Source organism: Alosa pseudoharengus, unplaced genomic scaffold (genome assembly GCF_046254945.1).
Source record: "Alosa pseudoharengus isolate Yale_2024_CS ecotype anadromous, Long Island Sound unplaced genomic scaffold, YU_APseudo_1.1 YU_APseudo_1.1_scf_18, whole genome shotgun sequence".
Taxonomy (NCBI): Eukaryota; Metazoa; Chordata; class Actinopteri; order Clupeiformes; family Clupeidae; genus Alosa; species Alosa pseudoharengus.
Window position 1 is genome coordinate 36,216,318 of NW_027468650.1, and position 121,896 is coordinate 36,338,213.

Below are 121,896 nucleotides of genomic sequence, written 5' to 3' on the forward strand. Positions count from 1 at the left end.
TGCAGCTGCCACGACCACCGAGCTGCGGCTGACTTGCGAGCTGCCATGCTAGCATCTACCGGTGCCTGGAGTCTGGATTGAGTGCTAAGAAACTCTGATGACAGCGTCAACCATGAAACAACAATCGGTCACTGTCTAGGACCACCGAGCTGACAATCAGCAGGGTCGCCCATCACAAATTCGAACTGTCTTGTCCTCCCAGTGCTCTCCAGACTGCCAGTGAATTCTCCGGGTTGGTCAGTTATAAAGAACTTTGTTGGGGTTGCATCGTGAAGACACAGCTGTGCGCAGTTTTCACGCGGGTCATCTTTGCCCTTGGACATTTTCAGCCGGTTGGAAATTGGACTAATTTTATTTTTATTTTATTTTATTTATTAATTTGTTTGTTGTATGTCTTGTATGTCTTGGTGTCACGGGTACGCTGGCGACTACGCCGCTCCGTCCGGCATCTTTTGTGTTTGTTATTTCTTAAATGTATGTCTTGGTGTCACGGGTACGCTGGCGACTACGCCGCTCCGTCCGGCATCTATTGTCTTTGTTAGTCTGTGTCAATGACAATGTCTTATATGTGGAGCGCTTTGGGTTGCACTCTGTGCATGTTAAATGCGCTATACAAATAAATCTGACTTGACTTGACTTGACTTAAAGCCTGAGGCTGCAGGTGGCCTGAACACCTGCCATAGGATTCTAATTGCTTAACGGCCGTATTATGATGTCACAATCGGCAATGTTAAGTCTATGGGGATTTTTAAAAAGTTTTTCTTTAATAGTTTAAAAAGTATAAAAGTTTCAAAGTTGAAAAGACATAGCAGCTTGGTCCGTTTGAATACCTACGTTACAAAGTTTGAATTAAGTTTCTAAGTTAAACTGTTCAAGAGAAATAGCGTACGGAAAAAGTGGTAAGCGGAATAATAATAATAAGTTGTTGATGTTGCCTTGGAAGAACAGTACAGTGCATTTTCATGCACTGTAATTATTATAACGACAGGACAATGCTGTAACTGTCAGGTTAACATCACGGTATAGGCCTATGGTGAAAAAAAATAGACCCGAATAATTAAACAGTTACGTTTTCCAAATGAGAAAACAACGTCCATTGAGTGAACATTGCATGCGGTTGTTGAAACGGGATCTGTGGATCACAGAAAATGAGTGAGTTATATCCGTGGTCGCATCACGGAATGAAATCTGTAGCCTACTCTGTCATTGAAACGGGCATCCGTGTGTGGACCACAGAAGATTAGTGTCGTTGACTTGCGTTGGAGTTATATCCGTGGTCGCATCACAGAAGTTTGGGTGATTCCGTGATGTTTACACAGATTTTGAGTTAAGGGCCCGTGGACATTTCACGGATTTCTGTGAGAGCAGGTTGGCTTCACTTAATTTTCCTTTAGGCTATGAAACTAAACAATGTAGGAAAGCAATGTGCAGCACTCTCTCTCTCCCCCCACGTTTCCTTCTGTTCACTGGCTGACAAGAAAGCATAAATATGGGACCAATTTTCTCACATCTGTGTGCAATTGAATAGGTATGATTATTCATCCAAATAATGGAATGACAGCTTTTATAAGTGTATGACTGCAAGTCATCAGAGACTGGTAACCTCATATTCCAGGACTAGTCTCTATTCTCATTCTTAGGTGTTGTTTTTCTCTTTATTCCAATACCAGGCAGCTAGACAAGCTGGAATCTGACACATGAGAGACTAAAGAGAGGTTTCTTTCCTTTCTTAGCATCAAACATAATGGAAACCAAATGTTGGGTTCCTATCTTTTCCTCCCATCTGTTCAACAATTACAGTAGGTGTTGGGTCTAAAAGTCAATATCCTGACTGGTAGCAGTGGTGGTTCTGAGTCGCAGGAATGCACTTGATATGTCACTGAACTAGGAGTGTAGGGATATATAGAATGGCATATAACATTCACAGGATCAGAAATAGGTGACTTCTCCTTTTACCTCTTGTTCTCATCACTGTATCATATTATGTCACATTTTATGGCTGATAAATTAGTTATAAATGTAGTTATTATAAACAGGAAAAGATGTTTAATTCCTTGTGCTATTGGGTAGGGACTTCCCACAGCAGTCAAACTTCAATGTCACATGCAAGTTCATACCTAACACCTTTATATATTCTCCTCTCTTCCCACATCTGTTCCCCCTTTCTCCTTGGCTGGCTTCAGACAGATGGATACCCGTAACTTTAAGCCGAGGTTTATACATTGATTTTGCTACATTTCTTCAGCTATGAGGTTAACACGTTGGGGCAGTTAATATGGTATTAATATGTTTTTTGTTTTTTTTTACTTGCATAAAACACTGTCCTGCAGTTTATATACAATGCGGCTACACAGGAAACTACTGTATCGCTTTATTGAGCTGGGTTCTGCTTAAGTTTTCTTCCTGTTAAAAGGAACGGGCCACTGTTGCTTACATACTAATTTGGCTCTGTAAAGCACTTTGAGACAATATTGTTTGTTAATGGTGCTATACAACTGAATTGAATGGCCAAACCTTGGGAAACATTTTTTATGCAATTAACTCATTGAGTGCCAAAAACGTAATATTACGTTTTTCCTTCCCATGCGTTGAGTGCCAAAAACGTAATATTACGTTTTTAGCTTTTTTTTTTTAATTACGAAACTAGACACTCTAACACACCTTATATGTGATTTTGGGAACTCTGTGATGTATGGAAATGAAATATATGATGATTGAATACTCATGAAAACGCACAATCTGGACATTTTATCTGGACATTTAATCATAACTCGGTTGCCGCTTTGGGTCGAATCAGTGACGCATGCACGTCATCTCAAAACCAGGCCATTTCCGTGGGTCTATCACTAGGTGGCAGTCTCGCCAGGTCTCGTTGATCACTTCCCGGAAAGTTTACAGGCAACACTTCATATTTCATGAAAGACGTTATATCTCCATTTCTAGAAAAAAACGATTTTGATGAAAACTAGCCACTGTTTAGCTTGGGATTTCTCAGGAACAGAGGCGTGTAGAAATACACGGTTTGCACCCACTGAGAGCTGAAAGTCTCACTTTTTAAATGAGCCATTGTATGTGTTCATAGCTATAACACAGAATATGCTGTGGCTGTACATAAATCATCAACAATGGTCTAGATTGCTGGCACTCTAGGACAAAGCTTCCGAAAACAGCTTGGCATTCAATGAGTTAAGGAATATATAGATCTCGAGTCTCTTTCTTTCGAATCTTTTTATAGACAGGGACATTCAACAGAATTAAGTTTCTAATTCTATGCAGGTTGGTGTTCAAAACACATTTAGAGGAAACAAAAGTGTGTTAAAAGAAGGCACTGGAGATGATGACAAGCATGATCTCTGAACAAGATGATCTTTGCCAACTTTGTAGGGATAAAAGGTTGCATGCAATATTCCACATACTTCTACCCATAAGGTTTACAAACATCAGCTACAGTGCACTCAGGGTTTTGCAACAAAAAGCAGCTGTGGAAATTCCTGTCAAGTGGCGGGTGAAGTTTTGGGCTATAAAGCCTTAAGAGAGCTGCAGCGGATCTTGAGAAAGTCATACATGCTTTTATTACTTCCAGACTGGACTATTGCAATGCCCTTTATACTAGAATCAATTAATCATCTCTTGCAAGATTACAGTTAGTACAAAACGCAGCTGCTAGACTTCTTACTGGGAAAATGAAACAAGAACATATCACTCCAGTACTGGTGGCCTTGCATTGGCTTTCTGTTAAATTTAGAATCCAGTTTAAAGTGGCATTGACTGTTTTTGAATCATTAAATGGGCAGTTTACACTCCATTACGACCACTAAGATTTGCATTCCACGCTCACCTGGGCACTCCCCGTTCTTGCACACAGAAAGGTGACCGTGCTTTCAGTATTCATGCACCACGCCTCTGGAACAGTCTACCACAGGACCTCAAATCAGCATAATCTGTGACTGTTTATAAATCGCTGCTAAAAACCCATCTTTTCAGACTTGCTTTTAATAGCCACTGAGCCTGTGGAACTATGGATTGATGTCACTTGTATTTTGTTTACATGTTTTATGTCTGTCTCCTTTGTTTTGGTTGTATTGGAGGTGCCAGCTGTAGTTATCACCTCACCGCGGTCTCATAGGCAACAACAGTCTTTCGCTTAGTTATTCACTTTCTCTATTGACTGACAAGGGGTTACAATCGAAAACATAGCTTGAAAAAAGCAACACTTACTCCAATAATATTCTAATGAGTGAATAAAAATCCTAAGCACATCCACACAGACCAGTCGTGTTGCTTGAGACTCATTGCTGTCTTACCAGTTGTTACATTTTGTGACAATGCACCCTTTAGATAGCTGTATTGCATGCGCCTTTCACTTTAGACCAGGTTTTTCTTGGTCAATGGCGTTATCATTTTTAGTGACCTTAAATATGTGGGTGTGCATTATTCATTTGACAACTAGGTGGTAAAATCATTACTGCGTTCATGCTTGGTGCCATGGTGTGTACAGTAGGTGTAAGATAGGGCCCAGAATTTGAGTGGTTCTGAGATTGCCCATTCGTAAATTGCATGTATCAAACCTGTTTGATATTAATGACACAGTTTTTAAACCATTGGGTTGCATTTGAATTATGCTTGTAAAACACTTTTATAAGATCTTGACATAAATGACAGTGTTCGCGTTTACAGAATGTTATGTCTTGGTTACAGGTTGTGAGTTTTCATTCTCAATACATAGTGACCATTATCAAAATGTGATACCACTGCTTGGTTGAATTTCCCATTGTCATGCATTCTTTAAAACGTGAGATAACCGTAGGTAATTTGCACACCTGTGAAGTGTGAAGTAGCTCCAGTATTTTTGGCTGTATCACACTTACTGTATATATATTGTATATCAATTTGCCAAACTCGTTGTGAAGTTTAAATGAACTGTCACGTTGCATCAGAGTTGTAAAATACAGACATTTAGAACATAGGAACATTGTAGCATATGACGGAGGTGGCTTTTAGCTAGTTGCATGGCAGTAGGCTAAGTAGCCTATATTAGTGATGTTTCAAAGCTGAGATTCATCAGAATCCTGGGATATGCCCGCTTGACAACAGGAGAGATGGAACTAACGACTGGCCTTTGGCCATAGCAACCATCCATTTAAAATTAATAAAGGCAGTTTGTCCTGCAAGTTGAGAAATGAGTAAGATGTAGTTCTACAAACAAGACAGTTTTAGCAATGAAAACATTTAAATTATAACAATAATGAACATAACGCAAGTGGCAACAGTGGTATAAGCAGGATAATGGACTTCACGGCGTTGGGTTCACTTACGAGGTGTAATGGCCCTCCGCTGGCGCGTTGGGGCCATTTTACCACCTCAAATGTGCATTTATTTCTGTGTGAACCGAACACCGTGTCGTCCATTATCCCTTACTTATAGGACAGTAGCAGCAGTGATGTCAGTGGACAATTATATTGCTCAGTTGATCAAATACATTTTATTATATTAATGAATCCAGTCATCAAGAACACTGTCCCAGTCCACAGGGAAGAAGTGGAATCAATAGGAAGCAGTCAGGCATGCTCATAGGAATATTGCTGGGCAGGTGCAGAGGGGGAGAGCTTGGGGTGAAGTTACAACACATGAGAAGAAACAGAAAGTAACCAAATTTGTTTGTAAAGAAGAGGAAGCTAAACAATCAGCAGTGGTATCAAGCAAAGTGTTATGGAGAGGAGGAAGATCAGCTGGATAGAACTATGGGCCATGGATGTGAACTGCATTAAATTAATTGTAGGAGTCATTTATTATATTCTTCCTACTCCACAAAATCTCAGTCAATGGGTTGAAATGGGGACGAAAGCTGCAAGCAATGTATGTGGCATGGCTCTCTAAAGTAATCAGTAAACTGACCAGGCTGGCTATGGTGTGTATGTACTGTAGCTACTCAGGGTTGCTGCACAATTATGTTTGCTTGAGAACAAGAGAGTTGAGTTTAACTCTTTTACAGTTTGTAACGGGGACAGTAGAATCTCTTTTGTGCGAGAGGGATAGAAATGTGAACATGAGGCAAATACAAGCAATACAGGAAGATGGGGCAAAGCACAGGACTGGTGGATATCAGAAGGCAACTTGTGATTCTTTTGAAACCAGACACGGTATATGCTGAGGGTGAGTGCATTACCTACTTTATTGAGCTAACTTTTGTCTTTGAGGATGCAATGGAAGGAACTATTTAAAGGAAGGAGTTAAAGCTATCTATGGCTTTTTGTCTTTCCAGTAGTGATGAGTCTGTAATGATATCAGACTGTTTTAGCCTTCATTAGACTGTAGACTAAAGTCAGTCTCCCTTTTCTTTCTCTGCACTACGCACAAATATGTCACATAAAAAAGAACAAAGAAAGTGCAAAACAGATGCACCGTTTATTGTGTTTGCAATAGCAATCGGCTGTGCACATCTCTGAATCAAATAATAATTGCAGCATTACCTTTGAGACAGCAGCTTCTTCATAAAGAATCTCCTGTCTTGAGGTTATGGTTTTATAGGAGGGAACTTTATAATCTGGCTTCACATACTCATCAACTATAGAAAACCCCCACCTTTGACAAAACTCTGCGTAGCATACTGGGTTAAAGAACATTGCAAGAGCTTTATCCTAGACCGAATGTTTGCGTTTAAAATTATTTAATATTAAACATGTAGAATTTCCTTAAGTTTTATGTTACAAAGTCTGCATTCAAAATATTTCCACACCCGACTTTTTTTTTTTTTTTCGACAGTCATGTGACTTTTTTTTCTGATTGCTTCCCATGATTCCATGCATTGGATAACCGAATTGGGATATTAATATTTGAGTAATTCATTTTCGAACAGTTAACCTGTTCTTTGACTCTGTGTTAAGTTCACCCCTCTAACCTTAAGGACAACAAGTGTAATACCTTTCCTGTTTATGTTTTTAAAAAAAAAATATTTTGTATTTTATAGTGCATTGTCAGTGAAAACTGTATTAATAATTATTTGCTAAAATGTGGAAAGAATGAGAATTGCCATGGACTAAACTATTCCATTGCATCCTATTAGGATATAATTTAACAACTCCATGTAAGTAGAGTAGATTGGCATGGATAACTGCTCATTGTTCCAACTGCAGAAACTAAAGCTGTCTCTATGATGTCAGAACCCCATTTGAAAACTTAGAAGTTTAATGCAGTGTGAGGGTATCCTGATCTTATGTGTTCCTGTGCCTGCTTGTTGGCAGCACTTTCCTGCAGGAGGTGTGTTAGCAGTCTGGAGAGGCGTTGCCTAATGGCTCGTCCATACTCTATGTCCAGGCCTCCTTCAGTCTCAGCACACTCCTGCACTGCACTCTGTAGTTCCACCTGCAGTGGGAGTCCTGCCTTGGAACCGAGGACCGTGGGAGAAAACCAAGGTCTGAAGATCTTCTCACAGATCACCTATCAAAAGCAGAGAAAGGAATAAAGAAGGATGAGGTATGACCAGACATGGAGGGTGACAGACTGAGAGCCCCATGAAGGGAGAGGAAAATTACCCCCTGGGTCAGTTATTTCAAGCATAACCTTCATTTCATTATCAGCAATGCCATCATCAGCCATATTCCCATTACCCATTTGTTTGAAGGATGGCAGGATGCTTGACCTCTCAGCCACAGCACAAAGCCTCTTTTGTTCTAAAAGGCAGACAGCATAATGGAGTGGAAAGGGTCAGTGGACTCATGAACTGAACTGAATCATGAACTGTGAGTGCTTTTCTGTCTGCTTCACTGGGGCTCTATGCACACATTTTATACGTAGACTTTGGTTCATCCAACCAACAATGAATTAGTTAGGCATTGTTAAGTAAATATGAAAATGATGCTAAATTTTGTGTATGCTAATTTCTCTTCCTGTACCTGGTTGAATTTCATTTGTAAAATTATTAGAAGAGTGATTGAGTCACTCTTCAACTATGCGAGTTTACCGTAGCTCTGAAGAACTAACATCTTAATCATTTTAAGATTTATTAAGTTTCCCCTCAGCTAATATGAATATACAATGATGGCAATGATGTTTTGTAATGAAGTAGTAGCACACCACTCTTGCCTAATGTTAGATGGTAAACCAAGAATTAATGTTTCTAAGTTCAACCAGTCTCCAATGTGGAGAGCACAGAGAAACACACAACCTATATACTTAAACATTTCGGCAATCCTAGTAATCCTTTTAATCTACTCAATCAGTTGACATTTAGTATGTTGAAAAGTTGCTGAGAACCCATACCCAGTTTGTTCCTATTTGGCTTTCTTGGCCAAGTTAATGTAGCTGACACTACAAAATAAAAACATATCTTTCTTGAAATGTGAACTGTAATGCATTTGCTTTGAAGGCCACCCCCAAAACACCTAACCATAAATCTGTCTATGTTTTGTTTTGTTTTGTGTTATATTTGTGTATATTACTGGGTCCACATCTGAATAATATGCAATTATAGCTTACCTGCAGGTTGCTGTTTTTGCGTTTTGAGTCACATTTTCTTTTGTGTGTGTCACACTTGGAGACACAGTCAAAGAAGTTACAGTCTCTGTCACTGGTGCAGTTCTGCTCTAATATATCCTGCATTTTTGGCTCAAAGAAAGCCATGTCCACATCTATAGCCACCACCTTCAAAAGAACACAGTTATAGAGGGTTTGTAAACAATAAAGAGCATTTGGGCCTGTGTCCACCAATCACGTTATTTGCGCTGAGAGCGCCTTCAACTTCATTTTCAGAGCGCTTCGGTCAAGTGTTTGTTGTTGCTAGATTATGGTTGTCGAGAGAGAAGTGACGTTGACTGACCCAGCGCTGTTCTAAAGGTTGACCAGATTTAAACTTTCAGCACTCTGAGTTCTGCGGAAAGAAATGGGCAGCACCGAGGGATTTTTTCCGCCGAGGGTGCTGAGCCCTGTGAATGCTGCACTTCATAGGATTTGTATAGCAAGTAGCCGCCGTCGGCGCAAAAAACGTGATTGGTGGACACAGGCACTCAAGGAGTTTTTCATCCAAAATTAGTAAGATAATAATAATAATAATAATAATAATAATAATAATAATATGTTTTATTTAAATAGCACCTTTCTCAGACTCAAGGTCACTTTACAAAGTCAACACAAACAGAGCACACACAGAGCAAGACAACATAAAAGTAAACAAACAAACAAACAAAAAGATATCATGCAAAAACCCTGAAGACACCCTTAGATGGTGTTTTTTGGTGATACTGTGGCTATGTAAATTTTGTGGGGTGTTCCGGCCTTGAGCACAGAACTACAGTAACCTACAGAGTGCATATCTTAGATGGTTTGCAGGAACAACACGTGTTTATCTGTCTTCCACTTTAACAAAACTTGCCTATAAAAACATACTAGATACGGAAAATTGTTGCAGTTTAAAGTTTACATTTTTTAAACAGACTTGTTGTACCCATACAGAAAAAATAAAGTGAAATATGAAGTTGTTGGTTCCAAGAGTTTGGTTCCAAAACGCTATATCTCCGTTTTTGAAAACATTAAAAAGTCAGCATATTTAATTGTGTAGTTCAGGTAATATCAATCAAATTGCAGTTGTGTTGTTTTGATTGAGTAAAGATACTTGGAAAACAAAATGTAAAAAAATATTTATGAAAATTAATTAAAATGGTGTATATAGCGTTTTGGAACCAAACTCTTCATATATAGTGGGCCAATATTTACATATATTTCAAAATATATTGTGAAAATATAATTAAAATATATTTTGTGTATGGGTACAAACATCAGAATGTATGTAAATATATGTGAATAAACTATATGTGGATAAATGTATGTTATTGCATTCTGAATGTTTAATTATAGGTACATTGTTGTCAAAAAAATGCTTTCATCGCCTGAATGTAACTCAACACCTTCTTCCTCATTTTGTGAATTGGGATCTTCTAGCACAGTGACCAAACAAATTGTGCCTGTTTGTAGAATATCTTCAAAATGTACCCTTGGCCTCTCTGAAAACAGAAGGATGCCCTGTGGTTAAAAATAATTCTCTCTCTCTCTAACAAACATTGTTTTATGGACCAAACTGGACATAACACTAACCGTTTTGAAATTAGGTGAATGTTTAATCCAAGACAGTAATTCAAGAAAATTGTTGAATGATATTATTGTCTGTAATAAGTCTGCAACTGTCTTTTGAGCCTAACTCTCCCTAAACACTGTCTGTCATTTTATCCAGCTAAACTGATGTCATGTTCTTCTGCTCTGTCTCAATACTCTGAGTGTGACCATTCGTAAAATCAGAATGCTGTTGGATTGTTCTTCGTTTATTCAAAGTGCCAGAGTAGGCTATGCTTGGAGTGGTCATGGTATATTTTTGAGGTCCACATCCACTAAATGTTGACCTACCTGGGCACACTGTACTCACACTGGCACACTGTACTCACATGAAGTCAAAATGACAAATGTGAAAGAGATGAGAGATGCAAAGAACAGACAGACATACAGACAAATATCCCTTGCTTTATAGATAGACTACTGCAGTGCGTTAATCAAAATTGACATGCATAACATTAACAGCTGTGTTGAAATTAGGTTTATGTTTAATTCAAGAGTTTTGATGACCGTGAAGATAATAAAACCCACGTAGCAGATTGTTGAATGATTAATGTATGTAATTTGCTGATAAGTCTGCCTTACTGCCTAACTCTCCCAAAACACCCTCAACTCTCCCAAAACACCCTCTGTCATTTTATCCACCAGCTGCTGTCATTGTCAAAACAATGTCATAGGTGACACTGCATTCATTGGGCTCTATCTTGGTGATTTAAAACGCATGGTCACTAGCGAAAAACTTAAAGGGACACCAGGCAAGCCTGATGCTTTTTCTCTACGAAACTCCCCCTCGCTCGGTCTGAAGCTCTTTTCCTTTTCTTTGCGTCTTCCGTCAAGGGTTTTCGCTGCTTCTTCGCCGGCTCTGCCATTATACACACGTTTGCAACAATCTGTAGTGTTTAGTTAGCCTGCCTCTGTGCTGTAAACTGATCCTGCTTCGGTCGGCGGGTAGGATACACTGAACTTGCAAGTGGGATATTCTTCCTACAGGCAGTAGGGGCGGGCGAGAGAGCCTTCATTCGCCCCGTAATGAGTCATTTAACCATATACCGACTTACGAAGATGATTAATTAACACGAAAATGTTGCCTGGTGTCCCTTTAAATACATTTAAGGGTGTGTCCAGTCCACATTCGCTTGGCGCAAAAAGGAGGTTCTTATGTTTCTTAGTCATGTTTTGGATGTAACATCCGACATCTGTCATTCCCTTTAACAGCAAGCAGCACTTCAAACGGGACTTTGGTATTTTGATAGTCAGCGCAGTGTTTCCCACAGAATTGGATTCAATTTGTGGCGGTAGCTGACTTTGACAAGGGGAGGGTATTAAGATCGTCTTGGTAGTGTATAGGTCTAATTGAGTGCTTGTCACTTTTTAAGATGTTTGAGGGAACCCTTGCAATTGTAACACAGTTGAAAGGCTGCTGATGTGTGTGGATGCAATTCATAACGTTTTCTACATAGTTAAAATAAAGGTTCGTACTTCTCCTTGGGACAAGCACTTTTGAATTTTGGAAAACACTTTTCCATTTACATCGGGATTTTGCAAACATTCAGTGTCAGAGTCAATAAAATGAGCCCTTCAACGAAATTGACAAGCAGCTGTAAGTAGGCTAAGCATGCTAAATTCGACATCCAAACAGTATTCTAACGTTAGCTTTGAGATACTGCTTGATTTCATAACTTAACTTAGTTTAGTCTCTTCAATGTAGCCTACTATGTTGCACAGCATGGTCACGATGCTAAGCGGATTTAATAGCAATTTAGCCAGACGTCTTCTATGCAATGCTTCTATGTGGCAACAACAATCCTTCAACAATCGTGAATATTTTGTTAAATGTATGCAGAGGAGTGGCAGCGGGCTACGAGAGAGAGCGGGGCCGGGCAAGGAAAGGCTGCGTGCGTAAAAAGCGCAGCTCAATGGCAATGCAAGGATTTGACCTTATATTTAATTTAAATTAAATTAAACATAGACTATTAATCTGTGGCGGCCGATTTTTATTTCGTGGCGCCCCGCCACAGATTAGTCAATGTATGGGAAACACTGCAGCTGCATATTGAATGAATCTGCTTGCACCTGAGACCGTATGGAAGAGTTATTCTACTAAACCATGCTTAACCAAAACCTGTTTGTGACTAGCAGAGTATAGGCTACACACGTTTGCACTCATCTATTATTTGAACTCATAGGCAAAGTGAAACTAATTTCACCATGATGTCATAGTCAAGGACAAAACAGTTATACACAGTTAATTACTTTCACTATTGACTGACAAGGGTTACCATCGAAAACATGTGAAAACACCTGAAAAAAGCAACACATACCCCAATAATGTTTGAATGACTGAATAAAAAACCTAAGAACATTTATCAGCTGTGCTTCATATGCGCCTTTCACTATACAGTAGACCAGGTTTTTCTTGGTCAGTGGCGTAATGCTCTTTAGATGGTGTAAGAAAGCGATTTTTTAGATCACGGGCCAGACCACACCTTATGTCGTTAATTGCCACACCCCTGAGTGCATTGTTTAATAAAAGTGAAGCGCATGCTGAAAAATTTGAGTGTAAGATAGGAAAAAGCTTTGCGGTGGGATAACAATAAACTTTGCACCGGGTTTCTGATCGTCAAAACAGGGCCCATTCGCCTTATTCACCCGGCGGCAGATGGTGGTGGTAATGCACTCCGTTTGCAAACTGCCAAAAAAAAGCTCACAGAAAAAGAAGGGTTCATTGGCCTGTTCTTCTTCAGTGAGTTTTTTTTTTAGCAGTTTGCAAACGGAATGCATTACCACCACCATCTGCTGGACTGAGATGTAATGGCAAGTGTACCCTTTAGCCCCGTAATGGCTGCCGAGTGAATAAGGCGAATTGTGTCCTTAGTATACCTACCAAGTGTGAAGTTAGTCAGACGAACAGTTGCACAGGTGCAATGAACAGACAGACATATGCGAAGAACAGTCAGAGAAACAGGCAGACGTACAGATAGAAGTTCCTTGAATTATAGATAGTTTATAAATAGATGAGTATGCTTATCTGTATCTGGTGCTATCCCTGCTTGCCTGCAACTGGAGCTGACTGGCTCACTCATGCTCTACTTCTATCTTTCCATTTATTCATTTGGCAGAAACTTTCACCCAAAGTGACTTTCATATGTCAATTCTATTAGAAGGGATTACATTGTCCCTGGAGCAACTTGGGGTTAAAGCAACACCAAAGAGTTTTTTGTACCCTAAAATAATGTTTCCCAAATCGTTTCAGTGGTTCATCAACTCGTAACAGGGTGAACGGCACTTCTGCAATTGCTTCGCGACCCTCTATCGGCTATGACCGCACTATGCAAGTTTGCCAGATCGGGTAGCAGACCTGTAGTTCGATGGAATGAGACATAAGAAACTACAAATTTGACTTGCTTCTGATGTCACAATACATCATACTTTCATAAAATCATGCAATTATTCTACCTTGTCTGTGGACATCGTTATTTCCAAAGCCGTGCTGGATAAACAAATAGCTTGCATGCGACAGAGGAACAGTGCTTTGGTGTTGCTTTAAGTGCCTTGCTCAAGGGCACAATGGTGGAAGCTGGGAATTGAACCCACAACTTTTTAGGCTACCACTATGCTACCACATCCCTCTCTCTATGCCTTTATTAAATATATTTTACACTTTTAAATGTTTTACTTGATGTTACATTTCACATTTTAAATATTTTGTTTTGCATGCATGTATGTCCTTCAGGAAATGCAAATCTAGTGATTTCAATATATATTATTTTTTCCAGATTGGCCTCTACACTAATTGGTTACAGTAAACTAGTGAGTGCACTGGTCATTCCAGACTAATATCTCTCCAAAGGTGCCCTTGCTCAACTGTTTCGTTGTTTCCCTGCTCTGCATACTGACTAAGCCTGTAAGAAGTAGTCTTGGTTAGCTAGGTTAGATAACACATTAGATGAATCGGCCGATCTGAACTTGTTCTTCTGTGTATGTGTATGTGTATGTCTGTGTGCATGCAGTACTCAACTGTAAGATCTTTCCTGATGGCAAAGTTTTCAGGCTTGATGTCACAAAGGTGAAGATGGTGGGAAAAGTCCTCCTCAAAATGTTCAACCATGTCTAAGAAGCTAAGTGCAATGCGATGTATCCTGTCCCTGTCTACCCCTGGTTTTCTATACCCATTCCAAGAGGTTTGATCCAAGCCAGACGAATCGTCTACAGAGAAGATATTTTGATCCCAGGCATGTCCGGCCACAAGATACTCCACAGCATAAAAATGTCCACATGAGCCCACCACCTTGGCTACATGGTGGCTAATGTCCTGAAGCACCCTGAGGAAGGTGTACTCCTCCTGCTGAAGCAGTGCCCAGAGGGATGCCAGCTCTGCCTGGCTGTAAACCCATCCCTGTTCCCTCACATGCTGTCCCCATAGCTGAGGCAGTGACATGTTGACGTTCATCTCCAGACCCAGAGAATTCTTTATCTCAAGGGTGGCATAAAGGACCACGTCCAAGGGTGTGAGGTCTTCTTGAACCCCGGTGTTACCTGGTGTGTCTAGGTAGTCCAGGAAGCCAAAGGGCTCATAAGAAGAGAAGTTTTCCAGTTTAGATTTGAGCACCACTGGTATGCCACGCCAGTCAGCCACCATCACCTTTTTGCCGTTCTCATAGTAGAGACAGCGCTTGTATTCAACATTACCACCAATACACAGGTCTTCACACAGGTCACCAGTTAGAACACCTTGCTGGTACTCCTCACACTGAAAGACACACAAAAAACGTTCACAATCACAAATATGTTTATCAGTTGTCACCCTCGGCTCAGCACATTCACCAGGCAGAGGAGTACAGTATGTTTAGTGGCAGACTGCTGTCACTGTCCTACTCAACAGACATACTTGTCTGTAGGGCCAGAGCGGTAGAGGAAAGTGGTGACACTTCCATAGGACACCATGGAAAAAAATGGCGGTGCTTTGCCCTGCCATTTTCTGGGTTATGGAGACGAGAATAGTTCCAAAAACTGGCATTCATGGCAAAGAACTGTTCATTTCCATTGCTTGCCAGCATGTTCAACCAGAGACTTTCTAATGAGGAGACACAGCACTGAAAGAATCTCCCATAGAAATGTATGGGGTTAGTTCGTAATGCAAACATGGCAGTCGTCTACACATATTCCACCTCTTCTGCCGCCAAAAGTTGACATGTGAATACATCGTGCCAATCATGTGTTGAGTTCTCCCAGCTGGAGCGAGGTTGGTGTGTCGTGATTTGTGAAGAATTGCACACGTGCAGTTCTACCCGAAATAGATGCCCGATAAGTGCCCAAAAAGCGTTGCAATATGGCCGTCGAGTGGAGGGACTTGCTTTGGTTCAATCTTAAAGGTATACTATGCGGTTTCAGGTATTTTGGGCGACTCTGGAGCTCCCCCTAGAGTAGTGATAAATGTATGTTTTACTTTGCGGTTGTAAATAGGCTACTTCTCATGGCTTTTCCCCCCTGTACACAATGGACATGGCTTTGTTGTGGAGGCGAAAGGCTAACAGGCAAAAAGCAATATCTACTGACAAGGTAATGTTTCACGATTCTCGCGATAATGCAATTATTGAAGTTTCATTGCTGGTGGTCTTGGTAGCAACCCGCTACAGCTATGCTCTATGGCTATGCTAAGTGAACAATTCCCCTAGTACACGTTTGTTTACCATCAAATTGGCTTCGTAGAGGTTATATTAAGGTAAAAATCTTGCATAGTGTACCTTTAACTTGATGTAATGACACATGGGACATTAACTCATTGAGTGCCAAAACTAGACACTCTAACACACCTTATATGTGATTTTGGGAACTCTGTGAGGAATGGAAATTAAATATATGACGATCGAAAACTCATGAAAACGCATCTGGACATTTTATCTGGACATTTTATCATAGTTCGTTTGCCGCTTTGGGTCGAATCAGTGACGCATCCATGTCAGGTCAAAACCAGGCCATTTTCGTGGGTCTATCACTAGGTGGCAGTCTCGCCAGGTCTCGCTGATCACTTCCCGGAAAGTTTACAGGCAACACTTCATATTTCATGAAAGACGTTATATCTCCATTTCTAGATAAAAACTGCGATTTTGATGAAAACTAGCCACTGTTTAGCTTGGGATTTCTCAGGAACAGAGGTGTGTAGAAATACACGGTTTGTACCCACTGAGAGCTTAAAATCTCACCTTTTAAATGAGCCATTGTATGTGTTCATAGCTATAACACAGAATATGCTGTGGCTGTACAAAAATCAACAATGGTCTAGATTGCTGGCACTCTAGGACAAACCTCCCGAAAACAGCTTGGCATTCAATGAGTTAAACTCTTACCAAATCATTTCATACATGTAGCAATCTTGTAAACAAAGGTTTTAAATGCAGTTGTTTACTTAAGTTCAAAGAAATATATGCCCATGCCGGATTAGCGATTGTATTTGTGTGCCCGTGTTTTAGGAACATTCAGTGGCCTCTTGGACAGACAGACCTGCAGAGCAAATCCCAAATTTGCCAAAAGTTTGTATGAGTGTTCCCAGGCTAGACACATAACCCATCAGAGGGAGAATTCTCTGTAGAAATTCTGGTGAACAAACCAGATCATTGTACAGTTGAACTTCTTGAGTGTTTTTTTTCTGTTTTCTTTATTATTACAGTGCATGAAAATGCACTGTACTGTTCTTCCTAGGCAACTTCAACAACTTCTTCTTCTTATTATTCCGCTTACCACTTTTTCCGTACGCAATTTCTCTTGAACAGTTTAACTTAGAAACTTCGTTCAAACTTTGTAACGTAGGTCTTCAAACGGACCAAGCTGCTATGTCTTTTCAACTTTTATACTTTTTAAACTATTAAAGAAAAACTTTTTAAAAATCCCCATAGACTTAACATTGCCGATTGTGACATCATAATACGGCCGTTAAGCAATTAGAATCCTATGGCAGGTGTTCAGGCCACCTGCAGCCTCAGGCTTTAAAGGTGCGATTTGTAGGATTGTTTACGAACGTTCTGTAGGCCAAAATCAAAACACTGGTGAACGTTCTCAAGACTACCAGACGCGAGCCTCTTCTGGGTTGCCAGATGTAATGAAGACTTAGCTAACGGTAGTTGACCTGCAGCTGCTTTAACGTTTCTCCAGCCATGACCCAGCTACACATTACGGAAACAGTGAAAACAAAAAATACCTCTCTAACCAACGTAACATATTTAGCTGAAGTTAGCGATGCAGATGAAGTTTAGCATAGGCTACCTGTTGTGGAGAAATATGGCCAGCTCTGCGTCAGACTTGATATTCTTAGTTTGACGAAGACGTCACTATCTCAGGAAGCTCCTCCGATGTCCACTTAATTTGTTTCTTGTTTTAATTTTGGAAATTTGCCTGCCTCTTGTAGGCGTTCATGACTACAACTGACAGCTGTTGACAGTTGGCCTTTGCTAATTTGGCAACCCAAATAGGAGGACGCGCCAGCCCATTATTAATACGCTATTCTAGAATTAATCGTTCAAAACATAAACGAAAATTCCAAGAGATTCCGCCCCGTAACTGATTTTTTTTCATGGGTTTTACGGGGTTTCACGGGTTAGAGTAATGTTGTCAAATAAGCCATTACTTCAATTCATCGTGTTTCCTCACTCTCTGACAACATATGGTGATCATTTTTGGAATGGTTACAGTTTATTTTCCATTATTTCCTACATACTGGACCTTTAAGCATACAATCTGGGTCAATTAAGACTACACATCCTATTCAACTGTTTCCTCTGCCCAAAACTGTTTCAAAATAAAAGTCCTCACTACAATAATCCACTGTTAAACAATGTAACCTATTAAACTACTGAACTTTTTACATTCAACTTTTAAACGGTCTACTTTTAAACTATCATTAAACTATCTATCTATTAAACTAGCTGTCTATCAACAACTTTTAAACTATCTACATTCAACTTTTAAACTTTGAAACTATATAGATTCAACTTTTAAACAGTCTACTTTTAAACTATTATTAAACTATCTATTAAACTACCTGTCTATCAACAACTTTTAACTTGTCATCAACTATGTCAACACTTGTCATCAACTATGACTCCTACCCACTGTAGCTAGTTAGCATGGTTAGCATGTTAGCATCGCTAACATTGTTAGCATTTTTAGCAAAACTGCTAAAAATGATTAGCTAGGTTAGCTAAGTCACATGTTTAGCATGCTAGTTAGCATAGTTAGCATAACTACTAATCATCATTGCCCTTGGACATTTTCAGCTGGTTTGGAAATTGGACTAATTTTAACATCACTTTTTCCCCTTTTAAAATATATTTTCTTTTTATTTGTTTATTTGTTTTGTTGTCTGTCTTGTATGCCTTGGTGTCACGGGTACGCTGGCGACTACGCCGCTCCGTCCGGCATTTTTTGTATTTGTTATTTTTTTAAATGTATTTGTCTTGTCTTGATGTCATGGGTAGGCTGGCGACTACGCCGCTCCATCCGGCATCTTTTGTCTTGTTGTTATGTGTCGTGTTTGTGGAGCGCTTTGGATTGCACTATGTACATGTTAAATGCGCTTTATAAATAAATCTGACTTGACTTGACTTGACTAAAAATGATTAGCTAGGTTAGCTAAGTCACATGGTTAACATAGTTAGCATGTTAGCATGCTAGTTAGCATAGTTAGCATAACTACTAAACATGATTAGCTAGGTTAGCTAAGTCACATGGTTAGCATAGTTAGCATGTTAACATTGTTAGCATGCTAATTAGCATAACTATTAAAAATGATAAGCTATGTTAGCTAAGTCACATGGTTAACATAGTTAGCATGTTAGCATTGCTAACATAGTTAGCATGTTAGCATTGCTAACATAGTTAGCATGTTTAGCAAAACTGCTAGAAAACTTTAGCAAAGTTAGCTAAGTAACATGGTTAGCATGTTAGCATTGCTAGCACTACTATAAAACATTAGCTAAGTAGCATGGTTAGCATAGTTAAAAATCTTAGCATAACTGCTAGCAAACAGAGCCATTCCAACTTTCAGTTATCGTCAAATATCTACCTATACACAGCCATTAAACTATTTGAATATCAACATTCATTAAACTTCCAGTCTGTCAACAACTTTTAAACTATTTACCTTCAACTTTTAAATGGTCTACTTTAAAACTATCTATTAAACTAGCTGTCTATCAACAACTTTTAAACTATCTACTGTCTATCAACAACTTTTAAACTATCTACATTTAGTTTTTAAACAGTCTACTTTTAAACTATCAACTTTTATTAAGCTATGCAACCACCATGTCTATCCTAGCATCACCGTAGTAACCATCTCTGTATTATCTGTTTTAACTATACATGATATTTTACATCACAACTTTAGCATTTTCATGCACAGGTAATTCCTTGGAATTGTATGTCTAGTTATTATTATTACAGTGCATGAAAATGCACTGTACTGTTCTTCCTAGGCAGCAACTTCTTCTTATTATTCTGCTTACCACTTTTTCCGTACGCAATTTCTCTTGAACAGTTTAACCTAGAAACTTCATTCAAACTTTGTAACGTAGGTATTCAAACGGACCAAGCTGCTATGTCTTTTCAACTTTGAAACTTTTATACTTTTTAAACTATTAAAGAAAAACTTTTTAAAAATCCCCATAGACTTAACATTGCCGATTGTGACATCATAATACGGCCATTAAGCAATTAGAATCCTATGCCAGGTGTTCAGGCCACCTGCAGCCTTAGGCTTTAAGCATACAATCTTACAATTAAGACTACACATCCTATTTAACTGTTTCCTCTGCCCAAAACGGTTTCAAAATAAAAGTCCTCACTACAATAATCCACTGTTAAACAATTTAACCCATTAAACTACTGAACTTTTTACATTCAACTTTTAAACGGTCTACTTTTAAACTATCTATCTATTAAACTAGCTGTCTATCAACAACTTTTAAACTATCTACATTCAACTTTTAAACTTTTAAACTATATACATTCAACTTTTAAATAGTCTACTTTTAAACTATCATTAAACTATCAATCTATTAAACTAGCTGTCCATCAACAACCTTTAACTTGTCATCAACTATGTCAACACTTGTCATTAACTATGACTCCTACCCAGTGATGCCAGTAACGCGTTACTTAGTAACGCGTTAGTCTATTTTTACCACTTTTTTCAGTAACGAGTAATCTAACGCGCTACTATTTACAAACCAGTAATCAGATTAAAGTTACTTATCTAGGTTACTGTGCGTTACTATTTTTGTCATTTTCCTTAATAAAAAGATATATTCTTTGCTTTCTTCTTGTCTTGGGGATTAATGTCATGTAGGCTATGCTCACGTTTTCAGCATGAGGACAATTCACGTGCAGCGACACAAACGAAAACAACAATGGAGGGAGAGAGAGAGATGCACATTTCATCAGTCATTACTTTGAGTTTGTGTCAGCCAAACATGACAACATAAAGGTACATTGTACATTCTGTGCTGGCGACAAAGTGCTGTCTAGCTAGACATCCCAAGTCTCCCGAAGTTTTGGGAGTCTCCCACATATTGATAGCGGCTTCCTGACGCCCGCAAATTACATAAAATCTCCCGGAACCTAGAGCGAACAAGAGCACGCAAGCCAGACCGGACTTCAAATCAAAGATTCTAGAATCTTTGCTTCAAATCGCGTGTGCATAGCTTAATGCGCACATCGGAGAGGGAGAGAGAGAGGTGGTGCGTTTGTGCCTGAAGCGCATCCAAGACAGAGAGCATCCTGGTCTGTTTTGCTAAATCAACCAATCCGTTTTCAGTGTAAGTGCTTATATCTCTTTTCTCCCAAACATAATTAATCAGTTCAGTCAGTGTATCTAGGAACAGAAGGGTCATGGCAGCGTCAGTGCCCCTCAAAAAGGAAGATTTAAGACCCATTTCACATCAGACTACACAAAAGTGTACCCAATTGTCTAAAAAGATTAAAACATAATGATAATCTTGCACACTGCACTGTTTGTAACAGCAACTTTAGCATTGCTCACGGCGGGTTAAATGATTGCAAAATACTTGTTGAGGTGAGTTTAACAAGTGTAATTTCATTTGCATATTACTCAGGCCTATAGGCTACAAGATGGCTAGTTGCCAAGGCTACATGAAAAAAAATCTACATATTTTACTATAACAATTTCTATCAATAGGCCTTCCTTATTTGGTGTACTTAGACATTATTGAACAAAAATCTGAATTTCAGTATCTAAGTAGGTTAGGTTGGGATGTCTGCTATACATTGCTGTTAAAATGCACTTCCAGTATAGTGAGTATTGGAAAAACCGTTATCATTTTTATGTTGAGGCGTTGGGGGTGTTGTCGGCAGCTGCTGAAAGTAACTAATAAAGTAACTTGTAATCTAACATAGTTACTTTTAAAATCAAGTAATCAGTAAAGTAACTAAGTTACTTTTTAAAGGAGTAATCAGTAATCAGTAATCAGATTACTTTTTCAAGGTAACTGTGGCAACACTGCTCCTACCCACTGTAGCTAAGTTAGCTAAGTAGCATGGTTAGCATGTTAGCATTGCTAACATAGTTAGCATGTTTAGCAAAACTACTAGAAAACATTAGCTAAGTTAGCTAAGTAGCATGGTTAGCATGTTATCATTGCTAACATAATTAGCATGTTTAGCAAAACTGTTAGAAAACATTAGCTAAGTAGCATGGTTCGCATAGTTAGCATGTAAATGTAAATTAACTATTTACATTCAGTCTACTCTTAAACTATCATTAAACTATCTATCTATTAAACTAGCTGTTTATCAACAACTTTTAAACTATCTACAATCAACTTTTATTAAGCTATGCAACCACCATGTCTATCCTAGCATCACCGTAACCATCTCTGTATTATCTATTTTAACTATACATGATATTTTACATCACAACTTTTGCATTTTCATGCACTGGTAATTCCTTGGAATTGCATTTCTAGTTATTATTATTATTTTTATTATTATTTTTATTATTATCATCATCATCATTACTACTACAACTACTACTACTTTGAGTAATTTGCCTATGTATCATCTATCTATGTTGATAAATATGTGACACTAGTAGAGTTGGCTATGTGGGAAAGTTTATGGAGGATTAAACTGAAAATCCTCTAACACATTCCAGCTAACAGCTGTTTTGTTGACTTTGTCAAGGCTTGGCCAGTTAATGGGTCTGTCTGTATTGACATAACATGGTTGTGTAAGAAGCTCCTCTTTTCTTAAGCACTGCTGTAGTTGTACACTGATAACCAGTCGGATGCCAGTGCTCAGTCCTGTAACGTAATATTAAAATCTAGTTTGTGTCATAACAGTCTCTGTCCCACATCTCCCACAAAATAAGGGGAAGAGTCTAATCTGTGTCCATCTGTGTTTAACTGTCCCAATGGATTTTGGGTGTCTTCCCAGATTCTTTTTATACATCCAAGCAGCTGCAGGTTCCACATCCTATCCAGCTTTCCAGCTATCACGTCACAATGGTCAGCAGCTGTTTGCAGCTTCTGTCTGCACATGCAGTACGGCTGTATTCTACAGAGTGGTAACATTCATGTATGTTGTGACTTATTTGTACTAAGTATACGCAAATGCTGGGGATGACAGAATTTCAAGTCTTCTCCAGTGTTTCATTTTTCAGAACTTCAACACAGCACACACCTGACCTTGATCTATTACTACATTGTAAATATATTGTTTATTTCAAACAAATCAAACAACAGCACTAATTTCATGTCGTCAATAATTCAAGAACACATGACAATGTAGCATTAGATCTGTAATGTGCTCTTGGGTAAATCAAACGTGTCCCTGAAAAAAATGGAATCCTTGTATATCATAAATATATCAGTAATTCAGTATCCCAAAAGCACAAATAAACTAATATGTATCTTGTTCTGTATGAAATGAGTCCATCCTGGAAGTGGTCTACTATGATGGACTCATAACCCTTGCATCTATGTGTTTTATGTCTGTTTTAGCCTATAGATAAGAGAGTATTGGGTGATGCTGCTGTTAAATACTGTAAAGCAGAACTGCCTGGGCAATGGTCATTGTTAGTATGTTGGAATGTTATAAACAAACAACCAGAGACAACTTCCCACTCCATACATTTTTTTTTTCAAAGAAAGGCAGATCCATCTTAGGGTACTGAATGAATGCCAAGTTAGAACAATTTCGAAAATATTTTAAACAGCACCAGATCACATTGACATACCAATGCAGAGAAAGGAAACAATGGTAATGCTGTTTGAGTGACCATAAAATGGACTACATGATGTTTATTCATGTTTAAGTGAGTGGAATAATGAAGGCATTCATCCTTCCACAAAGTTTGATCTGAGTGACAGTGCGTGACCAGTATTTCAAGCAATTATGCTAGCTGAGAACAATACTATGTTGTAGCAGCAGAGCCAAACTGAATATAAAATAAATTTTGTATATAATATAGCAGAAAGTTATTGTCAATCTATGTCCCTACCTCACAAAGGACATAAGGCGTTTCTCTGATTTAAACTATGGGCTTGCAGAGCACAACATATTAATTAGCATTAGCTTGGATTACACTCTAAATGATATCTAGATGTTTCTGATTTTACCATTGCTCCTAATCCATAGAAATATGTAAAGCCGCTGTAGTGGGAACTCATTTAGTTGTATTGTGAAGGCCTTTAGGGCAGTGGCTCTCAACCGGTGTGCCACTGCCCAGGCATGCTTGTATGCAGTGGAATTTTGAGGAACTCAATGGACTTTTACACATGCTCATGAAATAGGCTATTTTTAAATGCATCAATGACAGCTTTTTAATTAAATGCTTTAGGTAGTCATAAAGGGGTTGTTGTAAAGTAGCCTAATAGGCTACAGATCTATTGTGCAACTCAGTAAACATAATGTGAGCATATGCCTATCGCTGTGGTCTCAGCTCATGAACATTCTGCATAGAGAAAATGTGGGCATAAGAATGAACACCCTGTTATAGCGGATAATAATGTGTCTAATACTTCATAAACAGCAACCATAAGTCGGTGTGCCTTGTTAGTTTGGTTTTACCTTTGGTTTGCCTAAGCCCAGGGGTTCCCAACCTTTTTTTGCAGGTGACCCTATTTTGATGTCACAAAATATTGGGGACCCCAATCATTCACATGTTGTGAGAGAGAGCACATCTCATCTCTGCTGTAACATCCAGTTGAGAGCAGTATTCTCCCCCAGATGTCCTAGCAAGCTAATTTGTTAGTTTGACTAACTCACCTGGTTGTTTTGCTCATTTGTTTGGAATGTTGATCAACATCGTTATTACATTATTACCCGTGATGATCTCATGCGGGATGTCTATGTTTATCTTTACATAGCTAGATTGTAGTGAAGGATCCAATTACTTACTTAACTTGAATATATGTATAGGCCTTAGCCGAAAAAAGGTTGAACATCTTCTGTAGTGTATCAGATAAGGTAGTATTGTTAACCTAATTTGCCAATAATTTCAACCAATTTTGGGATGGCACAATTTTACTTGCAGTATGACATTTATGCCCATACTTCTGTATATGTTCTGACCTACTGGTCTGACCACATTGATACTGACTAACTCCAGGAAGGGAGCTGCTCTAGATGCAAAGACTGGGGTCTGTTTGGACCTAAATTTGTGGATCATAATACATGCATTTTTTAAGTAATTTTGTGACATTCTGTCTGTCCTTAGTCTCCTATTGTTTGACTGTTCAAGTGAGACTATGCGAGTGAAACAAAATTTGAGGCAGTTTTGGTATGTTTTTTGGTATACATTTTTATTACACTTCAAAAACACTCCTGTTAGACCTAAAGCATAGAAATATGTTCTGGTCTTGTGTTTACCTGTTGAAAAAAAGCTCAGCTGGTCTAAATTGCTGCATTGATTCCAATGGAATTCCATCCATTATAATAGACAAACATCAGACACAAACATACACAAAATGTACATTAGCCTGAAGAGGCCTCCAGTGCTTAAGGTAGATGAGAGAACATGATAAGGGGTTTCTACAGCAAATCTGAATTCTGTATTATAAGACTAGTTTACTAGTTTTGAGGACAATACACCATAATCAGTGCTTTAAAATGTTATTTTATTTTACATAGTTGGTGCTGTTTGATGCCGTATAGCTTTGAGGTGATCATGCATTTAGTGGATTTGTCAAATTCTGGCAGACCTGGGATCTTTAATGTGGATGACATGAGCTTGTTTGTTAGTGATGTAATAACTAGCAAACTTTTTACTGTGTCAGCAATGACAATTTCTTTTGTACAATTTACATTGTAAATAGGTCTATCTCCTGCTATTTTTTAAATGTAGTTAAATTCAGTTAATCTTGACTTAGTTGTAGACATTGGATCAAAGGTTATCATTTTTCTTTATCATGATTATCAATAACAGCCAAAAACAAGGCATAAAAACATACAACAATGAGGCAAAACATTAGATACAACATACAACATTTAAATAGCCTAAGCTAAACAGATTTAGGAGTATGTGAAAAAATGAACACAGCTGTAAGAAAGAAGACTCTAGCCTCATTGGAGAAATTGTGACTTTGACTACATGTACCAATTAACTGGAGTATTATTGTAAAAACAATATTGGGAAATGGTAGAATAACCACTGTTGTAACCCAAAATATCTGGGTAATGTATGTACAATGTACAGTATGTACACACACAGGCAGTTGATACTGATATCTAAAACAGATCAATTCTACAATAATAAGCTAAAAACTCCTACCACTCGCTGGAGTATGCTTCGGCTCTTGTCATCTGTGCAGACATCTGAGAACATATTCCTGTGTACAAGCAACAGGCCATTAAGGAGCAGCCAGGAACCGAACCATAAGACAGCAAAGAGGAAAGTACTCCTCTTGCACACCTTTAAACTAAACCATTTGAGAAGGCCACACTTCCTGGCTGTGCACAGGACCCGGCATTGTGATCCCCTCATCTCTTATTCCTTTATTCTCCTGCTTCTCCCCACTTTGGCTGAGACTCAGTTGTTGTGTTGTTGACCAAACACTGTCAATTCACCCAGATCAGAAAGGAACTTTAGCTCTCACTGTGGTCCTCCATGGTATTTACTGAGGTTAAGGGAACATGGTTGTGGAAAGCTCCAATCAAGGGTGCCCTTGATGGTATTCTGCTTCGGCCTCTGTCCCCTTGCCATATCAGAGTTTCTTCTGTTCTCTCTTGCTTTGTTTTCAAAGTTGAAGTCTTGTTTATAGTCCTTTTCTAGTTTGTCCCCCTGCATTTCATTCTGGAAACTGAGAGGGGGAGAGAGACAGGGACAGAAATTCAGTGCTCACTCAGGCACCGAGTTCTTAAGTCAGACAATCTTTCTCAAACCAGAACCACTTTCTCGTTTGCATTCTCATCTCTCTCCCACTTTTCTGTCTGTTACACCCTCCCACTTTGTTTCCTTTCTTTTTTTCCCTTTATGGGCTTTCCTCTGACTTTTTCTTTACCACTACACCCCACCCCTTTCCTTTCCTTCCCACCCCTTTTTAAGGCTTTCCTCCTCTGCTCTGGGTCGCCTGGACACAATCAGCCTTTCCCTGTTTCCTTGGTAGCCAAAGAAAGCCCCTCCCCTCCTTAACTGTCTCCACAGCACTGTCACACTATGTGTTGTACATGAAAACCCAAACAAAACTCACCCAAGACCATAACAGCACTCATTTGTCATTTGATTGAGAGTGAAAGAATCTGTTAAATAAGTTCCTTTGAGATCACTTATTCCATAACTTTAAGTTTACTATATCTGGCCTTTTGCAAATGATTGCCTCAATAAAATGTACATGGAAACGATCCTCCTCACAGAGCTACTCTCTTATTTTCTCTAAAAAAATGTGCTTAATTTGCTAAGAAAGTTGGAAAGCACTAACAGCACTTAAAACCATTAAAATTCATGGTTGCATAACTGGAAGCAGTGTGAGCACCAAAGGACAGCTTTTCACAGAACGCCTTCCCTCAGCCAGATTGTAGGTAACAGTTGTGTGGACAACAGCAAACAAGCCCAGACAGCAAATTATTTTGGCTTAGCACCATCCTTAATCTAGTAAAGACCTGTCCATAAAAGATTAGACCTTCTCAGAGTCATATGTCATCAGGAAAAGCTGAGGATATTTTTGAATAACTCTTCAAAAATGAACTGTATCCATGTTTTAAAAGCTGTTTATTTTGCCTGGCTTAAAACTATAGTAGCTAACATATAATTTCAATTTGCATTATGAATGATCTTATAAGAAATATGAATAAAAGGTATGGAAGTCTTTGCCTATGTACTTACAGATTTAAAACAGACATATGCATTTCAGCCAGTGTGATCAAACACCCCTACTTTTAACTTAAAGGTCCAGTATGTAGGAAATAATGGAAAATAAACTGTAACCATTCCAAAAATGATCACCATATGTTGTCCGAGAGTAAGGAAACACGATGAATTGAAGTAATGGCTTATTTGACAACATTATTCTAACCCGTAAAACCCCGTAAAAACCCATGAAAAAAAATGAGTTACGGGGCGGAATCTCTTGGAATTTTCGTTTATGTTTTGAACGATTAATTCTAGAATATCGTATTAATAATGGGCTAGCGCGTCCTCCTATTTGGGTTGCCAAATTAGCAAAGGCCAACTGTCAACAGCTGTCAGTTGTAGTCATGAACGCCTAGGAGAGGCAGGAAAATTTCCAAAATTAAAACAAGAAACAAATTAAGTGGACATCGGAGGAGCTTCCTGAGATGGTGACGTCTTCGTCAAACGAAGAATATCAAGTCTGACGCAGAGCTGGCAATATTTCTCCACAACAGGTAGCCTAGGCTAAACTTCATCTGCATCGCTAACTTCAGCAAATATGTTACGTTGGTTAGAGAGGTATTTTTTGTTTTCACTGTTTCCGTAATGTGTAGCTGGGTCATGGTTGGAGAAACGTTAAAGCAGATGCAGGTCAACTAACGTTAGCTAAGTCTTCATTACATCTGGCAACCCAGAAGAGGCTCGCGTCTGGTAGTCTTGAGAACGTTCACCAGTGTTTTGATTTTGGCCTACAGAACGTTCGGTAACAATCCTACAAATCGCACCTTTCATTTTAATGTTCATTTTTTACATCTTTGTAATGCTTTAATATAATTTTGGAAATGGAATGGAAAACCTGGTGATATTGAAATATTCTCTCAAAGCCAGTTTTTTCTTTAATGGTATTTGTTTATTTACAGATTTTCATGTATTCATATGGTGGCTAACATGCAGTAGCCACAAAAAGTCATTAGATTAGTGGGAGTCATCAGATTATTGGCTCCCACTGTTGTGTCCTAGAGCATTTAACCCCAAGTTGCTCTAAGGAGACTGATCCCTGTTGGTATCTGTAAGTCGCTTTGGATAAAAGCTTCAGCTAAATGCATAAATAATACAGGAATTTTAAATGGATGTGATCATTTACTGTATAGGGATCACGCTACCCTGAGTGTTACAGCTGATTCTGAAGTGTTAATGTAAACACTTTGGAAGAGTTTGTATGGAATGCATTATTGTATCAGTTCTCTAGTATAACATTATGCTCAGGGAATACATTGTAAAGTTATTCTTAAGTATATTATTATGTATGGAATGTTTTTTGTGACAAAATGAAATAAATAAATGAAATATGAAATAAATAAATGAAATAAATAAAAGTTGAAATAAATACATTACAAATAAATAGATAAATAAATAAACGATTAACCCTTTCGTGCCCGTGCCGAACATTCTATTTTTGGTGCTGGATGACCTCCTTAAACAAAAAACCTTATTTCTTGAGTATAATACATACCATCAATGGGATATACATGCCATTGTAATCAGAAGGGTCAGTTCTATCAAATGATGTAAAATACATATGGTAATGTTGATATAGTAATGAACAGTCTTTGAAAATCTCTCTCCAAATGTATACCGAAATTCGTTAAAATTGAATTTCATTCACATAACAATTAATTTTCATCATATTTCTATACGAGATAGAGAAAAACATAGTGTATGACATGTTCAGCAAGTTGTGGGCTATTTAACAAAAAAGACTGAATTGGAATATCATAAACCTTTCAAAAGTTATGATGAATTTAGTGATCAGTGTAAAAAAATGCAGGAAACGGGATTTAGAATGTTGACAGAATTCACATTCTCTTTCTCACCAAAAACATAAAAGTATGCATAAAAACTAATAATGAAGTCAGACACGATGGTTTAGATTTATTTGGTCCATAAGAATAAACCATTTATTTGTATATAAGCAAATGCTACAGTCAATAATAATTATATATAAAAGAAAAACATGTACCTTACCAGTAATACAGGAAGTAAGTATACTGTATATTTATTGAAGATCAATTCTGAATAGAGACAGAATACATTTGATTCAACAGATACAACTTCCTTATATAAATTAGTGTAATATGAAAATGATATACATCTATAAAATGTATTATTTATGAAAAGCTAGGAATCAACTTCAACATCACTCAAAAATCAATGTGTTCTAAACATTTGAAAGTGGATTACATAGAACAAGCCTGTTGAGAATAAACACACACACACATATACACACAAACTCTCTCACACACACACACACACACACACACACACACAGAGGAGGATAGGGAAAGGTGGGGTGGGGAACCTGAAGGTTAAACACAGAAGACCTATGACTCATAACGAAACGCATCCCCTTCTGTAGAATGCCAAATCTGACAGCAATTTTGTTTACCAAAAAAACAGTCACCTACCGCTAAACTCCAGGCCATACAAGCTACTTTAGTGTTATTATGTATTGTTTTTATAACAAAGCCAACATTTTTTTCTTTGGCTCCTGCTGTGTATATGTGAATATGTACTTGATGAAAAGACGACAGAGTAGTAGTTGGAGCAGCTGAAGGCGAGGCTGAAATTTTGATGGAAATGCCTGCCAGCTGTTGTGATAGATTTTCGCCAAAGTCTTTCTGGCTGTAGCTACCAAACCTAAGTTCAACACCAGATTCTGCATTGCCAAACTTGAAATAATTAGAAACTACTGACAATGGCAATGGAGCAATGGAGAAAAAGTGTACACAATATGTATTTCTCATTTGGTCAACGCTCCCTGATCCCTTCAGAGACTTGGTTCCCCAGTAGCAATGGATATTAGGGAGGGAAGTGAAGTCCCATGTCAATGATCAATCCCAGAAAACTGTGAAACTTTTCTGGGGTCTCTTCGTCCCATGCCCCTGCACTGTGTGTTTGCATACGACGGCCTACTAAGCACAACCTCCCACCCGTTCCGGTTGGTAAAACCACATATGCCTGGGACAACAACATATAAAAAACAACATAACAAGTCTATTTCACAGTGGTTTAGTGGCAGTCTACACCACCCTACGCACGCCACCTAAATCTATACCTTCTTCCTCCATCCTCACATGGTCTTCAACATTGTGAGCGAAGCTCATCAGCAGTCAGCTACCTCTTCAGGCCTGCAAGGAGGTCTGTGTAGGTCTTGTCATCCTCCATCTGAAACAACAGTAAAATCATACAAATGTAATACCTTTATTAATTTAAAAAATAAAATCACAAAACTACAGATGCGTGCATGTGTGCACATACATACACAAGAAGAGGTAGCCTAAACTATTGAAGCATTCTGAGTAACTCAAAAATATTTAGAAGTATGAAAAGTCATTTTATTACACATGGGTTTAGCTACCCTAAATCTGATTGCCTGGCTGGCATTAAGATAAAGACAGATTACATTTCACCTACTAACTGCTGAAATGCAATAATGACATTTCTGACATAATATGTGATTTCACATCATGTTTTCTATAACTACATATTGAGTCATGCCATCTTAGAAAATGTTGAGACAAGCACGTCTGATGTTTGTCATTTATAAGCAAGATAAAACAGTTCACTACAAACTGCCTAGCGAGGTAACAACCCGAGGAGAGGCAATACGTTAATAAGCACTACAATTCTGACAGAATCCGTGATTTCACATCTTGTTTTCTCCTCATACATATTGAGAGGAGTAAAAATATCGCTCAACTTATTTCATGTAAGAGAACGCAACTTAGAAACGCGGCGCCCATTGATTTATTCAGCTTTGGTATGCTATACTGACTTACCAATATAATGCTTACCTAACAAGCAAATTGGTACTAGAAAACAAACTTACAGGTTATATACTAACAGGTTTTTAAATGAAATTGTCAAATAAAAATAACTGATATCAAAAGCAAACGAGAATACTGCAAGCAATTCAGAGTAATGCAGCTAGCTAAAGTTACATGACGATGCACTTAGCCCCCGCTATGCCATAATGTTGACGCTGATGAGAAAGCATATTACTGTCAAATAACATTATTTTATGACTACAAATTAAGATTAACCATAACTAGAAACGATGTAAAAACATATATTACCTCAGTTTATCCAGCTGTGTGGTTTCCAGTCGAGGTAAACTCCAACGAAGTGCAGGTGGGTTCTGGCGGTCCATGTCAAAATGTACTGACTGAAGTGAAAAGTTTTTTTCACGACTCATCTTCAAGTGTCCAAAACATTTCGCGCCATAAACCCCTTAACCAATCATATCAAATTGAAGCTTATGTTGTCAGCATTACGGGGAAGATTTCAGAAATAAAATCAGTCATTGGACAGCTGAGATATTAGATGATTGGTCATCGTTAACATTTTAACGAAATTAGAACGGTCGGGCTTGTAAGGGTTAAATAAATAATAATAATAATAAAATAAAAATAATAATAATAACTAGAAAAGCATTTCCTGAAGGAAATACAGTGCATGAAAATGCAAAAATATGATGTAAAATATCATACAGAGTAAAAACAAACTATATTGGTTGCCAGGTAGATGAGGTTTAATATAGTTGGAATGACTGAACAGTTAAATAGGTGGAGGTAAATAGGTAGTTTAAATGGTTAAATTATTTAGGTAGATAGTTGACGATAACTAACAGTTGGAATGGCTTTAATGTTTGCTAGCAGTTATGCTAACTATGTTAACAAAGATAATAATATTAACCAAGTTACTTAACTTAGTTAATTTAGCTAATGTTTTCTAGCAGTTATTTTAAAAATGTTAATAATGTTAATGCTGTTAACTATGCTAACAATGCTAACTATGTGACTTAGCTAACTTAGCTAATAATTTATAGCAGTTGTGCTAAAATACTAAGAATGCTAACATGCTAACTATGTTACCCATGTGACTTAGCTAACCTAGCTTATCATTTTTAGTAGTTATGCTAACTAGCATGCTGACAATGCTAACATGCTAACTATATTAACCATGTGACTTAGCTAACCTAGCTAATCATTTTAGTAGTTATGCTAACTATGCTAACTAACATGCTAACAATGCTAACATGCTAACCATGTGACTTAGCTAACCTAGCTAATCATTTTTAGCAGTTTTGCTAAAAATGCTAACAATGTTAGCAATGCCAACATGCTAACTATGTTAACCATGCTAACTAGCTACAGTGGGTAGGAGTCATAGTTGATGACAAGTGTTGACATAGTTGATGACAAGTTAAAAGTTGTTGATAGACAGCTAGTTTCATAGATAGTTTAATAATAGTTTAAAAGTAGACTGTTTAAAAGTTGAATGTATATAGTTTAAAAGTTTAAAAGTTGAATGTAGATAGTTTAAAAGTGGTTGATAGACAGCTAGTTTAATAGATAGATAGTTTAATGATAGTTTAAAAGTAGACCGTTTAAAAGTTGAATGTAAAAAGTTCAGTAGTTTAATGGGTTACATTGTTTAACAGTGGATTATTGTAGTGAGGACTTTTATTTTGAAACAGTTTTGGGCAGAGGAAACAGTTGAATAGAATGTGTAGTCTTAATTGACCCAGATTGTATGCTTAAAGCCTGAGGCTGCAGGTGGCCTGAACACCTGCCATAGGATTCTAATTGCTTAATGGCCGTATTATGATGTCATAATCGGCAATGTTAAGTCTATGGGGATTTTTACAAAGTTTTTAAAAAGTATAAAAGTTTCAAAGTTGAAAAGACATAGCAACCTGCTCCGTTTGAAGACCTACGTTACAAAGTTTGAACAAAGTTTCTAAGTTAAACTGTTCAAGAGAAATTGCGTATGGAAAAAGTGGTAAGCGGAATAATAATAAGAACTAGAAATGCAATTCCAAGGAATTACCAGTGCATGAAAATGCTAAAGTTGTGATGTAAAATATCATGTATAGTTAAAACAGATAATACAGAGATGGTTACTACGGTGATGCTAGGATAGACATGGTGGTTGCATAGCTTAATAAAAGTTGATAGTTTAAAAGTTGTTGATAGACAGCTAGTTTAATAGATAGTTTAATGATAGTTTAAAAGTAGACCGTTTAAAAGTTGAAGGTAAGTAGTTTAAAAGTTGTTGACAGACTGGAAGTTGAATGAATGTTGATATTCAAATAGTTTAATGGCTGTGTATAGGTAGATATTTGACGATAAATGAACGTTGGAATGGCTCTAATGTTTGCTAGCAGTTATGCTAAGATTTTTAACTATGCTAACCATGCTACTTAGCTAATGTTTTATAGCAGTGCTAGCAATGCTAACCTGCTAACCATGCTACTTAGCTAATGTTTTCTAGCAGTTTAATGAATGTTGATATTCAAATAGTTTAATGGCTGTGTATAGGTAGATATTGGACGATAACTGAAAGTTGGAATGGCTCTAATGTTTGCTAGCAGTTATGCTAAGATTTTTAACTATGCTAACCATGCTACTTAGCTAATGTTTTATAGCAGTGCTAGCAATGCTAACATGCTAACCATGCTACTTAGCTAACTTAGCTAAAGTTTTCTAGCAGTTTAATGAATCTTGATATTCAAATAGTTTAATGGCTGTGTATAGGTAGATATTTGACGATAACTGAAAGTTGGAATGGCTCTAATGTTTGCTAGCAGTTATGCTAAGATTTTTAACTATGCTAACCATGTTACTTAGCTAATGTTTTATAGCAGTGCTAGCAATGCTAACATACTAACCATGCTACTTAGCTAACTTAGCTAACGTTTTCTAGCAGTTTTGCTAAACATGCTAACTATGTTAGCAATGTTAACTATGCTAACCATGCTACTTAGCTAACTTAGCTAATGTTTTTTAGTTTGCTAAACATGATAACTATGTTAGCAATGTTAACTATGTTAACCATGCTACTTAGCTTACTTAGCTAATGTTTTCTAGCAGTTTTGCTAAACATGCTAACTATGTTAGCAATGCTAACATGCTAACCATGTTACTTAGCTAACTTAACTAATGTTTTCTAGCAGTTTTGCTAAAAATGCTAACTATGTTAGCAATGCTAACATGCTAACCATGCTACTTAGCTAACTTAACTAATGTTTTCTAGCAGTTTTGCTAAACATACTATGCTAGCAATGCTAAGATGCTAACCATGTTACTTAGCTAACATTTTTTAGCAGTTTTGCTATATATGCTAACTATGTTAGCAATGCTAACATGCTAACCATGCTACTTAGTTAACTTATCTAACGTTTTCTAGTAGTTTTGCTAAATATGCTAACTATGCTAGCAATGTTAACATGCTAACTAGCTACAGTGGGTAAGAGTCATAGTTGATGACAAGTGTTGACATAGTTGATGACAAGTTAAAAGTTGTTGATAGACAGCTAGTTTAATAGATAGATAGTTTAATGATTGTTTAAAAGTAGACCGTTTAAAAGTTGAATGGAAAAAGTTCAGTAGTTTAATGGGTTAAATTGTTTAACAGTGAATTATTGTAGTGGGGACTTTTATTTTGAAACAGTTTTGGGCAGAGGAAACAGTTGAATAGGATGTGTAGTCTTAATTGACCCAGATTGTATGCTTAACCCTTACAAGCCCGACCGTTCTAATTTCGTTAAAATTTTAACGATGACCAATCATCTAATATCTCAGCTGTCCAATGACTGATTTTATTTCTGAAATCTTCCCCGTAATGCTGACAACATAAGCTTCAATTTGATATGATTGGTTAAGGGGTTTATGGCGCGAAATGTTTTGGATACTTGAAGATGAGTCGTGAAAAAAACTTTTCACTTCAGTCAGTACATTTTGACATTGACCGCCAGATGCCACCTGCACTTCGTTGGAGTTTACCTCGACTGGAAACCACACAGCTGGATAAACTGAGGTAATATATGTTTTACATAGTTTCTAGTTATGGTTCATCTTAATTTGTAGTCATAAAATCATGTCATTTGACAGTAATATGCTTTCTCATCAGCGTCAACATTATGGCATAGAGGGGGCTAAGTGCATCGTCATGTAACTAGCTAGCTGCATTACTCTGAACAGCTTGCAGTATTCTCGTTTGCTTTTAATATCAGTTATTTTCATTTGACAATTTCATTTAAAAACCTGTTAGTATATAACCTGTAAGTAAGTTTGTTTTCTAGTACCAATTTGCTTGTTAGGTAAGCATTATATTGGCAAGTCAGTTTAGCATACCAAAGCTGAATAAATCAATGGGCGCCGCGTTTCTAAGTTGCGTTCTCTTACATGAAATAAGTTGAGCGATATTTTTACTCCTCTCAATGTAGTTGTAAAAAACAAGATGTGAAATCACGGATTCTGTCAGAAATGTAGTGCTAATTAACTTATTGCCTCTCCTCGGGTTGTTACCTCGCCAGGCAGTTTGTAGTGAACTGTTTTACCTTGCTAACTTCTAAATGACAAACAGACGTGCTTGTCTCAACATTTTCTAAGATGGCATGACTTGATATTCTACTCTTCTCAATATGTAGTTATAGAAAACATGATGTGAAATCACATATTATGTCAGAAATGTCATTATTGCATTTCAGCAGTTAGTTACTAGGTGAAATGTAATCTGTCTTTATCTTAATGCCAGCCAGGCAATCAGATTTAGGGTAGCTAAACCCATGTGTAATAAAATGACTTTTCATACTTCTAAATATTTTTGAGTTCTTGAATGCTTCAATAGTTTAGGCTACCTCTTCTTGTGTATGTATGTGCACACACGCACGCATCTGTAGTTTTGTGATTTTATTTTTTAAATTAATAAAGGTATTACATTTGTATGATTTTACTGTTGTTTCAGATGGAGGATGACAAGACCTACACAGACCTCCTTGCAGGCCTGAAGAGGTAGCTGACTGCTGATGAGCTTGCGCTCACAATGTTGAAGACCATGTGAGGATGGAGGAAGAAGGTATAGATTTAGGTGGCGTGCTTAGGTTGGTGTAGACTGCCACTAAAACACTGTGAAATAGACTTGTTATGTTGTTTTTTTATATGTTGTTGTCCCAGGCATATGTGGTTTTACCAACCGGAACGGGTGGGAGGTTGTGCTTAGTAGGCCGTCGTATGCAAACACACAGTGCAGGGGCATGGGACGAAGAGACCCCAGAAGAGTTTCACAGTTTTCTGGGATTGATCATTGACATGGGACCACTTCCCTCCCTAATATCCATTGCTACTAGGGAACCAAGTCTCTGAAGGGATCAGGGAGCGTTGACCAAATGAGAAATACATATTGTGTACACTTTTTCTCCATTGACATTGCCGTTGTCAGTAGTTTCTTATTATTTCAAGTTTGGCAATGCAGAATGCAGGTTTGGTAGCTACAGCCAGAAAGACTTTGGAGAAAATCTATCACAACAGCTTTCAGCCTCGCCTTCAGCTGCTCCAACTACTACTTTGTCGTCTTTTCATCAAGTACATATTCCTGTACAGCAGGAGCCAAAGAAAAATTGTTGGCTTTGTTATAAAAACAATACATAATAACACTAAAGTAGCTTGTATGGCCTGGAGTTTAGCGGTAGGTGACTTTGTTTTTTTGGTAAACAAAATTGCTGTCAGATTTGGCATTCTACAGAAGGGGATGCGTTTCGTTATGAGTCATAGGTCTTCTGTGTTTAACCTTCAGGTTCCCCACCCCACCTTTCCCTATCCTCCTCCTGTGTGTGTGTGTGTGTGTGTGTGTGTGTGTGTGTGTGAGTTTGTGTGTATATGTGGCAGGCTTGTTCTATGTAATCCACTTTCAAATGTTTAGAACACATTGATTTTTGAGTGTTGTTGAAGTTGATTGCATTCCTAGCTTTTCATAAATAATACATTTTATAGATGTATATCATTTTCATATTACACTAATTTATATAAGGAAGTTGTATCTGTTGAATCAAATGTATTTTATGTCTCTATTCAGAATTGATCTTCAATAAATATACAGTATACTTACTTCCTGTATTACTGGTAAGGTACATGTTTTTCTTTTATATATAATTATTATTGACTGTAGCATTTGCTTATATACAAATAAATGGTTTATTCTTATGGACCAAATAAATCTAAACCATTGTGTCTGACTTCATTATTAGTTTTTATGCATACTTTTATGTTTTTGGTGAGAAAGAGAATGTGAATTCTGTCAACATTCTAAATCCCGTTTCCTGCATTTTTTTACACTGATCACTACATTTATCATAACTTTTGAAAGGTTAATGATATTCCAATTCAGTCTTTTTTGTTAAATAGCCCACAACTTGCTGAACATGTCATACACTCTATATTTTTCTCTATCTTGTATAGAAATATGATGAAAATTAATTTTTATGTGAATGAAATTAAATTTTAACAAATTTCGGTATACATTTGGAGAGGATTTTCAAAGACTGTTCATTACTGTATCAACATTACCATATGTATTTTACATCATTTGATAGAACTGATCCTTCTGATTACAATGGTATGTATATCCCATTGATGGTATGTATTATACTCAAGTAATAAGGTTTTTTGTGTAAGGAGGTCATCCAGCACCAAAAATGGAATGTTCGGCACGGGCACGAAAGGGTTAAAGCCTGAGGCTGCAGGTGGCCTGAACACCTGGCATAGGATTCTAATTGCTTAACGGCCGTATTATTACGTCACAATCGGTAATGTTAAGTCTATGGGGATTTTTAAAAAGTTTTTCTTTAATAGTTTAAAAAGTATAAAAGTTTCAAAGTTGAAAAGACATAGCAACCTGGTCCGTTTGAAGACCTACGTTACAAAGTTTGAACGAAGTTTCTGTTCAAGAGAAATTGCGTACGGAAAAAGTGGTAAGCGGAATAATAATAATAAGTTGCTGTACTGTTGCCTAGGAAGAACAGTACAGTACAGTGCATTTTCATGCACTGTAATAAGTTGTTGCCTAGAAAGAACAGTACAGTGCATTTTCATGCACTGTAATAAGAAGTTGTTGCTGCCTAGGAAGAACAGTACAGTGCATTTTCATGCACTGTAATAAGAAGCCTAGGAAGAACAGTACAGTGCATTTTCATGCACTGTAATAAAGTCCGGTGGACAGAAAGGTGAACCCGGAAATGTTGAGTACACCAAAGTTTTATGATAGAAATATATAGTATGGGTCCCCAGCATGCAGAAACTGACGGATGCTAATTTGCATATGTTGGGCAATTTGTGTAATTCAGCTAATTAGCATAAATTAGCATAATCGCCTATATTGATCATATTATAGGAGCTGCTTGGGCAAAATGGACAATGTTAGTATGTTTTTAGGGGTTACTGGAGATGCTGAGTCCATACCTGACATTTTCAAGATTGAAAATCACTATTTAAACTTGGTTTGGTCACATTCTTACTCTCATTAAGCTGATTTTGCTGAGTTTTTGGGGCCGATTTAGACAGATTTTTGGAGGATAAAAATGTTCAGTGTTCAGGAATAATTTGGATCCTCAAGTATTTTCTGAATTCCACAATAATTTTGAAAATAGCTATTCACTGGCCCTCTGCTGTGACTCACAATTGAGTAACAAAGTGAAAAACTACAGTAGCCTCTACTACTCCTCTCTGTCTTCATCCGTTGTCCTGTCGTCATCTTCTCCAGATTCTTCACCCCTGTCCTTCTGCTCTTTTTGCTGTGTTAATATATTGCAACATGTAACATCACTGCCTTTGCAGAAACAATAATTAGTACAGGCCAGGCCTGCAGTTGCACTTTCCAGATACATGTATACACAGTTTTAACCCAGCTGTGCAGTTACAGCTGATAACATCTAACAAAATCAGGAGGAGCAACAGGACTTGAATCGAGGGTGGGCGAGTTCTTCTCCTTTCTTCATACCTGTCTTCTTACTCCATCCAAACGTGGTAATATCCACAGCCAGTGGATCAGAACGGTCTGGTGCTTTCCAAAGCTGCACCTGTAGATGGGCACGTTTTCCATAGAGGAGCAAGTTGCGCTCTGTAGGAGACAGTGTCTTCAGTGCTGGAGGAGCCGGGAGTGGGAGACCTCTCCGCCAGGGATGGATCACTGCACGGGCCCAGGGGCCCAAGGGGTCAGGGGGCCCTGAAGCCCAAGCCTTTGCATGAAATCATTGCCTCAATATCAACACATTATCAGGATGTAGGCTATGAATCTGATTGAATTTAGTATTGGCCATCCCCAAAATGCACCAGAATACAGAAAATCACATCAAACAAATTAAAACATTTCTGAGGGAGGACCCCCAAACCCCCCTTCCACATATGCAACAATTAGTGGGGGGCCCTTAATACATCTGGGCCCAGGGGCCCGAAAGTTCATAATCCGTCCATGCTCACCGCTAGGTGGAGGCCAAAGCAAAAGGATCGATCCAAAAAGAGCCCTTGCAAGGGGTACTAAAAAGCTTACAGAGGCCTTCAGTAGAGACCAGCCGTCACCTGGGCCTGGCTACGGGAGGAGTGCTTGACTGAAGAGGGTCTCGATGCAGTGGCCACGGCGGAGAAAGACTTAACGCGACCGGGAGAGCGGCCTGAGGAAGCAGCCTTGGAAGATGAGGTGGTGACGCCGGCCTGGGCACTGACTTCACAGCCAGAAGACCTGGAGCCCCTGCCCCCGCCGGGCGGCTTTAGGCTGGAGTTGATGGTGGCGCTGGCTGCGGAGCAGAGCAGAAGTGGAGCGGCAAGGAGGTGGAGCCGTTTGAGGCACGACGGTTGGGCAGCCTCGGTGGAAGGGCCCTCTGAAAAACTAAACTGTAAGCCTTTGGGTGCGTGTGGGAGGCACCATGCTGTGCGGGCGCCTGTTCGAGTTGGCCTGTTCGCTGGCGCCCTTTAGAAAAATAAGGGGAAAAAAAAGTTTGTTGTGTGAAATCCGATGCCACGAGCCAGAGAGAAGGTCTAGGCCTTGGCGTGACCGTGGCGGAGTGGAGTGGCCGGGAGCAGCGGAGGACAACTCTGCGACAAGGCAGCAGAGGAGGGACACCAACATCGGTAGCTGTAGCCTGATTGCGCAGTGTGGTCCGGCTGCGATGGAGCTGGAGTCTGCTGCCCCGACTGGCAAGACGACGGAGCGGAGCGTCGGAGGTGTGGTGCCGGTTACGGTGCTCAGTGCCGGGGGGGTCTGTGGCAGTGGAGGCTAGGCCCTGCCAGGTGTTGGAGGAACATTTCTGTGGTGCACACTGCGAAAGTGCGACCTGAGGGGGTTCGCTGGGGACGAGCGGCGACGGCCAGGTGACTGCCAGCACGCCCGCATTGGGCCGCTGGTGGTTGTGGTTCCTCGGGGTGAGTAGGGCTCTTGTGGTGTGTGCACCCCACCTGCTGTGTGGCAGTGCCAGAGACTTTCCTGGACTGAATGTGGGAACGCCCGTGCCTAGGACGGCAATTGCTTGTTGGGGGAACTGTGTAGCGTGCTGGACTGTGCTTGAAATTCCCACAATGTTTTGCGCTGGGGATTCTGGGAGAACTTTGGGGTTGTTAATATGTGTTCTTGTGCCTTTATGGTGTGGCGTCCAACCCTATGTGTGTAAGGTGCGAGTGTTCTTGACTTCCCTAGCGTGTGCTATGTTCTGTGCCTATGTCCCTGCTCCCGACCTTTAATAAAGCTTTTGATTAGACAACGCTGTCTCATCAATCGTTACACTATTAAATCTGCTTAGCATCATTAGCATGCTGCACATATTTGTTAAAGCTCTTGCATTCAAGTTGAATGATCATCTCAATACCAATGTTTCCCAAAAGGGAATGTCCCAAGGAGAACAATATTACCTTAAACACACATGAGGAAACTGAACAGTCCAATCAGTAGACTATGATAAGCTAGCCAACTATGCTACTTTGTTTACAATTTTTCCAGGCTTCAACCAGACAGCTGAATGTGGTAGAGTTATAATAGAAATAGTAGGCCTAAGCTATAGGCTAATCTGCATAAAGTGTGCTGTCATAAATATCAGACATTCAGTATTCTCTCTTTTTATATCAGGATATAAAATAATACAGATATTATATTGTAGTCTAGCCACCCCCCCCCCCCCTTCCAAAAGAGGAGGTTTGTATCAAACCGTGGTTCAAAAATCACGATACGAATCGAATTGTTAAGTTGGTGTATTGTTACAGCCCTACTGTATATCGCTACAGCCCTATCCTCCAAAAATCTGTCTAAATTGGACCAAAAAACTCAGCAAAATCAGCTTAATGAGAGTAAAAATGTGACCAAACCAAGTTTAAATAGTGATTTTGAATCTTGAAAATGTCAGATATGGACTCAACATCTCCAGTAACCCCTAAAAACATACTAACATTTTCCATTTTGGCCAAGCAGCTCTTATAATATCATCAATATAGGCGATTAAGCTAATTTATGCTAATTAGTTCAATTACACAAATTGCCCAACATGTGCAAATTAGCATCCGGCAGTTTCTACATGCTGGGAACCCATACTATATATTTCCATCATAAAACTTAGGTGTACTCAACATTTCCGGGTCCACAATTGGGCTCTATGGGCTGTCCACCGGACTATAATAATAATAATAAGAAGCCAGGAGATTTCAAGATAGTGGATTCAATCCACTATAATGAAGCACTAAACAGATGCTGAAAATAGCACTGGTATTTTGCAAAAGTGGGGGGGTCCAAACTAACAATTTTAATGTATAATACAGGGGTGGGCAACTAATTTCCCCAAGGGGCCACATGACAAACTGGGACTGTTGAGGAGGGCCGGACCCAAAATACCGAACTCAAGTCTGAACTCAATTCTGTTCAATTCTATTCTGTTCTTGTACAGTATAACATTAAGTAAATCATATGGTTTTGTTTACTAGTCGTAAGAACAGATGAAAATGTGAGGGAGACAAAGGAAAAACAGCAATATTTAATCTATGTCCAGTATTTAATCCTCATTCTCGAAAATGATTTTTTGACATTGACATTTTTTTTCAGTTTTCAAAGACTGATATAAAAAAGTACTACAATATCTATATAATTAGGCTAGGTCATGAAAATGTGAAGGAGTCAGTACAACCGATAGGCCTGTGCCACCATTTCATCAACACTCAGCAATATTTCATCATTAAATCATTACCATCATTAAATTAACTCTATGCATAATTAGACTACGAAAATGTGGAGCAGACAATAGTAGGCTGTCATTAGTTAATCAACATGACAGCCTATGAAAACTATTTTAAAAATGTAGGCTATGTTTTTGCTTTAACTTTATGCACATAACTGTGATTGGTCAACTCGCTCTGTGTGTTGAGCCGGCTGCTTCAAGCAACCTGTGGGTAGTAGCATCATACTAGTTCGCTGACATAAGCTTTGCAAATAAACTCAGACATATTTTGGTTACAATTACGGGGTTATCCTATTGTAAACTGTCTATCTGCCAGTAACGTTTTGAAATGAACACTTCGTATCGCCAACGAGCAGCAGTAGGAGTTCGTTCTAACAACCTTTGCGGTGGTGAGCGACGCAGACATAAGAGACACAAAACTTTGAAAGGTTTACGCCGACGTAAAGGCAACTGCATTATGTCGACGCAGAAGCATACATTCTATTCACCAGCACATCAGTTCACGTCGTATGCATCCACGCACAAATGTATGGGTGTACAAATAGCAGTCGCTTTCAAAATAAAAACAACGATATTGATTTGCATGCATTATGTCTATGCTAGGCTCTTGACTATTGTTCTTTCACGGACCTTACGCGGGCCGGTCAGGGAAAGCCCACGGGCCGGATGTGGCCCGCGGGCCGTATGTTGCCCATGTATGGTATAATAGCTCCAACGCCCTAGCCTCATTGAGATGGGGTCTGGGAACTAGACATTCATTTTCTCGTATTTGAAACATGGTTTGCGAATGCCCAGAGCCGTTTATTGGGCGCTACGAATGTCTATCAAATGCACGTCTGTACGTAGCTCATAACTGCTTCGGTGTGTCGTCATCGTCTTGCTGCCCTCCCTCCGTTCTGTGATTGGTCCCCTAACTGAGGCGAAAATTTGCTCCATGGAATCCAGGCTGCCTAGCAGCGTGAATAAAATTAAAAAAATAAAAACCCAGGCTACCGACGCCCATGACTGACGTATTTATTTATTTCATGGCGCATTGCAAGACCGTGCATATGGAATGTAAATGTGAATGTCAATATATGTTTTTTACATTTAATCTGTTATTTATTTATTTCACATTTTATTTATTTATTTAACTTTTTAATTATTTGATCTTTTATTTATTTATTTCATTTATTTATTGAAACTTTTATTTATTTATTTATTTCATATTTCATTTATTTTCATGTGTTCATTTGTGACGAGTTACGTTGGTCGTGCCTGTTTTGTGGCCGTCATACATTTAAATGGCTTCACAAGAAGAACATAACTTGCACTACTGTCATCTTCTTTAAGAACCTTTCCAAATATTTCCCATATATCGCTTTTCCTGGAGGGGTGTTATTTTAACTTCTCACATCTTCAGCTTCTTTACCTCCATCTGTACCGTCTTCACCTATATGCTTCAACCAATGATATCTTCTCGTGATACTTTAAGTATTTAAAAAAAAAAAAAAATAAAAAATAAAAAAAATATATATATATATATATATATATATATATATATATATATATATATATATATATATATATATATATATATATATATATATATATATATATATATATATATTCAATTCATTTTAACTGACCCGCCCACAAATGACCCGGATATCATTAAAATATTTTTTTATGACTCATAACCGTGAGTGGACCGCTCAATTTCGGGCCGACCGCGCATCACTGATGCTGATTGGTAGATGACTGCTCATGCATGAGTTTAGCCAAAGATAATTAATGCGTAGCAAGATGGGTCGTCCTAGTTCATGTCTATGAGGGCAAAGTGGAGTTCAGTTAGAGACGGGCTCTGGTTCAGTTCCCGCCTGCACAGGGGCGTGTCACTGACGTATGACTGACGTTTGAATGCCTCGGTTCCACGCCAGACAGAAGCCGGAGTACAAAACAAACTTGGTGTGCCTTCATTAATGTTGATTTTCTCCCGACTGGAGGGTCATACTGTCACAACATTCTCCTGAAATGGGGAGGAGGGTTTGGAGATCATGATACCATGTCCGAAATGTGCATCCATTGCTCAGAAAAATAAGGCTTTGACAAATTCTGGGAAATTCTTGAATTCTGCCATAGACCTCAATGTTAAAAAGGGAGCCCGATCACTGCATAAATGTGCGGGGCGTGTACTACTGCTACCCTATTTGCATACATTTCCAGGGACAGGAAATGGCCTCTCAGGAAGTATCTTCGTAATCAACCATCTTTGGTTTAGCGCTGGGCACGAGATTCCTCGCGCATCCATGTTGGTAAAGCATTTCTGGAAGACGACAAATAAAACGACTGCCTTAAGCTACGGATTATTGACTTACTGCCAGCATGGTTTAGGGTGTATTATATTAAGCTTTGTGGTAAATAAAATAAAAAAGTAAATTAAGTACTATTTGCATGATTTGTGGATTGGCAAGGTAACTGACTGTGACTCTAGGAGCCACATTTAGGAATTCTGAAGTTACAAAAAACAAATTCTAAGTTACTTCCTAATTCTGAGGGAATTATAGCCTGCACGTGTGTAACATATTGACATAGCCACTCCATCTTGACCTGCCTTTCAGGTGCGAATGTGTAGGCCTTAATTGACTCACTGATTGACACTGCAGCAGGTTAGATGGCGAGATGGAATAGTTTTCCGACCGCATAGCGCATACTTGTACTCGCATATTTATATAGAATCATACTGTTATATCATATTGTTTAGTTTATCCGTATTTTTGCATTTTCACTTCTTGAAAGTCAACCGGACTGTGGAATAAATAACTAGCCTGGAAAATCCAGACCCTGAAAATCTAGAAAGATTAAGGGTTAGGGTTAGGGTTAGTGCTCTCGCGAGAACCTATAACCTATGTCTTCCCATGATTTAAAACAAAATTCATTTCTATTAGTTTGCTTTCCAGCAACATTGACATGATTAGGCTATGTAGGCTATTTGATTAAAATGCTCAGGCTGCCAATCAATGCAATAGCCAAATATCCAACAACCCCTTTACTTTAAATAGCCTAGATAGCAACAACTGAATAGGAAAGTCTGATAGTGACAGCAGTTGCAAACTCTTGAAATGCCTGGTTGCTCGAACCACAATACACCTTGCACCACCTAACTTCGGTCTTCTATCGGTAAGTTTAATTTGCGTTGGTTTCATTTTGCCTGTCTGTGTAGGTTTAATAAGCTGCAAATTCACACTGGGTGTAGCAAAAATCCCAGCTATCCACAAGTTTCCTACGTCTCATGTCTTACTTCAAATAGTAATTTTTGTTGAATAGCCTACATATGGCACATTTATGCCTAATACATGGATTTCTATGCAATGTCACGAAAAACATGCGTGCGCAACTAAGAGGCAGAAAGCACCATAGAACAGCATAGAGCAGTGCTGTCCATGAAAAGAATAAAATTTGTTTTTGTGCTGAAAACTGCACCAATTCGAAATCACGATGGTTAGAGAATGTTCAATATGTTCAATATCCCTAACGGAATGCATGTCTTCACCAAAAATGACAAAATACAATGTTATATTAATAATGCAAATGAACGGCAAACTCTGAAATATAGTCTGAAATGAGATGTTATTATCATTTAGACAACAGGGGTATACGAAAAATTCCGATTGTAGCTTACAGCAGCCGACTATTTAGGTTAAGTTTATAACGTTGTGGACAGCCACCAAGTGTCTTCTGCCCCACGGCTGCGCGCACATCTAGTTTTGTTGGTAAACAGGAAACCTGTGTATAGAGCCTTTCCAAAGCATTTAGGGATCATTATTTGTGTAGCCTAAAGTGAATCCTTACTAAATATTGACTCGCATTGTTTAACCTGTCACATTTGAACATCACATTATAAGACTTTGAGACACAGGGCAAACTTCTACACAAACGTCCCCAAAATGTTAGCCCAACCAATTAAATAAATGTGTGCCTATAGTGAGTATAGTGAGGGTAGGTGAAGTGTTTTCCCGAACAACTTCTTGTCCTCTGAGAGCATATCCAATCTGTACCTTACGTTGTCTACGTCTGTAATGTGGAGCTTAATTGGCTAATTCTAGCTGGTGCCGGAAATGAGCGTCCATGAAACGCCTTTTCTTTTTTTTTTTTATAGATGGCTGCGGTCATTTTCAAACTTTTTTAGCTGAAGTAGCTAGCCTAGCATAGGCCATTGAAATTGAATGGGGGCTGGATTTAGTCACTCTCTCCAGTTATATCAAAGATGGTTGATTACGAATATACTTCCTGAGAGGCCATTTCCTGTCCCTGGAAATGTATGCAAATAGGGTAGCAGTAGTAAACGCCCCGCACGAGGGGGCACTAATCCCCATGTATGCAGTAATCGGGCTCCCTTTTTAACATTGAGGTCTATGGCAGAATCCAAGAATTTCCCCGAATTTGTCAAAGCCTTATTTTTCTGTAGCCTGGAAAATCCAGATCCTGATAATCTAGAAAGATTAAGGGTCTGGCCAAGAACAATGTAATGGCCCAACTCGAGGGGCTGCAACAAGCATGCATTTAAAAATCTCACTGCACGCAATTGGATAACACTAGACCATGTTTACTCTGAATGATTTCGGACTTCGACGCAATCGGATAACACTACGACCAATGTGTACTATCCTCCAACGTTGCAGCGCTGTCTTCATCAGTTTAACTGGTTCCCTGGAATGTTGGGGTAAAAGTAACGTGCATCATTTCTCTTTGCCAGTGTCTCGCAGAGACAATTCCATTAAACCAGGGTCATTTTTCTGAGTAATAGAAAATGCACATTTCAGACACAGTATCATGATCTCCAAACCCTCCTCCCCATTTCAGGAGAATGTCGTGACAGTATGACCCTCCAGTCGGGAGAAAATCAACATTAATGAAGGTGTTCACCAAGTTTGTTTTGTACTCCGGCTTCTGTCTGGCGTGGAACCGAGGCGTTCAAACGTTAGTCATACGTCAGTGACACGCCCCTGTGCAGGCGGGGACTGAACTTCACTTTGCCCTCATAGACATGAACTAGGACGACCCATCTTGCTACGCATTAATTATCTTTGGTTATATATACTACCTCCATGGCATGCACAGAGACAACAATGCTTTCGCTCACTTATCTAACTCTAGGGGAGACGGTGAATCCAATTTCATAAAACGGTGGCGTGTTCCTTTAAAGCTGGCCAAATTATGAAAACCACATTATATTTCAATATCCAGTTCAGCAAAAAAATCAAATAAAGTTTTGTATAAAACACATTATTATGTTTAAATAGTCATTCCAATTGAGTGTTCCCAGTATATGATTGAATCAGGTAAAGTAAGCACATCACTGTAAGAAAAAGAAAAAGAGGGGTTGTAAACTATAGTGTTAAAAGTTAAAACTAAGAAGGGTGAAATGGCATTTTGCTGCTATGCTGCCCACTGCTGGAACCCCAACTAAAAACAGCATTTTCCACTGCCTTTGACTAATCAGTTGTAATTACTTTGTATCTGTAAGGTTTATTTGAGTATAAAGTGTAATTATGTAATTATGTAGGTGGGTGCTACACATTGGTGGTGGTTAGTGAGATTCCCCCTTCACTGTGAAGCACTTTGAGTGTCTAGAAAAGCACTATATTTATAATATACATGTAATATAATATGTAAATACATTTATCTAGCTTTGATTGGTAAATATTATGCTTGTTTTTATATTGCTGTTTATACATCCTCTATTAGCACTGTTGTTTGACATTGTTTGAAAATATGTAGAGCACAGTGAATGATCACTAGTCTATTATGAGTATGATAATATGCTATGGATGTGTATATATTGACATAAAACCCACAAATGTCCACAGTAACAATTCCACATTTCCTAGCATTTAAAGTAGGAGTGGAGGTTCCGGTGGATCTGAAAAACTACAATGACTTTGATGACATGCCTGGTAAAGTTTGAGGGAGGGGAACATCAGGGGAAGTTGAATTTTAATGTGTTTTGATTTAGGGTAAATTATAAATGTAATAGTTATAATTCCAAGTGTTTGGAATTATAACTAAATAAGACAATATATGTTGCATCAGTTTTTTTAAACCAAATGTTGTGTTTGTGCCCCTCAGCCCCTGGGGCTTTCCTTTAATATACTCAGTTCAGTGGGATAAAAGGGTTAAAATGAAATGTCACTGCAAAATGTACAACTCTGACACTATCCTCTAAGAAGCAGTGTGTCCTTCATTGCTAAGCCATTCCATATTAAGTGCTCTACGGAAAAAGTTGGGAGGGGCTCCAGGGCATTCCATCTTGAAAGTTTTAGCGTGGACAGTTCTCTCTATTCCCATGACTTTATCTTCCTATGTTTTTTGCATCACATTCTACATACCTTACTGATCCTCTTTCAGACATACATAAAAACACGCATGTAAGAAAGCAGCAAAGGATTACACCTAACCTTTGACTGGAAACAACTATAAATCCCTTAGAACTTTCATGAGAAGCAGTGTCTTTCACATACTGAATGACTTTTCTCCATGCATGTGTCACCTAACATTTATACCTCAGTGAAACAGAAGGTCATGGATTATTGTTTGACACAGGCAGAGGTATAATATGGCATAAAATGTGTTTACACTACACTTGGATGGGATTACTACAGAACAAATAAAGTAACTTCTCTCAAAATGCTGAAAATAATTAAAGGAACCATATGTAAGAAATGTATCTCAATTAATCATAAAATATGTCACTAGACATTAAGAAATCATGTTCATTTCAAATACTTATATCACTGACAGTAATCCGGCCAGGATATTGTCATTTAAGTAAGTCTAGGAGTCTCTCAATTATTAAAGGGAAGGTAACAGATAAGAAGTTTGCTATAAATAAGGAGGTGATTCCCACAGTTCTGGAGAAACCAGTGAAGAGCCTGGGAAGGTGGTATGATGCAAGCCTTAGTGATAAATCACAGGTTGAAGACTTGAGACAGGTCACTAGGCAAGGTATTGCAAAAATTGACAAGTCGGGGCTGCCAGGTAAGCTCAAGCTGTGGTGTTTGCAGTTTGGTTTGTTGCCTCGGCTAATGTGGCCATTGACAGTTTATGAAGTTCCTCTGTCAAAGGTAGAGAGGTTGGAAAAAATGATCGATCAACTCCTTTGTCAGAAAATGGCTCGGAGTCCCACGCTGCTTAAGCAGTGTAGCCTTGTATGGGAAGGGTATTGTAGAGTTGCCAATATCTAGTCTGACAGAGGAATTTAAGTGTGCTAAGGCTAGATTGGAATTGACTCTTACTCAGTCCAAGGACCCAGTGGTGAGGAAAGTTGCACCCTCAGTTAATGCAGGGAGGAAGTGGAACCCAGAGCAGGCAGTTAAGCAAGCTCAATCAGCATTGAAGCATAGAGATATAATGGGCCATGTGCAGCACGGGCGGGGGGGGTCTAGGGGTGGGTGCAAGTAAACCCTTGTGGAGTAAGGCTTCTGCAGGAGAAAAGAGGAAAATGGTAGTGGAGGAAATGCATAGACAGGAGGAGGCTGTAAGATGTACTAAGGCAGTGTCGCAGGCAAAACAAGGGCAGTGGGTGAACTGGGAAGGGGTGGAAAAAAGACAGATTAAATGGAAAGATCTATGGGGCATGGAAGCTAGTAAGATCAGATTTATGTTAGGTGCTACATATGATGTGCTCCCATCTCCCAAGAATTTAAGTCAATGGTTTGGTGAGGATGATAAATGCATACTTTGCTCGTGTGTGGGCAGTCTCCACCATATCCTATCAGGATGCAAGGTAAGTCTCACCCAGGGGCGGTATACGTGGCGCCATAACCAGGTATTGAAATGTGTGGCAGCGGCAATAGAGGATAAAAGAAGAGAAGTCAATTCATTAGCAGCTAGTAAAGGGGTAAGGCAAATTAACTTTGTACGTCAGGGGGATAAACCTTGTTCCGCGAAGGCCAGGTGTAAAACCGGCCAGTTGAAAAATGGGGCGGGCTGGGAAATGAAGGTTGATCTTGGCCAGCAGATGGCGGTACCTCCACATATAGTGAGTACTAAGCTACGTCCTGACGTAATTCTATGGTCGGATTCAGAGAAGATAGTTTACTTCATTGAACTCACTGTTCCTTGGGAAGACAGAGTGGAAGTGGCCAATGAGCTGAAGAGAGCTAAATATACTGAAATAGCAGAGGAGGCAGCTAAGCGAGGTTGGAGTGCACGATTAAGGCCTATTGAAATCGGTGCACGTGGGTTTGTGGCCAGATCTGCTATTGGCTTGCTGTCTGAATTGGGCATTTGTGGTCGAAGTCTAAGGCAGGTGGTTAGTAACATGTCCTTAGCAGCAGAACGGGCAAGCGAATGGTTGTGGGTAAGGAGAAGTTACCCTTCCTGGGGCGCAAGCTAAGGTAAGCTAACTGGCTCATTTGTTTTGGTCGTGGGTAAGGAGAAGTTACCCTTCCTGGGGCGCAAGCTAAGGTAAGCTAACTGGCTCATTTGTTTTGTGTTTGTGATGGACTGTGCCTAGGTTGATGGTACTTGGCTAAGGTTCTTTATGGTTTATGGTTCAGTCCACATCAACGGGACGGACCGACCTAGCCAACTTAAAACCATGCCTAGGTTGGTTAAGGGTATTTGGATGCTTGTTGTGGTAATATGGGGCAGCATGGGGCGTAAGCTAACTGCTAACTGCTGGCTAATTTGTTTTGTGTTTGGGATGGGGCCTAAGATAATGGGCTAAGCTAACTGGCTAATTTGTTTTGTGTTTGTGATGGGCTGTGCCTAGGGTGATGGTACTTGGCTAAGGTTCTTTATGGTTTATGGTTCAGTCCACATCAACGGGACGGACCGACCTAGCCAACTTAGACCATGCCTGGGCTGGTTAAGAGTATTTTGAGTATTGGATATTTCAATGTGGTAATATGGTGGTAGCATGGAGGGGAGTGTCTCCAGGACGCTGGTTTCACTGTTAAGCCTTCATGAGGTGTCGTGGGCCTAACTTAACGAAATATCGGTGAATGAGGGTGCCCACTTGATAACCCCAATGACATGCCGCATACTATATAGGCTACTGCTGTTGGATAGGCCATTTGCATTGTGCTTGTGACCATTTGTTGGCGGATTTGTGGGTAGTGTGCTTTTTAAAGTTAAACTTGAGCAGGGGCTTCTGAATGTGTTTTTACCTTGGATTTTGGCACAAGGGATTTTAACATCTAATCCTGTGTATTAATGTAATGCTGAAGCTAGCGTAGGCTAGTGACTGCTGTGAATAGGGCAGCTGGCAACTAGGGAAAGACCTTGTGACAGCACGGAAAGACGGCTGACAGGAGGGAATAGACCCCGCCGGGGCTACAATGGGTTAGCAGCTCATTGTGGCAGTAGCCCAGGCTTCACTAAGCTATGGGCTGCACCCTACTAAGCTACAGTACGACATAATGAAAAAATACCCCTAGAGTCAGCGAGAGCAGGGGCGGAAGATGACTCACTTGTGATAGACATGGTTACTGACCCTGGAACGAATTTGATTACGAGTAAGGAAAACATGTTTGTGGAAGCCACTAGTTCAGAGAAAACTGAGAAAAAGCTGCAGATGTGTGTGTGTGGTTGGCAGAAGGTTACAAGTCTAAAGGGCCTGAAAATTCATCAAGGGAAAAAGAAGTGCTTGGTAGAGGGAACACAGGGTCCCTGCATTGATAGCTATTTCTTAAGAAGTGCATCAAGTCAGTCGGTTGAAGTCCAGCGACAGGAAGAAACCCACAGTTCGCAGGACATCAGTACCCCTGTTGTTGAGGTAAGTTCTAGCACTGAGGCAGAGAGAGAGGCCAGTCAGCCAAGGAGGGAGAAGATTAATGGTCATAGGCCTGGGGTTAGATGGCCAGGCGCAGCAGAATGTAGAATGTGGGAAGATGTTAATAGTGATTTGGTCAGTATCCTGGGTCAGCTCAAGGGGACGGCTGAAAGCAAATTAGAGAAAATGGGAGACATTATTTATAGCTATGGTAAGGAAAGATTTGGGACTATTGAGAGAAGGACAAAACGGCTACATGAGGTAGTTAAATCTAGGCGCCAGCAGGAGATAGATAAACTTATCAAGGAGAGGAGGCAGCTTAAGAAGCAGTGGAGAAAAGCTACAGATGATGAGAAGGAAGGTATTGACTGTCTACAGGCAGATGTGAGGGAGCGGTTAGTAGTGCTAAGAAGAGCTGAAAATATTAGGAAAAATAGGAAGAAGAAATCACGAGCCCGACTAGCATTCTATAAAGACCCATTTAAGTTTGTTAAGTCTTTATTCGTAATGCAGAAGAGTGGTAGTCTTTTGGAACCTAAGCAGAAGCTTGAGGAGTATTTAGAGGGAGTGGACAAAGATAGGGAGAGGTTCAGGGAGATGGTACTTCCTGCTGATATCCCACCTATTGGTGAATTAAGTAGCCAATGCGACGATAGTCCACCAAGGTGGAAAGAGGTGCAAGAAGTAATAAAACGTGCAAGGGCCTCTTCAGCCCCGGGACCTAATGGAGTGCCCTACCGGTTGTATAAGAGTGCACCAGATGTTTTAAGATTTTTATGGCAATTAATGAAGATAGTTTGGAAAAAGCAGAGTATTCCCAAGGCTTGGCGGAGGGCTGGGGGAATATTTATTCCCAAAGAAAAGGACGCAGTGGAGATTAATCAATTTAGGCCAATTAGTCTACTGAATGTTGAAGGGAAGGTTTTCTTTAGTGTGGTGGCACGGAGACTGACAAATTACCTTGAAAGGAATAAACTAATTGATACCACGGTGCAAAAAGCTGGAATTCCTGGCTTCTCCGGGTGCTTAGAGCATACCAGCATGATTTGGCACCAAATTCAATTAGCAAAGCGTGAGAAGAGAGACCTGCACGTTGTGTTCTTGGATTTGGCTAATGCTTTTGGGTCTGTGCCGCATAGTCTGTTGTGGGAGGCCTTTGATTATTTCAGAATCCCAGGTAGCATTAAAAGCCTAGTAAAAGCATACTTTCTGGATATTCAATTATGTTTTACTACAGCTGATTACACCACAGGTTGGCAACAACTTGAGATAGGAATCATGGCCGGATGTACCATCTCCCCACTTGCTTTTACAATGGCAATGGAGGTCATTATTAGGGCCTCAAAATGGGTAGTGGGCGGGGAGAAGTTGCAGGGAGGGCCACGCCTCCCCCCGATTCGGGCTTTCATGGACGACATGACAACCTTGACGACAACCGTTCCATGCACCAACAGGTTGCTGGGTAAGTTAAATAGTAATCTGCAATGGGCCAGAATGAAGGTGAAACCAAGTAAGTCTAGGAGTCTCTCAATTATTAAAGGGAAGGTAACAGATAAGAAGTTTGCTATAAATAAGGAGGTGATTCCCACAGTTCTGGAGAAACCAGTGAAGAGCCTGGGAAGGTGGTATGATGCAAGCCTTAGTGATAAATCACAGGTTGAAGACTTGAGACAGGTCACTAGGCAAGGTATTGCAAAAATTGACAAGTCGGGGCTGCCAGGTAAGCTCAAGCTGTGGTGTTTGCAGTTTGGTTTGTTGCCTCGGCTAATGTGGCCATTGACAGTTTATGAAGTTCCTCTGTCAAAGGTAGAGAGGTTGGAAAAAATGATCAACTCCTTTGTCAGAAAATGGCTCGGAGTCCCACGCTGCTTAAGCAGTGTAGCCTTGTATGGGAAGGGTATTGTAGAGTTGCCAATATCTAGTCTGCCAGAGGAATTTAAGTGTGCTAAGGCTAGATTGGAATTGACTCTTACTCAGTCCAAGGACCCAGTGGTGAGGAAAGTTGCACCCTCAGTTAATGCAGGGAGGAAGTGGAACCCAGAGCAGGCAGTTAAGCAAGCTCAATCAGCATTGAAGCATAGAGATATATTGGGCCATGTGCAGCACGGGCGGGGGGGTCTAGGGGTGGGTGCAAGTAAACCCTTGTGGAGTAAGGCTTCTGCAGGAGAAAAGAGGAAAATGGTAGTGGAGGAAATGCATAGACAGGAGGAGGCTGTAAGATGTACTAAGGCAGTGTCGCAGGCAAAACAAGGGCAGTGGGTGAACTGGGAAGGGGTGGAAAAAAGACAGATTAAATGGAAAGATCTATGGGGCATGGAAGCTAGTAAGATCAGATTTATGTTAGGTGCTACATATGATGTGCTCCCATCTCCCAAGAATTTAAGTCAATGGTTTGGTGAGGATGATAAATGCATACTTTGCTCGTGTGTGGGCAGTCTCCACCATATCCTATCAGGATGCAAGGTAAGTCTCACCCAGGGGCGGTATACGTGGCGTCATAACCAGGTATTGAAATGTGTGGCAGCGGCAATAGAGGATAAAAGAAGAGAAGTCAATTCATTAGCAGCTAGTAAAGGGGTAAGGCAAATTAACTTTGTACGTCAGGGGGATAAACCTTGTTCCGCGAAGGCCAGGTGCAAAACCGGCTAGTTGAAAAATGGGGCGGGCTGGGAAATGAAGGTTGATCTTGGCCAGCAGATGGCGGTACCTCCACATATAGTGAGTACTAAGCTACGTCCTGACGTAATTCTATGGTCGGATTCAGAGAAGATAGTTTACTTCATTGAACTCACTGTTCCTTGGGAAGACAGAGTGGAAGTGGCCAATGAGCTGAAGAGAGCTAAATATACTGAAATAGCAGAGGAGGCAGCTAAGCGAGGTTGGAGTGCACGATTAAGGCCTATTGAAATCGGTGCACGTGGGTTTGTGGCCAGATCTGCTATTGGCTTGCTGTCTGAATTGGGCATTTGTGGTCGAAGTCTAAGGCAGGTGGTTAGTAACATGTCCTTAGCAGCAGAACGGGCAAGCGAATGGTTGTGGGTAAGGAGAAGTTACCCTTCCTGGGGCGCAAGCTAAGGTAAGCTAACTGGCTCATTTGTTTTGGTCGTGGGTAAGGAGAAGTTACCCTTCCTGGGGCGCAAGCTAAGGTAAGCTAACTGGCTCATTTGTTTTGTGTTTGTGATGGACTGTGCCTAGGTTGATGGTACTTGGCTAAGGTTCTTTATGGTTTATGGTTCAGTCCACATCAACGGGACGGACCGACCTAGCCAACTTAAAACCATGCCTAGGTTGGTTAAGGGTATTTGGATGCTTGTTGTGGTAATATGGGGCAGCATGGGGCGTAAGCTAACTGCTAACTGCTGGCTAATTTGTTTTGTGTTTGGGATGGGGCCTAAGATAATGGGCTAAGCTAACTGGCTAATTTGTTTTGTGTTTGTGATGGGCTGTGCCTAGGGTGATGGTACTTGGCTAAGGTTCTTTATGGTTTATGGTTCAGTCCACATCAACGGGACGGACCGACCTAGCCAACTTAGACCATGCCTGGGCTGGTTAAGAGTATTTTGAGTATTGGATATTTCAATGTGGTAATATGGTGGTAGCATGGAGGGGAGTGTCTCCAGGACGCTGGTTTCACTGTTAAGCCTTCATGAGGTGTCGTGGGCCTAACTTAACGAAACATCGGTGAATGAGGGTGCCCACTTGATAACCCCAATGACATGCCGCATACTATATAGGCTACTGCTGTTGGATAGGCCATTTGCATTGTGCTTGTGACCATTTGTTGGCGGATTTGTGGGTAGTGTGCTTTTTAAAGTTAAACTTGAGCAGGGGCTTCTGAATGTGTTTTTACCTTGGATTTTGGCACAAGGGATTTTAACATCTAATCCTGTGTATTAATGTAATTTAAAAAGTGAAGTTGCAGCCCTCAACTGATGTTGATGTTGTGTTTTGTCATGTCATGTTGTGTTTTGGCCTGATGCGCCACCCTCCACCTATCTACTAATCACAAAGTCAGTAGTGTTTCGGTATCCGGGTTGGCAACCTCAAGTCAGGGGGGAGGGGGAGGGGATACACCTCTCTACAGTCATTTGAAAGTGATTGCAGTACCAGTTTTGGCCACAATCTTACATATGGTTCCTTTAACATTAATTTCACTAAAATGTGCAATTCTGTTCTGTGCCAGATGAGCAACATGAGCACACCGGTCTATTCAAGCTACTGTAACTATAAAAAATCTATGACCCACAGGCCCAAAAATGGGGTTCTCACTACCACTTGGGTATTTACTGTCATGCAGAAATATCCTCCAGATACACACATGATCTCTAGCAGTGCAGTACATGGGTAAGCCTGTGGAAACGCATCTACAATAAGGCCAAAGATTGAGTGTAGCCTTTTCCCACCTGATTGGGGAGCACAAGGGACTGAGTGGTAGCGAGGAAGTAAGACAAAACAAACTGTTATTGTATTGGAGGGCAGTACAATTCATTGTAAATGAAAGGCACATTATACAAAGAAATATATCATTCAATACAGGCACACGTGGAGTTATATTAGCAAAACATGTCATTGTACATAAGGCATTGTATTGTAAGTATGGAGGTAGTGCAGCACAACAAAGGAGACTGTTACTGTCCAGTCTAGTACCCAGATCTGTCAAAGACATGTCTAAATGGAAATTTCGTTACAATTCCATTCTTTCATTTCACTACACTATATATAAAACATCTAGGTGGCATTTAAAAAGAATAGCAATTACTAACTGGCATACAAAATTTACATTTTCAATTACAAAATGTGACAGCAGGACATTGTATGCTAGGTGGTCTTCAGGCCTTCTTCCTCTCACAGCCTTGACTTGGCCTGGAAAAAACTCATGATGGCCTGCATGCATTCATCTGAAAGCCAGCGCTCGACCAGCCGCTCCACTTCCTGATCATTGACAGAATGGAGACGGTCCCTCTCTGAAGTCCGAATCAGTTGCTTAGAAAGGGCTAGAGACTGAGGCATACAAAAACAAAGACAAGAAGGCAGAAAGCCTTAGCGTTTTACACTTTAGCATTTTACACGTCTGGGCCCATACTCACAAAACATTTTATTTTACCGCTAAGAGTACTCCTAAATTTCTCATGCACAAGCTTGACCCCGGAGATTGGCTGATGAGTGACAGGTCTGTGAGAACGCATGCGCTACATGAGTACCGCGAAGGACACGAGACAAATAGGTAAAAAAAGAGACGAGTCGACAGGCTGCAAGGCAAATAGCCCATTAATGGAATACACTACAGATTGATGTAGTCTTTGCAACATTTGTAATGAACCTGTATTAAGATATGTTATCATAGATGAGAAGCAATTTAAATTGATTTACAATGAAACATTACATTTAGTTTAAAGGCCGTGTTGCAGGGTTAATTTTCCAACGAATTTGCACAATTTGCTTGTTGATAATAAACATTTAAACTGTTATCCATTTAATTTGATGTTGTTGGGTATCACAAAACGGAATATAATACGAAAAAGCAGGTAATATTTCACAGCATTTGAAGTGATTCTCCTTTCCCCCACAATGCATTGCATTACGTCACCTTGGGGAGACTACAGACCAAAGCCCACCTTGAGACCCTTGAGAGTAACGAGAGGAGTAAAGAGAGACGAGTAAGGGATTGTTCAGCAGTAGATAGCGCATATTATAGATAAATAGATAGGCTATAGATAGCCTAGATATGTATATAGACAGATAGATAGCTAGATAGATCATGTCATTATGCTGGTCACAGGGGAGCTCCTCGACCAGCGGCCAAAATGCACTCGCTTCCCTAGTTACTGCAGCTCTCCACCACAGTTTCCATCGGGACGGCACAGCCCACACAAGCACCTGCAAAACTGCGACTTGCCCATATTATCTCCCTCTTTGGTAAGCCTTACCCTGACGATGTCAATGGCAATCAAGCAGTAGTTATCAAAAATATTCATGCTGAAGACACGACCAGCCTAATCGGCGGCGGCTAGAAGCTAAGTAACTGGGGTGGCTCAAAGGTGGGACTAAAAAGTTAGCCCAGCTAGCTATCATGATGCTTCATATTCTGATCTTCTGACTAAGTTTGCCCGGTAGCCTACTTATCTGAACTAACGACATGATCACTATCACTAGATATAAAGAACATGTTGACTTTCATTCGGTGCTGTTCACTGACAGTAACAAAAAAAGTGTCGTAATGTTATAAGCATAATACATTGAACTGAATAGGTGCATTATGTAGCCTCATAACGAGGCCTCTCAAATTCAGAAAATTGCATTAAACTAAAATCGGAAGACATTGTTATCTTTGTTAGACCATAGGGTCGTTGTCATATAAATGCTGTAACGAAATTCGAAGTGTAAATATACAAACTTTATGTTGAAAGTGTAACCGCGACCGTTTCCCATAGGAATGAATGTAAAACATACCCTCCAAAACGAGACCTACCGAAATTCAGAAAAATTACTAAATTGATATCAGGCACCGTTATTACCATTGGTAGATCATAGGGTAGCTGTGATATAAATGCTGTGACGAAATTCGAAGTGTAAATATACAAACTTTATGTTGAAAGTGTAACCGCGACCGTTTCCCATAGGAATGAATGTAAAACATATACCCTCCAAAACGAGACCTCCCGAAATTCAGAAAAAATACTAAATTGATATCAGGCACCGTTATTACCATTGGTAGATCATAGGGTAGCTGTGATATAAATGTTGTGACGAAATTCGAAGTGTAAATATACAAACTTTATGTTGAAAGTGTAACCGCGATGTCCATTGAAATGCATTGAAATGTATGTGAATATTGGGCCTGGTTTCCTCAGCCTCTGGATTTGTGTATGCTCAATGAAAATATGGTGTTGTTAAAGGATATATTCTGAACTGGCTGGTGCTCCACATGCTTCTCACACATAGGCTAAATTGAGCAATCTGTGTTTTAGTATGAACATTTCTAATAAATTCATTATTATGGATGTCCGGGTCAGTTTTCATCAATGAGTCTAGCCATTCATTCAACCAACCAACAATCTCTCTTCATATTAAGTTTCACATAACCATAGAAAACAAGTGAGGGGCATTACCAACAGTCTGCATTTATTTGATTGGTGAGCCTATTTTTTTTTCTAGCCATCATTGCACTTCTAGTCACACATTTGTCCAGAAAAAGAGGAATCCATTTAGCCTGACTCTGCCTGTCTACGTACTTCCGGTCATTTACATTTCCCTACAGTACTCCGTCTGGAATAGCTCTAGTTCACTTTGTTTACTCCGGCAACTTGTCTCCGAACCAACCAGCGAATAGGGGGCATTCCTGAGAGCGATTACGTATAAGTTGCAAGCCTATCGTTATCGTTGTGTCCCCCGTGGTTAACATACGTCATTACCAAACGTTAGTGATTGAACTCCAATGATTTCAAACTTCAGACAAACGTCCACCAACCAGGAAATAAACGTTTGCCAATCGATCTAGGCCAGACTCTCTGCGAAGTCAGAGAGTCTGGTATCCAGGCTAGAATCCATTGGGATGCTGATAACACTGCCTTGGCCAATTGAGAGCACATACCCAAATTACAATCCTTACTCTTGGAGCAATGCATTGAAGGGCTGGAATCATTCATATATTGATAAAATATGGGTCTATGGGGACTATTGCTCTTCTATGCTTTTATTTGCTACTACTGTTTGATTTTGTTTATGTAAAGCACTGTGCATTGAAAGACCTCTGTGTATGAAATGCGCTACATAAATAAAGTTGACTTGACTTTTGTGGAATGATGCATCATCTATGAAATTTGCAACGATGTGACTCAACAGCAGTGTTGGGAGTAACGCATTACAAAGTAACGAAGTTGGGAGTAACACGTTACAAAGTATAGTAAGTGTTACTATAATTCCACGCGTTACTGTAATTCCACTACTTTTAGAGGTAACAAGCATATAACAAAGTATTTTTATAAATCAAGTAATAAGTGAAATTTGGCACGCTGATTGGGGACAGTCCAAAAATTAATTTCACCAAGTTTCATGCCGGGACCTCCAGCGCTCTAGCGCCACCAACAGGCCAAAGTTGGATGTGCGTTCACGTTCAGATTGAGGGTTGGGGGGGGGGGGGGATAGATGGGGGCGGCGACACTCAGCACTGGTTCAGCCCCACAAAATCAGTTATGTTTTGATGTGAAACTTGACCTTGTAACTCAGCCAATCTTGGGTTGTTTGACATGGAACTTGCTGTGACTGCTTAATGCTATATGTCTGATGCAACACCATTGAGTTACATGGCAAATCTGGCCTGCTGAACTGACTGCTTGGCCCCCTCATTGCTGCTTGCAGCTATATTTTCTAGATAGATTTTCTAGATAGATTTAGCACATAATATCTTATCAACCACAAAGGAAACTTAGATCATCCAATTCTAATCTTTTAATCGTACCCAAAGTGCTCCACAAACAAAGTGGAGAAGCTGCTTTTATCCATTATGCCCCCAAACTATGGAACACCCTGCCTCTGTACATCAAGCAGGCGAGTTCAGTAAATATTTTTAAAAAAGATCTGAAAACATACCTGTACAGGAAAGCTTTTAGTTAACTCGTCTTATCCTGTAGACTACTTTTTCAGATTATTCTACATCTGCTGCTATTGGAGGGCGCAGCCAGCCAGAAGCAGATGGGCTCCCCCTATTAAGTCAGGTTCTGCTCAAGGTTTCTTCCTGGAATATGGGAGTTTTTCCTTGCCACAGTTGCCATATGGCGTGCTTGTGGGGGGTAAGAGGGTTAAGGCTGCCAGTCTTATGACATGTCATTTTCAATATTTTTGATATGTTGCTGAGTGGATCATAAACGTCCCCAGCAATGAAGAAATGTGATTGATAATGACTGACTGACTATTTTGTTACATGCTTCAAATGTAAAGCACTTTGAGCTGCATTCTGTGTATGAAAGGTGCTATACAAATAAACCTTAAAATTAAGCATTTTTCAGTCGCAGTTATGTTTCTGCTCTTTTGAACTTTGAAATGTGGCCATAAATATGACGAGACACTTATCTCTTCTATGATCAAAGAAAGATTTCATTTGAGTTTATTTATTTCAACTAATGACAGAAAATATCCCGAAGTGCATCCACATATTCTAATGCACTATGCACAGTTATTTCCACTCATAGAAAATGGTGGGATGCAAGCATTCCGATCCACTCAGAAATGTAATTAGACTACTTGCACGTCCTTAAAGAGACAGGCACTCAATTAGACCTGCACAACACAAATACAATGTAATGACATTAAAGGGAAGTGTAAAAATCAATATGAAACACTGAAATAACTAAATACTTAGTTGGCTATTAGTAATTATGTAGATCTCAGAATATGAATGATTTTAAAAATATGAACCTAATATGAATTCCAAAATGTATGAATGTATTGAAACATATGACATGATACAATCTTTTTAGGGGGTGGCTGTCTTTTTTGGACAGTTTTAGATAAGCTTATACTGCTTTGTGAATTACCCCATCCAAAGCATTTCTTCATTTAGGGTCATTCCAAGTGAAAACAGCCAAAATCGGGGTATCATGTACATGGTACCTCTCAGATTTGGCTGAAAAGCGGTGAAAATATGCCTTATGTTACCAAACTGAGGAATCTGAAGTTTCAGGTCAATATCTCAAACGGTTTGCCCGTGCCGTCCATTTGAAATTCGGGTGCCACGGCCCTAATTGACACATTGGAATTTCACATTTCTGGAGGCAGAATCAACATTCCTTACTGTTTAGGTGAGAGGTGGGTCACCAAAGTCCTAAAAAATGTTGACGGCATGAACGTTCAGATGAACATGGTGACATTTTTGTGAAATTCATGAAGTGTGTCAACAACATCCTCACATGGCCATCGGACCAAAGACAGATCCCCTGTTGGGTGCCATTCCAACATATCATTTGTTGTGTCAGTGTGCCAGACATCTATGGACGTAGTGCTCGCCAATACGAACTTGACCAAAATGACCATGACAAAATGATGCCACTGCTTCCACAATTTCTTGGATAATACTTAAAGACACTATTCCATTTAATTTTCAATTTAATTTTATTTGGAGTGACAGGGGCAAGGAAAAACTCACTTTTATTTGTAGTGTTCTTACACTATGTAACATTCTTGTTATTTAGTTTGAAAGTTTGATGGCGGGTCTCTTTCATGGGGGATAAGGGGTTAATCTGTGACAGACTGAGCATAATACTAAGTTATTTCCACTATTTTCATGCTTTATCATCACTAAATTCTCCCTGATTTACATTCCAGACTTCTGGAAACAATGTCCAAAATGGTGCATTATGAAGAATAAAATTCATATTATGGAGCTTCATAGTCAAAAATCTTATTTCATTAAAAGAAAGAACAAATATGTATCTTTATCTGGTACCATCAGTGGTACCATAACCCTCAAATTAATTTTGGAAAGAGCAAAGTTCCCAAATATAACAAATAATCCTGTTTAGAATAAATATGATCATTAATCGTGGTGCTACGGCCACCCAAAAAGTGAAAAATCACACATGCTGTCAACATTTTTTTAGGACTTTGGTGACCCACCTCTCCTCCAAACAGTAAGGAATGTTGATTCTGCCTTCAGAATTGTGTAGTACAGGCTACAATGAACTACCACACCAGTTTCCAGCCTTCTACCACTATTAGAACAGACGTTATGGGCTTCCAAAAATGGCAAAGGATGAAATGTGAAATTCCAATGTGTCAATTAGGGCCGTGGCACCCGAATTTCAAATGGACGCCACGGGCAAACCGTTTAAGATATTGACCTGAAACTTCAGATTCCTCAGTTTGGTAACATAAGGCATATTTTCACCGCTTTTCAGCAAAATCTGAGAGGTGTCATGTACATGGGTGGCTGAGTTGACATGGAATGACCCTGTAGCTACACATAAAGCACTTTGATTTTTTGTAATCCTTTACTTTTCTTATTGTTTTTTAATAAGAATACCAAGATGTGTGATCATCTTGGTCAGAGTTTATCTTTACTACCCTTAGTTGCCCTCAATTAAAAATTTCTTTGAAACACGCCTAAAAACACGGCAACTTCATCGCAATTTTTTCCGAAAAGTTGCCACGAAATCAGCCATTTTAGGCTGCAACAATCTCAAAAAAGTTCCCCAAAATCCTGGAAGGACTGATTTTTACTGCTTCATCTAGCTCCACCAATGCCACTTTCATTTTCAATAATGCAACATCATCCCCTTTACCCCTTTGTTGATATAAAGAGCCCCGGGATACAAGAAATGTAGATGCTGACTCAATAATTAACATACAATAACAACCTCGTTGCTAGGTCACAGGAGAGTCACGCCACTCCATCTGGCATTTTGTTTTTGATTGATATTCGTTTTAAATATTTTTATAATTTAATGTAATGTTTTTTTTTTTTTTTTTAGTTTATTTTTAATGTACTCTTAACTTATATTTAGTTGCTTTGCATGGGCGTTATTTTCTATGCATTCTGCCCTGTTGTCAATCTATAAAGCCATAATTGGTCTTTCGGTCTGCATTAGGCTAACGTAACGTAATGTTAACATTACCTTGACATTAACTTAATGGCTGGCTGAGACTGCCCTATGGTGTTGCCTGGGCGACTATGTGTTGTTCAATGCCAAGTCACCATTGCCCATAGAATTACTATTGATATTGTGTTTGTTTGTGTCTATGTCAAACACTTTGAGCCACTGTGCTTGAAAGAGTATACATTTAAATGTACCTTACTAGGGATCGACCGATATATCGGCCGGCCGATATATCAGGCCGATATTTGTGTTTTTTACGTGTATCGGCATCGGCCGATAAGCGGCTGCATTCGCCGATAGTTTTCCTCCCGCTTATTTACATAGGCTACAGGCATCCACAGGCAGCTCTGTGTTGCTGGAGACGCTGTTCACGTGCAGACTGCCCTTTCCCCACTAGCAGAGTGCTGAAAGCCTGCTCTTCAAGACAACAGTAAACTTTCAAAGCATCTTTTAACTGTTTGACTTAGCTGAAATATTGCTATACTTGAAAGTGGAAGGAAGTTTGTGGGTCCAAATGGAAAACGCGAATGACAGATAGATAGATACTTTATTTAATGCTGAATGCCTCGTCTATAGCCTAAACCTGCTTGCCATTGTATTTAGGGAGCTGCAAATAGCTAAGTTGCAGGCTATCCATATGCATGCGGTAGCGGTAGCTGTTACGAACACTGGTCATATGATTAAGTAGCCTAATGCCAACGTTGTTCCGTGGCATTTGTGGGAGTTTTATTCAACAACCACCTGGCTGAGTTTTGGACGTGTGTGGGTGTGTGTGTCTCCCTCCCTGAATGCCTCGTCTATAAAACTGCTTGCCATTGTATTTAGGGAGCTGCAAATAGCTAAGTTGGGCGGAGTTGCCATCGCAGTGATATCAGAGCTTTAATAATGAGAGACGTGTTATACGTAGTTGAATATGAATTCGTGTTAACGTTTATCGTGTACCAGACATAAGTGTAGGCTACCGTGTATGCCTTACTTGTTTTTAGAGCCGTTTGCTAACGTTATCATTATCTATCCAGTTCAATGGTGGTTGAGTTTTCGTCAGCTACCAAACAGAAGTTTGTGTGTGCGTCTTGTCTGTCTCACTCAGTGGGACACACGCATCACAGCGATATGAGAGTGCTGCGCTACCTGAAGGAGAGCTTTTAAAACTTTGAAAAAATATGTTTTCAAACCTTTTAACGTTGATGCCGTTTAGAACCGAAACATCTGAAACCACGTTATTTTCCTCTGCTGATTTATGTTCTGTGGTTGACAAATCTGGCAACTTTTCTTTTTTAGAAAAATATAGACAGAAAAATTTAAACCATGAAGTCTTAAATTACAAATCAAGCACTTTATTTCAATAGCTAGGCTACTTTTCAGGCTTGTTTTCTTAAATTATTTAAATGTGTTGACAAAGGACATTTTGTGAGGACCTGAATTATGAACCACCTTGCTTATTGTCTTTGCACTTTGCTTATTGTGTGGATTCATACTGTATGATTTAAACTGGCATATCTTACATAGACAGTGTTGCAGAACTGTTTTTACATACAAGTTGGTTCAATATTGCAAACAACTCATCTATATTATATTTTACCACGTCTGCTCGCGGACTACTTGGGATAGCTTGCGGACCACCAGTGATCCCCGGACCACACTTTGAGGAACACTGGTCTACGAATATGACAGTGGTCCAGTCAAATCTTTTACTGTCCATGGTCAAATCCCAGCCGAGCTATAACTGTAGCTCGACTTACCTGTGCATGTAAACATACTGACTGACAAAAAATCAGAATGAGTAATTATAACAGACGAGTAGCCCTGTGGACACACAATATTGTTGGAAAATTGAGATGTGTAAAACACTATTTGACTCAAATGGTAATCAGAAATAATTTGTTATAAAAAAAAAAGACTAAAATGTGTTGACTAAAACTGACTAAGACCAAGATACCTTTAGTTTTCTTTTGACTTAAACTAGACTAAAATTACGAGACTTTTAGTCGATTGACTAACAAAATTGACTAACAAAAATTATATTTGAATGACTAAATATGACAAAGACTAAAAAAGACATTTCGTCACAAGACTAAGACTAAATTAAAAATAGGTGACAAAATTAACACTAAGTGAGTAGGCCTATTGTGTAGACTAATTATAGGCTACTGTTGAAGTAGGTCTGAATCTTTTTTTTTTTAAGCTAAGGTTAGTTAAGTGGTCCTGAAACTGAAAAAGTTTGAGAAACACTGTCATAGGCCAAAGTATTAATGTTTTACTCCGCCTCGCTAGATGGCGATATGCGCCCAAACCAACACATTCCCCAAACAGACTCTCCATCTTAGCCATAGCTAACTTGCTAGCGAACTTTCCATATTAGCTTACTTGCTAGCAAACCTTGCATCATCAGTCTAACTAGTTAAATAGTTGACATTACATGATGAACATTTTTGTATGGACATTCTGGGGGATGTTAATTTGTATGAGAGAAGCTTCAACTTCTGGGTATGTAGCATTGTGGCATAAAGCTTAGGTAGCAGAAATCTCCAGTGTTCTTGTTCCATGTAGTTTGTGTTGCAGCCCCTGGGTTGCAGCAACAGCACGTAGACTAGCCTACAGGAAAGCTGTTGCGTATGAACTCATTCGGAATATTTTGAAAACATAACAGCTAGATATTCTGTCTTCTCATTTTGTAGACGAAAATGAAGAGAGATTTTATCTTAGTTTTTATTTCATGCAAAACATTTTAGTCTCGTCTTTTTTCGTCAACAATAATGCATCTTAACCCATTTAAGCCCAAATTTTTCCCAGACATGCAAATATGCAGATCATGTGTTATTAGCAACCCTTTGAAGTAATCAATAATTTTTTTTTTTTTAAAATGTATAAAAGTAGATGAAAAAGTGAGTTTTATTACCGGTCACAATTGTGACCGGTGGGATAATATGCGTATACTCAATTAAAGGTTGCTCAAATTGCTTTTTTGTTAAAATAAAGGTATTCTGACAGGACTTTTCAAACTGATATGAACACTGACACCATTGGCAATAATAAATATGAAAAATATGTAAACATTGTTTATTTACCAGGAGCTTCGGCTCGTTAAAATAGAACCCTGAATGTGTACATGTATGTCTGTGCGTGCGTGTCTGCATGTAGTTGTGAGAGTTAGTGTATAGGGTCTCTGTGTGTGTATCTGCATGGGGTGTGAGAGTTAGTGTGCATATTGTGTGTGTGTGTGTGTATATATATATATATATATATATATATATATATATATATATATGTGTGTGCATGTGTACTGTATGTCTCTGTGTGTGTCTGAGTGTGTATATCTGTGTGTGTGAGTGTGTATGTCTGTGTGTGTGCGCGTATATACACACACACACACACACACATATATATATATATATGTGTGTGTGTGTGTGTATCTGCAGGTGGGTGTGAGAGCAGCAGGCAAAGTGCATGTCGCGTGCAATGTGAAGTCCCCTTGAGTGTGTATGTCTGTGTGTGTGTTTGTGTCTTTGTGTGTGTGAGTGTGTATGTCTGTGTGTGTGAGTGTATATCTGTGTGTGTGTGTGAGTGTGTATCTGTGTGTGTGAGTGTGTATATCTGTGTGTGTGAGTGTGTATGTCTGTGTGTGTGTTTGTGTCTGTGTGTGAGTGTGTATGTCTGAGTGTGTATATCTGTGTATGTGAGTGTATATCTGTGTGTGTGTGTATGTGTGTATTTGTGTGTATGTGTGTGTATGTGTGTGTGTGTATGTGTGTGTGTGTATGTGTGTGTGTGTATGTGTGTGTGTGAGTGTGTATATTTGTGTGAGTGTGTATGTGAGTGAGTGTATGTCTGTGTGTGTGTGAGTGTGTATATCTGTGTGTATGTGTGTGTGAGTATGTATGTGTGTGTGTATCTGTGTGTAAGTGTGTGTGTATGTCTCTGTATGTGTGTATGTATGAGTATGTGTATGTGTGTGTGTTTGTAGGTGTAGAAGTATGTGTGCATCTAGATACAACATTCTATCCCTATACCTTACCGATTTGGATTTCTATTTTTTCAGTGTGAACTAATTACCTAAAAATGTAACTCATTGGGTAATTTTACCAGGTAAACAATTTCCTTTACATTTTTTTGGCGTACATTTTATGCATATCAAAGACACTATGTATAAAATGTCAATACTTATTCAGCCTGTACAATTATTGAAGGAGCATATAGTTGTAACTTTTCCATGTTTAATTCCGTAACCCTTAACAGCGACCTGTGTATATTTTCATTTCAAGTAAATCGCTAATGTGCTAATCGTGCCATCCTGTGTTGTGCTTACAATAAACAACACAGTTAACTCTAACCATTTCAGAAAACTGGTTCTGCAGATTGAAGTGATATGAATATTCCATCTTTGGTATGTAATATATATGAAACATATGGCAAGGGATAACGCACAGGTGTGATAGTGTTTTGATTGATAAATGTACTCACATTCCTAGGCAGTTTTGCATAAGCTTTCAGTCTTGTCCACACCTCTGTCTGGAAGCTACTGTCAGGGAAGACTTCAGTAATCAAACCCTGCTCACAGGCCTGGGTGGCTGTGAGCTTCTTGTTGAATAACAGCATTTCACTAGCCTAAAATGGGAAAAACACAATGTGTGGTTGTGGTTTGAGAGCTTGCCAACTGACTAGATCTCAGACATAATGCTTTATCTTCAAACAAAAGGTACTATATGATGAGCACAGTTACCTCTGTTTCAAATATTTTTCAGAATACTCTCTCATATTTATTTTCTCATATTGTTTATGAGAATGTTCTTCTCATTTTAGTAGGCAATATCCCAGCTCACTTTATATGAATCAAGCGTAAACTTGCTATTTGGCCTATACTTTTTTCACACTGACATACTAAAACAAGACTTAAGTGGGATGACACCACTGCACTAAAAAAATTCCATCAGCAGGACTACACCTAGTCAAATATGCAAAGGAATATCAAATGACACCAATGCTCACCAATCAGGGGTGGCACAAATTAAAAAAACATTTGGAACATTGAACTGAATCAATTAATTAACATTCAAAAATCATATTGCAAATTACAATACATGTCAGAAAAATTGCAATTAGATATTTTCCCTAAATTGTGTAGCCCTAACAATAACAATAAAATGAACTCCACTCTGTTTATCCATACACTATACTATTTCTACATAGAGTTCGCCTTTGGGATGATAATAGCGATAAATCCACAATGCACAACATTAGTGAGCTGAAATGAAGACCAGAAAGCCAACTCGTTGTTACCAGACAGGTAGCATGGTTTCCATAGAGCGAGAAAGCACTAGAGAACTAATTCCTACTGCCTTTTACCTAATGTTAACTTAAACCTGTCCTCTCCTCTAGCCATGTTGTTGTTGCAGCGTGGTACCATACCTAAGACAAGTGCATGATGGGGGCAGTTAGGCTGCTCTAACCCAAGCCTGAACCCTGCAAGTGCATGCTTACTTTGATCAAGCAAGTCATCCGAGTTTTGCAAATGTAGACAAGCACATGCCAAAGTTGAACCCTGTGAAATCACGATGTTATATAAGCTGGCTAACGGATATGTGTTAGTCTGGGGTACAGCTGCCACTGGCGACTGACAGCTAAAGAAGTTTTGTCACCATCTGGAGCACCATTATGTTGCTATAAATAATGGTTAGCATGACTGATATGTGCATACCTTTGCAGCACCCATCATCTTTGGGAAGGTATAGGAAGAACACCCCTCAGGACTTTGTCCAAGCTGGCTAAATGGGGTATGAAAGGTTGCCTGTAAGGGTTAAGATGCATGTAATTGTTATCATAAATGATTATGCTTTCATGGTAAAAAAATAACAGACACTGAGTGTAGCCAGCTTTCAAACAAGGTCATCGCATGTACAGTAAGGTTAACCAAAGGTACCTGTGATATACTTTTACTTCAATAGTTGCATGAAAGTATAGCAGAATTCCTAAATGTACAACTTGTGGGAGCATTCCTTTTTCCAAAGCAAGTTCAGGGGTAGACATCAAACCTTCAGTTGCTGGGGGCCAAATATTTAACTGCGTTTAGCTCTATTCAAAACACCATGTAATGCTTTAGATGACTTTCAAAAGTTGTAAATCCAAACATCTTGGTTAATATTGTTAATATTTTGGGAACCTTGAAATTTTGGTACTAAGGCGATAACTCTGATATCAGTGATATTAGAAGTGCCCATTGGTGTGTGGCTGAAGGCTTACCACTAATGAACAGGATCTCCAAAAACATTAAGGGCCCTATTTTGGCAATCAGAAACAAAGGGTCAGAGGCGCAAAGTTTATAGACATTAACCCTCAGAATTCCAGTGGCATGGATCCACTGGTGACTATCGAAAGGGGAGGGTTCAGGGATTACGCTAAATTAATTGGTTTTTGGATCCATTAAGTAGAACCAACTTAATCGTCATTTTAAAATAATATTTTACCGTGACCAGAATATGTCAATATGTCAAAACACTCACACAAAACTCACAAAACAACATTTTTGCTGCTGTGTCCAAAGGGTTCATAATCCATCCAGGCCTATGCCTGTCAAAAGTTTGGAATACCCTAATTGACTGACTTAACTGAAGTGTTTAATTTGGTTCCTTGGTTAAAATAATAGGCTATGTTTGCATCTGCTAATAAACTTAAACATAAACATAAACACAAACAAATGTGATTTCCTGTGAAATTCCTGACTGCGCCTTCAGCGTTAGCCTACTATTATTTGTTGACATCAAACCTGGAGATGAACGGACGGCAGCTGTTGCTAAAATTCACTTGCGTGTTTTTTTTTTTTTTTTTTTTTTTTTAATTAGGCGACCTTTTTTACATCGGCGCTTAAATTCTAGGAGCGGCGCCAGTGCTGAATACATTAGTAGGGGAAACACTGGGCCATGTTCACACTTGGCATCTTTCTTTGACAAGAAAAGTTGGCCAGGGTGTCTTATTTGATTAGAAAAATCACTGGCAGCAAAAAGCAGTTGAGAGTCTTTTGCTCAACAAAGTGTATACACATACACACACTGACCAAGAAATTTGTGACATGTCTAGCTTAACTCCACGAACGAATGGTGATAGCTTAACTCTCATGTCTCATATAGCTCATTGTACTCAAAGTTGATCGTAATAAGTTTCTCCACCGCTACCATCTCAATTTCTACAAGTTGTTATGGGACATAAACATCTCATTACTATTACTGCAATTGATCAGCTTCCAAAAAAGCACTTGACGTGGGACACTTTTTTCTTTTTAAAAAAAAAAAAAGACACTCAGCTACAGAAAAATAAAACAAAACAGACAACACTGTTTAACAAAGCGCTGAGGATTTTTTGCATTAGGCTAAAGTGAGATTTTCCCCTTCTGTTCCTTCTCCATCTCTGTCTCAAATGCACAAGCAAACCAGAGTTGATTGGATACAAAAATACCTCACTGGAATTATCCCGGTCTTCTTATTAAAGCTGCAGTAGGCAAGATTTTTTTTTAGCATATTCACTGAAACCGACACTATGCTCTGACAGAACAACATAAATCAGCCGGTTTTAGAAAAAAAAAACAGCACTTCTACCTCCACCTAGAACCTGTTATTTGTTTTGCAAAAATCCACAGCTCCTGGTGCAATCAGAGCAGGGCTGTGTGAGATCTGACTGTCAATCACAGTCTGGTGCACCCTGACGAGCACAAACTCGATGAGAGGGTGCTCGGTGGTAGTGGGGGAGGGGCATGAGAGTTGTAAACATTCAAAATGTTGGCTAAGTCCCCTCAATCTGTCAGACTTGCCAACTGCAGCTTTAATTTGCGAATGCATTTTATGAGTGTTTTCTCTAAAGTTCTCTAGGTTATACCAGTAAAACTTATCTGATAGTCAGCAAGCAGAGTAATATCAACATGCTACTTTGCACAAGTTTACAGAGAGCCGAGGTAAGAAATGTTAAGGCATGTGTTTGAGTGTGGGCATACGAGAGAGAGGGAGAGAGAGAGGATGAAGGGTGCTTTGGCTACCAGACGTTTCCCATTGTAATAGGCAGTGAGTAACATTGTGTAACATAGCCTAGGCTGTTTTAGACAAGGCTACATTGACTGCACTTACCCAGTACCCTCCAGAATTATTGCCACCTTGGGTAAAGTTGACAAAAAACAAGTATAAAACATAATCTTTTGATGATTAATTGTGGGTGATGATTCAGTGGGTAGTCTCCTGGCAATAAGCATTTGTTTATGAGTGATGTGTTGTGCAAGTGTTGTGCTGTGAGCAAGAGTGCTGACCCATGTTAAGAGACTAGTGACTTCAAAAAGTAGGTCAAAATAATGGATAAACCACAGATATTAACATGCATATCTTTAAACATAGAAAAGCTGTTTTCAGCAGTAGGCTCTCCTTTGGGGTCTAAGCAATTTTACTTATTGTGTGAATCAAGAAACATCTCACCCTTTCAGTGGCATACACCACATCGAAAAGACCGAGCACAGTGACTGATACTCCCACAGCAGGACCATTTACAACGCCTATTAGAGGCTTAGGGAAGTCAATGTAGGCTTTCACATATTGTCTGTTAATGACAAAGAATACACAAACTGTCAGTGCATCACATTAAAATCATAACTGTAATGTCAATACTTTCTTTCAGTTTTAACAATCCAACAGCATTTAATCTGTTCATACTATATGTCTCTCACCTCAGCAGTTCTCCTGCATCCTTGGCCATCTGTTCCATTCCTCCCTCAGGAATTTTGGTGAAATTGGTGAGATCATTTCCACTGCAGTAGTAATCTCCACTACCTAAGTCATTGACAGAGATACACACACACACACTCCTATTCAACATGTTTGAATTACCCCAAATAAAGCACATATATTTATCTACAGAAATTCATTCTGGATTCATCTACAATTTCATTGAATTACAGCTACTTCTCTAAATACGTGCCATTATTGTGCTCTGGATCGCAGTGCTGACGTAGGATGAGAATGGTGTGCTAGAATGGGCAAACACAACTTCAAAAACTATCATGAAATAGAGTTATACCCTTCATTTTAATCTGTTCAAATTACACACCTTACCAGCACCAAAGTACTCCCAGACAATCACAATTTCCCCACACCATTTTTGAGAGACATTTTTGTTTGAGAGATGGTGTCAACTCATCCAGCATCTTTTACAGTCACGTTACAAAGTTAGCACACCTATGCTAAAGTTGACTAAAAAGAGGAATAAAAAAAATAATCTTTTGGAAATTGATCTTAATGCCTTAATAAAAAAATGAGTAAAAATCCAACCTTCAAGGACACTTTTCTTTGTGAGTGAATAATGTATCATAAATAAATAATAAATAAATAAATAAATGTTCTACCTTAAAATTCAGGGGGCATAAGTAAACACACCCCTATGTTAAATTCCCATAGAGGCAGACACGTATTATATTAACAGGTTAATTTATTAGTGTGCTTCTCTATTATAAGGGGGACCAATAGTGCTACTTTAAATTAATGAATTAATAAATAACAAAGTATATGTTTAAAAATCTTATGGCAGCACTGTATGCCAAGATAGCCTTGGTACATCTTAGCTCAAGACAACAACGTCAATTTTAATTCAATTTCATATTTAATATCACTTATAAAGTGCCAAAACATTGCACATTTCTCATGGCGCTTTACAGAGTGTTAAACAATCAGAGAAGGCCAATGAGTAACAGGGAAAAACTCCCTAGAATTGGAGATACATGTAGGAAGAAACCTCGAGCAGATCCACGACTCAAGGGCCTGCCTAGGGTCAGTACAGAACAGCAAGGTCGGTTTACATGATAAATGAATGTCTTGTCGTATTATACGATGCAGTTCAAGTTAGAGATGCACCGATATGGAATTTTAGGGTCGATAACGATAACCGATATTTATTGGTTTGTTGTGGCCGATACCGATACGATAACCGATAATATTACTCTTGAAAAAAAACTGTGAAAAGTGATTTGGGGAAAGCATTTAATAAGCATAATTTTATTGCAGTAATTTTACCTACCACCAAATGATGGACAGAACTCATAATAGTCCTCAATAGTACGGCAGTCAACAACATAACATAGCCTAGCCCTACAGTATGTGTGGCTCCTTTAAGTGAACCTGACGTCAGTGAATTGCGAGTGAGTGGCTAGAGAGTTTGAATCGTTTTCATTTAGGACTAAACGCTCATAAACGGCTCAGCTTGGAATAAGCTACAGTATAGCGACCAAATCAGAGTTTGTGAGGGAAACTTAGGTTTAGTTTCAACTGCGGGTAACTGAATAAAGCTGCAACTCCTCAGACTGTATCTTATGTCCGTCTACTCTGTTGCGCACAACCTGCTGCCTACTTATGTACTCGTCCCACTAACGAGTTTGTTTATTTGTTTCCCCGACCAGCAAGGTAAAGTGCAAACACACCAGCACAAGACGGCTCTAGATAGGGCTGAGCTCCGCTGTTAAGGTTAAATGGCGGATCATTCATGAGAGGATTTTGAGATGCACAGATTCCCAAATGACCGCATATCCACAGATTTTGTTAGAGTGGTGAAATACATTCACACCGCTGACATTATATTGAGGAAAAAGTACAGCCAACCAAGCTCAAGTAGGCTAGCTCAGTGTAGCCAGACGGACCTTACGTAGGCCTAAATTAGGACTTAAAAAAATATCGGCGCAAATTATCGGCCAGAATTCTGTTATCGGACCGATAATAATATTTACATTTTTTCATTTATCGGCTAATAATTTATCGGCCGCCGATATATCGTGCATCCCTAGTTCAAGTAAGTGAAAGTCAAAATATCATAAAGTTGAGGTCGAAGTTGATATTTTCAGCCACACATTTGTATGTCTTTACCTGTGAAGACAGTGATGACCGAATCATCTTTAGCAGCTTGGTCCAGTGCTTTGATAATTTCATTATACATCTGTGAAAAATGGCATAGACAAGTGAAGAAGCATTAGAGGTAGACATCCTGTAACTTGTTTTCCTTACTAGTGAATTCTATTACATGAGCACAGAAAAAAATTTGCTTTAACTTTAACAGAACACATTGCTCACATGTGTATATTGTTGTCTATTTACAGGTGGCAAATATTCTACAGTTACCTATCAATGCTCTACGCACAAAAAGCTGTCCTAGAGTCAGAAATCTTTTCTGCAGGTACACCTTTATACCACCTTGGGGATCAAACGTGTCTCATGTATTTTGTGTGTGTGTGTCAGGAATTGTAACTATAAAACTGATTTGAGACTTTTCAAAACAATGACAAACAATATTCAGTATTGTCCACATGTCCTTTACTTACTATATATATATTCCACCGGTAAAAACGCTCCAAATTTACTATGTCTTTCAATTACAAATCTATTGTGCCGTTACGCACTCTGCTGCATGTACAATTCATGGAGTCATTTTAAACTTTTGAGACGATTCAGGCACTTCCTGGTTGAATAGCCAATGGTGTAGATTAGAATATATTTGTAATTGTAAAATATTTGTAATTCTCCTGAGTGCACGAATCACAATCTTTGATGGTGCACTAGCAGAGAGGTGTGGTGCCTGAGGGTTACCCTACCTCTTGCCCTGTTATGAAGTGCAAAGAGGAGGAGTCCTCTGTTGATCTCTCTGATAGTATATGGGATGCTGAGCTTTTGAGTGGCCGACTGAGAGTTTTGGGTCCTAAAGAGATAAACCTGTGGGTGGCTCTGAGTTGCCATTTGAAAATTAATTGATCCATGTTGATCTCTTGTAGTGTTTGGCTTTTTGAATCCGAACAAGTAAGTGGAGAGCTCCTTTTGGTTGACCAGGAGTCTGCACTTGGGATGAATTCAGCTTGTACTGCTGGTGGCGATGGTCAGGGAACTGGCTATGGTAATTAAGTAACAGGTGTCTCTCTACAGAAGTGAAGGGGGATTGTGAGACAGAGGCTGGATTATTTGTGGAACATGAGTTTTTTGAGGATTTTGTTGATGCTCCTGACCCTGAAAGAGGGGTGGCTCAGCCTCAGTGGGTCACAGTGAATCATCAGCCAGGGAAGATTCTGGAGTTTGCACAACAGTTAACTGAAAACTTTCCAGTTCTCCAGAATTGTTTCACTCCACTGGTAATTTGATTGTTTTCTCCAGACAAGGAGGTAGCAATGCCACTTTGAAAAGGTCTGCATTCTTGCAGTTGCTGAGTTGGTTGGGCCTGGTAGACAAGAAGAGGTTGGAGTCTCTTAGTTTTGACACCAAATTCTGAAGTCGGCCCAAAACTGAGTTGTCACAGCCATGTAGACCATTGGCTGGTGGGATCAGGTTGCAAAGTCCTATGAAGGTTATCACCAGTGTTTTAGGTGGAGTTTGGTGTTGAATCTTTCTTACCTGGACATGCGCTGAAGTGTCAGCAGAGAGGTTTTGGTTTATTTTTGTGATTGATTGACTCTGGACTGTCTGAGATTATGGCTTTGTTAGTTTCCTCAGTGTTTCACAGTAAACTGAATTGTTTAGCTATCCAATGGATGGGGTGTTGCTAGGGTGTAGCCGTAATGTTAGCCTAGCCTTCTGCCTATAGACCGGTTTCAGGTCCCTAACAACCGTAGTCAAGAACGAACTCGGAGGACAAGCAGTAGTTTGTTTACACTGACAGCGCATAGAAAGCAAGCTGGCTGAACTTGATATAAGATGAAGAATAAAAACAAATTGCCAAAATATTTCGGTGTAGCCGAGTCTGGATTGTTTTCATCTAGAGGTGTAGTGGATTTACCTATGAAAAAGCAACGGATTTTAAGGAAGGTAGGCTAAACATTTGGCCAGTCACTGTAACGTTAAAGTTAGGTTAGGCTTAGGCTAATGTTAATGTTAGGGCTTCAACTGCACAAACAGTTTATAATTACATTAAAGTGAGAACATTACCTACTCAAAGGCTACATAATGACAGGGGTGGACAATCATTTCCCCCTGGGGTCAGAGGATAAACTTTGATAAAGTAGACTATGCTGCTGGCCACACATTGAACGATTGGCTGAAATACAATGCACAAAATGCATTGTGCTGGATGTTAATTGACAGGAAAGTAGCCTATGATGGATTAGCTAAGCTAGGCTACCTTATAGTAGGCCTATGCAATAACATTACTTGCAAGCCCATGTCTTCTTTCTTAAACACAGGGATTAAAGTGAAAAAAAATCGTTTGACTGAACTTTTTTCAGGCCATAAGTCATACGTTGTTCATATCTACCTATAGAGATAGCACCCCTTTTGCGGTCGCGACCTATTGGTTTTTAATGTACAAAAAGATGCAAACAGCAAAGTAAAGGGAGTATTCGCCTTATTCACACAGCGCCCATTGTTTAAACCAAAAAGAGGCTACAGGGTACACTTACTATATAATTAATGCCACCTACAGGTGAATGCATAGAACATAACAATCCTATGGTTTGTGTACCCTGTAGCCTCGTTTTAGCCGCCAATGGCCGCCATGTGAATAAGGCGAATTGAGAGTGTTCTTGATTGAGATTGAGTTTTCCTGATGAACAAAAATATATTTTAGTACCATCCCTGACCATTGCTGATTAGCCATTGCTGTTCTTTTCTACTGCAGCAATATTGTAGAAAGGCTTTAACACACTCCTATTTAATTACTTCAGGCCAAAAGTGTTTAAAGGGGAGATTTTTTTCTTGTTAATATGCAATTCAACACCAAGTAAAATCTATAAAATCAAGTTTGCAAGACTTCCCATCAAAGTAACAAATCAGAACATTCTAGATATTGTTCATATTTCCATTTGTTGACTCATCCGCATTTAATGATAACATGGTCATTTTGAGTTTAACAGACAACTCAGTTTTCCAATGAGCAGCAATACTGTGTGTGCTCATGCAGGAGGTCTGCGCATTTGTAACGACAATCTGGAGACGGCGCTTTTGTCTTCAGCAACAGATTGTATAAGGTTGACAAGAGGTTGCGATATGGTTAAGGACAGGTCGTGTTGCGCTATGAAAGAACATGCGTAGCCTACTTTCTAAACGTAAAAACGGTCAGCCATAGATAAACGTAGCCTACCTCTGTCGTGGTGGCTAGTTGCACCAGGTAGGGAAGATGTCCTGAAGTGCACGAACGTTAACCTTATGGCGGTCTTCTGATTGGTGGCGTGCTAAAACGTTTTCCTATTGCATCCATAAACAATTTTCTTGCAGCGAACCGCGCAAAAGCAAACTCCTGGCACTTTAATTTCTTTACACCATGGCTTGTTAGTTCTCCCCCGTTTCCAACAGCTGCCTTCCTTTAGCAACAACGCATCCATGACAGCTAGTGGCCTTGCCAAATAGACGCACACAAATCATGACGCTAATATGCGAGGTTCTGGTAGGCCCACTGGTTATGGTTTTGTGCTATAAATTAATAATATTTTATAGCAAAGTTTTAAGTCGACTATTTTAATTGTATGGTTATTTTTTGTCAACATACACTCACAACCTATTGTCGTTAAAAGTGAGGCCTAAGCAAAATAGGCTACAAGGCTGTCTGTGCGTCAAACACGACTGACCCCCTTACTCGACACGCTCAGTCAAAACCTTCCGTCGCAAATTGTGAAAAACATTGTTGTATGTCATAACAGACGGGATAATAAATTGCATAGGCTACGGTTTATATTGCGTCGCTTTACACATAATGTTAGTTGCATTGATTAAAAACTGTAACAATAATAGTAGCCTACATCGGGTGGCATAGCAGGCTATCTGTTCAAATCATAGGTGACACCCAAAATGAATGACCTCCCCTGACAAGAGTTCGCGATAGTAAGTGTCTACATTGATACACGGAAAGAACACAGCCTCCGAATTCGCACAGAGCTCACAATATCATATCCAAAAAAGTTAAACGGATTGGCCAACCTCATCAGCTGTCTCGATTGTGTCACTATAATCCAACTTTTAGACCGTTATAGTCCTCCATACGTGTTCTTTTTTTTAAGCAAACGCCCGAGACAAGTGTGTAGCTACAACATACAAAGCGAAACTCATGGCTGACGTAGGCCGTATAGGACGTATCTTCTTGAGCGGTCACGGATTGAGACACAGAAAGTTCTCAAGAACACTATTAGGTCTTTAAACATTTACCTAATATTTGTAGTTGCCTTAAAAAAGGAAAAGCAAAGGTGACAGTCCCCCCCCCCCTCCTATTTTTTTTCTCATCGGATCTGCATCGATCTCAAATATGACATTTCTAAAATCAAATTGACGGAAATCCGTCCTATGACGGAGAACTTTAATCCTTGTAAACAAACGACTCAAATGGAGTGTCAACTTTTTAAATTTTTAGCTTTGAACGGACACATCACAAAAAAATGTTATGTCTCCTGTACCACACAGGGGAAATTCAGTCTGCTTTTCTCTGCCAAAAGTTAACCATTTTCAAGCACCTTGCGTCTTTCTTTCAATATCTTGTTATACGGCTCTGGGTTTGCTTGTCCTCCGAGTTCGTCCTTAACGACGGTTGTTAGGGACCTGAAACCGGTCTATTGAGGATTTCTAGGTGATGTCACAGACGTGAGAATTCTACTGTGGCCATTTTGGGAGTCTACTAAGCTCCACTAAGCTCCTACTAAGGTCCAAGCTTAGAGGTCTCAATTAACTTTAGTCTAAGTCTTCAAGTCTTTATTTTTCAACTGATTTCATTTTAATATGCCTTATAGCCAATGTGGTGTGCAGAGGCGTCTCATTTGGAGTATTGAAAAATCTAATTTAGCATTAGACAAGGCGATTGCGGCAGTCAGCAATGTTGTCACTACCACAATTTTTCAACTAGAAAGCCTGTCAAACAACATGCTTAACATTGATGATAATGACAGGGCACAAGGAAAAGTTTGGCTGCCTACACTGTAAAAAAATATTTTCCCTTTTAGTTATGTTAACTTGTAATATTTAGCCAAGTAGACTTCAATTTAACTCTGTTGTTCAGATAACTTATATATTTGGGTTTTAGTGGTGAAAACCAATGACACAATTGGTACAACTTATTTTTTTGTCATATCCACTAGTTATCATAGTTCACCTCCATTTCACGCTGCGTCACGTAAATGGCGCATGCGCAGACACCTAACCGCACCTCGAAGTCATTTTTCGTGAGGGTGACCTTTCTTTTACTGTCTGTGAGGATGACCGACAGCTAGGGTTGGGCACCGAAACACGGTTCTAATATGGCACCGGTGCCGACACAAACGGTAGTAACTGCATCGAATCACAACGTGGATTTCGGTGCCTCATTTCGGTGCTTAAATAGCGTTTCTTTTTTTTTTTTTAATACGAGGCATCACTGCATGTCATGCGCCATCTCTAACGTCTTGCTCTGATAGCAACACATCCAGATACAGTTAGCTAACATAAACACTGGATGTATAAACCAGAGGGGTGCACCACATGAGTGGACAGTGTTTGACAGCTTGCATGAGACCAAATAGCTTACTTTAAAGCGATATCGCGAGCTCCTGTCAAATTCTAGCAGTGGGCCTAACTACACACAAGCAAAAGGCTATGAAACAACATCAACAGTAGGCTAGCCTAGCCTATACGTTACACAATATCCTTGCTAATGCGCTAACTGACATTTATTTGAAATGTTATCAGCAAAGTTGTAAACTTTATTTCACGGTGTGTTAAACAACATAATGGCATGATATTAATCTTTCATGTGCATGAGGTCCATATAGCATCACAATGAATATGAAGATCATGTTAAAAGTTAGCTGGCAAAAACAAATATGTAGGTTACATACCTGAGGTCACTGAGCTGTCAAAGAGGCTGAAACCATCTCCGTACGTTATCGCTAATTAAACTCAGCTGACTGGTGTTAGCGCATAGCCATAGTTGCTGTTAAAATGCCTACTTGGCTAGCGCTGGGAATCTTAACACTTCAACACCGACATGTAGCCTAACATGTTCAAAACTACTGCGTGTTATGGGTTAAGTCAAGACATACAATTTCTTGAAGCATTTGGGAACACACTGAATTAACTGGAAAGTAGAGTCCCTTAGATTAGCTTGCTTGCAAATGCCGTTGTCCATGACCTGGCAGTTTTATGGCAAAGGGTTTGAACATAACTTATGGCAAACCGCCTACACTGGGTAAACTTGAAAGCTTACCATTGTGTGTGCATGCATGGCAAGCTGTTTTAACATTTAAATGTATTATTCATAGGAGCAATGAGATATTGATAGTAAATTGAATATAACAGTTCAATTTCATGTTCAAATTTGTCTCATCAATAAAAAAAGCAATTCATGCTTTAGACCATTTTAATTTAAAACATTTTAAAAACAAAGTACCGGTTCAGGCACCGTTTCGGCACCGGCACCGTTTTAAAAGGTATCGATTTAGCACCGGTATCGGATAAAACCCAAACGATACCCAACCCTACCGACAGCCATTTTCTCCTGCCTGGGAAAGATGTTCCCAACTGACAAAGACGTTTTGGTGAGTGAACCTCTCTTTAGCAGCTCATTGTTGATTCAATATGGTTTGGGTTGTATTTTTAGAAATATAATATGGAAATAGTCGTAAAACACGGTTTGACTGACAACTCATTCACACGATACCTTACAACAAAATGGAAGCTAGCCCTTGCTAATAGAAAAACGTAGCATTAGCTAACTATCTTTTTCAAGATCTAACTATCTTAAAATTGCGTCTCCATGTAAAGATTAACTTAGCATGACTAGTAATCTCCACGTGACGTTTGTACTACGAAGGCATGGAAAAGGTGTAGTTTAATAAGTATCGAACTTTATTGCATGTACCATGCCGCCATTTCCAACTCAAGCGTACTATAGCAGGTGCACCGGGACGTTAGCATTAGCTAACTGGCTTTCAAGACCTAACGTTAACCATCTTAAAATTGCTTTCGTAGAAAAATGCTAAGCACGCAACCACCTACTCGACGTTATAAACGAATATTTTGTAAGCATACTGTGTAAGTTAGCCTAGCTAACTATTCATGTTAACATTAGTAAGAAAGACCCGAGATGTTAATGCATTTCTTTGTGTAAAGATTCATTTTGCATGTATAGTAATCTCCGGGTGACGTTTTTACTATGGAGGTATGTTGCAAAAGTGAACATCCCCCGCCCCCCATGTTCTAGTGCCCTGCAGAATATGTTCCCTATTCTAAAGTTGGGTCTTTGTTCACATTTAATTCAGAATTAATTTGCCACTTATTAACCCCCATGTGTTCCCTAAACTAAAGTTGCCTCCTATTCACACTTTTTAAGTGTATTACAGCGCACAAAAGAAGCAGACAGCCAAGTTAGCACAAATACAAAAATTGATTTTAGACCCAACTTTAGAATAGGGAACATATATTCTGCATTACAAAGACTTAATTATGAGTTATTTGTACACTATTAGCACTTGTAGTTTAGTGTCTAGTTCCATTTGAAAAGAACATCTTTGATAAGTCTTATTAGGGGTGAATAACTGTTCTTGTGGTACTACCACCTTACAAGCCCCATACTGAGCCATGCATATTTAGGTCATAATTCATATGCAACAACTTTTTAAATAACTATGAATAAGGGGTAATTAGGAGCTTACAAAGGGGAAATTCTTAATTAAGGGTCTAGTAAGGGTAGAATAAGGTCTTGCAGAATAAGGTATTAATTAGTGACTAATGACTAACAAATGGCTAGTATGCTACTAATATACATGTTAGTAAGCAGCTAATTAATGGTGTGTCTATGTGTGTCTTAATATAAAGTGTTACCATGATTAAATATTCAATATTGGCCACTTAAAGGGTTAAGGCTGCCAGTCTTATGACATGTTATTCTCTATATTTTTGATATGTTGCTGAGTGGATCATAAACGGCCCCAGCAATGAAGAAAAGTGATTGATAATGACTGACTGACTATTATTGTGTTACATGCTTTAAATGTAAAGCACTTTACACAGTAATTGGCTTTCTTATATTTTCTGAAATCCAGATAGAACGCAAACCAGTCTTTGATTTGATCAAAGTCTTTGATTTGATCTCAGTAGCATACAGACATCACACAGAACATGCACTTACAGCAGAAAAAGTAATATAAGTATATAAATATAAAAAACTCCACTGCACAATAGACAGTAGAAAATAAAAAAAATACTAAAATACTAAATATACATAAACTAAATCAAATATCCAAATAGTTTACAAAGACTCAAGACGTGCCTGAGGTGTGTAGATTCATAATTTAAAACTCACTGTTGAGAAATAAAGTTTGAATGGCAGCTGCTTCTCATAATATCAATCATCATCATCAACTGTTTTTTATTCAGGGAGAAATTGACTGAGCATCAAGCTCTTTTACAGCAATGCCCTGAGTTACAAAACATACAACAATATATCAACAATAATCAAAATAACAAAACAAGAACAATAAAAGATACAAAAGGCAAATAATAATAATAATAATAACAAAAATTTAAATAAAAATTATAATAATAAATAGAAAGAAAAGAAATATTCCACCTTGTGACATTGTAATGGGAATTAAGCATTTTAAGCTATTACTATAATGTTAATTTGTAACGTTCTGTGTAACCTACAGGTATTTAGAACTAGGCCTACTGTCGGCATCTAACAATATGCATGCTTTTTCACCTTGTAGTGGCACTCGACCTTAATACAGCCCTCAGCAGTGCTTAGTTGGAAAAGTGCTTAAGTCAGTGGCAGAATGAGCGCAAGAGTTGCTAACATAAGAAACACCTGATTTTGGAGTAGCTCCTCCCAAACACATAACTGTCTCCATGGCACATAAAAAGACAGTCAAGTCAAGTCAAGGGCAGAATGTGCGCAGGCAGAAAAGTGCTTAGTTGCACGCTTACGCACCCGGGGGCATCTTAGAGCGGAACAAATAATGACAGTTATTAGCCTATTATCTTATTTGGTGAAAATGGGCAATGGGCAAGTTTGTTGTCAGCCCTGATTTATATTATTTGGTATAGGCCTAGGCCTACAGTTTGTAGCCTTAGAATTGCCAGCTGAGTTTGCCAAATATTGGCTAGGCCAACAAAAATGGAATTGGCTTTGTTACATCGTAACTTAAAGAAGAATTTAATCTTAATGAAACACAAATGAGTGGATCACTTTACACTGAGGTAGTTTAAAGTCAAGTCAAGTCAAGTCAAATTTATTTATATAGCACATTTCAAAGCAATAGCATTGCACCAAAGTGCTTTACATAAAATAATAATAATAATAATAAAAAATAATAACAATAATACATATACATACATATAAACATATATAAAAAAAAGGGAGAGGTGAGGGAGTCAGGGAGTGTTAAAAGCTAGGGAGAAGAGGTAGGTCTTTAGGTTGGATTTAAAACTACTAATAGTGGGGCAGGATTTCACAACATCAGGAAGGCTATTCCAAAGCTGGGGAGCATAGACAGAGAAAGCTCTGTCACCTTTGGATTTAAGAGAGGCAGAAGGAACACAAAGAAGACACTGGGAAGATGATCGAAGAGGTCTAGGAGGACAGTAAGGAATTAAAAGATCACATAAATACTGAGGTGCTAAACCATGTAAAGCTTTGAAAACAAACAGAAGAATTTTAAAATTAATTCTTTGTTCCACAGGAAGCCAGTGCAGTTTAGCCAACACAGGTGAAATGTGGTCACGTTTCTTAGATCCAGTCAGTAATCTGGCTGCAGCATTTTGGACCAGCTGGAGTCTGTTTAGAGTAGATTTAGTTACACCTACATACAGTGAGTTGCAATAATCAAGCCTAGAGGAAATAAAGGCATGTATAAGGATTTCTAAATCACTGTAGGAGAGAGAAGACTTGAGCTTTGCTATTGTCCTAAGTTGGTAAAAACTTCCCTTGACAACGCTGTTGACTTGCTTATTAAAAGTCAGAGAAGAGTCTAGGAAAACACCTAGGTTCTTGACCACACTGTGATGGTTAACAGACAGAGGGCCAAGAGACTTGCTTACATTGTTGACAGAATTTGGTGGTCCAAAAATGATTACTTCAGTTTTGCTGTCATTTAGCTGTAAAAAGTTGTTAGCCATCCAATTCTGTCATTAAGACAAAGAAAAAGGTTTGTCAATGAGCAGGAATTTTCAGGGGCCACCGGTATATAAAATTGGGTATCATCTGCGTAGCAGTGATAACGAATATTGAATTGATTGAAAATGGAGCCCAGGGGAAGCATGTATAAAGAAAATAATAGAGGCCCTAAAATAGAACCCTGGGGGACACCACTCTTAATCGGAGCAGATGACAAAGAAGCATTGCCTAAATGCACTGAAAAAGATCTATCAGTTAAGTAAGATCTGAACCAATTTAATACAGTGCCTTGCAGACCAACTTCAAAACCCAGGCGTTTTAAAAGGATCTTGTGGTCAATGGTGTCAAAAGCAGCACTAAGATCTAACAGGACCAATAGGGCACAAGAGCCAGAGTCAACAGAGAGCAATAGATCATTATGGACCTTAAGTAAGGCAGACTCTGTACTATGAAGTGGTCTAAAACCAGATTGAAACTTGTCAAGGATATTAGAGGTGTTTAAATAGGAAGAGACTTGTGACAGAACAACTTTTTCTAAGATCTTAGAGAGAAAGGGCAGTTTAGAAATGGGCCTATAATTTTTCAAATCAATGGGATCAAGGGAAGGTTTTTTCAGGAGAGGTTGCACAATAGCGTGTTTAAAGCCAGAGGGTACTACTCCATTAGCCAGGGAGCTATTAATGATGCTCAAGATAAAAGGGCAAAAAGCCGCAAAAGCTTCTTTGAAAAGGTGAGGTGGAAGAATATCAGAGTGGCAAGAAGAGGGCTTCATATGAGAGACCACGTCTGACAACTGTGAGGAAGAGACTGGTTGGAATTGTTGGAGGCGGCAAACTACAGACTGATACAAAGCAGGATCAGAAATTGAGGGTGTGATATGAGACTTTATGTTGTCAATTTTGTCAATAAAGAAATTGAGAAACATCTCACAGGTTTCTGTTGTAGCAGGAAGAGAGGACATTGTAGTAGGAGGATTTATGATTTTATTAATTGTGTTAAACAACACTTTAGGTCTGTGAGCATTTTTGTGAATAAGCTCAGCATAGAAAGCTTCCTTTGCTGCTTTGACAGTGATTTGATAAGCCTTAAGAGAATCTCTAAATATATCATAGGAGACCTGTAGTTTATCTTTTTTCCATTTTCGCTCTGCTTTCCTACAAGCCTTTCTGAGCGAAGAGGTAGTGGAATTTAGCCAAGGAGTAGTTGACCTATTGGATTTACACCGCTTTTGTTTTAAAGGAGCTACAGAATCAAGAGTGGCAAGGCAAGATGTATTAAAAAGAGTAAGTAGATCCTCAGTGTCGGTGCAGGTGGAAAGAGAATCTAAGACAGCAGGTGAAAGAGAGAGCATAAAAGTATTAGTGAACTGTGAGGCTGTGGTGGAATTAATAGCTCTGACAAGGGAGTAGGATGAGGGGGGTGGAGGGGGGGGGACAAAACAGTGAAGATTCAAATAAAATCATAAAATGGTCAGACACACCAGTATCAACTATTTTAACATTGGAAACTGAGAAACCAGAGGACAACACTAGGTCTAGTGTGTGACCCTTCTGATGTGTTTGGGCCATAACTGACTGCACAAGGTTAAAAGAGTCCACAAGGCCTAAAACTCATTGACCAAAGGTTTAGATGGGCAGCATGTGGATGTTAAAGTCCCCCAAGATTAATAACTTATCAGCACGAGAGGCCATAAAAGACAGAAGTTCAGCAAATTCTTGAATGAAATTACAATTAATTTTTGGTGGACGGTAGACTAAGGCACAAAGTACAGATGCATTGATCTTAAACAGCTGTAGTTCAAAAGTAGAAAACAGATCAGTTGGTACAATTCTACATTTAAAACTGTTCTTAAAGATGAACTGAACTGGAATATGAAGTAAAGGTGATATAACAGATGTATTTTATTTCTTCTCATTGGTACAATGATTAAAATGGCTGAATTTATTAAAAGGGATAAAATTGTACGTTGAAAGTGGTGTTGTTGTTACACGGGCGCCGCCATGTTGGATTTCAACAATCGGCTACGTCACTGGCATGGTAAGCTACTCTGCACTAGCAGCCATAGCAGATAATGAGTCTGAGGCTAGCTGACATGGCTGAGGAAACTAACATTAGGCCTAGCTGAGTTACATATTGGCCATAAGCCATTTATCATAGGCTAGCCTACATCACAAAATCTCATACAAAATGAAACCAAACTAGTGAAACAAAGGCGAACACTTTAACAGGGGAAATTAATTGGGCATGAATCATACTGAACGCTATTTTGTCAATGAGCAGAAATACACGACATTCAAACTATTGATAAGATGTGCACTATGGAAACTGGTCTGTAACTTTGGACGAATAAATGCCATTGACTTGCCATATCCTGACTTAAAAAACCCTTTTCTTGCTTACTTTATCGCAAACTCGGTGGGGCAGCTTGTAGTCTTTTTCAATTCATAGAAGGGTGAGCCCTGCAGTCTATGTGCCATGGAGCCTAAGTTTCAACTTCGGCTTCGTTCACCCACAGCAGTCACTGGTCGCAATTACAAAGTCCGGGAAGGTTCGTTCAATCGTTTAAAGTTTTAAGTGCAGTAGCCTATCGGTCCCCTTTGGAATAATATCTCGAAGTAGCCTCAGATGAGGTCCAGTGTTAGATAGGCTACCATACGATCCAACCTAGGAAAGGGCTAGCAGCTAAACACCTTGGAAACACTCTTATGTCAAACCCCACAAGCTAGCACTCCGACCATAGAGAGTATAAAGTAAACCATGACTCCGACGATATCACAGATCGATAATAATGCTTTTACTAGCTGGTAACTAAACCACAGCGGGTCTGTAAACAGAATCCAATGTCCCTTTCTACTCACCCTGAAGCCAGTTGTTCACCATCTCAGGGCAGATTGTTGATGCGAGGGAGTTTAACTCGCAGTGCTGCTATCCAAGAGACTCGTGCAATATCAACATCCATAAGGTAAAAATCTGCAAACTCTCCACTAACGTTAGCCTAAAATAAACGGCAAACTCGTGTATCCTCCGTGTATCTGGGGTCAACTTGGGGTAACGAAGTTTTTAACAGTTTCAAGGGAGGGAGAGAGAGAGCCCGTGTAAGTTTCTGTTACGAGTGCCAGTAGTCCATATTGCGTTAGCCTACATTGCCGTGACAATGCGTGTTATATAGCTTATTTGTAGCCTATATGCACCGTAGCCTTCGCATAGGCCTAATGTAGTGGTGGTGAGTGAGTATGCAGTTGTGTGGAGGATGTACAGTAGGCAATGTGTGTGTGTGAGGGATGGAGGGAGACAGAGACAGCGTGCGTGTTGCTGTCTCAAGCGCCCCTCGTCCAGTTTTCTACATGACCTGTAGGCTAGGTCTACAGTAGCCTATGTTGTGCCGCACGAAATGTATGTTGTACATTGCACAAAATGTATACCCCCCGAAATAAACACATACATAAATAAACATATTTTTCCCGTCACTTTGGCTTCCTTGAACATTTTCCCTACGTTTCGCCACTGCTTTGCAACAGATAGATTCCAGTGTCCATGCTCCGGCAGCACCCACACAGTCATTTTCACCCAAATGATCCTACTGAAGGTTGAGCTGGAGCCTGAAACCCATCTAGTGGTAGTCAAGACACTACAGGCCTGTCCCTCACAGGCTCAAATGTGTAACCCATGCTATTAAAATGACTAATTTTCGTGTATACATAATATGCTGCAGCTGTTGCCTATAGAACTTCTCAGGTCCTACCATGCCAGTGACGTCATTGAAACTGTCAGCGTTCTAATACTAACAAACGCAATTTTGGTGTTGCTTAAAAAAGGCTACGTATTGATTTTTTTAATTATTTTTTTTAGTGTCATTTATTTTTAATTGTCATAATCAACACATTATCAATGTTGATTCTTTCAGTTCAGTTTATCTTTAAACACTGTAATTAGACCACCACCACGACCAGAGACCCTAGGTGAGTTTAAAAAACTACAGTGAGCAGGGCAAAGGTCACCAAGTGCAATGATGTCATCACCAGAGAGCCAAGACTCGGTGATAAACAGAAAGTCTAGATGGTGGGACGTAAAACGGTCATTCAGAATAAATGCTTTGTTGGAAACAGAGCGAGCATTTAAGACAGCAAACTTAACCAAAGAAGAGTCCTGTTCATGACGTTCTTGGAAGGGGCCGCAGTTAGAGAGATTTACCCGGCAGAGATTAGCCTCTCCACCAGAGCCCGCACAGGTGGAATCAGTGGCAGCAGTGACGGGAGCAGTAGCAACAGTATCAGCAGCAGCAGTAGCGGTAACAGGCATAGTCCATATGGTGATGAGGTGTTGATGGAAGACTTTCTTGCGGGGAGCAGAGTTGCCTACAGGAGTGGACCACACAGGAGAGCCACACCGGGACTGCAGAGTCGGGATAGCATCCTCCGTTGCTTGATGATAAATAGTAAAGGAGCGACGCGACCCTCTGTGCATGTATCGCTTCCTCCGAAGGATCCCCGTAGCCTGGCAAAGGTGGAGCACAGCTTCATCGATAGAAGTGCTGGCATTTGAGGAGGCAAGTTGTTGGAGCTGCTCGGCGGTGTAGAGAAATCCCATGTAGGCTAGTACAAATGTCCAAGAGACAGACACTGTAGGTCTTGTATGTGGAGGCGCAGCAGCTAAGGCAACACAGCACAAAGCCTCAATCTCCCTGGAAGGTCTAGTCAACCGACTAACCTAGCAGCTGGTCAACAAACTCAGCGTCAAATCCGCCGACAGGATGGGATGGAGAGGGAGAGAGACACCGTGTAGCCAAAGTCCCAAAAACAGCCTCAAGCTCAACAGCAGACAGTGGAACACAGCGCAACGATTGCCCAGTCAGTCCAGGTCAGGTGTTAGTCCTCCAAAAAACAAAACCCACGATGGGGTAAAATTCAAGAAAATTATAACATTAGATAGCCGAAACGTAGTTTAAGCGTGTGACAAACTTTGTCAGAAAAAATAAATAAAATTAAATTGTGAAAAATTGAAAAACTCAAACAAAAACAAGCCAGTAAGTTGCCATACGCACTTTTGGTGCTACAGGAAAATCCCTGACACTCGTGAACCAATGCAAAAACTTCAAATCAACAAATCAACAAGCCTAAAGGGAAACACCAGGTCTAGCAACAATTTTGTTGTTTTGATCCTAAACTCAAATTTACCATCGTTATCATCCAAAAATAGACAAATAGGCCCTGGGTTGTTCTTAGACCGGATTTTCTTTTTCAATACGTGATTTTTGTGACAGCATTGCAAAAACATTCCACCAAAACCCTAATGAAAATGTCTCACCTCAACTGTGATGGCATTCTTCTTTTGTGGTCTGTTCAGGGTAATGGTAGTGATTTTGTCCTGTGTAGATACCAGTAGTGTCTGGTAGGAGGATATTCCATGTACAGGCTGGGTGACTCTTTCAGGTTGTTCTGCTGTCTCCAAAGAAGAAATAAGATCCACATACTGCTGCTTGGCTTCCTCCTAAGAGACAAAGAGTGGCCTTTTCTTTTCTAGGACTTCAAATAAGGTTTGAATAAAACTTAAAGGAGAATTCTGAAGATTTTCACATAGATGTCTGTCTCAATGTCACGGAGTACTGTCAGTATGAAAAAAAGGCAAGCAATCGGTTCTACTTAGCTCGAGTTGCTGCAGCCAACAACTAAAGCTTCCAGGCAGCTATAGCACTACACTCTAGGGGCATGTTCATGAGCCCTATCCCTATGTTCATGCCCCACAGAGATCTAATGACTAACAATGTTTTAACAATGTAAAAAAAAAAAAAAAAAAAAAAAAATCGCTCCTTTAAGCGAAACCTTGACTTAATAAAGAGAGTTTATAAGTGTCGATATTTCTGAAGATGACATAGGTACTAACCTGTGACACAGATCCCAAAGACTTCCAGGCATCCCATTTGGCTTTATTGATGAAATCCAACATGCCAGGTTTAGGTGTATTACAGGGACCTTGAGTAGCCTAATCAAATAAAATAACTTATCAAATCAATAACTTATAACACTGAGTTATACAAATTAAGGATAACTTACCTGGCACACATGACTTATCTGGCCCACATGACTATCATGACTTTTTTGGGTCCATCTACTCTACCACTACCACTCATTCAAGGCTAAAGAAAATCATCTTCTCATTCTTATGAAATAAACTGTAACAGGTAAGTAAATCAACATGATTTTTAGGTCAATAAGATGCTTTTAAAGAAGCCCTTTGCAACAATTTTAGCAAAAATGACTGAAATGAATAATTATGCAGGTTGAGAGTCATTCTGATGGTTCTACAGCACTTTTTGGGTCGTTTGGTGGGTGCTTCGTCTCCCCCTAGTGCTTCTCCGCGGAAAAACCGAATATGCAACTTTCTGGTCGCGGTCCGAACACATCCGGATGTAACTCAGTGGAAGTATCCAATCGCGCCTCGAAAATGTAGTCAGATTGTAGTTTCTAAGAAGACTGCAAAACGGACTCTGACTTGGCTTTGTTGCTGTTGAAATTGTAAGTAGCCTACCCTTGGGTGAACTTCGTTTTTGTAATGTGATTTGATAGTCTCTTTGATAGATTTGAACAATGTGTTTGCTCGACCGTTTTGTGAGCCCTGTATGTGTTTAGCTTGGTTTCTTGATGGCTAGCTCGCTAGCTAGTGGGGGTTTAGCGTAGCAGTCACTTGCTACCGAAGCTGCAGGGGGAGCTATGTCGTGAAAAATGCGAGCCCAAATCAGGCGAAAACCCAGAAAAAATAATCTCTTGGTGATTTATTGTAATCTCACAATGGAAAAAAATAGTAGAAATCCAACCTTGAAGGGAAGCAATTTTTTTTTTTAAATAGGAAAATCTCATAAAGAAATGAATATTTTTTAACAAAAACACTTTTACACATACAATTTTACCAGGGATTAAAGTGAAAAAAAATCGTTTGACTGAACTTTTTTCAGGCCATAAGTCATACGTTGTTACCTATAGAGATACCTATAGAGATAGCACCCCTTTTGCGGTCGCGACCTATTGGTTTTTAATGTACAAAAAGATGCAAACAGCAAAGTAAAGGGAGTATTCGCCTTATTCACACAGCGCCCATTGTTTAAACCAAAAAGAGGCTACAGGGTACACTTACTATATAATTAATGCCACCTACAGGTGAATGCATAGAACATAACAATCCTATGGTTTGTGTACCCTGTAGCCTCGTTTTAGCCGCCAATGGCCGCCATGTGAATAAGGCGAATTGACAGTGTTCTTGATTGAGATTGAGTTTTCCTGATGAACAAAAATATATTTTAGTACCATCCCTGACCATTGCTGATTAGCCATTGCTGTTCTTTTCTACTGCAGAAATATAGTATTGTAGAAATATACTGCAGAAATATAATATTGTAGAAAGGCTTTAACACACTCCTATTTAATTACTTCAGGCCAAAAGTGTTTAAAGGGGAGATTTTTTTCTTGTTAATATGCAATTCAACACCAAGTAAAATCTATAAAATCAAGTTTGCAAGACTTCCCATTTCCTCATCAAAGTAACAAATCAGAACATTCTAGATATTGTTCATATTTCCATTTGTTGACTCATCCGCATTTAATGATAACATGGTCATTTTGAGTTTTACAGACAACTCAGTTTTCCAATGAGCAGCAATACTGTGTGTGCTCATGCAGGAGGTCTGCGAATTTGTAACGACAATCTGGAGACGGCGCTTTTGTCTTCAGCAACAGATTGTATAAGGTTGACAAGAGGTTGCGATATGGTTAAGGACAGGTCGTGTTGCGCTATGAAAGAACATGCGTAGCCTACTTTCTAAACGTAAAAACGGTCAGCCATAGATAAACGTAGCCTACCTCTGTCGTGGTGGCTAGTTGCACCAGGTAGGGAAGATGTCCTGAAGTGCACGAACGTTAACCTTATGGCGGTCTTCTGATTGGTGGCGTGCTAAAACGTTTTCCTATTGCATCCATAAACAATTTTCTTGCAGCGAACAGCGCAAAAGCAAACTCCTGGCACTTTAATTTCTTTACACCATGGCTTGTTATTTCTCCCCCGTTTCCAACAGCTGCCTTCCTTTAGCAACAACGCATCCATGACAGCTAGTGGCCTTGCCAAATAGACGCACACAAATCATGACGCTAATATGCGAGGTTCTGGTAGGCCCACTGGTTATGGTTTTGTGCTATAAATTAATAATATTTTATAGCAAAGTTTTAAGTTGACTATTTTAATTGTATGGTTATTTTTTGTCAACATACACTCACAACCTATTGTCGTTAAAAGTGAGGCCTAAGCAAAATAGGCTACAAGGCTGTCTGTGCGTCAAACACGACTGACCCCCTTACTCGACACGCTCAGTCAAAACCTTCCGTCACAAATTGTGAAAAACATTGTTGTATGTCATAACAGACGGGATAATAAATTGCATAGGCTACGGTTTATATTGCGTCGCTTTACACATAATGTTAGTTGCATTGATTAAAAACTGTAACAATAATAGTAGCCTACATCGGGTGGCATAGCAGGCTATCTGTTCAAGTCATAGGTGACACCCAAAATGAATGACCTCCCCTGACAACAGTTCGCGATAGTAAGTGTCTACATTGATGCACGGAAAGAACACAGCCTCCGAATTCGCACATAGAGCTCACAATATCATATCCAAAAAAGTTAAACGGATTGGCCAACCTCATCAGCTGTCTCGATTGTGTCACTATAATCCAACTTTTAGACCGTTATAGTCCTCCATACGTGTTCTTTTTTTTAAGCAAACGCCCGAGACAAGTGTGTAGCTACCAAGCGAAACTCATGGCTGACGTAGGCCGTATAGGACGTATCTTCTTGAGCGGTCACGGATTGAGACACAGAAAGTTCTCAAGAACACTATTAGGTCTTTAAACATTTACCTAATATTTGTAGTTGCCTTAAAAAAGGAAAAGCAAAGATGACAGTCCCCCCCCCCCTCCTATTTTTTTTCTCATCGGATCTGCATCGATCTCAAATATGACATTTCTAAAATCAAATTGACGGAAATCCGTCCTATGACGGAGAACTTTAATCCTTGAATTTTACACTCACAATTATTGGCACCCCTGCTTGTAATACCTTCTTAATCCTCCCTTTGCCAATAAAACAGCTTGTAATATTCTCTTATGACACCCCATAAAGTTGGAGAATACAAAGCAAGGGATTTAAGACCGTTCGTCTTTACAAAATCTCCCCAGATCGTCCAGATTCCTAGGTCTACACTTCTGCATTCTCCTCTTTGACTCACCCCACTGTTTTACTATTATATGGAGTTTAGATCAGGGGACTGAGATGGCAATGTCTGAAGCTTGATTTTGTGTTCAGCAAACCATATTTGTTTTGGTTCATTGACCTGATGAATGATCTAATCATGACCAACTTCTAGTGTCTTGGCAGAGATTGAAAGATTTCCTTTGAAAATGTTCAGGTTCTTGGTGTTCATGAAACCATGCACCTTAATTAGGTTCCCAAAGCCTTTGGGAATAAAAACAGCCCCACAATAGCACAGCCCCTCCACCATAATTCTCATTAGGCATGGGGTTCTTTTCAGTATAGCCATTCTGTATGCTAAATAGGGTTGTGCCGATGGACGATATTATCGTCCATTGTGATGGTTGACAGAAATGGAGCCTACTTTAATGACTGTCAGGCAAACAATTATCACTTATTAGTCTGGTTGTAAAATAAAATACTTATTAGTCTAGGCCTACCGTCTTATTCAAATAATTCCTGATTGTGATGTGAATGTGTAATTGTCTCGCAGTAGGCCTACATTGAACGCACCAATACTACTAAAGTATTGCAATACCCTGATCTGCTTCCTGTAGCTTATGCGTCTTTTCTCTTCACACCTGCAGCTGTCATGTGATAAGTAGCGAGACATGGCTACTAGTTTAAGTGATGCTGTGGCCACACAGCAACAAATAATAGTAGGCTATGTTAAGTTGATTTGCTGACATGCATCTCTCAAGTTTGTGTTGCTAACCTACCTAGGCTATGGAATTTAGTTAATTTAGGCCTACTTTTGGGTTTAAGTATTTGGTCTCTGCATTTATCCCAATCCGTGAATTAGTGAAACACACTCAGCACACAGTGAACACACAATGAGGTGAAGCACACACTAATCCCGGCGCAGTGAGCTGCCTGCAACAACAGCGGCGCTCGGGGAGCAGTGAGGGGTTAGGTGCCTTGCTCAAGGGCATTTCAGCCGTGCTTACTGGTCGGGGTTCGAACCGGCAACCCTCCGGCGCTAACCAGTAGGCCACGGCTGCCCACAAGTTTAATGACATTTCCGAAATAAGCTATGCATCCTTTTGGCAAACTTTTACATCTTGAGAGAGATCCTTCTAGGTAACTATCCCGTTAGCTCACTAGTCATGTCTATCATTCATGTAGTGCTTACCAAAATCATAGAAATGAACATTGCAAGACACTAGGGCTGGGCGATATGGACCAAAACTGATATCCCAACATTTTGGGGCTGATTGGCGATATACGATATATACGATATTCATTACCATTTTTGCATGTTCTGGTTCGTAAGAAAAAATCCCTATGCACGATTGAATGGGGTTTCGGGAATCATAAAAAATTATGCCCCTGACTGCTCGTGAGTCCTCGCGTGCATATCCTCTAAATAAAATTAGCGTGTAGGTTATCTCCCTGAGGACTTTAGATCTGCTTTATCGCTAAATGCAAGCACCCATAAGTGTATTTAAATTAGCTAGGCTATGTACCAAAAATGACATTTACCGTGAGTCGAAGAGCTGTAAACAGTGTTGTAACTTAAATCTGCATGTACAAAACCGCGTGGAGCTCCAGTGGAGTTTTGATTTCACAACGTGAATTCTCGGTCTAGCCGTTGATGTGCCAATGGAACTAGGCATCAGGACCAACCTCTGATCGCGGTAAACAAAATATGACTCAGTGTCCGTCATGTTTGAAAGTTTATAGTGCTGCAAGGGAGAACGTGCACACGCAAGGGGCGCAGTTGAGCAGAGCTGCGGCTGTCTGAATGGTCTGAACACAAGTAGCTTTGATAAAATGGCCCATTATTTGACATAATACTGGTATTGTCTCAACTACATATCGTTTTCAAAAATATATCAGTCGTAGTCGTAATACCGATATATCGCCCAGCCCTACAAGACACTTATCTCTTCTGATCCCAGAAAGATTTTCTTTGACTTGTTAGTTTTTTGAACATTTATTTTATCTAATGACGTAGAAAACATAATGAATTGCATCCATATATCCTTGGTCTATGCGAGACTATTTACCTTATCGGCCAGGCACATCAGCAGAAATGTCCATATCGGCCGATGCCGATAATTAAGTTATGAAGCTTTTATCTGCAGATACCCATGTCGGGCCGATATCATCGTGCATCCCTACTATCTTCGTGCTAAGCTAAGCGAACATACAAACGAACAAATCATATTGATTATTATAACAATATAACAAGTACCGGACATTTGACCAGCAGTCTCTCCGCCCATATGAGAAACGCTCTGATCAATCCGCCCCCCCCCACCCAAGAAAATTTTTTTTTGGATGTAGACGATGTACACAAGTCACCCAAGATGACATGAAAAAAGCCAGAGTCGCCAAAAAACACGCTGTTGACATCCCTGATAAGAACTTGCATTGGTGGGTGTAGGCAAATCTCACCTGTTTGAAGAGTGCATATATTTTCAGTTTAACTTCATTGCCAGGATCATTTTTCAGACTGGACAGCTTCTTCTTAGCATTATTGAAGTCTTCCATTGAAACACCCATGGCTGATCCGGTTACATGCAGTTGAACACTGTGGCAGCCAAACACTTTTGCAGCGCTGATGCAATAAATGAAAGTGTAAATGTATCAAATAAAATACATCAAATAGAGTGAAATGCACACAATTACAGTTAATACAGTTGTATTGATACACAAATACAAAATATTTTAATATATCTGGCGTTACGATACGTCACGATACATGGGTCACGATTCAATCTAATGCAATACTGTGCACATAAGGCGATATATTGGGATTTTTTTAAGTATAATTTTAGAAAAACTAATATTTTAAAAAAGACATATAAATAGATAACACATTATGTGCAATCTGAAAAAAAGAAGAGATCTGTCTGTCAATAATAGGGCTGGGCGATAAAACGATAGCGATATATATCGCAATAGACATGTAATCGATATCAATAGAAAATACGTTCGATAGAACATTCGATAATTAAAAGCAACACACACCTCCCGCCTTACGTTGTCCATAAATAGGCTAAATATATCTTGCATTGTAGCTATGTGCAACTCGACCAGAGTAGCCTAGGCGATAGAAGTAGGCCTACCTCAACACAGACTCTCAAGGAGTCCTTGCCCCTTGCATACTCTCTCTCTCTCTCTCTCTCTCTCTCCCTCTCAACAGGCGTATCCCTCCTCAGCATGCACATGTAATCCAAACATTCACAATCGTGCATTAGTACCAGGGTAGGAATTTCACGGCGGCCACGACGGCCATGGCCGTCGTAGCCCCTTGCATTGCCCGTGAGGCCCCTTTGAAAATCAGAGGTTTACAGGCCACGGTGGCCTTGGTGCCCCGTTATTTCAATATTCTGCTTTGCGTCCTACTAATAGCGATTTTTATTTAGCCTGTGGCCTGTCAAAATAATCTTAGCATTCACAGCGCAAATTAATTTAGTCTTTTACGCAGTGGAGAAAGTGACAGCGCAAGAAAGAAAGTGCGTCCAAATTCACCCATTCTTCTCAGTTGAACTACTCGCGAAGTAGCCTATTCATCACACAGACATCACAAGTATCACATGAAAGAGCTTTTTCTCAGCTTTTAAACGATGTTAGCCGATAATTGCTGTGTTGAACGGTTCGCGAGAAAAGTAAATAATATAATTCAATTTAATCATACATTCTACTGAAGGTTTTGCGTCCCATGATCTCCCTACCCATTCATCTCGGTGGAATACTTCACGAACCCTTCTTTTAACACATGACAAACCATATATCAGAATAAACAGCAGACCTTACCGAACACAAAAGTGTAAAGCAGTCCCCTGTACAGTTAGCCGTTCCAGAGTAATCTAGTTTTGAATTTGCAGTAAATTTCGACATGCATGCATGTCTCCAAATTTGGGCTTTACGTTTTACAATGTGTTTAAATTGTTCCACATGATTTCATAACGGGCCAAATACAAAATAAATGTTACAAATATCGCCTATATTGTTAAATCATAGGAAAGCTGACTAAGAGTTTGTGAAAGTAGCCTTAATGATTACAAAATGCTAAGCATGCATCTAGGCTATTTGAGTTTCTTAAAGCTGAGCTGTGCTTAAATTGTTCAATACATGATTTCATAACAGGCCAAATATAAAATAAATGTTATATATAGCCTAGATATCTGCAAATATTAGATGATCAGATGATTTACAGTTCTATGTAATATGTCATGTTTTTGTAATGTTTCATACAGTGATGCAGGTCTACTTCAGTGAATAGGCTAAATACAACTTTGATCATTTTTATAGCCTACTACTGTATAGTTAACTTTGGCCTTGGTGCCCTGACATGTGGCCTTTGTGCCCCCCACCAAATATGCCCAACTGAAGGCCAAGTGGCCTTGCCCCCAGAATGGTGAAATTCCAAGCCTGATTAGTACGCTGCACGAATTTGTTCAAAACTGTTGCATTCAAATTGACTGCTAAGTTCTAATCATCTCAATCCCGATGCAAATGGAAAAGTATTTTCCCAGACTCAAACGGGCCTGTCCCAAGGAGAAAAAGTATTAATTTGAAACATAAACACACGTGGGGAAACTGAACAGTCTAACCAGTAGACTATGATAAACTAGCAAATTAAGCTACTTTGTTTACAATATTTCCAGGCTTCAACCAGTGCTGCTTTTCATTCAGACTTATGTGCACATTTATTTATTTGAGTGTTTTTCATCATTGTATTGCTATTTTTTCCCCTGTTTGCTTTGATTGATAACTGAGGTGATTAAAATCAGAGGAATTGGTTAAGTTTAAATTGAACTTTTTTTCTCCCTTCTGGTCCTTATCTGAAATAGATTTAAAAAAAAAAAATCAATAATTATCGATATCGATTGATATGAAATACTTATATCGTGATAGAGTTTTCAGCCATATCGCCCAGCCCTAGTCAATAATAATAAAAAATGTTTGCACTATTCCTACTGTGTAATGAGGCTCCATTGTTTGCGCCATATACTAAACTGTCCTAATGTGGGACACTGCCTAATGTGGGACTCCTAAGCTCCAGTGGGTGTGGCTCTTTACTATTTGAAAGGGCTATTTCTCCTGATTATAATGGTGGGTAAATTATATCTCTGTCATGTAGCATAATAAGCCTTTTTGTGCCATAAGGCCATCGGGTATGAAAAAATGGAATGTTCGGCGCGGTCTGCAAAGGGTTAAAATGATTAAAAATGTTTAAAAATGATCAACTTTTTCATTTGGCATATTTTTTCAAGTCTTAAGATAATTATATTAAAAGTAAGCTAGACCTTTCAGAAATGTCATTAGTATTTAAACCAAATTGTTCCACAAAAACACATTTTCCCTATGTCATACGGTAAAACAAAGTTTGGAAGCCATTTTGAAACTGAATATTAATGACTTGCAGTTCCAGTTGCTAGGTTACAGGGACGCTGGCGAGACACACTGCTCCGTCTGGCATCATGTTTTTGTTTGTTTTTATGTAATGTTCGTAATATTATGTAATGTCATGTTTATTTTTTTGTATTGGTTTGTCTAGTTAAATGTTTTCCCTATTTATTTACGTTATTTTTGATAGTTTTCGTGTTATTCTTAGTCCTTTTTACTGCTTCTAAGTCAGCTGATGTCGTTGACGTTTGTCCATTGGGAGCTTGCTATGGCTAGCTTTTGCCTAGGGATGCACGATATATCGGCGGCCGATATATTATTAGCCGATAAGTGAAAAAATGAAAATATTATTATCGGTCCAATAACAGAATTCTGGCCGATAATTTGCGCCGATATTTTTTAAAGTCCTAATTTAGGCCTACGTAAGGTCCGTCTGGCTACACTGAGCTTGGTTGGCTATACTTTTTCCTCAATATAATGTCAGCGGTGTGAATGTATTTCACCACTCTAACAAAATCTGTGGATATGCATTCATTTGGGAATCTGTGCATCTCAAAATCGTCTCGTGAATGATCCGCCATTTAACCTTACCAGAGCGGAGCTCAGCCCTATCTAGAGCCGTCTTGTGCTGGTGTGTTTGCACTTTACCGTGCTGATCGGGGAAACAAATAAGCAAACTCGTTAGTGGGACGAGTACATAAGTAGGCCTAGTTCTAAGTTGTGCTTTAGTATTATATTTGCATTACGTTAGCTTGGGTTTTGTATTACTACCTAGAAATATGCTAACCATTCCTGCTTCAGTTCCAGACAGGTCATCATAATAAGTTATTAAAACCTTCGGGGCTAACCCCTTTCATTTCTGCTGCAGCAGGTTGTGCGCAACAGAGTAGACGGACATAAGATACAGTCTGAGGAGTTGCAGCTTTATTCAGTTGAAACTAAACATAAGTTTCCCTCACAAACTCTGATTTGGTCACTATACTGTAGCTTATTCCCAGCTGAGCCGTTTATGAGCGTTTAGTCCTAAATTAAAACGATTCATACTCTCTAGCCACTCACTCGCAATTCACTGACGTCAGGTTCACTTAAAGGAGCCACACATACTGTAGGGCTAGGCTACTGTTATGTTGTGGACTGCCGCACTATTGAGGACTATTATGAGTTCTGTCCATCATTTGGTGGTAGGTAAAACTACTGCAATAAAATATAATATAAATATTGGTTATCGTTATCGGCCCTAAAATTCCATATCGGTGCATCTCTAATATACATTATATATGTAATTTACATATATTGCCATATATCACATTTTTGTATGGGTTATACAGACTAGATTATGCTATCAAATGTTTCATACTTAATTAAATAATAAATAAAAGGGGACGATATCAATAACATTGTCCATAGAAACATTTCAATGCAGTAACGCAAAAGTAATGTAAGGGATTAAATTTTTTTACAGTAACGAGGACAACCACCAGTGCAGCTCAGTGCCTGGTTTCTTCTTCACCCGCCGTTGGGAATTGTGACCAAATAGTTCAGTCTTCGTTTCATCAGACCAGATGATTTTACTTCTCATGGTCTGAGAGTCGTTCAGGTGTTTTTTGGGAAACTCCCGGAAAAAATGGCTTCCATCTGGCTACTCTACCATAAAGACCTGATTGGTGGAGTGCTGCACTGATGGGGCCAGCAAGAAGACAGAGTGTGGTGAAGTTCCTCACTAGAGATGAGAACAGCCGTCTCCTAGCCGAGTTGACTAAAAGAAATGTTCAAGTGTTGGGAAATATATTTTACTGTTAATAAAAGGTTCACTTGAGATGCCTTAAAACTATTCTTAATCGGCCTACATCAATTTATTACATAAAAAATGCAATGAAACATTGAAATTGTACTATGTTATACGGTAAAGCAAAATATGTCATACGGTAAAAGATTGAATTTAAAAAAAGAGAAAATAAATACTTTATTAGTTTACATGGCTAATGAAAATAATGGAGGAGGGCTAGTATGATATAGTTAACTTCAAGGCATTTTTGACTAATTTCTAGCAAAACAAAAATAGAACAAATGTTAATAGATGATATGCTGTTGTTGTTAAAATACAAAATATCTAGTATTTATGGTGGAAGTGTTTATAATTTGCAACTAGTTATAGAACAGATCAACTATTGCATTTTTGTTTGTATTTGACCCAGTCATGAATATCCAATTTAATTTATTTCTAAAAATAACTTCGTTTTACCGTATGACATTTTCAAGGACTGTATCAAGGACACATTAAAATGCCATATTGTTATTTTTTATAAAGGGCACTTATAAAATCAAAAAATATACAGATTTACACAAAAAATGGCATATTTAACTTGTCTTTTCATTTTTATTTTTTACTGTTTTGAAATTCTAAAACGTCACTGACCCAGTTATGAACACAAATAAAGGGAAAATATTCGTACAAACTCAGATTTCTTCACTGAAAAGTAGCAGCCTATCCTATAGGCTCAATGCAAAGTTATGTGTGGTTAACGTTTCACACGGTCAGGGTATCGGATGTCACTTCTACAAGTAGCCTACCCCAGGCATTTATTTGAACCTTTTTGAGCTCTTTAGTTACTTATCGGAACATCACCTATTACCGACCATCCCGTATTTCCGACCTCTTACGTGTATGTCACTTAACCCTTTGCAGACCGCACGCTCTAATTTGATTGGTTAAGGGATTTGTGGCGCAAATTTCTTTTACTACGTGAAGGAAAAATCAAGAGTTGACGTCTCCCTCCACTAGAGGGAAAACAGCAGGAAGCACTATGCATGGTTCATCTTGACGTCGTCTAAAGGAGAAACTACTGGATCATCTGAGGTAAAAACAAGTGTTTTTATGTTATTACTACTTGTTATCCACGTTATTACACCTTGTATGCATGGCCGTAACATAATGCGCGTGTGTGTTGACTGCTGTTTTCATGAATGCATTACTGAAGATTTGTTATAATTGTGTCTTAGTATTGTTTAGCTTTTAGGCTGTAAGGTTGGCTGCTACGATTATGAGGTTTTTGGGTGGCTAACTATGATGGGAGCTCATACACCCAAGCCTACTCGTCGACACATTCTTTTCTAAGGGGGTGTTTTGTATTTGGGTAGATGACAAATAGCAGAATTCAGACTGTCCATGTGTCACACACTTATAAAAAATGGCAATTGTTAAGAATTGATATGGAAATGTTGTAGGTCTGGTAGGTTCAAGTTCTGTCATATTAAATGTATTGGATTTGTATTTAACTTTTGACTTAAAATAATCATCCAAACATAAAAAATGTCATATGGTGTGACTGTCCACCATGTGTGCGAACTTCCTAAAAAGCGCGTATATCCATAAAAAGTATAATTACTTTAAAGTTTTACCATGCATATAAAATAATTGGATGTTTTTTACAACCACAGAACGTTTTGATGTTTATGCATGCTGTCCAACTAAGTTATAATCAAATATATTTTGTCCATAAAATGGTTGTCATATGGCGTGACACTATATTGTATATTTTGACCGGGCATTCATTTGGACATTATTATTGTGAAGAGGACCCTGCTTAACCAGGAAGTAACAATAGAATGTCAGGAGTAATTGGCATGGTCAAGAGGGGAGTTCTGCTTTTTAGATTTTTATATAAAAAGCTTTGAATTGGACATCATCAATCGTGGCCAAATTTTAGTGTCTTATGGTGTGACATCATTTGCCTAAAAAGTAGCTATTTTTCACAAATATTCTTCATGAATTCTTAAAAAGCACTGCTGCCATGTGGTCAGTTGCGTGCTAAATAATAGTTAGCTGTATTTAACTGTCTAGAAAATTAGCTTAACTGTCAAAATGTCATATAGTGTGACGCTGCATCATATGGTGTGACAGCTTTTTTCACACAAAAAAAAGTCACACTTTATGACATTTCTGTCACACCCTATGACCAAATTGCATTTTTACATAAAAGTTCTTGTAAAAACATGTTTTAAATTCAGATATTATATGTTTTTTGTTAAATCTGTGATAATTGGGAAAAAATTATCTGTACAATTCATATTTCTCATACTTTTTTCTTTTATGTTACCATGCGATGTAAGTTTAAAAAATAAATACTAAACTTTCATCTATTTTGCTGTTACACGCATACACCATTCATACAGTGACTTCAAAATTCATTGTTAATGATTTTATAGTCATTAAAAACCCTGTTTTGCTCTGACACATGGTGGAGTGGTGCAGTTCATCGTATGGCGTGACACCATGTCATTTGGTGTGACATTAAATAATGTCACAAAAAAAGACTTTATAATTGAAAAATCATTAAAACATCAATAGCACACAAAGGAAATGGTATCTGCAAGAACCTCAAGAATTTTGAGTGAGTTCTTACAAGAAATATCAGAATTAAGCTAAAATATCTGGTTACACTTAGGAGCATTCTCCACCTTGACAAAATAACTTGTTAAATGTTAAGTTTTTCTTCTAAATATTCACAAGGAAATGTTGCATATCAAAGCAAACATGATTAAAATGTACAGTGACATAAATTAAAGTAGAAAAAAGTATCTAATTTTCATTTTATTTCAAATTATTGTCACGTCACACCATATGACAATTTTAGGCACTAACATGACAAATTCACATATAAATATATATTTGTAAATGTATATTAGTCAAGTTTAGAGATACAGCAACACATATAAACACTTTTTAGGGATGATATTTGAAGTTTTTAAAAATTCCTTTTTTCAGGCTTATTTGTCATCCACCCATTTACGCATATAGCCTATGCACAGTGTGTATGTGTATGCATACGCTGTTTAGATGTTTTCTGTCATATCTCCTGACTCATGTTCATGAATCAATGTTTGCTTGTAAGCTGGTATGCTATGTATGTAAAGCCAAGGCAATTAACACTTAGTGAGCTCTGAGACTAATGTTACCTCTCCAAGCAATATTGGAGTCCTCCAGTGACAATAATACTTTTAGTGAAAAGAGTCATGGTTGGTGGTGATTAAGATTATGTGGAAGTAATGTAAAATAAAACTAAACAAACTATTCCCTATCAGACCTGTGATTTTTTTTGTTATTTTAGATGGAGGGAGAGAAGTACGTGCAACTGAGGTGAAAGCAGCCGACTGCTGATGGCAAACATGACCCCAAAGACCACGATGGCATGGACATGGGACATGGATGGGTAGCTTCTGGATGAAGAGGAAGACAATGATGTGCTAGAGGAGGAGAGTAATCTCCCATCATCCTCAGCTGGGTAAGCATGTTTGTGTGTGTGTGTGTGTGCGTGCGCCCAACTGGGCGCATACACATTTGTCGTTGTGATAAGAGTGTTGCTTATAACAATAATGACAGGGATTATAGTGATAATAGTTTGGTTAGATTTGTAATTCAATTTCTAATTGTCTTATCTGACAATTTCTTTATTTTGAGCTTGGTCAAGTCCCATGTCAGGTAGAAATGTCAGGTAGAAAGCATACACTTTGCCTATCCTTCTAACACAGACAGAGACACCAACTCCAGTAGAATTTACACCTCATAGTCTGCTAGGCTTAGATGGACACACACACACACACACACACACACACACACACCACACATACCCACACACACCACAGCTGTGACAACACACACACCACGGACCTGGTGTGAATGCGGCGTTAGTGTATCACCTTATGTGTATGGCAAATGATATCGATAATTATATCGAATTATATGCTGTATGGTTGTTAAATGTATTGAATTTCTTCTAATATTTTAATTGTTTATATGTGTGAATGTTAATATGAATTGATGCTTTGTTCACCATGTTAAAGTATTTTGTTGATCTTTCTTATACTGTTGTCTTGTCATTCTTGTAGTTCTAATAGTTACTGCTTGTTGGTAAACATATGTTTATGTTATTTACCTGAATTTGTTCCTGGTTATTTAAGAAAATTGTTAAAGACTTATCTAAATAAAATGATTTATTTACTCTTTTGTAAACCTAACACATGTGCCAGTGCCTCTTATTCTTGTTTTCATAGTAGAATAAAGCGCACGGAGAAGCAGTTACCATCTGGCTAGTCTCTCAGCCTTTATCTTTCCTCCCCACAATTGATGTAGCCTCTTCAGAGTACAGTAAGACATCCTATATTTAGCTATGCATCTTGTTTTGATGGTAAAACTTCTTATATTTGTTACATGACCATTATATCTGTGTATTTTTTGGTCAGATGTCAAACCAGGAAAGGAAAACCTCCTACTCTTTAAAAATTATACTTGTTACTGCGACTTGCAGTTATGAGTAAATGAATCATAACTTCTGAACCAAAGGTGATACATTTATTCTGTTTTTTCACTGAGGAGAACACAACACTGTCTATCTTTTACACACTATATCTACAATAGACATTAGGTGAAAAGTAAGATTCATCTTGACAAATTGATATTTCTGTGTTTTTTTAAATTGAATTTTGAAGGTATTGTTTAAAAACAATATGTGTTACACTCAAACGCATTAACTATGATATGTACCATTTTAAAGGGCTAGTTCTCCTGATTACAATGGGTGGGTATATCTTATCTCTGCCATGTAGCATGGCCACACAATAAGCCTTTTTGTCTCACAAGGGCATCAAGCAGTGTTTCCCATGTATTGACTAATCTGTGGCGGGGCGCCATGAAATCAAAATCGACCGCCACAGATTAATATTCTATGTTTAATTTAATTTAAATTAAATACAAGATCAAATCCTTGCGTTGCCATTGAGCTGCGCTTTTTACGCACGCAGCCTTTCCTTACCCCGCCCCGCTCTCTCTAGTAGCCTGCTGCCCCTCCTCTGCATGTGCATTTAACAAAATATTCACGATTGTTGAAGGATTGTTGTTGCCACATAGAAGCATTGCATAGAAGACGTCTGGCTAAATTGCTATTAAATCTGCTTAGCATCGTGACCATTAGGGTTGGGTATCGTTTGAATCTGAACGATTCCGATTCCAATTCCGATTTCTTATTTCGATTCCGGTTCCTAACGATTCTTGATTCCGATTTTTTTAAGAGGCAGGGCCAAAAAAAAAGATTAGGATATTTTAAATGAGCTAGCTAACCAACGGTCTTTCTCAGGGTATCTGCACATTTTCCAAGTGCAAATTTAAAGACTTTTAAGACCTTTTCAAGACATCTAAATGAAACTTAAGACTATACCACGGCAAAACGATATATATGACTGTTTATGCAATAGTTTTTTTTCCTACTAATTTTAACCCCCACCCCATTTTGGATGTCTACAGAAGTTACCAAATATATTTTGGCGAAAGAAAAATAATTGTGTTTGAATTACCTTCAAAGCTATAAATGCCCAATTTTAGGGTCTGGGCTGCTTGCTTTTGAAGCTGGCTGTACATATTTAGTTTTGCTTACTGCTGAGGCTGACTGTTCTTCACCTGTGTCTGTAGTAGCCTAGGCTACTTGCCAAAGACATGTGCACTGGACAGGATTCCCATCAATACTTTTTTCAAAGTTAGACTAAGCTATTTACATATTTTAATAGGCCTACTTTATATAATTTACTATGTGCATCTATTGTCCAATATGCAGCACAGCAAATTAAAGTTAATCCACTACTTTACATTTTGCATACCAGTTGTATATAAACCAACCAAAGCTTGACTGAAACATTGTAAAACCATTGACTTGTTTTAAATTAATTAAGAGACAGGTCCTCCTCGCATGATCCTGCTGAAAACTGCTGGTTTCATATCAAGCACGCACGTATTATGAACGCACATTTTTTTTATGTAGCCAGTCGCCGACATTCAAAAAATATGCGGTTATAGTTCACAACTTTTGCGAAGTAGGTCTAGCCTACTGGGAAACGCTGGCAAGCAAGCTGCAGATATTACAGGTAGGCTTGACAGATATTTTCTTCCCTAGGCTAGGCCAGCAACACACGCTGGAAAGATGCAAACAGATCAACTTAACATATACAGTATTTCCTCCTGATTGTGAAGCACTGCACATAATTTGACCAGCAGTCTTCGCGTCCATAGTTTGTGAAACGATTCTGCGTCCGAGCAACGATTTTAGATGCCAAGCGCAACTCCAAAAAGGAGAACAAATGAGCGTCCGGCTTGAGGCTGCGCCGGACACCTTACAGGGCTTTTTAAAATCCATATGATTGGATTTTAAAAGCCCTGTACTCTGTATTTCATATCCATATTCGAACGTATGGCCAACCTATCGCTCTTTCTCCCGCTCATTCTACCGTAGGCTTCCTCATTCCACGTAGGCTACCTGTATATCTCTCTGGCCTCAGCTCCACGAAAACGTCAGGCATATTATTTTGTACATAGGCCTACTGTATTATTACCGTTTTCACACCTTTAACCACACCCGTGAAAAACATCTTCACTCTGCAACCACTAATAGTCGCACCACATGATGTTTGGTCGCACCACATGACATTTTCAACTTGAGATCAAATTTACAGGCACAAAATTGACCATCTACTCATAACAAACTTGATTCCTCTAAAAGGTCACTAATTCATTTCTAATCAAAAAATAAATTTGAACAAATAAATTAATATTCATTGTATTGTTGAGGTCATACCACATGACGTCCAAATTTGGCAACTTCTTGCCAGCTGTTATTTAAGCTATGTTTTTCCAAATATAAGAGATAATTACAAACTTGTTTGCTGCCCCAATGGGTGCCTGGCAAACTAGTTTATGAATGCAACTTAAGATCTTTGAATTAATTTTAAAATAAAAGTCTCAAAATGGCAGTTTCTTGATGGTTGCACCAGATGATATTTGATTAAGTTGACATCTTCGGACAAAGTTTGTTTGTATAATAGGATGGACATAAAAATAAAAAATGCTGTGTCATTTTCTACAGAGCTACAAAACACTTTTGAAAAAATGCCAGATAGAGCAGAAAGCACATTTGAATAGATTCAGTGTAATTTTAAAGAAGTTTCCCGAACAGCAGTCATGGTCGGACAGTCGCACCACATGATATTTTGATACTTCACATAAGAGAAAAATTAAAAATACCTAAAGATTTTTCAAAAGGTAAAGTGGTTACAAATATGGGAGTGCTCCCACATATATATATGGTGTGTCTTCAGGCATTCAAACCTTTTATAAACTTAAAAAATGCTGTTGGACAGAAAATCTAGACGTCACGTCATTGACCCGTATATATATGTAAAAGTTTGTATAATTTTAAAATGTTTGTTTTATTTGCAAGGTTGTGTTTGTTAAACTTGTCAATAAAAGTATCTTGTAAAAATGTATCTAGCTTTTAATTACTGGGCAATTCCACAAAAAAAATTTACTTTTTGTCACATCCATAACACCAGTGAAATGCCTTGGCATTTGTATGATGTGAATGACAACATTCATTGTTTGTGCATTTTTTCATGTACATTCTTCAGGCAAAAATAGCAAATGCTCAAATGTCATGTAATCATTCACATCATACCATACCATCACATTTTATTGGCGTTATGGATGTTACAAAAAATGTAATTTTCCATGGAATTGCCCTACTAGTTCTGGATTTCTGTTTATTTTCAAGTACTTTTGGTAGTTAATGGGCCACATGTGGCCCGGGGACCCAGCCGACATTCAGCCAACACTCAGCATATCAGTTTTATAGTGTGTGGGCCAGTACAGGCCCGGGGACCAAGCCGACACTCAGCCAACACTCAGCATATCAGTTTTATAGTGTGTGGGCCAGTACAGGCCCGGGGAGCCAGCCGACATTCAGCCAACACTCAATAAGTCATTTTGATGTGTGTGGGCCACAACTGGGCCAAGACAAACAATAACAGTCATTTTACTGTGTGTGGGCCACACCTGGGCCAAGAGAAACAATAACCAGTGTTTCCCATACATTGACTAATCTGTGGCGGGGCGCCACAAAATAAAAATCGCCCGCCACAGATTAATATTCTATGTTTAATTTAATTTAATTTAAATTAAATTTAAGGTCAAATCCTTGCATTGCCATTGAGGCCATCCTTAAAAATATTTTCGTTTGCCGTAACCCGACCGACCCTGTCAATTTAGAACCGACCCAAATATTTATTTTTTTCCCCTTTTAGTCCGACCGACTTGCCGGTTGTAAACTTGCGTTAATACCGACCGATTGTTTTTTTACTCTAAACAACCAATACAAATGCAATAAAATAATATTTCTTTTAGTAGGCCCAAGTATTGTGAATATAAATTGCCTACATGCAAACGTGGCTCACTTAAAAAAAAACCTGTGGCGTCATCTCTACACCATTGGTTTTACGCATGTCACACTATGGCCTACGCTTCGTTTCATTCACACAAACTGATAACGCTTTTACTTGGCACGAAGTTCTGGAAGAACTGTGGCCAGATCTTTTCTCATCCCTTCTCCCCCTAGTCTAACGGTGACCGTGTCGGAGTATTGAAATTGGTTGTGGTCTATTCAGCATTTCTCAAAATATGGGTCCGCAACATGGAGACTGCTGGTCCGCGGAGTCGTGGAGTGAAATTAGGCCTGGTGCTTCATCTGATAATTTGCTGCGCAGTTGATCAAGAAACCGCGTATCGACGAAAAAAGAAAACAAACGTTTCTGCTATCGATGTCATTAAACATGGAGCCCTACAATTAAGTGGTGGTATGAGCATTCATTCAATGCGCGTATGCGCGAGAGAAACTGAAACTAAACGATAACGTTGGTATCAAAGCTCCGTTTCAACCTGTTGGAAGGCTATTTATTTATTTAACGAAACTTAATAGAACGACGTTGTTTTTTGGAACTTCCTTAGAAACAGAACAGAGACTGTATAATACACTGTATAGCATTGTATTGTATAGTCAAATTTCAATATAACGTGGCCAAGAGCTATTGTAGCCTTCTTTCTGGGTACATGTAGATGAGCCCTATGACCCCAAAGTCTGCCATGACCTGGCCTCAGGTCAAAGAAGTTTGAGAAAGGCTGGTCTATATAACCTGCATCAGAATGAGGTTTGCAATGGTGCGCCTGAAGGCACGGGTTGAAGACACAGTCAGTTACGTCACGATATGCACATTTGTGTAAATTCATTCCTACGTAATCACCATGACCAAAATTATACTTTTTTTTTTACTTTGAATCTTGAAAAAAAAATATATTGACCTACCTACCGACCCATTTTTTTTTTTTTTGGCTGTTACTGCAAACAAAAATATTTTTAAGGATGGCCTGAGCTGCGCTTTTTACGCACGCAGCCTTTCCTTGCCCCGCCCCGCTCTCTCTCGTAGCCCGCTGCCACTCCTCTGCATGTGCATTTAACAAAATATTCACGATTGTTGAAGGATTGTTGTTGCCACATAGAAGCATTGCATAGAAGACGTCTAGCTAAATTGCTATTAAATCCGCTTAGCATCGTGACCATGCTGCGCAAATTTGTTCAAAACTGCTGCATTGAAGTGAACTCTGCTAAGGTCTTATCACAACATAGTAGGCTACATTGAATAGACTAAACTAAGTTAAGTCAGAGCCCGTCTACGGAGAGCCTGGCCACTCCGTATTAAGTCCCATTGTACCGAATTTTGGTTGCAGTTCCACCAGATTTCCACTGGGGGCGATCGCCATGAGTGCAGAATGAATGGGAGTCAATGGAGCTAGACGGCTAAATTTGTCTTTCACCTGATTGTCGTTGACAAATCTCAGATTTGATTGTAGTTTGTATAACTTCAACATGGGTTATAGGTCAAAAGTTGAATAAACGAGTACTTATGTTCTTTTGTTTTCTTACAGGTTGGGTCGTTGTTGCCCATAACACGCTAGCATTGTGCTAATGAGTGACGTCATTGACACGTTTGAAAGGCTTTTAAGAACAATTAAGTGACTTTAAAAAATATAATACTCAACCAAGTGTATTTTCTTTGCCTCCCCTTTCGAATACAATATTCAAATGACTTGGAAAAAAATCATATCGCGAGAAAAGTGGATTTTGAGGAGTACAGCTCCATAGACCTCCATGCATTCTGCACTCGTGGACGAGCGCCCTCATGTGGAACCACAGAAGGAACTGCAACCAGTTCAGAAACCGGAAGTTTGCCGAGAGTGGCAGTTCTCCCCTTATTAGACATTCTCTGGTTAAGTTATGAAAACCAGCAGTATCTCAAAGCTAACGTTAGAATACTGTTTGGATGTCTTAGCATGCTTAGCCTACTTACAGCTGCTTGTCAATTTCGTTGAAGGGCTCATTTTATTGACTCTGACACTGAATGTTTGCAAAATCCCGATGTAAATCGAAAAGTGTTTTCCAAAATTCAAAAGTGCTTGTCCCAAGGAGAAGTATGTGAACCTTTATTTTAACTATGTAGAAAACGTTATGAATTGCATCCACACATCAGCAGCCTTTCAACTGTGTTACAATTGCAAGGGTTCCCTCAAACGTCTTAAAGTGACAGGCACTCAATTAGACCTATACACTACCAAGACGATCTTAATTCTTCTAAATTTTTTGAATGACTTTAAAGTCAACATGTCGAGTTTAATCTCGCCATGGCAAAATTATTTTTTGTCTTCATGTGTGGCCCTAATACTCCGTCATACAATCGGCAAGGTAGTTGAGTGAGTAGGTCTATTGTGTAATATACTGTTGAAGTAGCTACTGTTGTTTTTTTAACTAGGTGGTCCGTGAGGTTATTTTTTAGGTGTCCTTGGTTTTTATAAGTGGTCCTTGGTCTGAAAAAGTTTGAGAAATATTGGTCTATTGCATTCGCAACATACTGAGGCTAAGACATTGGCTGAACTGACATGTTAACTTAGCAGCTAGTTCTGCCTTTAACGTTAGCTGCTACTGTTTTTCTGTCAAGATTAATAACGTTAACGTTAACTTAGCCGTGTTGCAGGTCCTAACATTATGCCATAACGTAGTTCTGTCATAGTGGGTTGGATTTGCGCGAATTAAATTAGTCATGCCCTAAGTGGGGAGCCATTACTCACAAAATTCCAGCAGATAAATCAATGTTAAGTTAACGTTACCAACTGATATCGTTGTAAGCCAGAGGACGAGGACGAAAATGACATACAGTAACAATTGTTTCAGAAATCATTTGCATGACTTCTAAACCATCGATAACGTCAGAGGTAACGTTAACTTAACAATGCAAAAAAATAAAAGATCAGGCTTACCGAGTAATTCTGACGAGTCGTCCAGGACTAAACCATTTTAATGCAGCGGCCATAACAGAGGGGCAGGGGTTGGTACTCACTTCGAACTTCACGCTGCAGTAAGGTGAGTGAGGTAGTTAACGTTTAACACGGCAGCCATAACCACATTCGAAAAACGGAAGCAACGTAGGTGTTACGTGCATACGATGTGACAGCCTCCCGGAAGCTTGTAGTTTTTAGCGGTGGCCAGAGACTTATTAGACAATAGGGGAGTTCGACTTGCGGCAGATCTGTGCAGATCTGACTTGATGTGATGCATGCTGGGTTGAACACAATGCATACTGGGATGGACGCAATGCATACTGGTTAGAAATTCTGTCCGACTTCTGTCAGCCAGGGAGGGACTTACCACCGTGACACCATGTCACATGGCCTTAAAATATCGCGGGAGTCTTAGCCTGCAGACAGATCTTGCAGTTGCCTTCCACGAGCTGCACGAGCTGAAACACGCCCTCATGACGTCAGTTCAAAGACGTGATAGGGCCATTTGGGAGGAATGTCCTCATGATGATTGACTAGAGGCTCATGCTGCTTCCTTATGTTGGAATATGCGAAAATAAACAGAAATCGAAGGGATACCTTTATATACGTGATTTCTGCAACAATGGTAGGCTAGCCTACTGAAAACGTTTGGATATTCTGTTATTTTCTGCTGTTGGCTAAATAGATAAGGGGAAACACTTGATATTGAATGTATGTGCTACAATGCAGGCCTGTTAACTGTATGACAACAGTGGTTTATTTAAACTACATCATAAGAATTTATTTCGTCAGTCATCATGCTCATTTTAATGAGTAAGAATAAAAGTTCTGCTGTGTTTATTGCAAACAACATTCCGCGATATCTCCCGCGATGTCTCCCGCGAGTCACGTCAGGCAGACTGTAGCCTTTCTGTCCGGGATGAGCTGCCCTCTGTTGTAGCTCCTCCCGGCTAGCCTCTGAAGATCACGTTAACGTAGAAAGCCAGACGAAAGTCAGACTCAGACAAGACGAACAAGCCTATTCTCTGAATAAGGGGAGAACCTTCACTCTCGGAACACTTCCGGTGTGGTACTGCATCTAGGGGCGCTCGCGGGCGAGTCCAGAATGAATGGAGGTCTATGGAGCTGTACCCCTCAAAATCCACTTTTCTCGGGATAGAATTTTTTTTCAAGTAATTTGAATATTGTATTCGAAAGGGGAGACAAAGACAATATACTTGGTTGAGTATTATATTTTTTAACGTCACTTAATTGTTCTAAAAAGCCTTTCAAACGTGTCAATGACGTCATTCATTAGCATGATCATAGCATAGCATAGCATCAATGCTAGCGTGTTTTGGGCAACAACGACCCAACCTGTAAGAAAACGAAAGGACATGACTCCCGGATTATTTCACTTTTGATTGATAATCCATATCCATTTTGCGAAAAATAAAATAAAATCTGAGGGTTTCAGTTGTTAAATAGGTGAAAACAATAAATGTAGCCATGTAGCTCCATAGGACCCCATGTATTTTCGCGATCGCCATCTAGGTGAACTCTGGTGAACTGCAGCCAAATTCGGTTTGTATGGGATTAATAGAGAGTGGGGAGGCTCTCCGTAGACGGGCTCTGACTTAAGGCAGATCTGTGCAGATCTGACTTGATGTGATGCATGCTGGGTTGAACACAAAGCATACTGGGATGGACGCAATGCTTGCTGGTTAGAAATTCTGTCCGACTTCTGTCAGCCGGGGAGGGACTTACCACCGTGACACAATGTCACATGACCTTAAAATATCGCGGGAGTCTTAGGGCCCGTCCCAATACCTCCCCTACCCCTAGATTTTTGCCCTAACCCTCGTTTTTGCGCGTGCACGTGTAGGGCTAGGGTGTCCCATTACTTTAGGGAGCAAGGGGAAGTGCTATTTTCCCCTTAAAATCAACCCTCAAAATATAGCCAGGACCAATGCAGGCTTAAAACGAAGTGGGAGATGAAATTACCCAGCATACCGTGCGAGCTCAGTGAGTCGGTCAATGTTTTCATATATTTTCGCAAATAAGCATATTAAAATTTCGAAATATGTTGGAATATGTTAGTTTGATGCACATCTGATGGACTGTTGAATTTTGAACACTAATGTTAGAAAATATCTCACGAAGCTACAGTATCTGACGATGTTCATGATATCTGCTGATTGCTTTGAGAGAGTCTGCCCATCAAATAACGTTATAAATCAATCTGGGTAGTTTCGTCAATATTTAGGATGTGTGTTCTGGCGTTCACATGAACACGAATGTCTTTGTTGATTAACCAGACGTAGATAAACCAGCACAGCCCACACAACAATGACCGCTGGCTGGAACGGGCATGTTCCTGAATGAAAATAGTAGCAGGCTACTACCGGTAGACACGTCAGCGCTGCGCGTGACGTAGGTGAGCACGTTCGCTACGCTAATTTGCATATAGTGGTGTCCTAATTCATAGGGAAAGATCTTCACCCCCACTTCCCTTGTTGAGGGGGCTTTAATGTTGAGGGCAATCAAAACCAAGTGGAAGTTTTAAGGGGGGAGAAATGGGACGGGCCCTTAGGGTGCATTCAGGGCACTTCGGAATGACAAGGACCGCCCCCATGGCTACTTTGTTTTTCCGACAGCAAGTGTTCATGTGCTTTGCCGTCGAAATGTGTGACAAACACGGATGCCACAACAAAGGTTAAAACATACACTCACTAATCCTAAACAAACAACTGTATTTGCTTAAAATATAGTGTAAGACGCTCGTGAAAGAAAGATATGCAGCTTTCAAGTGACAAAAACGGCAAATTCCCAAGTTCACATTAAAACTGTTGGACATGAAAGGCCACATGGACTACAAACGAACTACAACGTGACGACAAAAGTGATGACGAGCCCCTAACTGGGCAACTCTGTTAGCAAAATCTAGCCCCAGTTTCCGACCTCTGACTCACACATTAAGTGACGTGAATGACGCGGAATGATGATGTTTTCACTCGGAGAAAGGTTTTCCGAAGCTCATGAACGCTAGGTTAGCCTGCAGTCAGATCTTGCAGTTGCCTTCCACGAGCTGCACGAGCTAAAACCAAGGGGGCAGGCGAATTCCCGGAAGTAGAAGCATCGATGTAGCGGTGGTTATCAACTCTCTGCTAACCCCATAGAACGCCCATTCATTTAGGATTTTTTTGAACTCCCATAACTTCATATAGCATATATAATGTGCCGATATTTTAGCTTCTGTGTTATCTACATAAACAATAAAAGGTAAAACAAGACTCGACTACCTCGTACGTAACGTTAGGTTCCCGTAAGAAGAATGTTTAGCATGTCCGGTTGAAGGGAAGCTAACGCACTGAAGGGAGATGACCGTATTGTTTGGATAAGAAGCGTAGTCCAGCCAGCACGGAAACTCGTGAACAAAGCTATGTAGCCTACAATAGCATTGTATGTTAAGGTAAAGCATAGAGACAGGTAAACCTAATGAAAAACAGTAGTTTTACCATTAGGTAGTCTAACGATAATCATTTCAGAGGTTTTCGATGGATTGACCGTAGGTCAGAAAAGTGGAAAGAAGATTAGCTTCAAGGCTAGAAGCTATAACTTTTTTGTTTTGTTTTACCATGACTGTTTTTGAAGATGATCATGTGTGGTAGTTTCAACATTAACACGACTTGATATCACTTGTGAGGATGATATTAATAATAATACATAAATAAATGTTTAACTTTGATGACTTTGAAGGCGAAGGAAGTGTGAGAAGAATTTCTGTGTATCTATCATATGAGTTACAAGATTCAGTTTGATGGCTAACGTCACAAAGTTAAGTGCGAGTCTGCGCAGTACTGGGGGGACCAACTGAAAAATGACTCAGTGCCCTCCCATTGAGAACGACGGAGTCTGTTCGTCCATTTCTTTTACTGTCTATGGCTAAAACACGCCCTCATGACGTCAGTTCAAAGACATGATGAGGCCATTTGGGAGGAATGTCCTCATGACGATTATGACGAGTCTCATGCTGCTTCCTTATGTTGGAATATGCGAAAATAAACAGAAATCGAAGGGATACCTTCTTATACGTGATTTCTGCAACAATGGTAGGCTAGCCTACTGAAAACGTTTGGATATTCTGTTATTTTCTGCTGTTGGCTAAATAGATAGACACACATATAGGGGAAACACTTGATATTGAATTTATGTGCTACAATGCAGGCCTGTTAACTGTATGACAACAGTGCTTTATTTAAACTACATCATAAGAATTTATTTCGTCAGTCATCATGCTCATTTTAATGAGTAAGAATGAAAGTTCTGCTGTATAAATTGCAAAAAAAATTCCGCGATATCTCCCGCAAGTCACGTCAGGCAGACTGTAGCCTGTCTGTCCGGGATGAGCTGCCCTCTGTTGTAGCTCCTCCCGGCTAGCCTCTGAAGATCACGTTTACGTAGAAAGCCAGACCAAGTCAGACTCAGTCAAAGTCGAACACGCCTAATGGTTGTGGCTAGATGGGATACAGCTAAGAACGGAAGTTACGTAACAGATAGTGAAATCTCGCCGCTGAGGACAGGAAGTAGGAAGCGATCGTGGATATTCCAAAGGAAACAGGAAAAATAGCTATTTTGCAAACATTAACATCACTTTTATGTTATAAATTCATGTTAGAAATACTATTACCAAATAAAAAGTTTAGTTATGATCACGGGTGTCCCAAAGAAGTATAATATATATGGACACGTAAGTTTAACTTTACCCTGCGTTACGAGAACTTATAATTAAAGACGATCTAAAGACGTCTCAGCCATGGATATCCGTGTCATAAATGAAAACTATTTTTAAAAATATTTTTATGGATCGTTGTGAAAGAGTTGCTTCAATTGCACAACGAACACTGTCATTTCCCTTTGGGGATGGACCATAACTTGCTGTGATGGAGCTGCTAACGATTGGACTGAGATCGTAACTTTTGAAACCTGGCATGCAATATCTACTTCTGCACGGAGACTCGACTCCATCTGTAGAGAGTAACTTTACTCATAAATCTATCTACAGTCAAGTATGCATTTAGAGAAATACAATAAAATATCAATATAATATAATACATTTTATGTGTGGTTGTTTAAGACACACTGAAGGCATAATGCCACCATAGTTTTGCAAAGAACTATATACAATATGCACACTGAAGGCATGATGCCACCATACAGTGGGTTTGCAGAGAACTATATACAATATGCACACTGAAGGAATGATGCCACCATAGGTTTGCAGAGAACTATATACAATATGCACACTGAAGGCATGATGCCACCATAGGTTTGCAGAGAACTATATACAATATGCACACTTGAAAGGGGTCGGGTGGTGGTGTGGGGGGGTGTGAGGGCCGCTGAAAACCAGTGTCCATCCTCACAGGAAGGGGTGGGGTGGTGGTGTGGGGTTGTGAGGGCCGCTGAAAACCAGTGTCCATCCTCACAGAAAGGGGTGGGGTGGTGGTGTGGGGTTGTGAGGGCTGCTGAAAAACAGTGTCCATCCTCACAGAAAAGAGTTACAGTTAATCTGCAGCCTTAGGCACTGGTTAGCAGAAGGTGTCCACTAAAAACCAACAAACCCCACTTCTAAAAAAACACAAACACACTCACGCACTCCCCTAAAATTTTTTTAGCTGAACTCACCGTCCTGACCAAAACTGCGGTCTTTAGTTAAGACTGTAAACTTAGTCATGGTTTCTTCCTCGTAATCACTGAGGTACTTCTCAAAACTCCTGTACGACGAGAAGAAAGCTGCCATCGTTATAGTAACAATATCGTCCGTAAACGGGCTCTGGTATCGTCGAGATTTTGCGATATTTCACTGTCTGTTACGTAACTTCCGTTCTTAGCTGTATCCCATCTAGCCAGTCAGTGGCGCAAAAAGTGGGTATGCACTATATGCGGCGCATAGGGGCGCAGCACCACGGGGGCGCCAAAACGATGGTAAAAAAAAAAATAATAATATATTTGGTATTTTCTATATGTAGCTACTTTTGTACGTTTCTAAATCATTTCTGCATTTCCTCAATGTTAAATAACATTTTAGAGGACTAACAGGCTAGAGTAGGCGCCCTATCTCATAAGATTCCATCATAGAATTTTGACATAGAAGAGGGAGTGGGGGCGCCGTGAGCGCTGAGTGAGCAGGTAGGCCTACGAGTAGTGAGTTTTCGTCTATGGAAAAAGATGGATACAGCGAAAAAGCTGTCGCGGGCTAAAAATAGAAAAAGAAAGGGAAAATGAGATGGCATGTCAAGGTGACAGTAGTTAAATAAGTGGATGGTGAAAAGCAACAGGTAGGATTTAAAGTGTGACGTCTGTGCTTGGAGGCTTGCAAATATTCATGTTAACAGACTAACTAGCGTTTGCTAAGCATATAATATGCCGATTGAAACATAGCCTATTCCATTCAGATAGCTAGGTGGCTACTATTCTCATACTGCACTTTTAATGGCAAACTGCAAACAGAAATGTCACACGAGCAACAACTCATTACATGTCTCCATTTCCTAACAATGAAGACTCCTTGTAATAACTTAATATTTGTGCTGTCAATGTGGCGCAAACAAAGGCTAGAGTTGGATCAGCTTTATCCTTTGTGAGCAACAGCTGGCAAAAGGACGTTATGAGAACCATTTAGACTCTCTTAAAGTGACAATGCGACATTTAACAATACTTCAAGTTCAAATCGGCAGAATTTCTTAAAAAATAATAATGTGTAATACATTATTGGCCTTTCATTATTGGCCTTTTGTTTTACTTTAGTTGTTTTTTTGTTTTGTTTTTTTTGGGGGGGGGGGGGGGCGCCAATTTGTTGTTGCATACCCCTCAAAAAATGGGTAGCTGCGCCCCTGTAGCCAGTACTAGCAGAGCCCGTCTACGGAGAGCCTTGCCACTTCCTATTAAGCCTCATTGTATCGACATTGGTTGCAGTTCCATTAGAATTCCACTGGGGGTGATCACGGGCGAGTGCAGGTTGAATGGGGGTCTATGGAGCTAGACGGCTAAATGTATCTCTTTCACCTGCTTGTCGTAGAAGAATCGTAGATTTTATTGTAGTTTATGCAGGTTCAATATAGATTTTAGATCTAAAGTTGAATGAACGAGTACTTATGTCCTTTTCATTTCTTACAGGTTGGGTCGTTGTTGCCCATATCATGCTAGCATTGTGCTAATGAATGACGTCATTGACATATTTGAAAGGCTTTTTAGAAGACTTACGTGACTTCAAAAAATATAACAATCAACAGTGTGTATTTTCTTTGCCTCTCCTAGCGAATGCAACATTCAAATTACAACTCAAAAAATTATATCCAGAGAAAAGTGGATATTGAGGGGTAAAGCTCCATAGACCTCCATGCATTCTGCACTCGCCTGCGAGCGCCCTCAAGTGGAATCTGAGGAGGAACTGCAACAAGTCCAGAAACCGGAAGTAACCAGACAGTGCCAATTCTCTTCCTATTAGACAATAGGCTTGTTCGTCTTGACTGAGTCTGACTTTCGTCTGGCTTTCTACGTAAACGTGATCTTCAGAGGCTAGCCGGGAGGAGCTACAACAGAGGGCAGCTCATCCCGGACAGAAAGGCTACAGTCTGCCTGACGTGACTCGTGGGAGACATCGCGGGAGATATCGCGGAATGTTGTTTGCAATAAACACAGCAGAACTTTCATTCTTACTCATTAAAATGAGCATGATGACTGACGAAATAAATTCTTATGATGTAGTTTAAATAAACCACTGTTGTCATACACTTAACAGGCTTGCATTGTAGCACATAAATTCAATATCAAGTGTTTCCCCTATATGTGTGTCTATCTATTTAGCCAACAGCAGAAAATAACAGAATATCCAAACGTTTTCAGTAGGCTAGCCTACCATTGTTGCAGAAATCACGTATAAGAAGGTATCCCTTCGATTTCTGTTTATTTTCGCATATTCCAACATAAGGAAGCAGCATGAGCCTCCAGTCATAATGGTCATGAGGACATTCCTCCCAAATAGAGCATCACAGTCCCGCCCACAGGAGTTTCCGGAAGTAAGAATTCAATGCAATTTCTCCATTGACAATTCGGGTATGCCATAAAAACTTAACTGCACATGGTAGACTCAAAACCAGCTACGGCTGTACTAAGCGATGTGTATGCTCATCAGTGTTGCCACAGTTACCTTGAAAAAGTAATCTGATTACTGATTACTGATAACTCCTTTAAAAAGTAACTTAGTTACTTTACTGATTACTTGATTTTGGAAGTAACTAAGTTAGATTACAAGTTACTTTATTAGTTACTTTCAGCAGCTGCCGACAACACCCCCAACGCCTCAACATAAAAATGATTGTGCCAATACTCACTGGAAGTGCATTTTAACAGCAATGTATAGCAGACATCCCAACCTAACCTACTTAGATACTGAAATTCAGATGTTTGTTCAATAATGTCTAAGTACACCAAATAAGGATGCCTATTGATAGAAATTGTTATAGTAAAATATGTAGATTTTTTTTCATGTAGCCTTGGCAACTAGCCATCTTGTATAGGCCTGAGTAATATGCAAATGAAATTACACTTGTTAAACTCACCTCAACAAGTCTTTTGCAATCTGTAACCCGCCATGAGCAATGCTAAAGTCGCTGTTACAAACAGTGAAGTGTGCAAGATTATCATTATGTTTTAATCTTTTGAGACAATTGGGTACACTTTTGTGTAGTCTGATGTGAAATGGGTCTTAAATCTTCCTTTTTGAGGGGCACTGACGCTGCCATGACGCTTCTGTTCCTAGATATGCTGACTGAACTGATTAATTTTGTTTGGGAGAAAAGAGATATAAGCACACTTACACTGAAAACTGATTGGTTGATTTAGCAAAACAGACCACGATGCTCTCTGTCTTGGATGCGCTTCAGGCACAAACGCACCACTCCTCTCTCTCTCCCTCTCCGTTGTGTGCGCGTTAAGCTCATATGCACACGCGATTTGAAGCAAAGATTCTAGAATCTTTGATTTGAAGTCCGGTCTGGCTTGCGTGCTCTTGTTCGCTCTAGGTTCCGGGAGATTTTATGTAATTTGCGGGCGTCAGGAAGCCCTCAATATGTGGGAGACTCCCAAAACTTCGGAAGACTTGGG

General features: G+C 39.3%; 2 protein-coding genes across 3 annotated transcripts; both read right to left on the minus strand.

Annotated features, from left to right (window-relative positions):
* Nucleotides 1–5,463: 5,463 nt before the first annotated feature.
* On the minus strand, nt 5,464–26,527 carry dipk1c (divergent protein kinase domain 1C). Of its 2 annotated transcripts, XM_076291084.1 has the most exons (5): nt 25,883–26,527; nt 14,117–14,848; nt 8,476–8,640; nt 7,608–7,670; nt 5,464–7,437 (listed from the first exon to the last, which is right to left on the minus strand). In XM_076291084.1, exons 1-5 carry the CDS (start codon nt 26,093–26,095, stop codon nt 7,177–7,179), a joined length of 1,434 nt encoding a protein of 477 aa, XP_076147199.1. In that variant the 5' UTR covers nt 26,096–26,527; the 3' UTR covers nt 5,464–7,176. The 2 variants fall into 2 exon arrangements, with proteins under 2 accessions (XP_076147199.1, XP_076147200.1); XM_076291085.1 differs by lacking the exon at nt 7,608–7,670.
* Nucleotides 26,528–56,688: 30,161 nt separating this feature from the next.
* Nucleotides 56,689–112,938, minus strand: eci2 (enoyl-CoA delta isomerase 2). The gene is made up of 10 exons (XM_076291086.1): nt 112,729–112,938; nt 96,588–96,750; nt 90,774–90,872; nt 90,198–90,380; nt 74,714–74,783; nt 72,532–72,634; nt 72,284–72,404; nt 69,532–69,621; nt 68,298–68,441; nt 56,689–57,246 (listed from the first exon to the last, which is right to left on the minus strand). Exons 1-10 carry the CDS (start codon nt 112,779–112,781, stop codon nt 57,091–57,093), a joined length of 1,182 nt encoding a protein of 393 aa, XP_076147201.1. The 5' UTR covers nt 112,782–112,938; the 3' UTR covers nt 56,689–57,090.
* Between the last annotated feature and the right edge of the window lie 8,958 nt (nt 112,939–121,896).

Bases quoted from the DNA above. Each gene is read 5' to 3' on its own strand.
- eci2 (XM_076291086.1), bottom strand. From the start codon at position 112,781: ATGGCCGCTGCATTAAAATGGTTTAGTCCTGGACGACTCGTCAGAATT. The intron at 74,784-90,197 runs GTGAGACATTTT...CATTTTTCACAG, and splicing joins AGAATGCCATCACAGTTGAG to ATGTATAATGAAATTATCAA. The intron at 72,405-72,531 runs GTGAGAGACATA...TGTCATTAACAG, and splicing joins GATGCAGGAGAACTGCTGAG to ACAATATGTGAAAGCCTACA.
- dipk1c (XM_076291084.1), bottom strand. From the start codon at position 26,095: ATGAGGGGATCACAATGCCGGGTCCTGTGCACAGCCAGGAAGTGTGGC. The intron at 14,849-25,882 runs GTAGGAGTTTTT...TGTGTCTTTCAG, and splicing joins GAAGCATACTCCAGCGAGTG to TGTGAGGAGTACCAGCAAGG. The intron at 8,641-14,116 runs GTTGAGTACTGC...GTTCTTTTGAAG, and splicing joins CCATCAGGAAAGATCTTACA to GTGGTGGCTATAGATGTGGA.